Source organism: Thermobia domestica, chromosome 4, assembly GCF_964235325.1.
Source record: "Thermobia domestica chromosome 4, izTheDome1.hap1.1, whole genome shotgun sequence".
Taxonomy (NCBI): Eukaryota; Metazoa; Arthropoda; class Insecta; order Zygentoma; family Lepismatidae; genus Thermobia; species Thermobia domestica.
Window position 1 is genome coordinate 15,516,929 of NC_137457.1, and position 144,179 is coordinate 15,661,107.

The 144,179-nt window shown below is 37.1% G+C and overlaps 4 protein-coding genes across 5 annotated transcripts; 2 read left to right on the forward strand and 2 right to left on the reverse strand.

Moving 5' to 3' along the window:
• Positions 1–23,523: 23,523 nt before the first annotated feature.
• On the reverse strand, positions 23,524–31,373 carry LOC145683634 (uncharacterized). The gene is made up of 3 exons (XM_081754972.1): positions 31,175–31,373; positions 27,794–28,753; positions 23,524–23,532 (listed from the first exon to the last, which is right to left on the reverse strand). Exons 1-3 carry the CDS (start codon positions 31,283–31,285, stop codon positions 23,524–23,526), a joined length of 1,080 nt encoding a protein of 359 aa, XP_081611098.1. The 5' UTR covers positions 31,286–31,373.
• Positions 31,374–38,699: 7,326 nt separating this feature from the next.
• LOC145683745 (uncharacterized) lies at positions 38,700–88,620 on the reverse strand. The gene is made up of 3 exons (XM_081755276.1): positions 88,425–88,620; positions 60,655–61,324; positions 38,700–39,797 (listed from the first exon to the last, which is right to left on the reverse strand). Exons 1-3 carry the CDS (start codon positions 88,492–88,494, stop codon positions 39,623–39,625), a joined length of 915 nt encoding a protein of 304 aa, XP_081611402.1. The 5' UTR covers positions 88,495–88,620; the 3' UTR covers positions 38,700–39,622.
• LOC145683744 (uncharacterized) lies at positions 47,666–54,452 on the forward strand. Of its 2 annotated transcripts, XR_014131174.1 has the most exons (3): positions 47,666–48,003; positions 49,903–54,172; positions 54,273–54,452. XR_014131174.1 is itself a non-coding variant. In XM_081755275.1 (2 exons), exon 2 carries the CDS (start codon positions 49,989–49,991, stop codon positions 53,316–53,318), a length of 3,330 nt encoding a protein of 1,109 aa, XP_081611401.1. In that variant the 5' UTR covers positions 47,666–48,003; positions 49,903–49,988; the 3' UTR covers positions 53,319–54,452. The 2 variants fall into 2 exon arrangements, 1 of the variants encoding a protein (XP_081611401.1); XM_081755275.1 differs by having other exon boundaries at positions 49,903–54,452.
• An 8,623-nt stretch (positions 88,621–97,243) lies between the features above and the next one.
• LOC145683635 (histone-lysine N-methyltransferase SETMAR-like) lies at positions 97,244–97,543 on the forward strand. Its single transcript, XM_081754973.1, has one exon. The coding sequence runs from the start codon at positions 97,244–97,246 to the stop codon at positions 97,541–97,543; it is 300 nt and encodes a 99-aa protein (XP_081611099.1).
• Positions 97,544–144,179: the final 46,636 nt, after the last annotated feature.

The window sequence follows — 144,179 nt, forward strand, 5'->3', positions numbered from 1 at the left end:
CTAGCTGATTCACATCTTCCTTCATTCGCGTCTGATTTTCATTATCCTGTATCTAGATTCAATTTTGTCATGTCTATCTTTTCGTTTCTTTACCGAAAGAGAAATTTCTCTCTCTTTTTTTTTTATTTGTCAAACCATGTTTCGCGGAATTTTCGCCGATAACAAAAGAAATATAAGAAGAAACTGCTTTTAGTATTTAAATTTGTATATTGCGTATAATTCATTTCAAGATTGGGTTGTGGTGACGGATGCGCATTTAGTGTAAAAGGTTCTAGATTTGAAAAGGTACAACACCACACCACATGAGATTTCTGACGTACAAATGCAGTATGCATTGCTTTTCTCGGGGCTTTCCTGTTTCTCTCTAGCTGATTCACATCTTCCTTCATTCGCGTCTGATTTTCATTATCCTGTATCTAGATTCAATTTTGTCATGTCTATCTTTTCGTTTCTTTACCGAAAGAGAAATTTCTCTCTCTCTTTTTTTTTATTTGTCAAACCATGTTTCGCGGAATTTTCGCCGATAACAAAAGAATTATAAGAAGAATCTGCTTTTAGTATTTAAATTTGTATATTGCGTATAATTCATTTCAAGATTGGGTTGTGGTGACGGATGCACATTTAGTGTAAAAGGTTCTAGATTTGAAAAGGTACAACACCACACCACATGAGATTTCTGACGTACAAATGCAGTATGCATTGCTTTTCTCGGGGCTTTCCTGTTTCTCTCTAGCTGATTCACATCTTCCTTCATTCGCGTCTGATTTTCATTATCCTGTATCTAGATTCAATTTTGTCATGTCTATCTTTTCGTTTCTTTACCGAAAGAGAAATTTCTCTCTCTCTCTTTTTTTTTATTTGTCAAACCATGTTTCGCGGAATTTTCGCCGATAACAAAAGAATTATAAGAAGAAACTGCTTTTAGTATTTAAATTTGTATATTGCGTATAATTCATTTCAAGATTGGGTTGTGGTGACGGATGCGCATTTAGTGTAAAAGGTTCTAGATTTGAAAAGGTACAACACCACACCACATGAGATTTCTGACGTACAAATGCAGTATGCATTGCTTTTCTCGGGGCTTTCCTGTTTCTCTCTAGCTGATTCACATATTCCTTCATTCGCGTCTGATTTTCATTATCCTGTATCTAGATTCAATTTTGTCATGTCTATCTTTTCGTTTCTTTACCGAAAGAGAAATTTCTCTCTCTCTCTTTTTTTTTATTTGTCAAACCATGTTTCGCGGAATTTTCGCCGATAACAAAAGAATTATAAGAAGAAACTGCTTTTAGTATTTAAATTTGTATATTGCGTATAATTCATTTCAAGATTGGGTTGTGGTGACGGATGCGCATTTAGTGTAAAAGGTTCTAGATTTGAAAAGGTACAACACCACACCACATGAGATTTCTGACGTACAAATGCAGTATGCATTGCTTTTCTCGGGGCTTTCCTGTTTCTCTCTAGCTGATTCACATCTTCCTTCATTCGCGTCTGATTTTCATTATCCTGTATCTAGATTCAATTTTGTCATGTCTATCTTTTCGTTTCTTTACCGAAAGAGAAATTTCTCTCTCTCTCTTTTTTTTTTATTTGTCAAACCATGTTTCGCGGAATTTTCGCCGATAACAAAAGAATTATAAGAAGAAACTGCTTTTAGTATTTAAATTTGTATATTGCGTATAATTCATTTCAAGATTGGGTTGTGGTGACGGATGCGCATTTAGTGTAAAAGGTTCTAGATTTGAAAAGGTACAACACCACACCACATGAGATTTCTGACGTACAAATGCAGTATGCATTGCTTTTCTCGGGGCTTTCCTGTTTCTCTCTAGCTGATTCACATCTTCCTTCATTCGCGTCTGATTTTCATTATCCTGTATCTAGATTCAATTTTGTCATGTCTATCTTTTCGTTTCTTTACCGAAAGAGAAATTTCTCTCTCTCTTTTTTTTTTTATTTGTCAAACCATGTTTCGCGGAATTTTCGCCGATAACAAAAGAAATATAAGAAGAAACTGCTTTTAGTATTTAAATTTGTATATTGCGTATAATTCATTTCAAGATTGGGTTGTGGTGACGGATGCGCATTTAGTGTAAAAGGTTCTAGATTTGAAAAGGTACAACACCACACCACATGAGATTTCTGACGTACAAATGCAGTATGCATTGCTTTTCTCGGGGCTTTCCTGTTTCTCTCTAGCTGATTCACATCTTCCTTCATTCGCGTCTGATTTTCATTATCCTGTATCTAGATTCAATTTTGTCATGTCTATCTTTTCGTTTCTTTACCGAAAGAGAAATTTCTCTCTCTCTTTTTTTTTATTTGTCAAACCATGTTTCGCGGAATTTTCGCCGATAACAAAAGAAATATAAGTAGAAACTGCTTTTAGTATTTAAATTTGTATATTGCGTATAATTCATTTGAAGATTGGGTTGTGGTGACGGATGCGCATTTAGTGTAAAAGGTTCTAGATTTGAAAAGGTACAACACCACACCACATGAGATTTCTGACGTACAAATGCAGTATGCATTGCTTTTCTCGGGGCTTTCCTGTTTCTCTCTAGCTGATTCACATCTTCCTTCATTCGCGTCTGATTTTCATTATCCTGTATCTAGATTCAATTTTGTCATGTCTATCTTTTCGTTTCTTTACCGAAAGAGAAATTTCTCTCTCTCTTTTTTTTTATTTGTCAAACCATGTTTCGCGGAATTTTCGCCGATAACAAAAGAAATATAAGAAGAAACTGCTTTTAGTATTTAAATTTGTATATTGCGTATAATTCATTTCAAGATTGGGTTGTGGTGACGGATGCGCATTTAGTGTAAAAGGTTCTAGATTTGAAAAGGTACAACACCACACCACATGAGATTTCTGACGTACAAATGCAGTATGCATTGCTTTTCTCGGGGCTTTCCTGTTTCTCTCTAGCTGATTCACATCTTCCTTCATTCGCGTCTGATTTTCATTATCCTGTATCTAGATTCAATTTTGTCATGTCTATCTTTTCGTTTCTTTACCGAAAGAGAAATTTCTCTCTCTCTCTCTTTTTTTTTATTTGTCAAACCATGTTTCGCGGAATTTTCGCCGATAACAAAAGAATTATAAGAAGAAACTGCTTTTAGTATTTAAATTTGTATATTGCGTATAATTCATTTCAAGATTGGGTTGTGGTGACGGATGCGCATTTAGTGTAAAAGGTTCTAGATTTGAAAAGGTACAACACCACACCACATGAGATTTCTGACGTACAAATGCAGTATGCATTGCTTTTCTCGGGGCTTTCCTGTTTCTCTCTAGCTGATTCACATCTTCCTTCATTCGCGTCTGATTTTCATTATCCTGTATCTAGATTCAATTTTGTCATGTCTATCTTTTCGTTTCTTTACCGAAAGAGAAATTTCTCTCTCTTTTTTTTTTATTTGTCAAACCATGTTTCGCGGAATTTTCGCCGATAACAAAAGAAATATAAGAAGAAACTGCTTTTAGTATTTAAATTTGTATATTGCGTATAATTCATTTCAATATTGGGTTGTGTTGACGGATGCGCATTTAGTGTAAAAGGTTCTAGATTTGAAAAGGTACAACACCACACCACATGAGATTTCTGACGTACAAATGCAGTATGCATTGCTTTTCTCGGGGCTTTCCTGTTTCTCTCTAGCTGATTCACATCTTCCTTCATTCGCGTCTGATTTTCATTATCCTGTATCTAGATTCAATTTTGTCATGTCTATCTTTTCGTTTCTTTACCGAAAGAGAAATTTCTCTCTCTCTTTTTTTTTTTATTTGTCAAACCATGTTTCGCGGAATTTTCGCCGATAACAAAAGAATTATAAGAAGAAACTGCTTTTAGTATTTAAATTTGTATATTGCGTATAATTCATTTCAAGATTGGGTTGTGGTGACGGATGCGCATTTAGTGTAAAAGGTTCTAGATTTGAAAAGGTACAACACCACACCACATGAGATTTCTGACGTACAAATGCAGTATGCATTGCTTTTCTCGGGGCTTTCCTGTTTCTCTCTAGCTGATTCACATCTTCCTTCATTCGCGTCTGATTTTCATTATCCTGTATCTAGATTCAATTTTGTCATGTCTATCTTTTCGTTTCTTTACCGAAAGAGAAATTTCTCTCTTTTTTTTTTTTATTTGTCAAACCATGTTTCGCGGAATTTTCGCCGATAACAAAAGAATTATAAGAAGAAACTGCTTTTAGTATTTAAATTTGTATATTGCGTATAATTCATTTCAAGATTGGGTTGTGGTGACGGATGCGCATTTAGTGTAAAAGGTTCTAGATTTGAAAAGGTACAACACCACACCACATGAGATTTCTGACGTACAAATGCAGTATGCATTGCTTTTCTCGGGGCTTTCCTGTTTCTCTCTAGCTGATTCACATCTTCCTTCATTCGCGTCTGATTTTCATTATCCTGTATCTAGATTCAATTTTGTCATGTCTATCTTTTCGTTTCTTTACCGAAAGAGAAATTTCTCTCTCTCTCTCTTTTTTTTATTTGTCAAACCATGTTTCGCGGAATTTTCGCCGATAACAAAAGAATTATAAGAAGAAACTGCTTTTAGTATTTAAATTTGTATATTGCGTATAATTCATTTCAAGATTGGGTTGTGGTGACGGATGCGCATTTAGTGTAAAAGGTTCTAGATTTGAAAAGGTACAACACCACACCACATGAGATTTCTGACGTACAAATGCAGTATGCATTGCTTTTCTCGGGGCTTTCCTGTTTCTCTCTAGCTGATTCACATCTTCCTTCATTCGCGTCTGATTTTCATTATCCTGTATCTAGATTCAATTTTGTCATGTCTATCTTTTCGTTTCTTTACCGAAAGAGAAATTTCTCTCTCTCTTTTTTTTTATTTGTCAAACCATGTTTCGCGGAATTTTCGCCGATAACAAAAGAAATATAAGAAGAAACTGCTTTTAGTATTTAAATTTGTATATTGCGTATAATTCATTTCAAGATTGGGTTGTGGTGACGGATGCGCATTTAGTGTAAAAGGTTCTAGATTTGAAAAGGTACAACACCACACCACATGAGATTTCTGACGTACAAATGCAGTATGCATTGCTTTTCTCGGAGCTTTCCTGTTTCTCTCTAGCTGATTCACATCTTCCTTCATTCGCGTCTGATTTTCATTATCCTGTATCTAGATTCAATTTTGTCATGTCTATCTTTTCGTTTCTTTACCGAAAGAGAAATTTCTCTCTCTCTTTTTTTTTATTTGTCAAACCATGTTTCGCGGAATTTTCGCCGATAACAAAAGAAATATAAGAAGAAACTGCTTTTAGTATTTAAATTTGTATATTGCGTATAATTCATTTCAAGATTGGGTTGTGGTGACGGATGCGCATTTAGTGTAAAAGGTTCTAGATTTGAAAAGGTACAACACCACACCACATGAGATTTCTGACGTACAAATGCAGTATGCATTGCTTTTCTCGGGGCTTTCCTGTTTCTCTCTAGCTGATTCACATCTTCCTTCATTCGCGTCTGATTTTCATTATCCTGTATCTAGATTCAATTTTGTCATGTCTATCTTTTCGTTTCTTTACCGAAAGAGAAATTTCTCTCTCTCTCTCTTTTTTTTTATTTGTCAAACCATGTTTCGCGGAATTTTCGCCGATAACAAAAGAATTATAAGAAGAAACTGCTTTTAGTATTTAAATTTGTATATTGCGTATAATTCATTTCAAGATTGGGTTGTGGTGACGGATGCGCATTTAGTGTAAAAGGTTCTAGATTTGAAAAGGTACAACACCACACCACATGAGATTTCTGACGTACAAATGCAGTATGCATTGCTTTTCTCGGGGCTTTCCTGTTTCTCTCTAGCTGATTCACATCTTCCTTCATTCGCGTCTGATTTTCATTATCCTGTATCTAGATTCAATTTTGTCATGTCTATCTTTTCGTTTCTTTACCGAAAGAGAAATTTCTCTCTCTTTTTTTTTTATTTGTCAAACCATGTTTCGCGGAATTTTCGCCGATAACAAAAGAAATATAAGAAGAAACTGCTTTTAGTATTTAAATTTGTATATTGCGTATAATTCATTTCAATATTGGGTTGTGTTGACGGATGCGCATTTAGTGTAAAAGGTTCTAGATTTGAAAAGGTACAACACCACACCACATGAGATTTCTGACGTACAAATGCAGTATGCATTGCTTTTCTCGGGGCTTTCCTGTTTCTCTCTAGCTGATTCACATCTTCCTTCATTCGCGTCTGATTTTCATTATCCTGTATCTAGATTCAATTTTGTCATGTCTATCTTTTCGTTTCTTTACCGAAAGAGAAATTTCTCTCTCTCTTTTTTTTTTTTATTTGTCAAACCATGTTTCGCGGAATTTTCGCCGATAACAAAAGAATTATAAGAAGAAACTGCTTTTAGTATTTAAATTTGTATATTGCGTATAATTCATTTCAAGATTGGGTTGTGGTGACGGATGCGCATTTAGTGTAAAAGGTTCTAGATTTGAAAAGGTACAACACCACACCACATGAGATTTCTGACGTACAAATGCAGTATGCATTGCTTTTCTCGGGGCTTTCCTGTTTCTCTCTAGCTGATTCACATCTTCCTTCATTCGCGTCTGATTTTCATTATCCTGTATCTAGATTCAATTTTGTCATGTCTATCTTTTCGTTTCTTTACCGAAAGAGAAATTTCTCTCTCTTTTTTTTTTTTTTATTTGTCAAACCATGTTTCGCGGAATTTTCGCCGATAACAAAAGAATTATAAGAAGAAACTGCTTTTAGTATTTAAATTTGTATATTGCGTATAATTCATTTCAAGATTGGGTTGTGGTGACGGATGCGCATTTAGTGTAAAAGGTTCTAGATTTGAAAAGGTACAACACCACACCACATGAGATTTCTGACGTACAAATGCAGTATGCATTGCTTTTCTCGGGGCTTTCCTGTTTCTCTCTAGCTGATTCACATCTTCCTTCATTCGCGTCTGATTTTCATTATCCTGTATCTAGATTCAATTTTGTCATGTCTATCTTTTCGTTTCTTTACCGAAAGAGAAATTTCTCTCTCTCTCTCTCTTTTTTATTTGTCAAACCATGTTTCGCGGAATTTTCGCCGATAACAAAAGAATTATAAGAAGAAACTGCTTTTAGTATTTAAATTTGTATATTGCGTATAATTCATTTCAAGATTGGGTTGTGGTGACGGATGCGCATTTAGTGTAAAAGGTTCTAGATTTGAAAAGGTACAACACCACACCACATGAGATTTCTGACGTACAAATGCAGTATGCATTGCTTTTCTCGGGGCTTTCCTGTTTCTCTCTAGCTGATTCACATCTTCCTTCATTCGCGTCTGATTTTCATTATCCTGTATCTAGATTCAATTTTGTCATGTCTATCTTTTCGTTTCTTTACCGAAAGAGAAATTTCTCTCTCTCTTTTTTTTTATTTGTCAAACCATGTTTCGCGGAATTTTCGCCGATAACAAAAGAAATATAAGAAGAAACTGCTTTTAGTATTTAAATTTGTATATTGCGTATAATTCATTTCAAGATTGGGTTGTGGTGACGGATGCGCATTTAGTGTAAAAGGTTCTAGATTTGAAAAGGTACAACACCACACCACATGAGATTTCTGACGTACAAATGCAGTATGCATTGCTTTTCTCGGGGCTTTCCTGTTTCTCTCTAGCTGATTCACATCTTCCTTCATTCGCGTCTGATTTTCATTATCCTGTATCTAGATTCAATTTTGTCATGTCTATCTTTTCGTTTCTTTACCGAAAGAGAAATTTCTCTCTCTCTTTTTTTTTATTTTTCAAACCATGTTTCGCGGAATTTTCGCCGATAACAAAAGAAATATAAGAAGAAACTGCTTTTAGTATTTAAATTTGTATATTGCGTATAATTCATTTCAAGATTGGGTTGTGGTGACGGATGCGCATTTAGTGTAAAAGGTTCTAGATTTGAAAAGGTACAACACCACACCACATGAGATTTCTGACGTACAAATGCAGTATGCATTGCTTTTCTCGGGGCTTTCCTGTTTCTCTCTAGCTGATTCACATCTTCCTTCATTCGCGTCTGATTTTCATTATCCTGTATCTAGATTCAATTTTGTCATGTCTATCTTTTCGTTTCTTTACCGAAAGAGAAATTTCTCTCTCTTTTTTTTTTTATTTGTCAAACCATGTTTCGCGGAATTTTCGCCGATAACAAAAGAAATATAAGAAGAAACTGCTTTTAGTATTTAAATTTGTATATTGCGTATAATTCATTTCAATATTGGGTTGTGTTGACGGATGCGCATTTAGTGTAAAAGGTTCTAGATTTGAAAAGGTACAACACCACACCACATGAGATTTCTGACGTACAAATGCAGTATGCATTGCTTTTCTCGGGGCTTTCCTGTTTCTCTCTAGCTGATTCACATCTTCCTTCATTCGCGTCTGATTTTCATTATCCTGTATCTAGATTCAATTTTGTCATGTCTATCTTTTCGTTTCTTTACCGAAAGAGAAATTTCTCTCTCTCTTTTTTTTTTTATTTGTCAAACCATGTTTCGCGGAATTTTCGCCGATAACAAAAGAATTATAAGAAGAAACTGCTTTTAGTATTTAAATTTGTATATTGCGTATAATTCATTTCAAGATTGGGTTGTGGTGACGGATGCGCATTTAGTGTAAAAGGTTCTAGATTTGAAAAGGTACAACACCACACCACATGAGATTTCTGACGTACAAATGCAGTATGCATTGCTTTTCTCGGGGCTTTCCTGTTTCTCTCTAGCTGATTCACATCTTCCTTCATTCGCGTCTGATTTTCATTATCCTGTATCTAGATTCAATTTTGTCATGTCTATCTTTTCGTTTCTTTACCGAAAGAGAAATTTCTCTCTCTCTTTTTTTTTTATTTGTCAAACCATGTTTCGCGGAATTTTCGCCGATAACAAAAGAAATATAAGAAGAAACTGCTTTTAGTATTTAAATTTGTATATTGCATATAATTCATTTCAAGATTGGGTTGTGGTGACGGATGCGCATTTAGTGTAAAAGGTTCTAGATTTGAAAAGGTACAACACCACACCACATGAGATTTCTGACGTACAAATGCAGTATGCATTGCTTTTCTCGGGGCTTTCCTGTTTCTCTCTAGCTGATTCACATCTTCCTTCATTCGCGTCTGATTTTCATTATCCTGTATCTAGATTCAATTTTGTCATGTCTATCTTTTCGTTTCTTTACCGAAAGAGAAATTTCTCTCTCTCTCTTTTTTTTTTATTTGTCAAACCATGTTTCGCGGAATTTTCGCCGATAACAAAAGAAATATAAGAAGAAACTGCTTTTAGTATTTAAATTTGTATATTGCGTATAATTCATTTCAAGATTGGGTTGTGGTGACGGATGCGCATTTAGTGTAAAAGGTTCTAGATTTGAAAAGGTACAACACCACACCACATGAGATTTCTGACGTACAAATGCAGTATGCATTGCTTTTCTCGGGGCTTTCCTGTTTCTCTCTAGCTGATTCACATCTTCCTTCATTCGCGTCTGATTTTCATTATCCTGTATCTAGATTCAATTTTGTCATGTCTATCTTTTCGTTTCTTTACCGAAAGAGAAATTTCTCTCTCTCTCTTTTTTTTTATTTGTCAAACCATGTTTCGCGGAATTTTCGCCGATAACAAAAGAAATATAAGAAGAAACTGCTTTTAGTATTTAAATTTGTATATTGCGTATAATTCATTTCAAGATTGGGTTGTGGTGACGGATGCGCATTTAGTGTAAAAGGTTCTAGATTTGAAAAGGTACAACACCACACCACATGAGATTTCTGACGTACAAATGCAGTATGCATTGCTTTTCTCGGGGCTTTCCTGTTTCTCTCTAGCTGATTCACATCTTCCTTCATTCGCGTCTGATTTTCATTATCCTGTATCTAGATTCAATTTTGTCATGTCTATCTTTTCGTTTCTTTACCGAAAGAGAAATTTCTCTCTCTCTCTTTTTTTTTTATTTGTCAAACCATGTTTCGCGGAATTTTCGCCGATAACAAAAGAAATATAAGAAGAAACTGCTTTTAGTATTTAAATTTGTATATTGCGTATAATTCATTTCAAGATTGGGTTGTGGTGACGGATGCGCATTTAGTGTAAAAGGTTCTAGATTTGAAAAGGTACAACACCACACCACATGAGATTTCTGACGTACAAATGCAGTATGCATTGCTTTTCTCGGGGCTTTCCTGTTTCTCTCTAGCTGATTCACATATTCCTTCATTCGCGTCTGATTTTCATTATCCTGTATCTAGATTCAATTTTGTCATGTCTATCTTTTCGTTTCTTTACCGAAAGAGAAATTTCTCTCTCTCTCTTTTTTTTTATTTGTCAAACCATGTTTCGCGGAATTTTCGCCGATAACAAAAGAAATATAAGAAGAAACTTCTTTTAGTATTTAAATTTGTATATTGCGTATAATTCATTTCAAGATTGGGTTGTGGTGACGGATGCGCATTTAGTGTAAAAGGTTCTAGATTTGAAAAGGTACAACACCACACCACATGAGATTTCTGACGTACAAATGCAGTATGCATTGCTTTTCTCGGGGCTTTCCTGTTTCTCTCTAGCTGATTCACATCTTCCTTCATTCGCGTCTGATTTTCATTATCCTGTATCTAGATTCAATTTTGTCATGTCTATCTTTTCGTTTCTTTACCGAAAGAGAAATTTCTCTCTCTCTTTTTTTTTATTTGTCAAACCATGTTTCGCGGAATTTTCGCCGATAACAAAAGAATTATAAGAAGAAACTGCTTTTAGTATTTAAATTTGTATATTGCGTATAATTCATTTCAAGATTGGGTTGTGGTGACGGATGCGCATTTAGTGTAAAAGGTTCTAGATTTGAAAAGGTACAACACCACACCACATGAGATTTCTGACGTACAAATGCAGTATGCATTGCTTTTCTCGGGGCTTTCCTGTTTCTCTCTAGCTGATTCACATATTCCTTCATTTGCGTCTGATTTTCATTATCCTGCAGTCAGTCACGTCAGTGACATATGGCTCTCTGTCTTAGCTGTTCAAGCATTTCACTTCATTGGGGGACTCGCATTAAGCAGGATAAAGTGTAGTAAATTTTATTTTTTATTTTCATAATTCGTTTAAATATTGCATACTCATACACGTGTTAATATTACGTTTTCATAAATATGTAACATATGTAATATTACAATTTCTTACATTTTTAAGTGATTTTTGTTACATATTTAGGGAGTTGATATTACATAAAAATCCGGACTCTAATGATCACGAATATCTTTATTCATGTAAGGCCAATGAAATGCTTTAGAAATGAAGGACAAACATTTGTCTCTGCCGAAGTGACCATTTCATCGTTATACTTCTTTAGTATGTTACGAATTTGATAAATGTGCCAACGATTAGGAAAATGGAAATTACGAATTCGCAACATTCCATTCTCTAATCGATATAAATTTTTCCATTTGTTACTACTAGGTGAGAAAATAACGTCAAAACTGTTAATTTGACTACTGTCGCTAGAGCACCTTTCTATAAACGAAATGACTAAAGAGAAACGGGAATCTAATCGTTGTTGTTTCGCGAATTTCTGTACTGAAATATCAGCTATATCAGGGCGCAAAGTATGCAATGTGTAAATACGCACAACTTTGTGTTTAGGTGACGGTAAAACACGCGCCAAAGCATCTAGAATTTCATTATCTAACTCAGGAATAAATTCAATTTTATACCCAAAGCGCTGTAACCGTAGAGACAACCGTAGCAACCTATTATTCCAATAGCGTATCTTCTGCAGATAGACAAATGGTTTACCTTCTAAATATATTTCTTATTTTTAACAGCATATACTATAGTAAAACCCTCAAGTTCAGTAATTGTATAGCATGATTCATAATCAGATAGCACTCGACTTGCTATTCTATCATGAGCTTTTTCCCCATCATATTGATAAAAGAAAGCTCCAATTGCCAGTGAGTTTGCATTAGACTGTAGGCCTATATAGAAGATTTTAGACAAGTTAGGAAAGGATAACATTACATCCTTAATAACTTTCCTTTTTCAGAGTCGAAATCGCAAGGACATGTTCATGTGTCCATTCCCACTTGCGCTCAGCTTTCAATAATTGCAACAATGGTGCAATAATGGCGGAAAAATTGTCAACAAACCTCCGGTGTCAAAATAATCTTAAAATGTACCTGAGTTCCTTTATGTTTGCGAGAGAGGGCAAATTGGTAGTGGCCTGCAAACTCTCGGGGCCCTTGCGATAAACGCTTTGTAGAAATAATAAATCCCAAAAATTTTGTTTCCCTGACAAAAATGAACATCCCGACAACTTAAGTGTCATGCCTGAAAACTATAGTCTTTCGAACAGTAAGTGTAAGTGAATGTTCCACTAAAGAAATTTTGAGATACGAATTGGAGAAATGGACAGAACTAAAGCAACAGTTGCAATGGAACTGTGCAAGTAATTCTTCCGTCTTCTCGGAACGCACATGCTGAAACCGTGTAAAGGCTTTAAAAGATCTGAGATAAACTACTATTTTCACAGATATTCCATTTGATTCTTGACTGGCTTTTTTAGGTACTACGTGAAGCGAATTGAGGTGACAAGAAGTACTTGATTTAACAATACCCAAAGACTTAACTGTACTTGTTTCCTTTCTCACGACCACTGTATTTGTAAGGAATTAGGTATGGCGGTCCTACCACCGGAGAGTCAGCAAATACTTGGAAATCGTATTCAAAATTCCTGCAAACACTTGATATGACATCAAAATCGACAAGAGAAGAGTTTTCTGTTGATCGGTTGCTATGGCTTTGGTTACAGCATTGAAAATTTCATTTGTTGCAAATAGTTGAGAAAACTTGCCAAACCAATGCACTTCCCATTGTTAATTTGTTTCTCTCTAGCATTGCCTGGCTTACAATAATTAATTTCGCTACAAATATTTGTCTCAGCATAATAATTAGGGCAACCCAAAAGCATAAAAGCATAACAGCAATTTACACATATGGTTGGTACGCTAAACATGATTCTAGTTGTCTAAGGGTCCAGAAGAAATTAATTTTAAAAGCATAATAAAGCATAATTTTAGAAAATAAAGCATAATTTAAAATATATAGCACAATTCTTGGAAAATTCTGTTTAACTGTAAGTAGGAATATACTGTATTAATATTTTTGAAACCAATATTTACAATGCAAAATCATCGAGAACATAACAATGCAACAATGAAAAGCTTATTTTTATTTCTATAAAATTTTGGTGTAATCCTTTGACATGGAGAAAAGAAAAAAGGAAAAGAAGAAAAAAAACTTTCCGTCACCAATTAATACTACACAAGAACTCCACACTATATTATTATGTGTACCTCTTGAACTTGAGCACTTTCTGTATTTTTTGGTGCATCTTTTACTTTCCCTTTCTGTATATATGCAGAAAAAACTAAATACATGGAAGTGCGGCGGGACCGTAATACGGCAAATTGTGGATGCGTTAAAATATTAAATAATACTTTTGATAAAGTGGATACTTTCAAATATTTAGGATCAATATTAACAGGCGAAAATCATATTCACGAAGAAATTAAATGTCGACTAAAAGCAGGGAATTCGTGTTACTATTCGGTTCAAAATCTCTTGTCGTCGCGAATTCTGTCGAAGAATTTGAAGCTTAAAATACATAAAACGATAATCATGCCTGTTGTTCTGTATGGTTGCGAAACATGGTCACTTGCTCTGAGAGAGGAACATAGACTGAAAGTATTTGAAAACAGGATCCTGAGAAGAATATTCGGACCCAAGAGGAACGAGAATGGGGAATGGCGGAAACTTCATAACGAGGAACTACATAATTTATACGGTTTACCCAACATTGTTAGGGTTGTCAAGTACAGGAGGCTTAGGTGGGCAGGTCATGTAGCTAGAATGGAAGAAAGTAGAAACGCTTTCAAAGTCTTGACTGGTAGACCCATAGGAAACCGACCATTAGGAAGACCTAGGCACAGATGGGAGGATAATATTAAGATGGATCTCGCAGAGATAGGAATACAAAGTAGAAACTGGATCCAGTTGGCTAAGGATAGAAGTCTGTGGAGAGCTTTTGCGAACGCGGCATTGAACCTCCGGGTTCCATAAGCCATAGAGTTAGTTAGTTTCTGTATATATGCGCTTCTAAGGCGCACACAAGTGATCAAAAAACTGATTCGAGTAAAGCATCTCTCTTTACAGTGCATTAAGTAGAAAGTTCATTAAATATGAAAGAAACTGGTTGCATAAAATATTAATAAATAGATCAAGTTATTTAGAATATTTAATGTATAGTAAATATACATTTTGCACGATTAATGTAAGACAGTGGTTGAAATTAACAATAAAGCATAATAAAGCATAATTAAACAAAAATAAAGCATAATGTGGCTTGCTCTAATAATAACTCATTCTCATCATCAAGACTTTTTAGAAATATTCAAAATCATTACTAATTCTCTGCGGTTCGGAAGAATTAATTTCATCTTTGGATGATAAACAATTGTTGTGGGTGCAATAGGAGGCTCACCATTGTCCTGTTTCATATCACCTACCAGTAACAAACAACAATTTCTGGAAGTCGTCTACAGAAAATTGTGCTGTTTTTCGCAAAATTAACAAATCTTAAATGCATAATAATATTCATACCCATTAGACAAATTAGCTATGACAAGAAAAAAAGCGAGTAATTCAATTTGACCTAACTTAAGTGAGAACAATGCTTTCGTCTACAAAAATGTGCTCCTTTTTAGAATAAAATCTATCAAAGTGACGTTATTAGCTTGTTCTAAATATGGCGATGATACCATAGAACCTAAATCTTTTCATACACTTTTATAAATATCACTAACATCTGATTCTGAATCTCACAGAGCAGTATATTCTTTACGAAATACCTGAACTCTAATGTGAGCAGAACAATCATACTACATAAATTCTAAACCGAGTCCGTCACTATAACTGACAATTGAATCCACTGTACAGTTTAACTCATAAAAGTGGCAAGTGAACAGATCTAACTTTGTACTTTTTTCTGCAGTTAATGATTCACTTACTGAGGGATCTGATTGAAAATTTCAGTTCTACTAGAATGAGGAATCAGTTTTAAAAAGAGTCGCTACTGCCAGCTTCAATTCGATTCACTTGTGCAGTCTGTGCATTCGAAAAACTGTAACCAGCATTATTATTTCTACGTATATTAGATTGTAATGAATATCCAGACCTCTCTCTTGTTTTCAGAATGGCTATATTTATGGTCACGATAACGAACGTTTCGATCGAATGTCTTTTGAGAACTGTTACATGACCTGTTAAACTCTTGGCGCCTATAACGTTATTACGTTATTGAACGCGGCCACAATATCTAATATTAGCAGTTCTTCATTACTGAGGTCCAGTTCTGTGTGAATTATAAGTACTTTCTCGCTACAAGTTATTTCTTTGATTCCCTTGACCACCATCAGTGAACAAGTTCGTAATTGATTCCAGTCCCTGGACGCATGCAAAAAAATCAGAAAATTTTGAATGATGAATGGCCGCAAGATTGTTTTGGAAACGCATCGGTAACAGTGAAATTAGTGATGTAATGATTTCTACTTGTGACAGATTAGATGAAAGAGACTTACGTTGTTGAAAAGGATTATAGAAATCTTTCAAAGCTCCAAGATTATGGAATAAAAGGCATTGCGTCCAAATGGTTTAAATCGTATCTGGAAAATCGGCAGCAAGTAGTAGAAATTACATACAGTAACAGAGATACAAATCAAACTACATACTGCATATCGGGGAAACAAGAAATATCATGTGGAGTGCCACAAGGATCCGTATTAGGGCCATTATTATTTTTGATATACATTAACGATCTACCATGTAATATTGCTCCAGCAGAGCTATCCCTTTATGCAGATAATGCTAATATAATATAAAAGGAAACACAAATGAGGATATTGAAGATAATGCAAATGAAATCCTACATAAACTATCTGAGTGAAATAAAGAAAATAAGCTTAAATTAAACATTGAAAAGATACAAGCAATCAATTTTCATCATATGCGCAACGAAGATACGCAGCCTATGAATATTATAATTGAAAATAACGAAATAGACTATGTGAACTCAACGAAGTTCTTAGAAATTGGATAGATAAAAATCTCTCCTGGGATGTGCAAATAACTAAGCTTAGTAAAAAATTAAATTTATTTCACAATTAAAGTACTTCAAAATGTTTTAAATGAATCTACTTTAAAAACAATTTACTTTGGATTATTACAGTCAAATATAACATATGGTATTATATTTTTGGGGAAATACACACAAAGTCAAAGTAATTTTTACAATACAGAAACGATTAATAAAAATGATTGCAATTGCTAAACCAAAAGATCATTGCAAACCAATATCGACCAAAAACACCATGTTTTGATGGTATTTTTGGTCGTTTATTCTTGTCCCGCACTATACCCAGTTTGTATATTTTAAATCTACAAATATTAGTAAAGGGACACCTAGAGGGTGTCCCTAGGCTGGTAGAAGAAAAACATGATCATGATAGAAGAAACAAACAAAACGTTTTCCATTGTAGAACACAGAACTGAATTATATGAAAAAGGGTGTAAATACGCGGGTATCATGTTTTACAATAAACTTCCCCAAAATATATAGACTCAGGACTCTGCTGCTAAGTTTAAAAAAGAACTTCAGAAATATTTATTACAACACTGCTTTTACTCGGTAGAGGAATACATGAATTGCTAACTGAAAACAAAACCTACATGATCTACAGTAAATCAATGCCATTACTTGTTTTTAGTATTTGATATATGTTCAAGGATTTCTAAATACACTGCAAGTAATTGTTACTTTCTCTAACTTTATTTTTAATAATATCATGCAAATTGTAATGTATAATAAGATGTAAGATGTAAGACATAATTATTAACCTAGTGTGTGTAATTTTCATTATTATTGTTCTTTTTACTTCTGTGTTTATATATAAATGACGTGTTCACATCATATACATGAAATACAGAGCTAAATGTATAGAAAAAGGACGAAATAAATACAATACAATACAATAACTATTAACGAAATTCGACTGAACTATGTTTAGATGGTGAAAATTTCTGTTTTTAACATTGTGAGTTTATTTGCTACTACATAAGAATTCTGATAGTATTTGACCAGTGTTTTATTGAAATCACGAAAATCACGGTATTCCTATTAAGGGAAAACCATTTTAAGACGTCTTCTTCTAGTACGAACTCTACAACGGCAAGATACTTTGAGGGATGAATATTTAGCAACTTCATTTCGAGCTGAAAAGGTCTGACGATGCTGCAAAAAAAAATTAAATAAATAAAATAAAAAAAAATAAAAAAATAATAATAATAAAACGTCTGATGGTGACCCTCTAAAATTAGAAGTAACTTAATATAAAATACTTGCAAACGAGGTGCGTGTACTAACACACCGAAATTACTTGGTGGGTTATCATAAATTTCGTTAGCGTGATCCCTAACTGTATAACTCAGTGCATTCTCAAAATTTGTATCACCTGCGTAGTGGGTATGAAACATTGTTAGATTGTGAAATAATTACAGCACAATAAGTTTGAGAAAATTGATTCTTTAATGCAAAAACACAGTCATTCATCCTAGATTCAATTTCCGCTTCGAATTCGTTAACTTCAGTCGTAAAATTCCTCCGCACATCGCAAACCTTTAACAAAAGACTATCCAACTATGACTCAATATCTTAGACACAAGTTCTAATGTATTGAAAAACTTAATTTCTGATTCTATTTTTTATTAATTTTACCTTCTCATTTTTCAAAGCACTACGATATGGATCGTGCTCTGTATGCAGACTATTAACTCTTACTAACTACGCTTATCACTTCACTGGTAGAATTTTACGCAGTTCTTCTATTTCTACTTCGCAATTCTGCATAATACAAATCTGCTCTTTCCTAGTAACTTGAAGATAAAATATTTTATTGTTAAGATGCTTTCGTTCCGAAGTCAAATATTCAACTGTGATCAGAGCTGTAACTAGAGGGGGGCCAGCGGGGCCCTGGCCCCGGCGCTGATAGCAAGGGGACGCCGAACGAGCAAGAAGAAAGGAAAAGTGTTGAAAATGAATAAACAACGCGGCGCCCCGTAAAAGCTCTGGCGTCCTATTATATCAATATTGTCGGTTAGCAAAGAAATGGATTTGTTACAAATATTCTTGCTCGCTCCGCTCGCAACTCAAACCTTTCGATAAGGGTCAAGTTTTTCACTTATTAAAGAAAGTTGAAAGTTATTATATATGATTTATTAATGACGATGTGATATCAAGGTGCCGAGTAATGTCTTATAGATTACGCAGGAGCATTTTCAAAGTCGAACGGTCAAAGTCTGAAATGTGTTTCGATGGTGATGAATTTGCTTAGTTAATCACGCCTTTCCACCCAGTCTGGTTAATCACGATGGTGAGAATGAAGATATGAAAAATAGAGGAGTGAAGAGAATATGCAAGCTGCTGTTTGAGCGGGAATATTAAAAATGAAAGTAAACAAGAATAATAATATTTTCGAACTTGAAGAAGTTGTAAAATAGAGGCTTAAGAGGTCAGAACTTAACTAACGATTTTGTCTTTTCCAAAGACTGATCACTACCAGTGATTTTTCAAAAATTCAATTGACATACGAATTGCTTCCAATTTGAATGTTTTTATTGGAATCATTTCTCCATGGATATTTCTTCAGAATATGTATCTAGTTGTGTGATATTTTTACCTATCTACATACATACAAAATATACACACGTTATATATCCGTGTGTATTCCGTTACATTTCCCAAATACATTTTTACCGTAAAATATTCGAAATTGAAATACTTTTCAAATAGAGAATAAAATTACGAAAGTTTACAATTATTACTGCAAATCAATGCTGTCACCCATATTGAACATTTTAAAAGAACATAGTTTCTAATGTACTGAAATTTAATTTCTTATGGATAGTTTGAAATGTTGTAAATAGTTGTAAAGAGCCTGGAGAAAATTCCATTAAAATCCTCCTACAATAGGAAAGCCGTGTCTAGGTCCCCCGAGCACAGTGGTGATATCAGAAACCGGCCCCCAGCCATGAGGCTCCAGAAAAATGGGGTCCCGAAGTTTTGGGCACGGGTTCTTTTTATAATCCTATTAAACATGGAATTTTACGTGGGTGGTGAAGTTGGAAAGGTTCGGGTCGTCTGAGCATATTGGTAATGTCAGAAATTGGGCCCTTGTCTCAAAGGACCAAAAGTGTTGTCCCGAAATTTTGAGCTCGGCTTCATTCTATTTTTCTTTTAATAGTTATTGGATACAGATTGTGGAGTTGGAAAGCTCCGGGACCTGAGGCCCCACTAATGAGGTATCAAAAGTTTGGGTTCGAGTATCTTTTATTTGCCTATTTAACATAGTGTTGTACTAGAGTATTGGCGTTTGAAAGGTCAGGGTCGATTAACGAAAGCGGTAAAGTCAGAAATTCGGCCCTGGCCTCGAAGCCCCAGTAATGAGGTTCCGAAATGTTGGGCTCGAATCCACTTTATTTCTCGTTTAAGCATGGAGTTGTTGCAAGCAAATGGTGACGTTGGAAAGATCCGGTTCCCGTCAGCAAAGTGGTGGTCAAGAACCAGGCCCCCACCATGAGGTACCAGAAATGGGGTCCCGATGTTTTGGGCTTGAGCCTCTTCTATACGCCTATTAAACATGAATTGTTGTACGAGGGTGATGGTGATGGAAACGTTCGGGTCGTCTGTCAGATGTAATGTCAGATATCGGGCCCTGGATTCAATGTATCGGAAATGAGGCCCCGAAGTATTACTTTCGGGTCTCTTACATTTGGCTATTAAACAATGTGTTTTTGGAAGCAGGTGGTGGTGTTGGAAAGGTCTTGGTCCCTAGAGCAGTGCGGTGATGTCAAAAATCAGGTTTGAGTCCCGAAGTTTGGATTGTGTTGTAAACCTTTGCAATGGCTCAATCTCAACACTTGATTCCGAGAGATAAAACCATCAATTCAGCTATTAATATGTTTTTATCTTGCACAATCAGGTATTGAGATCAACTTAGACAAAAGTTTTACGATACAAATAAAAAATGTAGGCCCGGAACCAATTTCTCATCAGCGTTGTGTTCAAGGGACAAAGACTTCCAACGCCACCACTTTCATCCTACAACTCTAAGTTTAATAGCAAATAAAAGGAACCCGACCCAAAGACTTCGGGACCCCATTTCTGACGCTTCAGGGCCCGATCCCCGGTTTCTGACATCACCGCAGTGCTGAGAAGACCCAGACCTTTCCTACTTTACCATTCTCGTCCAACAACTCCACGTTTAATAGGCAAATAGAATGGACCCAAATCCAAAATTTCGGAACCCCACTTCTGAAGCTTTGAGACAAGGACCCGATTTCTGATATTACACTGTGCTCAGACGTCTAGGACCTTTCCAAAGCCACCACTTGTGTCCAACAACTCCATGTTTAAATGAGGAATAGAAGGGACCTGGGCTCAAAACTTCTAGATCCCATTTCTGAAGTTTCGAGGCCAGGATCTTATTTCTGACGTCACAATTGTGTTCAAGGGAGCAAAACCTTTCCAACGCTACTACCCTCGTCCAACAACTCCATGTTTAATAAGCAAATAGAATGGACCCGAACCCAAAACTTCGGAACCTCATTTCTCGGACTTCAGGTTCCATTTATGACATCATTAATGTGCCAATGAAATCCAGACCTTTCCATTTACACCACCCGCGTCCAAGAATCCCACGGTTTTTAGTCGAATAGAATGAACGTGAGCCCAAAATTTCAGGACCCTGTCTTTATGGATTCGGGGTCCGGATTAGATTTGTGATATCACCACTATGCTTAAAAGACCTTTTGAATGCTACTAACTCCGTCCAACAACTTCATGTTGAATATGTGAATAGAAGAGACGCAAGGCAAAAGATTCAGGACTCCATTTCTGGAGTCTTGAGTGCCTGATTCCATTTCTGACATAATAGATGTGCTAAGGGGACAAAGATCTTTCCAACGCCATCACCCGCGTCCAAGAACTGCATGTTTAATATTCGAATAGAAGAAACCTGTGCCCAAAACCTGGCCATTTCTGGGGCCTCCGAGCCTGGGCTCAATTTCTGACATTACTGCTATGCACAGGGAAACCGGATATTTCCAACGCCACCACCCGCGTCCACGAACGAAATGTCTAACACGGTTTTCCAGGCGTAGGAGAATTGGCTCCATGCTCTTTCCATAACTTTTCTGCAAATTGATTTGTATACAAGCAAAAGTAGTTCTGTCAAATTAAGAGTCCCTATCACTGCGAAATTAAAATACCGCTAATTTTACAGTAATTATGTGATATCTTCAAGTAGATAAAAGATAATCAAAAAGTGGGTCAAGACCTTCCTAGACGATGTTATTTTGCATGAGGTACCGTTATCACGAGTCACCTAGTAGCTTTTCGTTTGCTGTTATTTAGAAACGCGAAAATAAATGCCGATTTTCTAAATGGCTGGAAATCGAAAGCAGATAAATGACTCATGATAACAGTATCTCAAGCAGAATAATATTGTCTAGGGAGGTCTTGTTCCACTTTTCGATTATCTTTTATCTATTTGAAGATATCACATAATTACTGTAAAATTAGCGCTATTTTAATTTCGCAGTGATGAGGCCTCTTAAAGTACTTCAAAATCTATACGGTACTGACTCCATCATACCTTTTATATATCTCCGACGTAAATACATGAAAAACGCACTCAATGACACCAACAAAGCCTCCACCCCGCCCACAATATAATAGTTTTTTTTGTTGTTGTTGTTGTTCTACGTACAACAATAATCCTTCTTACCATTTCTAAGAATTTCATTAACTTTCCATGTTCATATGCTCTTTGTTCAGAAATAATATTGGATTTGTCCCGTTTCATTCCATGTAAGAACTGCGTTCTTGTTTTCTTTCTTTCGTCCATTCTATTTTTCTATTTCTTTTTCTTAGTTGTTACTTTCTTTCGTTTCTCCTATCAAACTTTCGACTGTTGTTAGTTGTGATTCAAGTCAACCGTAGTCAGTAACACCAAAACTAAGAGAAGCTGATAAGCGAAATTGGTGTTCCATCTAACTTGCACGGATATCAACGTAACGGAACATTAGTTATTATAGCAAAGGAATATTTACATCGTATAGTTATAAAGAAACGTAAATGTAAGAATTAGAGAAAATCAAGGGGGGTGAATAAGTAGCCCGGGAAATTAGGCAGGCCAAGGGGATGCTTCCTTTTTCTTCTATGAATAGAATAAAAGGTTAGATTCACTGCTAAATTTTTGAGTGTATCATACCACGTAAGATACACCAATCTGTAATTCTTGCCATTAAAACTACAATCATTATATTTCAGCTTCAATTTGTTTCAACATTGTCTTTCAGGTAAAAACGTACACAGATAAAACTGAATATTTCCAGTTTTTTCTAAAATGAAATCAGTTAAGTTGAAATGAGATCACATATATTCAATGTGTGTTTGCAAGAGCGTAATTTCAGATTTGCCTGAGCGGGATTTAAGATCCTCCACCAACATACGAGTTCCACGCTTTTTCCTGGTATGTTAGTAGACAATCGATTAAAATATATTTAATTCTCAAACTCAGGTGGGCAATTAGCCCCCCTGCTTCCCCGTGGTGTACATAGCCCCCACCAAAACAAAATCCTAAATACACCACTGGTTCCGCTCAATGATTTCTATCTTTTGACATTCGTTTCCATTTAAACGCCAATAAATTGTCGAATATTTGGATCAATGTGGTAATTATTTAAATATTCTTTCTTTTCCTTTGAAATTTCGATAATTTTATTACCCATTGCATTGCATTGTGGTCTCGTGCATTTGGTAAGCAAGTTATACCGTAGTTCACAATTGTGTGCCTGTAAAACTCAATTTTGCGCTGCCGTTTTACAGATACCGCGTTCCCCAATGTTAAAAACTACAGACAATTTAAACTCGTAATATGAAACGCATAACTTAGTTTGTTTTCTAGCTTTTTTCCAAACAATGAAATGATTTACATTGTTGCTGCTGTTTAATTTGATTATCAACAATGTGAGATCATCAAATCGGACTCATAAAACGGACAATTTCCTCTGAATGAGTGAATGCCATATCAGAAAAGGGTTATTAACGCATTCCAATGCTCGCCATTAAATCTTAGAATAATTAAATACATCTATACCTTATCAGAGGCAATGTTCTTTTATTGCTGATGTTTATTGTTTATCATTGGCCATATAGACTTCCGTTCGCAAACAGTAAACAATGTCAAAGCGCAACGCTATTGAAGTTAATCCGTGGAGTCACACCGCGAAAGAACAATGTACTGGAAACAATAGAAGAAATTATAGCCTTATTAATTAATGTTTACCCATTATTCTACCTGAAAAAGAAGAAACCAAAGTTTAGAGCGTTATAATACCCTATTCAATGATATCCTTTGCCGCCGATTTCGATGAATATCTTCTTTTAAATTACCGTTTTATTGCAATAAATTATAGGTATTTGAGTAGTCTGGAACCGAAGCAGGCTTGTAGCCAGCCCCAAAATGTAAGGGGGGCCGACTAAAGTTAGGGGGGGGACGCTACACCAAATTATAGTTCACTTGCCAGCCTACCGTGAAAATTTTAGGGGGGAAACCAAAATTAAGGGTTCCCGGCCCCCCTAGACCCCCCTGGATACGGGTCTGGACCGAAGCTACCGTGGATCACGAAAATCTCGGGATATTAAATTTTAAGGTACATGTATCCCTAACACAACACACAGTAGGCAGTGCTAAAGAGCAGATTTGATATCTGCCAACGTCGGGCCTACGCTGGTACTGGAAGCTTTGCCGAATATTAGATACACTAAGTCAATTGCCAACGCGTAGTTCTTATGAAAGCAGGGAAATTGCATTTCGGAGTGCTTGGACCTAGGTAATTCAAAGTTGCCAACATCACAGAACAAAATTATCGTATATTACGGAAAATATCTTATATTTGTTATTCACGTGATAATTATAGCAGAAGTGTAATACTACTAATGATAATACCAATAATATATAATAAACTTACCTAGTTATATTCAGTTTCGAACTCCAAACTCACGTCACTGTCCCTTATTAACATTACTCTGCACAACAACAATATTTGTACACCGTCGTAAACGTAATTGAATTTAAGGAACGGATGTAGAGTCAGTGTGACCACCAGGGTTGCCAACTTTCAGTAAAAAAAATCGGGACGGGACAATCAGTGCTGGAGCCACTCCCACCCCCACCCTTCGGGGCGACAACTACATGTACGGCGAGTCGTTGAAAACTATGTAAATAATCAGCTGAATAACTTGAACCTGAATGAATGCAGCACCTTATTTTTTTTTTATTTTCCCACCCACTGCTCATCACCCTAACAGCACAGGATGTGCTAGGCATCTGCCATTTAGGTGTCTCAGCTACTTTTTAGGTACCCGACACTTGGCACATATGATATTCATGTGCTAAGTAGCTATATACTTGAGCTACCTACACTTTTAGGTACTTGTTACACCTAATTGATATTTGCAACTATGTACCACAAATACAGCATTTACACTCGAACAAATACATCATTTCGCACTCTAACAGTCATTTGTTTTTATGTCGTCACTTGGGACATATATTTGTCATGTTCTAGGTAAGTCCTTTAAGTACATATTGTTTCAGATACCCTAACAGCACAAGATGAGCTAGGCATTTGCCATGTAGGTGTTCTAAATTCATCTCCCACATTTGATGCATTTGTTGCTTCTTTTTCTAAGCGATTGTGTACTAGAAGCAACAAACGCATCAACTTTATTAGATGGCAACTGTCGCCGATCATTTGAAAGTGAATATGGAAGAACCATGAAATAAAGTAAATAGATACTCTTCAATTTGTTATAAAAATTATATGGCGAGCAGATTTTATCTGATCCCAAACGGTTATAGTCGAATATATGCGGTTAAAAGAGCACTCTGATTAGCCGAATGCAAAAGACATCAATAATTTAACTCTCTACAAACCTCTGTGGCCAAGTCGGAAGAGCACGCGGCTAGTAGTCCAAAGATTGGTGGTTCGCGCCAATCTTAGGGTATTCATACATTTTTTTTTTTTTTACTTGTTTAAAGTGTTGTTTAGACTCATCTTAATGTAAACACATTACGCATATAGGCGATTTAACATATTTTGGGGGAGTAATTTTGTAGTTCATTGACGCTTACGGCATGGGGAACATACCTAGAACATACTAGCCACGTTCCCCATTTACATGTCAGGCATGTGCCTAGGAGTGGACATAGACTGTGACTATCACTTGCCATCCATGTGATTTCTTTCTCAGAAGTATATAAGGCACATACTGGACACATTCCCATGTACCAGAGGGAACATGATAGGCATATGCCTGCTATGTAATTGTGCTGTTAGGGCACTAGGTATAAGCAATATACGCAACAAATTCAAACCAAAACAACTGCAAATTATTTAATATAAACAAAGTTTAGAGAGAAAACTATATAGGATTTATGTTATCACAAGTGAACGCATAACATTGTTAAAGAATTACTGACAAAAAGTATTACTAAAATTAAGGCTGATTCTTTGGCTATCATCATACCAAGTCTTTGGCTCAGTATAATATTAACTTTGAAAATCGATAAATCGGGACAATATACGTCCCGACAAGTGTCCAGTTGGGACGCGGGACAAATGTCAGAAATCGGTACAGTCCCGACAGAATCGGGACGGTTGGCAACCCTGGTGACCACCCAGCAAAAATATTTCGTACTAACCTATGCAGAAAAAAGTACTAAAATTATTTAATTTTAAAAAAGTACTAAAATTTTATCTGCTCACGTTTCATCCTATTTATGACATTTTACGATATTAATATCTTATTAGAAGGTTTCCGGCGGCTCCCCTTCCCTCTGAGTGGGGGAGGGTTCCCCACCTTCTTGAAAAGAACCCCAAACTTTTAACTTTTTTAACAGTCAAAATTTTGTACAAACCGTGCAAGCCAGTTACACTCTCCCAATTTTGATTTTACACCCCCAAACTAAAAATCCTGGCGGAATCCCTGCTTAAAATTCTCATATTAGAACTCACTGTAAAACCACTGAAGTAACACAAGTATGACAAATATAGAGGATGTCGGGAGAAAACAAGAAATATCATAAAATGGGCTCATTGAGAAAATCGTGTTTTAATTCCTTGAAAGCCTACTGTTTAAACGGATCACCAAATATGCTATATTGTTTACTGTGGTCATGTATTAGTTGGAGAAGGCACTTATGTCCGACTTCCGATCTTGTAAATACCACTGTTGAACAAGAAACGGAGAAAAAGTTACCAGAAACATTGAAAGTTTCGTAGATTGGTAAATTTTCACGAGATTCCTTTTTCTTTCCGATATGTATTTATGAGAAAAGAAGAGGAGAATGATTTAACACAAATTTGCTAAGAAGTTACTATAGTGCTGTCAAAATGTCTTGAGCCGTGGCAAAAATGCGAACTAAGGCTCACACCCTCACGTTGAGCGAAGAGTTCAGCTGTTGCTAAGCGAAAGAGCTTTAGCGAAAGGGAGTGGAATTCCTTCAGTCGATAGCAGCACTTGGAACGGAAGACTAGCTGTCAAGTCAATGTGGTATATCTTTTGCGTCACGCTCAATAATATGAGGCTGAATTAGAATTTTGTCACGAAGATAATAAATGTATTTTTTGGCTTTTTTTCTGTTTTCATCTCCAGATATGCAATGTAAAACTGCATTGAAAATAACTTTCACCCCCTTCTTCCACCTCATCACTGTGATGTGTTTATTCAAAACAAGATTCATCACTACTGGTTGTATGAACATTCTCCTCCAATTGATCCTTCGTTTCCTCTTTCAGCTGTCTTCAAGACTCCAAGCATTCTTCTTCACATTTAGTCGTTATGCTGGAGTTTTCAAAATCTCACCTACACACACTGACAAATATGTGTACAGTGTCACGTATTATACAACATGTGTCTTCTCAAGGGTCAATACCATTTGTTATATCTAGACTTCGGAATTTTAGGCACCAAAAAGTTTAATTTTAGGCGCCTAAAATAGGTACTAAAAATAGGAAAATAGGCGCTAAAAATTAAAAATAGGCTCTAAAAATAATAGTATAAATTATTACATACCCCTTTTTATTAACATCTTTTGTTTTCAGTGAATCAGGTGATTCATTCAGTACACAACTTGCTCATTCGTAATTTTGGAAACAGTAAATTACCAACAGTTTCTCAAAGTTTTCGACTGTCAATCTCTCTCTTTTGTCTGTAAGGATCATCTTTGCTGCCGAAAACGATCTTTCCACTGAGACAGATGTTACAGGAGCATACTTAAATTTCGATACATTTTTCATTTCCACTTCGTCGGGGATGGTTTCATCCTCTCCCATCAAAACTTTCCCTATACGAACCAACACAAGAAATCCCTCATTCTTCTTCACTACACTTTCCCACTTACACTGTACTTTTTCCCCAACTTTCCCCGTAGCACTTTGGATTTTCTTTTCGGCTTCGTTAACTACTGACACCTGTTCACTAAGTGGCTTTCCCGTAGCTTCCAACTTAGTGATCGTCGTAGGTAAGAATGAAAAATTTGACTTGATATATACAAGATCTCTTTTGAGAATGGGATCTTTGAAAAGTTCCTTCAAAACTGAAACACTTGCAATGTTTTCCACACCAGGAAGTTCGCCAACAACACCAGCAATAGCGTCCAAGTTCTCTGCGTAATACAAAGCTGCTTCAAGCCATGTTCCCCAGCGCGTTAGGACAGGTTGTGGAGGAAGAGAAATGCCAGGCAGTTTTTCTTTAAAGACAGCGATTCTCGATGGGGCTTTGCAAAAAGTTTTTTTCATGTTAGAAATGAGGGCATTGACTTGAGGAAATTCGTTCCTGATTGTTTCAGAAATTCTATGAAAAGCATGTGCTACACAGGTAACATGGATGAGGTTGGGGTAGAAAGGTTTTAGGTTCTTAAACGCAGCAATCATGTAAGAAGCTGCATCTGTGCAAAGAAGAAGAATTTTAGAATCATCCACACCACTAGGATACAGAAGTTGCAAACTTTTGTTCACGGTGTAAGCAATTGTCTGGGCACTCACTTTCTTAATTTCCTTGCTACTTAACAAGTGAGGAGTTGAAGGTCCATCTTCATCAAGTTTTCCTACAACAACATTCACTATGTATCTATTGCATGCATCAGTAGTCTCATCGACGCCTACCCAAATGCTGGAATCGCCAATATCCTTTCTGATTGTATCAAGTGTATTGTTGTATTCAGAATCCAAACACGTTTTCCTGAGTGTTGACTCACACGGTATCGATTGCTGGCACCACTTCTGTAAAAACTGTCGGAATGTTTCATTTTGAAGTGTGTTCCATGGGATGTTGGCAGCGACAAGGGCTCTAGCAAGATCCGCATTAAATGTGTTCGCAGTTCCAGATTCAGATCCAGATCCAAAAGGCTGAGTTAACTGTGTCTGTTTCTGTTGTTTCTTCGCTTTAGATTTGGCAAGATGTCCAGCACCATCAATGTGTTGCTTTAAGTGGCACTTCTTTTCCTGAGAAACCTTAAAAAAAAAAAAAAAAAAAAAACGCTTAGAAATATATTTTCAAATGCTTCTTACAAAACTAGTGAAGATGGTGGCGTTTTAACTTTAATTTCGGTTTCAAATTCTCTAATTTTCTTCGTGTACATTGCGACTAGTATTTTCAAACGGGTCAGTTCGGGTCAGCTTATTGTTGGACACCCTCAGTAACGGGTCGGGTCAGGTCAGCCTAACTCGGGTCACGAGTCTGGTATCGTTAGACCAACTCAGTTCACCAGTCGGGTCGGGTCAAACTATCTCGGGTGACCCGACTCGACCGGTGAACTGAGTTGGTCTAACGCTACCCGACCCGTGACCCGAGTTAGGCTGACCTGACCCGACCCGTTACTCGAGGGTGTCCAACCAAAAGTCGACCCGAACTGACCCGATTGAGAGCACTAATTGCGACAACTACCATCACTGTTTGCTTGCCTTTCTGGTCGTAATGTGCTTTTTTTTTTTTTTTAATCGGTGAACGTTACATTATTGATTTAAAGTTGACAAAAAGGCAAACTTGTTGGTCTACCTCGTTAAAGACCAATATACCCCAGTCCCATTTCGAATCAGAACAGATCAAATAAAAGACTAATCGATGAGCATTTTACTTCAGAATAATCCCCAATTTACAGACAGAAGCAATAAAATTGTATATCAATATCTGAGAAATAATATTTAATTTTAAGCACTGTAACTAATTTAATTTTAAGCACTATATTTTATTTAATTTCGAATGCTGACACACTCCAACTTGGCAAAAATTAAAACATAATTTGGCAATATTTTGTTTGAGATTTGGATGCCAAAATAATTGCATGAAAAATTTCAAAATATCGTCCCTTTAAAATTTTCTTTAAAACTGTAATTTACAAAATTTTTAACTGATTTGAACCAAATTTTCCCCAAAATATGATTAAAATGTTTCAGTGTGAAAATCAGTGACCTGTCAAAAATTTAAAATAAGGGCCGTTTTAAAATTTCAAAAATTCAAAATTTTTGCAACTATCAACTGACAGAAACCAAAGTTAGAACGAAAATAAAGTATTAGCAATGCCTTAGTTGAGCGTGAACATCAGCATGATACAATAAATAAAATTGGCGTTTTTTAATTTTTTTTTTTTTGGAAATTAGTTGTCTCTTGCGGCCCTGCGACAAAAGGTGTATGGATATTCTTCATCAGGAGAGAGAGAGAGAGAGAGCAATCGATTAGAATTCCTTTTTTTTTTTTTTTTTTGGCTTTGGGGAGAGAACATCAGAGACAAATTCTTCCTTTCTTAAGATCTGTCCTAAAATAAAATTATCCGCAATTGTAATTCTTGTTAGACGAGTGTCAGACTGTTCTTTTCTTGCCCCTGTGTGGAATTTATTTGTCTGTAACTATGGATGGAAATCAATAGCATCTTAAGACAATAGACAGTAGCACCTCGAGCAAAATTGATAAATAAAAAAACAAAGAGACAAACAAGTTTCTGCTTCGTAAAACAAGTTCTGAGACAATCTATGAACCTCAAACGCCGTTATTTAACTATTAACAGATCTTTTCTTTCTTTTTCGAGAAAAATAACAAAAAAAAAAAAAAAAAAAAAAATGGCCTTTAAACATTTTTCCTATCTTTTATGCTTTTCAAGATATTGACATTTCTAGTTTTTCTTTCAAACTGAAATCCTCGTTTTTAGATATTTTCGGGATGAAAGGATATATCCAGTTTCCTTAACTTTTTAAAGATAATCAATATTGGCATTGCACATTTCTTCTTTCAAACTTTTGGAACTGTTGGCATTTAAAAAAAATTGAATCCCGCCTTTCTTAACTTCTTTCGTATTTTTTTTTTCTTTTGAAAAACGAGATAGCAAAAATATGTTTTCTTAAGCTCCTGAAACTGTCGAGTAATTGCTGGCATTAAACATTTTTCTCCGAAAAGAGGACCCCTTTTGGAGTTACTGACACAATATGTCAACTTTAACTTACATTGTTTTTAACCTTTACCGCTTTTTTTCGGGGGGGGGGAGTCCTTCGGAAAGAACCGAGAATGCCATGTCCGCTTTTCTCAAGATCCCCGAGAATCCCTAAAACTGTTGAATGTGTAAGTCTAGACACTTTCTTCCATTAGCACTTTCAAAACCATCGTTCATATATTTCATTTAAGCAGGCTGCTAGAAGTCTTTACATTTTAAAGATTTTCCTGTGTTACAGGATTATTTTTATGTTTTTTCTTAACTGATCTAAATTCCATGTAAATTAGATTTTCACGAGTTCAGCAGCTCAGTAACGTTGTCTCTTAAAATAGTTAACCTCCCATTGATAAAGGTTTTACTTTAGCTAGCTATACAGAAACAAGGAGGGGGGGGGTGTACAATTGATTTAATTAAATTTATAAATTCTGTAAATAAAAATAGCTTTTCTTACCTGCTTGCTGCACAATGGACAAAAGATTATTCTTCCATCGTATGTTAGATCTGGAAATTCTTGCAACCACTGGCGAATCAAGGTACTTTTTGAAGACTTCTCCTTTGGCATTGTTGCGTATGATACAAAACTTCTTTTTAAGAATCCTCAAGATCTGTGACTGGGCTGTAAGCCGTTGAGTCCAATTGTTCATGCGTTGTAGAGACGATGTATCGTTCTTGAACTACGTGTTTAAGATAAATCACTGCACTGACCCGAAAATGATACATGGATGGATACTCCAGTCAACTGAACCGCGTCACTTCATGAATCGTTTCTGTTCGTGGACTTTGGTTTTTCCCAAATATTGAAAGCGAAGACCCGAAGAGATTCTTGCTTCAATAGAGCTGTGTGTTGATTTGTGAATGTGTGTGTGTAAACTATTGTCCAAATTCCAGAGAGCTGAACGGATCACAGAAGAGCTGAAGTGAGCCGCTACAGAAGAGAAAAGGTGGAATAGTTCCAAGAATGCAGAACGGCAGGGAGGGGAATATTGGTTACTGCGATATGCACTTAGCAATAGCTTTGGTTTTGCCCCTGGGGAAAGAGAGACAGACAGAAAGAGATAGAGATCTTTCAGTACAGTGTCTGCAGGATGCAAAGGGATGGTTTGTCTTTGTCTTTCACAAATGGGCTTGACCTTGAGCAGAAATAGCTCAACTTTTAGAAACAATTTTTTACATACAACCACCCTCTGCGTTTCACTTCTTCATACGAGTTAGACTAAAATTAGCCTCGACAAACACACTCACTCTGCCTTCAGATTTGTCAATTAAATTTCACTCAACACTAAAAAAAAGTTTATTTAAAAAATACAGGAATTTTGTATTTTTTGCAGTTTTAGGCATTTTTAGGCCAAAACGGCCAAAATAGGCGCTAAACTCCATTTTAGGCATTTTTAGGGCACTTATAAAGTGTTTTAATAGGCTTAATTCCTCATGATTCGTAAAGATCCGAAGTATTTTTTACTTCCTATAAAGGGAACAAAATAGGCATTTGCCTTAAAATCCGAAGTCTAGTTATATCATTTTAAGAGAGATATATATGAGGAATGATCGAAAAAAGGTTACAAACCATACAACTGTTGTGTTATTCACTGTAACTGAACGAAAATTTATTTGTAGAATAATAACATGTTTGCCTTCTTGCGCGTTACACGACTTGAGATTCTGACCATGTATACCTGAGAGCGGACATTTAAAGTGGTGACTCGTCTGGAAAATTGGATAAGAGTAGAAGGGACGTCATTGGTGCGAAAAATACTACACTTGCTGAGACTCATAAGCAGATTGTGGAGTAGAATGGAGAGCGATCAATTTCGAAGCAACATAAGCGAAGTGGTGTCGTGTCTTCAAAGAAGGACGGACCAGTGTTCTTGATGTCAATCCAAACACAGCAGTAGAATCAGTACCTCAACCACTAATCCACTAATGTGAACTGTGCTCGTGTGGATAACTGTATTCGTTTGGGTGTAATGTTCCACTCAATATCAGCTGTGGTAGGGTCTCTTAATGGTGTTGTGTAGGACATTGTAATTAATGTCCTTAAGTATGTGAAACTGTGTGCGGCAAATGGATGCCACAGGCACTATCCAAGAAACATAAGATTACCAGAATGGCGATGCCACTAAATATCCTGCAGTGTTACACATTCGGGGGGGGGGGATTTTCTTTACCATTTAGTGACTGCTGATGAAGCAATATTGCATCTTGTCACTTCATAGTAAGCAGACATCCATGGAATGAAAGCATACACCTTCTCTAGAGAAGAAATACAAATTGATTTCTTCATCCGTATTTAACACTTTATACTGGAACATGTCAGTTATACTACATTTTGATTATTTGAAACAGAGTAACCTTGAAGGGTGAAATATATTGCAGAACAGTTCTGAAATTGCGGGATGAGATCAGGGTCTTCTCCGCCATGGTGTATTGTTCTGATTGATAACGTGAGACCCCGTTGAAAACAAAACAAAACAAAACAAAAAAAAAAAAAAAACTGTTGTCTGTATTCATTGGTGTATTCAGTGTTTACGTTGGGAATGACTAGAGCACACTCTCCTACAAAAATATTACATGTGTACAGGGCTATAATTTGTGGAGGCAGAGGAAAATTGCCCCGCAGGGAAGCTACCTGACGTTCGAGGGGGGCCCACTTTAAGACAAAATTTTCCTACTCTATATACGATAGGAACATAAAATTATAAATGAAGCATCAAACAGGTTCATTACATTACATAAACAAAACAGCACAAAAAAGGTAAATAAAACAAAAATGACTTCAGTAAAACAATCTCTACTAATAGGGGCCCTAGAAATGATATTTACTCGTATGACTTTGAGATTTGTCAATATTGTCCCCTTAATTAATTTCTCATATATGGAATAGGCCCAGGAGCATGCAGGAGGGCTCACATGCTCCGGGAGACCACAAAGAGAACGAGAAAGATGGAAAGAAGGGGCCTATTTTCGAATTTTACGGGGGTTCAAAACAGCTTTTTCTAGGGGGTCATAAATATGAACGCTTCTCCCCCATAAAAAATCTAAGTTACGCAGCTGCATGTGTATCTAAAGTTCTTAAAAATGAGCTTACAATCGAATTTAATCTTCCTAACATAAAGCACTGGCGTCGTTAGCTTTTTAAATCTGGGAGGTTCGAATGAATCAAAATCAAAATCCTCTTTCCGACAAAAGTTATATATACACAAAATAGTATAGTTTCTTTATAAATATTTGACTAAAATCTGGGGAGAAGGCGTCCCCCGACCCCCGCTAATGACGCCCGTGCGTGAAGAGCTCATGTGATACGCTATTTTTGGCATAAATTTTAAACCGCCTCCTCCGATTTGATCCGTCTTTCTCCCTCTTTAGGGTATGAATTTTAAAAATTTAAAATACACTACGGTTTCTTCGATACAATTATTTAGAAGCATGTGAAGCCAACGGTGTAGATTTCTATATCAAGAAAAAAAAATCATTTTCATATACAGGGTTTATACTCTATATACGTATGATTAATGTTTAGTATTACTTTGTATTACAATGCATTTAGGATGTTATAGTAGTGGTTCAAAATGTACACTGATGTGGATTTAAAACCTCCTAGAAAATAAAAATTATTGAAACACACCTAAAACACAGTAAAACTTGTCTATCTTGGTCACTTATCAGTCTCATTGAAAATTTCTACAATTTTTCTGTGCATTCTTATCGCAGTTGTCTGTCTCCTCATTATGGGAAAACGACTGAAGCGTTTGAATAAAATTTTTGAACATAATACTTACCTTGAGCTTCTTATATATAATGTCACTTTGATTAAAGGCGCACAGAGAAAAATCCGTTATCCGGAAAGCGGTATATTGTACACATTAACGCTATCCTCTTGCTTATTATAGAAATCAGTACGGAGCATACGTTATCCGTATGCTACATAGGCATTGCCCTTAGACGTTACATCATGCCGTTGGAGGATGTCTGATATCTAACAGTTCTCCGTATATCACATACAGTGGCGTATTTACGATTTTGTTTCGGGGAGGGCTTTGCTAACTTTCGGGGGGGGCTTTGCCTGAAAATGTGAAAATTCTGCAAGATATTTCATATACTTTACTATAGTAAGTAAGATTTCGGGGAGGGCTTAAGCCCGGAAGCCCCCCCCTAAATACGCCACTGATCACATACATATACTTATGTTACCTTCGTCAGCTATATGTTATATACGTTCATTTGTATGTGAGATCCTGACCACCTATATTGTTTCATACGGAAAGTACTTACAGATGGAACACATACAGAAAGTATTATAAAACATGCGTTTTCAGTTATACGTCTGCTGTACGTAAAGTCCAAAAACTACAGGAATTACGCATGTAACCTATCTTTTTAAGTACGCCACCCACATTTTTTTTCAGTGCGTCTTCGAAGGGGGAAAGGGAGTTTAAAATTTATGCCACAATATAAAGAAGAGCTTTAAAATCCTATGTCAAAATAGAGCACGTGAACTGGTGTGTAAAATAAGTCTATAAAGTTCTGAAAAGTGTTAAAGTTTGAGAAGTCCAAATTGAGAATAAATTTGTTGTTACTGGCAAAGTAACATTATGGGACCATACTTTATCCGAGCAGCTTCCGTCGGCAAAACCATAATGCCGTTGCTACAGATTTACTGTGGTTTCTGAGCAAGAAATTGTGACACGTGGTTTTCACTGGCCTCTTTAGAAACCAACTTAATACCATACAGGGAATTCAGAAGAGAGCAAAAGAAGTAATAGTCTCATGGTGCCAGGTTCGGGCTATACAATAAATGTATTAAAACTTCCCAGTCAAGATAGCCTATCTCAATTTCAGACGGTTTGTCCAAAATGTATGCGGTCTGGTGTTGTAAGCGTGGTATTATATACCTTTTCCATTGACAGCTCAGATCATTTCTTTGAATTGCGCTAATTGAAGTAGTGGCTAAGCGGTTAGCGTACGCGCCTTTGGCGTGGAAGGCCCGGGTTCGATTCCCGGCAGGAGCTCCTGTGGTTCGGATTCCACGTTAATCCGTAGGTCCACGTCTCTTATAGCTTCGCTGCTGAACGGGACGTTAAACTCAAAATCAACTCAACTCAGCTAATTGAATTAGTCCATACAAAAAGGATCACCAAATTGAATTAGTCACCAAAATGGCGAAATTGAGTTAATATCGGATTTTTGTTCCTATTGGGTACACCGATGTTTCTATGCATAAATAACTTCAGTTTCATTGTTTAACATTGTATAAACAGATGTCAACTTCGATTATTCTGAGCATCATGGGCTTGTCAGTTAGTCACTGCAGCCGTTTCTGCATGAAAAATTATATTTGTTTGATATGTTAGTGGCAATAGCTATTGATTTCGTCTTATTCGGTTGATAGACCTGCAACGTTTGGTACCTGGTAAAAAAAAAGTCTTACCACAGTTTTGTGTTTTAAAAAAGAGCAAAAATAATAACTAAATAAAATTACATGCATACAGGACTTCGTCTATAATTTACGTGTAAAAAGGCTTCAGTCCACTTAGTATGGCAATGAGCGTTCGATTAATGTAATTGTTATCTACAGGAAAAAAATGTTCAGTTTGATTTTATAGTTTCAAATCTGTAATGTCTTTGTGATTTTTCTCAAAACTGAAGTCCTTTTTGAAGTTTGTTTGACTGAAGCCCTTTTTGGATTAACTGACTCAATTGTCGACAGTTCACGTCGGGGTCTTTCCTTCAGCGAAGTAGCAAATATTCGTGATTCACGATGCCTTTCTAATCTCACCAAACGTACAGCATAACCTTCCGGGTCGTCAGTGTGGGCTTTCCCACAGACTGTAGAGTTTCTGCTGGCTTTGACCACCATTTTGTCGCACAATGTTGTTATGGTAATCCACTTTTCTTTATCATTTCTGATCAACCGCGTCAGAGATGTCTCGAGTTCCTTACGCTTCAGTAGAAATTCACAGATAGAAATTCAATCGAATCATATTATGTGGCACCCAAACGATAAGTTTCTTTCTGTAGCGAAACTTCTTCAATGATTGAAGTCATTTGGAGGTGAATGTTTACGTCACTGGCGATATCATGATTGCCTTCATGCCAAACTTGGTCTATGCCAGAATATCATCAATGGTTGCTGGCATTGATCCTTCACTGCGGGGAGCATGTTGGACATCGAAATTTCCAGAATGAATGCGAAATGAAATCAAATCAAATTTTTGAGTTTTACATCCCACACTTATGCTGGCTACGCTAAAGGAGACGGTGATGATGAGAAATGAATGAAAATGGTGGAATGAAGAAAGTGCGAGGAAACGGGAGAACCCCGAGGAAACCCACGCACACTGTGTCCATCACAAAGCTCACTTGGCGCGAGCTGGGATCGAACCAAGCACCCCAGACACCAGTGGTGAAAGCTCTACGACTGAGCCAGCTCGGCCTCTCCCCAACATAGAGGTAAATTAAACATTATAGCATGGGAAAAAACTTCCTACATTGCGGCCATGTTCCAAGATAGACAGGTGGCCAAGTTACAGAGCAATAAGTACGAGTAACGAGAAAATTAAGGTTCTACAAAACTGAGGTCAAATTAATAAGTTTTATTCTGCACAAATGGAAGCCCACACTCCAAAGATTCATCTAATGGAAGCCCACACTCCAAAGATTCATCTAATGAAAGCTCACACTCCAAAGATTCATCTAATGGAAGCCCACATTCCAAAGATTCATCTAATGGAAGCCCACACTCCAAAGATTCATCTAATGAAAGCTCACACTCCAAAGATTCATCTAATGGAAGCCCACATTCCAAAGATTCATCTAATGGAAGCCCACACTACAAAGATTCATCTAATGAAAGCCCACACTCCAAAGATTCATCTAATGGAAGCCCACACTACAAAGATTCATCTAATGGAAGCCCACACTACAAAGATTCATCTAATGGAAGCGCACACTCCAAAGATTCATCTAATGGAAGCCCACACTCCAAAGATTCATCTAATGGAAGCCCACACTACAAAGATTCATCTAATGGAAGCCCACACTCCAAAGATTCATCTAATGGAAGCCCACACTCCAAAGATTCATATAATGGAAGCCCTTCTCTTTTCCTATGGAGGTGAAACGGGCTTGGTCTAGTCATATAATATGGATTGATTCACTCAAGATCACTAGCGTAGAATACTGTGAATACCATGTACGTCTACACTAAAAATGAATACATTCCTCAAAAAGCTGAAAATACCTAAATGCTTCTCTTTCCGCATACGGGAGAAAATAACACAGTTTTTTGGGGGGGAGGAGGAAGGCACGTTCTGAAGTAACCTGGAGAAAATCTGGGAAAAGACTATCGTTGAGGGGAAAATTGAAGGCAAAAAGGACACCAACCCCTTGAATTGGGTGAATGAAGAAAATTATTGGCTTACCACTTTAGAGTGTCGTGAGAGAAGCTGAGAACCCTACAAGATGGAGTTATCTCATGAAAACTAAAACTTCAAACACAACTAGTGGTGTCACGATGCCCAGTCATGAGTAACGATTGATGACGATGACATCCTTCAGAAAGAAAGGAAGATAGATGCTTCTTTCAAATTGGGAGACAACCTGCATCACGACTTATCAAAAGTGTACTTCTACTAAACCCTTTCTCCAAAAGATATAGTAATAATCAATTTTAAATGGCTTATTGCTCTGTTCACGCTGGAAATAGTCTTCATTGAAACACGTTTCTGTCCTATAAATTATATAATTTTGTACGAGTTCTAGTTTGTATCTGAATAAATGTGTCAGTGTTTTCTTCTTAAAATTTTAATGATGCAATTTGTATTATGATCCCCTTCTCTTTGTGGAAACCCCATTTTTATAGTATAGAGTAAAAAATGCATCTGCCTTGTAAAGGGACAGAGAGTAAAGTAGCAGCTGTACGAACGTGTTTAAGGTCAGGAATTCTCCCTACAATTTCAAAATAAAGTAAAATTCGTGGATTTTGTAGATATTTGTTTATTTTTTTTAAAAAAAAGTTACAGATGCGGCTCGTATGAGGCCAACTTACTCTGGAAACAAACAGCAGAATTTCAGGAAGGGATTCGTCAGGGATTGCATACGATATTGAAGAGTAACACAAAGGATATTGAAAGAGCAACCCCAATCCGGGATCCTCGATCACATATCGAGAACGTTGGTCGTTCGTCAATGCTTGTGACCAAAATTTACTCGCCCTAACAAAGTAAGCTCAAGTAAGCCGAGCTGGTAGCACATGGTTGGAGCGAAGCCATAACTATCACACGAGTGTTTTTGACATATATTTTTAAAAAATCACTTTGGAGGCACAGTGGCATAGCTCTAGTCAGTCTTTTAAAAGTATCAGCGTGTTGTCCGATTTCTCAGTAAGTTTATCCTCAAAAGCACTCTGGGTACTAAAAAGTATTTCAGGCAAAATGAATTGTGAAAGCAAAAATGAAAACACGATCAACATCATTTCAACAGATGCAGCACCCAACAAAATAAAACACCAAATAAAAATCGCGATTTAAGATTGATAGGAATGCTTTCTGCCTACATGAAACGACAGTAGAAACGTATAAATATCAATTCTATGTTTTATCACAAGTTATTTAACGAGTCTTCTGAAGTCTCACTTCATACATATTGAGGAAACTTATAGTATGTCACAGGTACAACATTTGGTATACGTTGTACCACAGAAAGTGACATATAAGCATTCTGTCACTTTCTCAAAATGCATATACGATAAATTGTGAATTCAATTTCGTTCCTGGCTGCAACGAAGAGGTACAATCACTTAGTGATTCGCTTAAAAATGTTTCATCATAAGTCCGTAATGGAAATGTGGCAAATGGTTGTTCATTTTCAATGAAGGAAGCGTTATCATTGGATCAAATGCATTTCATTCGAAGTGGCCTGTCTTGGCACTGTAGGTGACTTTCCCTGTGCTGTCGATCGAAGAACTGGAGGAGCTGTAGACGCCTTTGGCTTTTCCACCGGTGTCCACGGAGCCAACGCGTTGAACAGGACCATCACCAGGCGTGCCAGATCTCAGGAACACGTCGTTCACGCCATATCTGAAAGGAAACCAAGCATACCTTATAACAGTTGTTACACATGTGATCTTGTCTAGAATTACATACTGAACAATATAAAATTACTGTTCCTTGTGTTTATTCAGCATTAAATTCTCTAACAACCTTCTTTCTTAACATAGAGCTACAATAGAACATAATAATTATTATTTGGAACTTCAGAGTGACAGAAAATGTCAGGATTTGGCCACCTTGTTTGCCTGAGTGTTCTGCTCGAAGATTGGTTTTAGCCAGAGAGACTCCCTGTCCAGCAAATCTCCCAGTATCTGGTCAGGATACATACCTCAATATAGCTCCTCCATTCAATTACTTTTAATTCTTACTTCCTATCTCCTAGCACTCGTGGGAGCTATTTATCAGGGGACAAGTCGTAGAAGATCAAATTATGATTAAGACAATCGACAATAGATAAAATCCAGAGTGCTGGGAAAACCAAGCAAGGTCTAGATTCTAATTAACTAACTAGCTCTATGGCCTATGGAACCTGAAGGTTTAATGCCGCGTTCACAAAAGCTCTCTTTGACTTCTATCTTTAGCCAACTGGATCCAGTTTCTACTTTGTATTTCTATTTTTGCGAGATACATCTTAATATTGTCCTCCCATTTGCGCCTAGGTCTTCCCAATGGTCGTTTTCCGATTGGACCTCCAGTTAAGACTTTGAAAGGGTTCCTACTTTCTTCCATCCTGGCTACATGACCTGCCCACCTTAGCCTCCTAGACTTGATGACTGTAACCATGTTTTGTAAATGATATAAGTTATGTAGTTCCTCGTTATGAAGTTTCCACCATTCCCCACCGTTCCTTTTGGGTCCAAATAGGTCTAGATTCTACAATTGGTAAAACTACAGAATTCAGCTGAAAGCTGAGCAACGAATGTCAGAAACCGTTGTATAAGGACAAGAATGCCTAGGTTTTGAACATAATATATCAAAATGTCTTGTGTGAGAGGAATACGAAGTTTGCGAAATTGCCACCGTGCGCACACATCCCTCTTCCATCAGTGAGTGATACTAACTGAGTACAATGACAATAATGATGACGAGAGCATGTATCAATTAACAAATGATAAGCTCATGAATTAGAGATGTCCAATTTCGTGAGTTCGGCGCTTGGCGTCAATCGTCTCCGGATTCCATTATTCAACATTCAATCTATTACTCCGGATTTCAATTGAGGTTTCAAGTTCTTTTTAAATTTATTTATTTGACAATCAACAGATACAACTCAGAGGCCATTTTATACTGGATATCTACCAACAACAACAATAACAACAATGGAAAGGAGAGCTTCTTCGTGGCTCAACGGTTAGCGTATGTGCCTTTGGCGTGGGAGACCCGGGTTCGATTCCCGGTGGGAGCTCATGTGGTTCGGATTCCACGTTAATCAGTAGGTAGACGTCTCATATAGCCTCGCTGCTGAACGGGACGTAAAACTCAAAATCAACTCAACTCAAAAATGGAAAGGACTTTTGGGAAGGTATCGGCCAGGCTATATGAGACGATTTTGAGTTGATCTTATAGTACCTATTTAGTAGATACCATCCCGGCCTATTTAGTAGATACCATCCCGGCATTTGCCTGGTAGGACTTATGGAAACCCTGGAAAACCCCAGTCAGGATCGTCGGCAACGGGAATCGAACCCAAGACCTCCCGAATGCGAAGCCAACGCTCTACCACTTGAGCTACTGCGGTCGATTAATTTCTACTTTTCCTTACTTCGTTTCGTACTGTACTTTGTAAATACATTCTTGTATTATTATATCGTCATTTGGTAATGCAATAGCTAGACTATTTCTAATGTTGAATGTATAGATCTTTTATATTTGGAATTTCCAGTGTACTATTGTAATATTGTACTACGTATAACGTAATGTTTCTTCCTTCTTTCAATAAATTTCAGTTTCAATATTTCTGCATGAATTATCAAATAGCCTTAGGCTCACGAATAGCTGAGCAAGCAAAGACACAAGCAGATAACAAGGAGACAAGCTAGAAAACAGAAACAAAAGAAAAAAGAAATTTTTCTTTGAAACTTCGAAGGCCACTGAAGACGTGTGATGTGGTTTTGAGGTCTCTTCTCATTGGACGATGCGACAACTGGACAAAAGGAAAGTAAATAAGGATGGTATTTCCCTGTTACATCACGAAACGAAGTCATTTCCGTTGCCCTTGCATACTGTTAAAACAACTGATTTATCTGAAGAGGAAACCGAGTAAACAGCTCCCGCCCACACATCTCTCGGCAACGGTCTCGCCTTCAATTCTCTGCACTATCGAGCGTTACTAAAGACTCCTTTCTGCTTAAAAAAAAATATCTAAAATAGTTTTTTATAGTTTGATTACCAGAAAAGACATGCAGACAAATATCGATTGCAATGTTTAAATTTCCATTTATTTATCACGGGGTTTCTCAACCTGGGAATCGGGAACTCTAAGAGGGTCGCAAGACAAGTACATAGGAGTCGCGAACAGACGTGCAAAAGATTAAAATAATTAGAATCTAGGTGCTGAAAAATATTTGTTTTAAAAGATAGTTTTGATTTTTTTTTTTTTTATCTTGGGAGACTATTCCCATAAAGAAACAAAGTATCATTTACAAAACAACTGGAATAAAAGTTGAATAAAAGTAGTCACAAAATAAACCTTTAAATAATATAATAATAATAATAATAATAATAATAATAATAATAATAATAATAATAATAATAATAATAATAATAATAATAATAATAAATACAACAAAAACTTAGTATGAAATGCAATTATAAAGGAACCTAGTGTAAAAATTTAAGACAGGTGTAGTTTTACTAGGTTTCACAAGCAATAAGTAGTAAAAAGCTTATTAGAAACCAAAAATTACTTACGTGGGGAGGGGGGCTGCCTGTAAGAGGAATTGGTAAAAAAAAGATTCATTATATGAAATAGTTTTAGAAATCATTATTTATCCCCAAATGAATAATAATTATATTGAATTTAAATACTTTCAATAGCTGAACCGTTAATATTGATTTCGTATTTTGCATTGCGTAATTCCGAGATTAATTGAACGCATTATTTACATATTTTTGAAAATTTATAGTAAGCGTCGCCTTTAATTCTTTATTAGAAGGATTTGGAAACATTAGACATAGTTTCAGTTCCAGTTTCTCAATTATGCAATGCGTAAAAACAATACTTGAGGTCCACAATGTCAACGTCCAACCTAGCCATAATGCCCATCGGCGAGTTAAGTTGAAAAACTCTCGAGGGTCCGACCTCTCCCCAAAGCTCATGTTGGTCTCCCTACTGTATTTATGAATATACAATATTTGGTATAATTTGAGTGTAATTTCTCTTAAAATCCTCATATATATATATACCTTCTGCATCTGAATGCCCCCCACCCCCCGAAATTTTCAGAGAAATCGGCGCCCTTGCGTGGATCCATCGAAAATTGTAAATTCATGATATACCTATCATGGTTTGAGTTCTGGCTGGCTTCCCCACCCCAGTTATCTTCTAGATCCGCTACTGTTATTTATTACTATTTATTATATTCAAAATAAGAAACTAAATTCTGGTAAATATTTATTAGTATTTTAGCAAAAAAAGAAGAAGAAGAAGAAATTAAAACAATATGGTTAGATGTTTGGAGGAGAAAGTAGAACTTGTTAATGAAACAAATAAAACAATAGAAAAAACAATGGAATAATCTTAGGCTTCGTGCTTCGTAATTGGGACATCTTGCATTTGAAACCGAAAACTACTTATCTTAACTCAATTTTTCCGTGCTTTTTCTCCCTTTTACCACGCTTGGCTTGAATTTAGCGTACCTTCTATTAGCAAACCCATGTCAGACGTGGACATTCGTTTTAACGTGGGCCACGCCTGTAGCCAGCCCAAAAATGTAGGGGAGGGGACCATATTATAGTTCCTTTGCAAGCAAACTGTGAACATTTTAGGGAAGCAATAAAAATTTAGGGGGTAGCACACCCTAACCCCTTGTGTCCTTTTTTGTTGACAGATGCAGAAGCGCCATTTGTGCATGTACTTGCCTATTTGATTGGATTGTAAACATGACAATGAAACACACGCTAAATTTAAACTTCAGTGACACATGAAAAGTTGGGCTCCAGAATTCAATATTTGGAACTTCTGAAGATAGCATAGTTTTACTTTCTTGTCTCTCCAGTAATTATGCTATATTGCAAAAAGTAAATCAGTCTTTGGACATTTGTACACTGTAAAAAATAAAACACAATTTAAACACTTTTAGTACAGAAGTTGAGGTTAAAATTGATGAATTAGTGTTTATAAAGTGAGCTTCGCGTCTTCAAAAGCGTTAATTCTCTAAAAACTATATGTACTATGACATTCAAAACACTCCTTCTCGGCAAACAGTTGATAACATACATTTTGCACATTTTTTACATACATCTGGGATATACTTGGAAGGGGTGAATATGTGTAATCTGAAGGTGTTCAAATAGTGTCGATAATGTGTTTTACTGTGTCTAAAAGTAGTTTCTTTATTTTTTTGCAGTCTAGAAACGATTTTTAGCCATTGTTTAACATCCAAAAATGTCTTCAAATGATCTGCCAGTTACCAAAAATGTTCAGACTAACAGTGATTAATAGCAACTGTCGAAAGATTGTTCAAACTGTACCCAGGCCGGCATTCAGCCCAAAAATATAGGGGGGGGGCAGGCCGAATTTAGGGGGAGGTGATCCAACCATATTATAGTTCATTTGGAAGCGTACTGTGAAAATTTTAGAGGGGCAGCGAAAATTTAAAGAGTCCGGCCTCCCATAGATTCCCTGGATACGGGCCTGACTGTACCTGAATGTTTCCAGTGAGTATTCGGGCAGAAACGAGTTGTAAATTGTAAATGGAAATGCGTAAAGAGTCCTAACGCTATATAATAGTAGTTTCTGCGTATAATTACCCTGGACACATAACAAGTTCAGGTACATTTTGAATATTCGTAAGGCAGTACCTATTAATCATTGTTAGGATATATACTGGACATTTTTCGTCACTGATAGAACAGTTTAGAACATTTTTGGCCGTGTTAAAACAAACTTGCTTCTTAAAAATGGCCAGTGGACATACCAGATGAAACTTGTTATCAACTTCAGCTATTATTATCCATTAAGCTAAACAATGAAAACCAGAATATCGTATTAGTATTGGTTACCAAAACATTTTAAATCCTTATTGGTGGATATTTATTGAGACATTTTCTAGCAGAAAAGAAAGTACGATTTCACACTTTTTAAAAGAAAAAAAAGAAACGAATGAGTTGTGTTTTGCATTGTGAAACTCTGATGGATTTGAATCTACAATCATTCAATATTAAAATCGGATGTGGTAGTCCTATGATTTCCGGTTGTAATAATAATATATGACCAAAGATGGAATCTAGTCTTAAGATGCTGGATCCATAAAACAAACATTTTCTCCCTATTACTGTTTTCTCTCTACGGGGATTGAAAACGGAAATTGAATATTTCTACAGTTTCCTGCTTTATGGGATAACAACACATATAAGAACCGATTCTTTTGTAACTGGATCCATATTTAAAAAGAACTTCTCGCTATCTGTTACATTTTTTCTCTTATAGGTCTACCTGTTGACAGAGAGACTGACATACCCATTCAATAAGAGATATCATACCTATATATATATCTGCTTTCTGTCATATCACTTTGACGGTACAACTTACGGGAGGGGAGATATATATATAAAAATAATCGAAAATGACCGATATCAGTATTGAATCCATACTTTTCGGGGTTGCTGTGATGAACAGTGATACTTTCGATGCTGTTTAAATTGAAATTCAGCTGCCATTAGTACTTTATGTCCAAAATGAAACGTATTCTACCAGTAGTAGTGGCCCGCGTATGCCCGAATGACTCATCCTCACTCTCTTTTACGACCAGGATTTTTGAACTTCGTTCCCTTTTACGGCTAAGATGAATGCTTTGGTACCTCGATTCTGATTGGCTGAGAGAAGTCACGTGACGTTAAGCCCCGCCCACGCGGGAAATTCAAATTTTCCAGGTCACGTGGTATGACGTCATGAGTCACCCTGCGGGGAAATCCCTCACCAGGGGTTTTTGAAATTTGTTCCCTTTTACGGGTAAGATGTGTGTTTTGATTGGTTGATAGCTGTCACGTCATTTTAGACCCTGCGATATTTGAAATTCGTTCCCTTTTACGGGTAAGATGAGTGTTTATGATTGGCTGATAGAGGTCACGTGATCTTAGGCCCTGGGATTTTTAAAATTCGTTCCCTTTTATGGGTAAGATGAGTCCTTTGGTACCACGATGATAGAGGTCACGTGATCTTAAGCCCTGTGACTTTTAAAATTCGTTCCCTTTTTATGGGTAAGATGAGTCCTTTGGTACCTCGATGCTGATTGGCCGACAGAGGTCACGTGATCTTAGATCCGCCACACACCCCATGAGTGAAATATAGAGCGATATGTCGGTGATCCTGGATTTTAGAATTTTGTTCCCTTTTATGGTTATCCTTAAAGTTCCCATGAAGGGTTCAACCTCCTCCTTAAATAACCCTTTTTTGGTATCATGATATTGTACTGAAGTTTACATTAAATATTATCGTTCTCTTTGACAGATAAGATGATTCTTACCTTGATGGAGATCCTGTCCTTGAATTAGTAGCCTATGTCTCTGGAAGTAACAATGGTGAAAGAGAGGTGTCACTTGTAGATTTCTTATAACACATTGTTGTGAGTTTAAGCGATTTTTTAAACGCTCAGTAAGCGCTTCATTAATGGAAACAGTGTTGCCAGATTTTTTCTTACCGAAACTGCTCCGATTCTTTTCGAAACGGTTCCGCAGAGTACAAGAAATTTTAAACTAAAAAATTTTTCGAACTAAAAAAATTTTTGTAACTAAAAAAAATTTTAAACAAAAAAATTTTGAAACAAAAAAGTTTCAAACAAAAAATTTTCGAACCCAAAAAAAATTTCGAACTAAAAAAATTTTGAAACAAAAAAGTTTCAAACAAAAAATTTTCGAACCCAAAAAAAATTTCGAACTAAAAAAATTGAAACAAAATTTTGTCGAACTAAAACATTTTTAAAAACAAAAGTTTCGAACTAAAGATGTAAATCACATCTAAAAATTTTCAAATCAAACTTTTTATCGAACTAAACTTTTAAAATTTTCGAACTAGAAATTGAAACCAAGTTTAAGAAAAAAATCCTAAGAAATGTTTCTCCAGGAATCGAACTCAGGTCTTTCAAACCAAAGATGTGTATGCTAACCGCTTAAATGAATTCGGTTTTAATCGATCTTGCTGGGTTTCGAACCATGGTCCTTGAAAAGGATACACATATACTTTAAGAAAATAAATCTGACAGTGTAACACTTCTCAAATCAAACTTTTTATCGAACTAAACTTTTAAAATTTTCGAACTAGAAATTGAAACCAAGTTTTAGAAAAATCCTAAGAAATGTTTCTCCAGGAATCGAACTCAGGTCTTTCAAACCAAAGATGTGTATCCTAACCGCTTAGCTATGAATGAATTCGGATTTAATCATGCTTGATGGGTTTCGAACCATGGTCCTTGAAAAGGATACACATATACTTTAAGAAAATAAATCTGACAGTGTAACGTGGATTAAAATAAAATGCTGATAGACTTCTTTGTGTGACGACATAGAAGCACATATGATTGAAAAAATGCAAACGTCAGCGAATCGCATTACTTTAGTTTTACTACGAACGTGTCAGCATGATTCATGGAAAAAAAAGCAAACATTGACATTCTCGTATGGAATATGAGGAAAATGAAATGTCGTCACAGTTACGACAAGTAGTGACATGATCCTGACAGAAAGCATTTGGGATCAGAACTGTGATACTAGATGTTGTAACTATTGAGAAACGTGAATGACGTCACGATCGATTGTTACACATCGTTTTGGTTCGTGATTCATGACAAGAGCAGCGAGCGTTTTGATTGGTTCGTTGTGATGTCATTTTATAAATTTCCTCGTTTCTGATTGGCTGACGGTGACATCGTTTTCACAACGACCTAAATAAAAATCTAAATTTCATTTTTCAAATCCTACATCGCTCTCAACTATCGTGTGAAGAAGATCTGCTTTTTTAGAAGTGTCTTCATTTAAGAAGCTTCATTGCACCGACTTTTTGTTCATTGAATTTGAGGTAAGTTCAGTGAGATTTTATTTGTCACCCAAGATTCCAAAATCATTTTTATTTTATATTTGTGGGGGTGGATCGCGAATACACTGTTTTACTTTTAGTACGAAATATTTAGACTATGAAGGAATTAGTGGAATGGGAAAGTGGGAGTACGAATCAGGAACCTCCACACATTAAAACTAAGCACGATAAATGATATGGTTTAGCGTCCCTTCAGCGAGCACCCGTCGGGAATTGAGCCATGGCCAGAAAAATGTGTGCGCTTAGTTTTGAAAAGAATACATTACAAAATTTCAGAAACTATGTCTGAGAATAATATGGTTCGATTCCCTTTAAAAGCATTAGCGGCCCCTTCAGCTTAACGTGATATTCGAGCAACCGCCCGAGATTGAACCAGGGCCAGAGGCGTGTACGTCAATCATTTAGCTTAGTTTTGAAAGAATGTATGATAACGCATGAGAATATTAAATTTCAAAAAAGCAAACCCACCGAGGATTGAACCAGGACCTTCCACATCCGAAGCATGTACGCTAACCGCTTAGCCACGAGTGTATGAATATGTGGTTAAAAAGATTTACGCTATACAGATTTTGTTTCGACAATTACGTATGTGTAACGTTAATGTTCGGTGAATCTCTTCAACTTGCAAACGCATCATTTAAAGGTCGTTGTGAGTGGGGAAAAATGCTTACGCGTACTTTCTAACATCTCAGTACTGTTGAAACATTCATTCATTCATGCATTCTTTTTATCACTATAGAATCGTAGGTCAGTTATATGCTGATGTAATGCTCTCGAGTTTGACGACAATAAAACACTCATTTCAGTAACATAATTATTTAAAAAAACTTTGATTTCTAGTACATGTGCTTTCATAATGAGATTCTGAACGTCACCGCCAGGAATCAAACTCAGGACCTTTACATGAATTGCTTAGTTAATTATTTATCATGAATGTTATGATTTCCTGGGCTAAGCGGTTAGCATACGTACCTTTGGCGTGGGAGACCAGGGTTCGATTCCCGGCGGGGAGCTCATGTGGTTCGGATTCCACGTTAATCAGTAGGTCCACGTCTCATATAGCCTCGCTGCTGAAAGGGACGCTAAACTAAAAATCAAAAAATCAACTCAAATTCACGCTGCTCAATTCCTTTTTTCCCATTACATATTTGTTTTACCGTACCTGTTTGTTTGTTTTCATTTTTAATCATGGTCCAATCGGGTTTTACTGTTCGCAATGAAATCACTCGTCATTATAGACGATTTATGTACGTTTATGTATTATGAGGTGTGCACGTCAACCATTTAGCTTAGTTTTGAAAAGAATGTATGATAACGTGTGAGAATATTAAATTTCAGAATAGGCTTGACATGCCCCGACGTGGAAAAGCAAACCCACCGAGGCTTGAACCAGGACCTTCCACGTCCGAACCATGTACGCTAACCGCATAGTCACAATAATAATAATAAAAAAATACACTATACAGATTTTGTTTCGACAATTACGTATGTGTATCGTTAATGCTTGATGAATCTCTTCAACTTGCAAACGCATCATTTAAAGGTCGTTGTGAGTGGGGAAAATGCTGACGCGTACTTTGTCACATCTCAGCACTGATGAAACATTCATTCATTTCATGCATTCTTTTTATCACTATAGAATCGTAGGTCAGTTACATGCTGATGTAAAGATCTCGAGTTTGACGACAATAAAACACTCATTTCAGTAACATAATTATTTAAAAAAAACTTTGATTTCTAGTACGTGTGCTTTCATAATGAGATTTTGAACGTCACCGCCAGGGAATCAAACTCAGGACCTTTACATGAATTGTTTAGTTAAGAATTTATCATGAATGTTATCAGGTGATTAAGATTTTTCTTTCTTCTTTTCTTTTGTAGTAAATTCACGCTGCTCAATTCCTTTTTTCCCCACATTACATATTTGTTTTACCGTACCTGTTTGTTTGTTTTCTCCTTTTATTAATATGGCCGAATCGGGTTTTATTGTTCGCAATGAAATCACGCGTCATTATAGACGATTTAACATCGAGGGCAGAATGCTCGAAATTCAATTTAATGCACCGCCCGTAGGAACCGATATCATACAGTATGTACATAATAGTTTCCAAGCAATGCTAGATCATTTGTTAGCCAATGTCGACGATGAGGCGATGGTTGGTTTATCAGTAATATCGCCACGTAACACGAATAAACCGTTTTGGGTGAGTTTTCGCCAAGCACGAAACTTAACACTGGAAACGATGTGGGCCTCCTTTGAAAGAGTGTTACAAAGTAACAATGCATTTCTCCTGCACGAGCCATTCACCGTTCATTTCCATCGTGTGGATATACCACGTGGCTACGGCGGCGGTTTGCGGCAAGGAGTACTTCAAAATGAAGAATTGTTACGTTGCAAAAAAGGGATTGTACGTGTACAAAATCAAGATTCAAGGTGCTTGGCGTACGCCCTTGTTATTGCTATTGGTCTGAAGGCATACAAGAATGTAGATGTGCAACGTTATAAGCAGTATCAACGCCAATCGAAATATGTTGTGGATCAAGAAGTCGATGCGCTATGTGCAAATGCAAGAGTCAATTTGGATCATGGTGCCAGTGTAAATGAAATTCGACAATTCCAGGCATACCTCAAAGAATATAAAATTACTGTGTATACTAGTTTCACAGGCCATGATATCATGTACGAGGGACCGAACGATGAAAATCGCACTCCCATAAATTTGATTTGTTTGGCTGGCCATTTTGATATCATCCAATCTTTAACTGCTTGTTTTGCAACCAAGTTCTACTGTGAAGCGTGCCATAAAAAGTATGATCATCGTAACAGACATGTAAAAAATTGTCCTGTAACGTGCTCCAAATGTCTACAGAGACCTCTATGCGACAAGAACCAAACGCTAGTGCTGTGTAACGACTGCAATCGTCAATTTTATGGGGAACAATGTTTTAACAATCATCGTAATATTGTATATCATCAAGGGGAACCTATATGCAAAATGGTGAAGCAATGTACTAGATGTTACAGAGTATATTCTTTTGTGCATACTGGACAACGACATCATGATTGCAATGAGATCTTTTGCAATGTTTGTAAGAAGATTGTTCCAGGATCCCATCAATGTTTTATGCTTCCCGATCGACAATGCTTGAAACCTGGTGTTCCTTCACTCATGCACGCAAAGAAAGCCTTATTGATATTCTATGATATAGAATCTATGCAGGACACGAATATTGGCGATAATACGTATGTACACATTCCAAATTTATTGGTTGCAGAACAAGTATGTTATGCATGTGTTGAAAACAATAATATCCAGCAGTCTTGCAGTACGTGTGGTCAGCGCCAGCATATTTTCCAAGGAGAGGATCCAGTTTATAATTTTCTCCAGTACTTGCGGGAACGTCGTCCCAATATAAATAGGATTTTCTGTGTCGCGCACAACGCTAAGGGATACGATGGACATTTTATCCTAAAGACCATGGTAGAACAATGTCAATGGAGACCTGACGTCATATTAAATGGAACCAAGATACTGAGTTTAACGTTGAATAATCTGACGTTCATTGACTCGTTGAACTTCCTACCTATGGCATTAAGTAAATTGTCAAAAGCGTTCAATTTACCCGCAACCAAAGGCTACTTCCCGCATTTCTTCAACACCAAGGAGAATCAATCGTATATTGGACCACTTCCAGAAACGAAGTATTATGGTGCAGATGAAATGGCCGTCGAAGACAGAAACAAGTTCATGCAGTGGTACAACGATCATCGTAATGATACGTTTGATTTTCAGAAAGAAATTCTCAAGTATTGTATTCAAGATGTCAATGTACTGCGACAAGCATGCGTTTCGTTTATGACGTCATTTGAAACAGAAACCAAAGTGAATCCCTTCTTGGAGACGATCACGATTGCCAGTGCTTCCAATTTAGTATTCCGCCGGAATTTCCTTAAACCCAACACCATAGGAATTCTACCGGCACATGGATATCGATGGAGAAGTACCCAATCGATCGCTGCAATGCAATGGCTGGCCTACATTGAAAAAAGCGAAGGAAAACAAATCTTACATGCGGCCCGACAAAAAGAAGTGTTTATTGCGGGATTCCATGTTGATGGTTACTACCAAGATCCTGAGACGTTAGAGGAGCACGTCTACGAGCATGCCGGCTGTTTTTACCACGGGTGTAAAGTATGTTTTACTACAGGCCGTAATCAGCCCATCTACAGCAATCCAGAAGACACCATGGAATTCCGTTATGAACGAACGCAAAGAAAAAATGCAAGACTGCGTGAATTGGGGTACATTGTACATGAAATGTGGGAGTGCGAATTTAATCAGTTCTTAAAACAAAATCCTGCAATGGCGACGTATCTGAAGAATCACCCGTACATGAACCGCAGACCATTAAATCCAAGAGATAGTTTTTTTGGAGGAAGGACCAATTGCGTGAAATTGTACCACCAAGTCGACGAAAAAGCGGGGGAAGTAATAAAATATTTCGATATTGTCTCACTTTATCCTTATGTAAATAAGTGTGCTAAATACCCTGTAGGCCATCCTAGAATTTATCTACAGGGTGATGAAAATATACCACCAATAAATAAAGTCAATGGTCTAATCAAAATGACGATATTACCAAGTCGCCATCTTTATCATGGTCTCCTGCCTTACCGATGTAACAAGAAACTACTCTTTCCACTGTGTGCTGCGTGTGCGGAAGAAATGAACCCAGACCCTACAGCAACGTGTACGCACAACGACCAGGAGCGGTGCCTCACTGGAACTTGGGTATCATATGAAATCCAGAAAGCAATAGAATTAGGATATCAACCAGTGGAAATTTTTGAAATTTGGGACTATGACATTGAACAATATGATCCCATCACGAAAACAGGTGGCTTGTTCACGGAATATATCAATACATTTTTAAAATCAAAAATGGAAGCGTCTGGCTGGCCCAGTTCCTGTGTGACCGAAGAAGACAAATCAAAATTCATAAAACCGTCCTGGAGCGTGAAGGTATTGCATTGGATCGGTCCAAAATTGAAAATAATCCTACACGAAGAAGTTTATCTAAGCTTTGTCTTAATGCTCTTTGGGGAAAACTTTCGCAAAGATCAAACTTTAGCCAGACCACAATTATTGATCGGCCGGAAGAATTTTATGAAAAACTCACTTCCCCCGACATTAAACTCCATCAAATTGTACCCATCAATGATACGATGTTGTATGCGTTCTGGGAGTACAATGAACATGTGCCTGTTCAAAACCGAAACACCAATGTCGTGTTAGGTGCATTTACAACATGTCAGGCACGTCTGGAACTGTACAAGTACCTGGAAATGTTGCAGGAACGTGTTTTATATTTCGACACGGATTCTGTAATATTTACGGAGAAGCCCGGGGAGCCAACCATTGAACCTTCAACGTACTTGGGATGCTTATCGAATGAGATGGAGTCTTACGGACCACGAGCATACATCAAGACATTTGTCAGTGGAGGACCAAAAAATTACAGCCTAGAAATATACAATCCGGATACCAACGTCACCAGTTACATATGCAAAATTAGAGGATTTACATTAAATTACAATGCAGGACAACAATTAAATTTCAACACGCTAAAAGAAATGATTACAAATCAATGCCGTGGACAAGTCACCATCACTATCCCCCATAAGATATGTAGGACCAAAGACCATACCATCGTCACACGCAAAGAAGAAAAAATGTACAGTATCCAGTACACAAAACGTCGATTTAAAGAAATCAATTCCTATGATACGGTTCCGTACGGGTACGTTAAAAAACAGAAGATGGAACTGGAAAAAGAAGATGAAGAAGAAAAAACTGTAAATACCCAATAAGGCCGCCATTTCTTTTTTTCCTTTTCCTTTTTTTTCACTCCTTAACCACAAAGCAGCAACACCAAGAAGAAAATGAAGTACCCACAAGAGTTCATAAACCATCAACACAACCATCAGTGGAAGAAATGCAGTCATCTCGTACCCAAGGGGGAACCTTGACCATAAAGGTGCAACACCTAGAAAAATGCAGTACCCAGAAAAAGTTCGTAAACATCCATCAGTGGATGAAATGTACCCGAGGAGGGGGAAGATGAGCCTAAACAGATCCATCATTTACGAGTAAGTTTTATTTCTCTCTTATCAATATTGACTCATTTTTATTGTTTCAGAAAAAAAGAAATTCTTAAATTAATCCGTCGTTTCTTCTTTTTCTTTACAGGATACGTCTACAACATTCGAAGATGATGACACGTCCAATATATTCATTAAACTAGATCCTGTATTTATTATGTTAATAAACATGTATAGAAAGAGCACATACCTTTCGTTAAAATACAACAAGTTGAAAAAAAATATGTTTTATTATTTCTTGAAACCCTGAACACTTGTTTTCAAATAAATGGTAATCTTGAAAATTTAAGGTGGAAAATATATTCAAGATTTGGTTTACATGATTTTGTTCGAAAAAATAATTAAAGAATTTTTTAGTGTCCAAAATTTGATTTTTAATTTAGTTCGAAAAATTTTTAATTTGAAAATTTTCAAATGTGGTTTACATCTTTAGTACGAAACTTGTTTTAAAAATTGGTTCGAAATTTTTTTAAAATTTTTAGTTCGAAAAATTTTGATTTTAAAATTTAGTTCGAAAGTTTTTAGTTTAAAATATTTTTCGAAAAATTTTTAATTTTTTTTAGTTCGAATTTTTTTGGGTTCGAAAATTTTTAGTTCGAAAATTTTTTGATTTGAAAATTTAGTTCGAAAGTTTTTAGTTTAATTTTTTAGTTCGAATTTTTTTGAAATTTTTGTTTCAAAATTTTTTAGTTCGAAAATTTTTTGTTTTAAAATTTTTTTAGTTACAAATTTTTTTAGTTCGAAAAATTTTTAGTTTAAAATTTCTTACACTCTGCGGAACCGTTTCGAAAAGAATCGGAGCAGTTTAGGTAGAAAAAAATCTGGCAACACTGTTTCCATTAATGAAGCGCTTACTGAGCGTTTAAAAAATCGCTTAAACTCACAACAATGTGTTATAAGAAATCTACAAGCAACACCCCTCTTTCACCATTGTTACTTCCAGAGACATAGGCTACTAATTCAAGGACAGGATCTCCATCAAGGTAAGAATCATCTTATCTGTCAAAGAGAACGATAATATTTAATGTAAACTTCAGTACAATATCATACCATAAAAGGGTTATTTAAGGATGGGTTGAACCCTCCACGGGAACTTTAAGGTACCAAAAAGGATAACCATTAAAAAAAATCCAGGTCGAGGGTGATCACTCTCATACCACTCTGAATGTCTAGCATTGGGGTGAGGGTAAGATTATGTGACTTCTATCCTCCAATCAAAATTGAGGTACCAAAACATTCATCTTACCTGTAAAAGGAAACAAATGAGTGAGGGATTTTCCCATGTAATCTGTTCATCGTGTGGCGGGTCTAAAATCATGTGACTTCTATCTTCCAATCAGAATCGAGATACCAAAGTATACATCAGAAAGGACACCCTAATTTCAAAAATCCTAGGACCTAAAATCACGTGATCTCTATCATCCAATCAGAATCAAGGTACCAAAGCACTCATCTTACCCGTAAAAGGAAAACGAATTAGTAATGGATTTCCCCCGCAAGGGTAAAACATGACGTCATACCATGTGACCTGTTCAGCGTGTAGCGGGTCTAAGATCATGTATCGTAGTACCAAAGTACTCATCAAAGAGGATACCCAAATTTCAAAACCCAGGGTCTAAGATCATGTGACCGCTATCAACCAATCATAAACACTCATCTTACCCGTAAAAGGGAACGAATTTCAAATATCGCAGGGTCTAAAATGACGTGACAGCTATCAACCAATCAAAACACACATCTTACCCGTAAAAGGGAACAAATTTCAAAAACCCCTGGTGAGGGATTTCCCCGCAGGGTGACTCATGACGTCATACCACGTGACCTGGAAAATTTGAATTTCCCGCGTGGGCGGGGCTTAACGTCACGTGACTTCTCTCAGCCAATCAGAATCGAGGTACCAAAGCATTCATCTTAGCCGTAAAAGGGAACGAAGTTCAAAAATCCTGGTCGTAAAAGAGAGTGAGGATGAGTCATTCGGGCATACGCGGGCCACTACTACTCTACCCGTGCGAAGAACGGACATTCCGTTAGTTTATGCATAAAGATGGCATTCTAGGAAAAGAGCGGCGCGGTAGATCAGTGGTTTTGATTTGATTTGATCGGTGCGTGGGTTTCTAGTTCGATCCTGAACCAAGTAAGTTTGTGGTGGACAACATATCGTGTCGCTATGTTTTCTCGAGTCACACGAGTTTCCTTCCAGTTTCTCATTCCACCAATTCTTCCATCATCATTCACTTGTCTTAATCATCCGTCTTTTCTAACAGACATATTCTTCGGATGTTAAACTGTAAATATTCTGGAATTCTAGGAAAGAAAGAACAGGTTATGACTTGCGGTAACATGTGACAACGTTATGTTTACAATATGATTCGTGATTTATGAGAGAAAGTCTATAAAGAATTTTTAAGAAAAAAAAAACAGGGACTGCGTACAATTCAGTCAAGTACGTTATAATCCTGGTTCCAGGACTAGAACTCCCTGTATCTCCAGTTGTCTCTCCCGCACGCGCTCTCTCCCTGTACCCTACGTTAAGTTAATCAAAACCAATAATCTTTTAATTTGCTCTGCCGAGAGTCTCCCCTTCAGCTTCCAACGCCACACAAGTTGTTATCAGTGAATTCACGTTCAAACAGACATTACAAGGATTTTCAGAAAGTCTACGTTGCAGATAGAATACAATGAACATTCTCAAAAGTATTTTTGATAGACTTGAAAATGTATTCCTCTAACAAAGGAAACAGTGTTTGCAAGTGTGATTATATCATTAGTTTCAAGGTTGCATTTTCTCAGTGATAGCCCTCCGTGCTAGTCTAGTGGCTAGCACGTGCGCCTTTGGTGTATGGGGTCCCGGGTTCGATTCCCGGTGGGAGAGCCTTTCGAATTTTATCTGTCATCGATGTTTCGTGTACCTGTCGTTCTAGGTTACTGAAAAAAACGAGTTAAGCGAGTAAAATGAGTAAAGATCAATAAAAACATACAGTAATAGGTAGTAAAGCAAGTTAATGAGGCACGTTCGATGAATCAATTATTTCTTTTAAAAAAAATGTGGTAGTGTTCACCACTGCTGCATGGGATCCTTAGTTCGGTCCCAGCTCGTGCCAAGTGAACCTTAGGGTGGACAAACACAGTGTGTATGGGTTTTGTCGGGGTTTTCTTGTTTCCTCCGACTTTCTTCATTCCACCATTTCATTCATTTCTCATCATCACCGTCTCCTTTAGCCTAACCGGCATAATCGTGGGACGTAAAACTGAGATTTCATTTCAATGATGAAAGAAATCTCTGCATTGTTGCAATAATCTAGCTATTGCTCAAGGCGTTTGAGAGTTTCTCAGGGGAGGGAACAAAGTTGTCCACCGAAATAAAAGCATCACTTTTTTTTTTTTTTTATTAATATCTTAGTTCACAGTTTATTCAAAATAATATATTTCTCAAACGCAGGACCTCCCGAAATGACGCCACTGATTGATAATGAGACAATTACTCATTTCTATAAGAACTCGATGAACAATGATGATCAACTATTCCTAGGTTCTGATAATTGTTGCATCAAAATGAAATGATACAGACATTTCCCGAGATAAGATCTCTCTGTATAAAATGTCATTAAAATCAGTTCATTGTTTCGGTGTGATGATGTATACATTCACGATTACACTTGATTTTATTGGTATATATAGAATCTAAACAACATGACTACAATTATTGTGGCAAGAAATGAACTATGAAGTTGCATTTTTTAAATCTCCTATCGTAATCGATATTGTGTAGTATTATCAGATTTCAAGTTACATGTTGGGTGGAGCACATATTGAAATAATATATATATTGTTTGCTTTACAGTACCGTCAACGGAACGCAAATATGATAAGGGAGTGTCAGTATATATAGATTGCATCAAAATGAAACTATCCCGTAGTTGCTTTTATAATTTACTTTTCCATTTGCGCTCCAACCGACATAGCCAGGCAATGGAGAAAGTAAAGGTGTAGTCCATTACAAGCCAATGTGATTGGACGTTATATTCACGAAAGATAACAGAATCTATTACAAGGATATGCTCCACATAACCATACTCCACCAAAAGATAATTCCACAATGAAAGATAAAGTGTTGAGAAATTCACGCACGGAGTTTAGCTGCACATAACAAAACGAATGTTCAACGAACTTAAAAAGTTCGTTACTAAATTCTCTATGTCTGTGTGCCTCTCTGTTGTTTGAAATTTTTCAATTTTGAGCACTCCATTCCATAGAGCGTCAAAAACTATCTGAGAAAGATGGAATTTTTCTCGTCACTGTTACCGTTCCCGAGATATTGACCTAAAAAGGTCCAATTTCGGGGCATTTACGGAGACATATCTCGGAAACCATAAGCTATATAGAGAGATGATAATGGTGTTGATCAATACCTAAGAGGATGGTGAACATTTTCGTACCAAACAGTACCCGGTGGCCACTGTCCAACTGGCCACTGTTTTGGCCAGTGGCCACCAGTTAATATTGGTACCAAAATGTTTACCAACCTCTTAGGTATTGATCAACACCAATATCATCTCTATGACTTACCGTTACCAAGATATTGGCCAAAAAGTAGTTCCGATTTCGGGACATTTAAGGAGCCGTATCTCGGAAACCGTAAGTCATAGAGAGAAGATATTGGTGTTCATCAATACCTAAGAGGGTGGTGAACATTTTGGTACCAAATAGTAACCGGTGAACACTGCCAACTGGCCACCGTTCCCCAAATATTGGCCCAAAAAGTTCCAATTTCAAGAGATTTAAGGGCTCATATCTCGGCAACCGTAAGTCATAGAGAGATGATATTCTGCGAGAAATACAAGAAGGTGCGGATAAAATGATTTACTTTTACATGTAGGAGCAATCACAGTTATTCTTTCCGCTCCATCTCTGCATTCTTTTTAAGTTCATTCTGACAATGCTCTTGGAACATTCTCAACTGGTTCTTACTATAATCTCAAACGTAACGTTGACAGTATGTATGATATCATGAAGTAAATTCGATCTACTTATATATTTATATAATGCATTGTGTCAACAACAATTAAAATTTTGCTTTAGCCTTTTTTAAATTCTAAATTTGGTTCTTTCACATTTCTAATTGGATAAGGTAACCAGAATCTGAACTTCCAAGAAACGGGACGCACATGAATTAAGAGATGGAAGAAGTTAAACCTCTGATTTCCAGATTACATTTTGGGAGCCAGCAAAGCTTTAAAGTTACGAAATATGCAAGTGATGCACTCAACAACATTCAAGAATTCCATGCACTCAAGAGTATTCAAGAGTGCCAGAAATGGTCTAAAAATTTCCAATGAGTTTTGGTTCCAAAAATAGCTCTATAAACAATAATTTTAACAAAAGACTGTAGAACTTCCGATGATTATTTATACTTTAAATAACATTTACTGGTCAGTTTATTTATTGTTGCTTAAAAACGGGAGATTTAGGCGTCCCGTTTTTAAAGCAGAAAAATGGAATCACAGTTTAAAAAAAGCAACTGTCTTGGTTGCCTTATACTGGAGCAACCTTCTCGCTAAATAATAAGATTTCTCGGGATTTCTGTTAGGGAGACCTGAGTTTGATTCCCCGTAAAGATCCTGCATTCCCCGTATTTCCATAATAGATCCACGTGGCATATAGCACCTGTGCTAAAACAGATGCTTTAAGCTAAACAACAAACTAACCAAGTCACTAACTAACTAATAATTAACTGACCAACTAAGAAAATTAGTAACCAGGTAAGCAACCTAGTAGCTAATAATTGACTAATGAATTAACAAAATAAATAAATAAAATAAATAATCAACTAACTAATAATTAAGAGGGCTGCAGTGACTCAGTGTTATAGCGCTCACTTTGATGGGTAGGGTCCTTGGTTCGATTCCAGCCCACGCCAAGTTAAATTTCTGATTAACAAAACCGTGCGCTTGAGTTTTCTCCGGATAATTCCATTTCCTCCTCTTTTTTTTCATTCCATCTCCATTTCGTCATCATTGTCTTCCTCAGGTTCAATTCATAATTGTGGAACGTTAAACAAAAGAAAACTGACTTAGTAACTAAAATGTACATAAATAACCAACTGACTAACAAACTAACAAACAACTTGGCAACTGGCTGAGGTAACTAACTATTTAAAAAAAAGAATCAACTGGTTGTAACTATTCGTGCTGCAACTACCCTGCACTATGGAATTTACATAAACAATTTCCCTGTTTTCCTTTAAGTAAATTTAATCTCTAAATGTGCTTTCAACAGTGAATTGTCTCTCTACTGGTAACACTGAAAGTGATCTTCCTAAACCCTTTTTAAGCTGAACCTTCCTTCCCCAAATATCTTTGCCCAACGGAGTTAGAAACTCAAGTTCCACGTTAAAATAGCATTTGTATAATCCACTTTCTTCCTAGAAAGAACAATGAAAACGGATTAAAAGAGGAACGGGAAACACTCACCCAAGACCTCCTCCTGATGGGAATCCTGCTCCTCCTGTTCCGCTGCCACTTTGACTGGAGCTGCTGGATGAGCTGAAGCTGTTACTGCCTCCAGAGCCACCACCTACGGGAAATCCAGGGGCGTATGCAGCACCTGGACCACTGCCGTGACCGAAGAATCCTCCTGCGCCTGGGCCGAATCCATGAGAACCAAAACCTCCATAAACTCCTGGGGCGAATCCTGGATCGATCTGTCCAAATCCAGGACCAAACCCTCCGAAACCTCCAAATCCTGGTCCTCCAAAGCCACCAAGTCCTGCAGACCCTGCATTACTCTGGCTGGAACTAGAAGAGAAGCTTCCGGAAGATGATGGTCCTCCACCAAATACAAGAGGAACATCACCACCTCCTCCGGCACTTGAAGAACTGGAAGCTTGGCTGGAGCTACTGGAGCCACTGCCCACAGAACTTCTTCTCCATCTGTTTGCTTTTCCAATTATCTCAAATTTCTCCACTTTCTTAGGCCTCCATACACCGTCTTGTAGTTTCTCTGGCTCTGGGTAGAATATGATAATAGGTGCTCCGACAGGTGGGGGCTGCTCCATTACACTTGGCTGGTAGGAGTCCACCGGAGAAGGAAAGTAATCGCTGCCTGCGATGTCATCTTCCTTCTCTGGACGTAAGAATGGACCTGAAACAAAGCAATCATAGCCTATTAGATCATAATTGAAGAGTTGAGAGCTATTCCTACTTTCATAAGACGGAGAAATCGAAACTTCAAGTTTGTCTCTACGTAGCTAACACATACTTAATAATATTTTCATACTTAATATTTTTGAAGGAAATATCACCTTGTTACGCTTTTACTCATGATAGAGATATCAGACTAGAGTAACAGAACAGAATTATCTCAATGTTGATCAGAAATAGAATCACACATTGTACCTCATTCATTATACTTGAAGAGGACATTTACGTAAATTATTTTTATTTTTCTGTTGTATCAAGAACGGATCTGGCTACTTTGACCGGATTTGAAATGTTACGAGGTCATTTACCTAACCTCTCTGGATCTCATACTAACATCATTTGGACATAATGCTCACTCAACCTCACACTTACACTATTAATCCAACATCCCACTGACAGCATCATTTCTAGATACTCACATCATGATTTTGAACTTGACTTACTCAACCTCACTCTGACTTCGTGAGATTATCGGGTTCCTCTACCAACCTAATGAATTCAGGAACCTACGATCAGGAGATCACCACGTTCAGTGTTGGTGTGAAAGTGTGATTACATATTATAACTGGACGGTAGGTGTAACAACTATGGAGGCTAAACCCGTTAGCGCAGAAAGTAGCTTTGTTATTAGATACGTGTGTGCCCTATAATGTAAAATAATTGAGACCAGTGACTAATAGGATGTCGTTTATTACATTTAATGAACGTTTCTGTGTCACTTAAGTGATCGGTGTTGTCTTTGAATGGTGATTATTGATCCCGTATGTCAAGTTTGGTGGATATTACAGGTATGATCTGTGAATAAAGGAGAAATATTGAAACACCTTTATTGGTTGTAAGTTGTTATCGCTATGCTTAAAATGTTACTATTTGGTTAATTCTAAGCATCCAGGCCTATCTACCATGCGTATAACGTTATGCTATTTGGTACAGCTTTACTTAAACCTCCCCCACGGTATTTGTTTTCAAGTGATTTGCAGATATTACCTAGTTTAATACATATTTGGGGAGCAGACAATATACATATCAGTTTTGGGGTAGATATAATATTTAGTAAGAGCAATGAACAACCTGACTCATAATTTCACATAAAAAAGCATAAACACATCGGTATTATGTTCAGATCCCATCATAGGGCTTTGATGAACCAAAGTATTTAACAACTCTTCTAATCTATTCCTTTACATTTTAAGTTATTAAGCAAATTATCAGATACAGCCCTCAAGGTCAATTTGCAATGGAACATTAATGGTGTACATTGTTGAAGCAAGCGATCCTTCCGCTCACGAATGTTAACACGAAACTATAGGTGTAAGTCTCTAATCCCGAACAAAACACATTCCGCCTTGTGCAGAGTCGTTTGGACGTATGATTATATTCATACTAAAAGTCTAACTACTACAGGAAACATATGTTACTCGAACTCTTTAGTATGGCACTAATTACGGGTAAGAACGGCTCTGCATAAGGCCCATTATATTTTATAAACTATTAGTGTTATTAACAATTTTTTGTTATATGCTACAACTATGTTACTTATTTATTTCAACACAACAGACATGATCCCCAATAACAGTGTTGCATATTAACTATGACTATTATACTGTAACCCAATACAAATGTAGTTTTAGATACACTTATTTTTACTTTAGATACACTTATTTCTAGTGCTTTTGTTTACTGATCTCCATTTATCATATTACGCACACCGTTTTCCAAAAACCTCATTACTCATTCCGAACCTACTGATTTCACATTATCGTAAGAAGTACTGATTCGTCATATATAGAGGATTTATGTAGCACATCAGTTCGTGACTTCATACAGTAAAATGTATTAATATTGTTAGTTCTAGTTTTACTTGTCGGAATATGCAATACAATATTAGAATTTAACTCGACAGAATCGATATTACTATTCACAATTTTATAAAGATATACAGATTTGTTGTTTGTTTCAATGTTAAGATAGGACTTATTACTTCTGTATATGGCGTATAACCAGAATAGAGACCTGTTTTCCTGCACCTGAAGAATATGCATTGAACTCTTCCTATCATTTTACAATAGTTTTCAACATTTATATTTCAAATGACTCTAGCATATTATAACCTGAGATCTAACATAAGAATAATATAACTTCAAAAGTGTTGATTGATTTTGAAAATATAACATCGGGGAAATACACTCTCATTGTCACGACGCCATATTCGACCAAAATTCAATGAAAGTTATTATCCTGAACATTTTCTTAGTTATGGAGGAGAATTTAAGTGAGCCGCCATATTTGACTGACTTCAAGCAGTGAGGATTATGCGAAAACCTCAGTAAACTTACACAATATTGTGTCTAAATGGAATTATTTTTGCGAAAGCTATCATATAACGTCACATACACTATTTTAAAACTCCGGAAAGTAGATAAGATCATTCTTTTGCTCTTGACTGATTTTAAATCCAAGTATTGGGAGCGACTGCAAAATAAACCACTAAAATCTAATCCACCTGATACCGTATATATCCTTCAGAATAAAGAGGACAGATGATCAATGAGACTTAATGACTAGGAAAGAATTGGCGGAATGAGAATCTAGGAGGAAAGAGAAGAGTCCCAAGAAACGTGAGGGACAGGATGTTATCCATTATAGTCATATGGCATGGAATCAAAATAGAGACCCTTCGTATCAGCGGAAACCTCTATTACTCAACAACCGTGTACTGGAAGTGATATAGATAAGAACGTAGAAACATTTGTAAATTTCGTTTACGAAATTTGATTTATTTTAAACTCCCAGATAGAGCCTATGAGATTAATTTACACTGGAATCATAAATAATCAATAATAATAACGATCAATGATGATTTCAGGGAGTATCGAGGGAAAAATTCCCCCGGTCGTATGTCCAAACATGTTAACGTGACTTACCAATATTTTCCAAGTACTATTTTCAGTCCTACTGTATTGAAAACCACCGTATCTCACTGATAAGAACCAGAACGAAAAAGGAAATGGAGTGAAGTCAGTCAGAGTGTGTATATTTGAAGCTGCAATCCGGCATTCACCGTATGAAAGGAAGGTAAACCCTGAAAAGATTTCAATCGCCATGGCGCGTTACCAGGCTTTCCCTCAGAAAACTTTGTTCGGAGGTAAACATCAAAATGGGAGGAGACTATAGTGGGACACTATTTGCTAAAGAACATGCTCTACGCAGTGGATGTAATTCACCAGATTCAATATGCGATGCAATGTTAAATATTGTGTTATTTCTAACTAGAGTCAATTACCCGCTTCAGTGGGTTAAATAAGAAAAAACAGTATTATGTTCCCTTAGTCAGTCATTTTTACTATTACTGAAGCGCAATGAAAAATCAGAATAACAAATAATCTATAAAGGGCGATTAACTGAAACCCGTTCATTCCATGTATTATTGGTATAATGTGTAGGAGGATATTGTTTGTTTAATAGTGTGTAATGGCTAATGTCCCTGCGTCTTGTGTGTAGAAATATTGTTGATACGTGTTTCTGTTTTGCAGGTATAAATGAGTGAAAGATGGCGTTCAAGATCCCCAAACTGTCCAAACACGAGCAGTGTGCCTTCATCTGAGTACCATTTTCTGAGTGCAGAAGGTTGTCAATCAGCTGAAGTGTTCCGACGTATGAAAGACGTGTATGGTGATGCATGCGTCTCCAGAACAACAGTGGTGGAGTGGGCCAGAATGTTTTGGAAGGAGCGTCAACAAACCACTGATTATCCCCGTCCTAGTCAAGCCCATGTTGTTGCCACAGAAGACACGCATGAAAAGGTGAATGCGGATAGACGCATTAGTATTCAATCCATAGCGAACGGGTTAAGCATGAGTTATGGTACTGCTCAGAAAATTCTGAAAGATCTGGGGGTATCATAAAGTGTGCGCGCAGTGGATCCAAATTTTACATGGACGGCATTTGTAAGTTAGTGTCTCAACACTCATGGTGACTTCTTCTGAACAATATTTCTACTGCACGCTAATCATAGACACCTCTAGATAGTGTACAAGTTTCCGCTCGAAATAAAGTTTATTTCATGAATTATGACCACTGATCGGGTTTCAGCTGATCGCCCCTTATATATAAGTGAAAATTAAATATTACTATTGTGAGGTCAATTAGACGCAGCGGAAGTGTCACTGTTCATCTCAGTGACCCCGAAAACCATGTAATCGAAACTACTAACGGTCATTTTTGATCATTTTTATATATTTTCCCTCCTGCTCTCCTAAGTTGATCCGTCAAAGTGAAATGCTAAAAAGAAAATCGTACGCCCGAACCTCATCTATGTTGAAAATTTGATCGACATCCGTCGGGTAGTTCAAGTTATTAAGTCACAAACATAGTTACTTTCCTTTTTATTTATAGCCTAAAGATTACCTTCCACCGTTAGAAAATAATCGTAACAACAGGACGCGATTCCTACTATTTTAAGGATTAAAACACATTTTGTTTGATGAAAGTCTATTCATATTTACAAAAGATATAAACAATTTTCAAAAGGCGATTATTTTCCGTCAACCCTGTAGATCCCATAAAAGCGTAAACACCAAAACAAGTCAGTCAACAATTGTAGTTATAAAAATAAAATATGAGTTGGGTGCAATTAGCAGTTTGACTAATACGCCATTTAGAGTCCATGGAATATGCATTGAAACATAACGAACCATAGCGGTTACATAAGTCACGTGCTTTTCACGCCATCTTCTTTCTTTAAATGCTAATCAAGGCAGGAAGTGCCGTGAGATGCTTTCACCTCCCATCATTAAAGTCTCTGCTCTTCCTCCGCGGCCTTGAGGTTGAGAACGATTCTAAATACGCAACTAAGAAGGCTATTTTTAGCTACAGAAGCGTATTGCTACCACGAACATTCATATTTATTTATGGTTGGACACACGATACTCTGTGCACAATGAAACTTTCTTAGTGTTGTCTTCAAGAACGATAAACAAAGCAACCTGGTGTGTGTTGACAGACCAAGAGAATTATGCTAAGCACAGAAATATTATTTAAAACGCAAGCTCTCAAGCATTGCAGTATCATAAAGTAATTCTACACATATCGAAAAGAATTTTAAAAAAATATCTTTAAACGCCCATTGACGGAACTCCTGCGTTGAGGCTTTAAACGTCAATAGCTCAGTCCTTAATTAAGCTAGAAAGTTGATTTGGGTACCAATGTATTCCTGAATTATGCAGCTTTCAGCTAGTGTGCATTTTATGTATGTAGAGATACCACGGAGGGGAAGGAGGGAAAAGGTCGTTTTTTTTTTTGTTTGTTTTTCAACAGTTTTTTTTTTTTTTTTTGTGGGGCATCCACTAATTGGGAGTACACTCATAAAAAATGGTATGTGAAGCAATGAAGTAGGCCACTACATTGTTATATCCTATATTAGTATTCCTTGCTCATACGGGGGAGTAGGGAGGAGCAAAAGTTGACTAATTTTTGGAGTTTCAGTTTTTTGACGTAAATTATATTTATTTTTACGACAAACATCAATAGCTGAGCTCGTAATTACGCCTTCTACGAATATAGTGGGAATTGCATGGTTGTTGACTAGTTGGAATTTGTGGTCTATAAGCTTTCCAACAGTATCTGAATCATAACTCTGTGATGATTAGGGGGTGAACTAGAGACCTCAACGTGAGAGTCTATGATTTTGTTAAAATCCCTTGCGGGCGTCTAAAGGTTAAAGCTTTCAATAGGACAACCGGAACTTTTTTAGAATTTTAAACTTAAAGACAACAGGTACTATCTGCAAAACCATATTCTCAAAGAAATTAAATGTCAACTAAAAGCAGGGAATTCGTGTTATTACTCACTTTAAAATTTTCTGTCGTCGCGAATTCTGTAGAGGAATTTGAAGCTTAAGAGCCGGCAGGAGTCAAGTGACCTTGACAAATCGAGGATAGAGTTTCTCCTTGCAGTTCAAAGTGTTTCCTTATTTTGGCAACAGATGGGGTTGTCGCTGAAATGCCGTCAAAGCAAATGCACCCGTCCTTTTCCTTCGTTTTCCCCTGCATGTGGTCAAAGTTGGACAGCGGAGGAGGGGGATGGTTACGGCTGTAAATGGGACAGAAGAGTGAAATTCTTTTCTTTTGGCTAAGAGAAAAGAAGGAACAGAACTGAAGAAAAAAAAGAAATAAGAGGGCCTGTCTCTTTCTCAAAGGATTCTACCTATGGTAAATAACAGAATAGTGCGGGAAGAATCGATATTCTAATTTATTTAGAGCCTTCGTGGTTTAAAAAAAACTTGGAATTGAAAGGCAGAAAACCCAGACAAAGATTTGAAATGTATTGACAATGTGAATCATTTTTTTAGTGGAATCCATTTCCTTATTTTCTTTTCAAAATATGACCACCAGATTTACCCTCTCTCTCGCCTTCACATTCGAATGGTCCTGGGTTCGATACCAGTTGCTGACCATCCTGAGTTTTTCCTATTATAACAGGAAAAAGCCGCAATGTTACATTCAGCCTTGGGGGCCGGCTTAGAAGGACAGGAGGGAGCACATGCCCTGCTTGATGTTGGTTTTTATTGGGGGAAATAGACCACTTCATTAACAATAGAATTAAAAGATGTGTCACTCATGTCCAAAATTATTGTCGCATGTCTATAAATATGTTATTGTAGGAATATAATTTGATAACGAATTCACCCGGTATTTCTTATAATGTTAGTATGCGTACAATCGGCAAAGACATGTATGTGGCAAATTTCATGTCAAAAGAGCAGTAAATAAGAACAATAAAACGAAAACAAAACTTTCGTGTCCATTTAGCAACATTTTATTTTACTCATTCTAATCTTCGTATTTATAATTACTGTATTTTCCTATGAAATTTACCACATATATTTCCCGATTGTACACATAGTATCAGTATTAAAAGTCTCCTGCAAAATCATTATTACATGATATTTTTACAAGAAGACAGTTATAGAAATGCGACAATCATTTTGGACATGAGTGTGCAAGGATGTAACAGGTGTTTGTTTCAAACATTAAATAAGTGTTCGTATAAATTGAACTTATTTCCTGACGTCATAGAACTAAGAACTGTTGCAGAGCGATGTAAGTCCGGTGACAATACAATATTCCATTCTTACTTTCATACTTTGCAATATATCTATTTATTTTAAAAGCAAATTTTAATATGTTTTTATTTTCAACTTCCTTATCGTAAAATAAATACTAGCCTTTAACCAGCCCTGGTAACCCTGGTTGCATATCACTTTAGGATTTGGAAAAGGTGTCCAACGAATTAAAAAAAATGATAAGACACCTTTTAAAGACATTCTTTTGTTAATAAATTCCCACTAAAAAGTTAAAAATAATTTTGTTTATGCAAGACTAAATAAAAAGAATGGAGTGCGTCATTTTAAGAATTTATAAAGTAACTGTAAGCCTATATGAGAGCGCATCCCTTTTTTTTTTAGTCACGCATAAACATTTTTTTTAAACTTTTAACTGCGACTTGATTAATGAAAGAATATCTTTAAAATGTTTATTATTATCTTTTTTTATTATTGTTAATGTTTGCGTCCTTGGCATCGGGTGTTTATTTTGGTAAGGTACCGTATGGTACGTTTCTATACTACTAGGGTATATTAAAATTTAGTTTCCTATGCGTTACTACATACATTAAAAAACATTTTTTTAAAAAGAATTACTACCGAATATTACTACCGCTCCGCTAATAAGAGGGAGACAGATTGAGGATACCAAACACCCCTACCGTTGATTGAGAAATATTTAGGTGTCGACACTGATGAGCAACATCTACATATGAATTTGAATGTTTTATGGGCTTTAGACAATTGATTCAGATCGGGAAACATGGGGGACAGAATGTTGGAAGCAAGTAGTCCAGTCCCTAGTTTGAATGCCTGGAATGAGTAAGGACTCTTCCCCCCTTGGTAAAACCTGCCGAAATTGGAAGCAATATCAAAGAAGCACTGCTTCGAAAAAAGAGGGAGCAAACATGCATAAATAGTCAGAGTCGGATTTAGGTTTAGTGGGGCCCCAAGCTGTTGAAGGTAATGGGGTCCTTTATGTGTCCAGATGAACATACGCACCCTACATACAGCAATGAAGAAACTAGAGATAATTTAGGAAGCAGACTGGTAGAAGGAGCCCTATTAATTACACGAACGTAGGCTACACAGCAGGAAGCACTGTTGCTACGTATATATAAATTTTACTTTATTTTTTAAAATTTTCTTATATTTTAGAAATCCAATTTTTCTTTAGATTTTGGGGCCCCCAAGAGAGCGGGGCCCTAAGCTATAGCTCGTTTCGCTTACACGTAACTCCGGCACAGTAAATAGTATACATATACAGGCGCGGATCCAAGGGTGGCTATAGAGGCTATAGCCCCCCCCCCCTTGACGCTCAGGTATACACTGGATAAAATGGGCTTCAATCCTGTTTACTCTGGATAAAGAGGCAAACTATGGCTTACCTCCTCCCTTGATCATATCCTGGATCCGCCACTATATATATATATATATGTACATGTATGTATATAAATGTGCGTGTCTAGTATGTTGTACGATGGAAGCTGATGAAAGAGCTTTATACCATATTATTCTTGATTTTTTGACAGGTAAACAAAGAATATTTCGGGAATTAATCTACTCGATTATTATAATAAGATTATAATATTGTATTTTATCTTTTCTCTTGTATGTATATTCTCAGTCCTGCAGGAAGTTTTCATTTCTTTCTTGGATTAGATAAACGAAGACTTTGGTTCGGCTTCTCCTTCACAAATCTCTGTCGAAAGGTTGACTTTATCGCTACAAACACAAATTACTTCTTCTCATAGAAACCATCTACAAACACACTGTACTGCTGAAACAGAAACCATCAACCAAAGAGGTCATAAATTTTGCCATTCTTCGTGTTTGAAGTTTCCGTTCTTCACAATGATTTCCTTTCTCCCGCCCCTGTTAAGAAGTTCAAAGTAGGTTTTCAAAAGGACTGGCTCCCGCTGAGAAGGAAAGTGGGATGAGGAATGACTATAGTGCCATCTAGCAGTTAGACGGCCAAGTACGTGAACACGAAAAAATCTGATTTCTGATTTCTGTAGATTCAATGATGAAGGATATAATTTCTTATCGATTGTGAAATGGATGTCTTTGGAAACAGCGAAAAAATAGTACAGTAGCGCACAAATACAAAGATTGTACTCCATTCTCAAAAAAGTCCGGAGTTTTTAGCTCTTTTCCTTACTGTAAAAAAACAGAAGACTTTTCAGTCTGATTTTGATCATTTTCTTATGGGAATTTGGATTATAATTATCTGCATTTATAAGAAGAAAATATCACGCACAGCGTTCAAATTGCACCTTTAAAATGAGATGCATCATATTTAGTGCGCTACTGAGATATTTTTGCGAAAGAACGAAATGAAACCATGATTTGCCTAAAAAATGGTTGAGATCCCATGTTAAATTGAACACCAATATTCCGGCCGCTGTGGCGCACTCCTTCGCCCTCTTAAAATATATTTATTTATTTATCGGGACAACAGGCATTACTGTCCAATTACGTGTCTACATATGAAAAAATGAAATGAAATCTTTGAGTTTTATGTCCCACGGTTATGCCGGTTAGGCTAAAGGAGACGGTGATGATGAATAATGAATGAAATGGTGGAATGAAGAAAGTGGAAGGAAACGGGAGAACCCCGAGAAAACCCACGCACACGGTGTTTGTCCACCACAAAGTTCGCTTGGCGGGGCTGGGATCGAACTCGGGACCCCAAGCACCAGAGGTGAACGCTCTACCACTTTTTTTCTCTCTCTCTTTAAAAAACTTCCTGACATTTTCTACTTCAACCACTTTTCAGGACTACTAGACACGACAGGGACACGAACACAGAAACATCGAGGACAGTTAAAATTCCACCCTTGCTACTACAGAGGGACTCGAACCCCCAATGGGCTTCACCTTACAATCATCAGCCTTACGCCTCAGACCGCTCGGCTACACCCACCGGCGTCCACTGAGCCACCACGGCCCCATGTCAACATATGAAACTGGAATACATAATGTTAGACTATAATATAAAACTTGAATACAAAATTTATGTTATAATGATGCTGATGCTTCAATATAGAATATTAAATTGAAAATAATACCTTTTCCTTAACCTTTCTCCCTTTTTTCTTCTTTCTTTTTCATCAAAACATCCAATATATTTTCAATCAAAAATTTTCTTGTACGCCTTGTATCTGGAGAATACATACAGTGTAGCCAAACCCAAACTATCATTTAACTTACTATGATCTGCTTATTCTAAAGAAAATACGAAAACTCGACTTAGGGGCCGTTCAAAAATTTTGTGGCCCCTGATCCAAAAACTAATTATCGACCAAGATGGCAATCTTTTTATTAATTTTTAACTTTCTTAAAATTCTTGTTTTTTTAAAAAATAAAACATTCAATACGAGTTTTTTAAATGACCTATTAGAATAATTAAATATGTCTACATCTTTATAACTCTTATTGATATTATTGTATATAGCACAAATTCTCCATGTAGGTGACATGTACAGTGCATTTGTATGTGCCTTGTTGCAGTAGAACAAGCTACTATTTCCCTTCTCTTTGCACCGTAGATGAGCGCTCCACCACTGAACCATAAAGTCCACCTGATAAAAGTGCAGAGTTTTTGATAAACAAGTTGATTTTCACTTTTTTTCTTTAAAACGTGATTGTACGAGGAAAAAAAATTATGTCAAAAAAGAGAATTTATACTAATCTGGTGAAGAAACATTTCTCTGTGACATGTCAGAAACAATTGATATATTTTAGAAAACAGGATATAATAAATGACCTTGCTCTGAATTTTAAACACGCGACTTCCTTTCCTTATGAACAATATTGTTTTAACACTAATCCTCGTAAAATACAAAGGTATTTGTATCTGAAGGTGACCAAATACCTTGTAGCACGATATGTTGTTCGTTAAAGAGGTAAAAAAAGCTTTCAGCACGAAAAGAAATATTGGCTAATTATGGCCTGTTTTTCCTTGTTTACAAGCATGACATTCGAATTAGGATTCTTAACATGTAGAGTCATGCAATGGAAACATTTCAATTCAGATGTCAACGCTTCTAAGAATTCATGTTGCGTCTTAGTACTTCGGAGTCGGAAAGAGGAAAAATCTATATTCTAATTATACCTTTGAGCTCAGATGGACATATTTGCATTCTGTTTCCTGGGCGGCGTACTAACTACTCGATATGCGGTTCAGGCTCACTGTTTTTACTGCGGGTAGGGCTCGCTGTTACTTTGTTAGGCTCGGTACCCTAAGTACAAATCGAGCTCGGGCTGGTTACCCAATAGAACTCGATCTGATGCTCTCTGCTCTTAATGCTTCTCAAGCTCACTAGAGCTCGCGCGCGGGCATGTTATCCAAATCGGATTCAAACTTGCACTCACTACCAGGGCCGACCCTAGGCAATTTACCGCCCCATGCAATGGTATCATTTGCTGCCCCCTTCCTCCAGAAAGAACAAAACTTTTTAAGTATGTTACCCCATCATGAATAACGAAAGGGAAGGAGAGGCGAATCGCACTCAGAAAGGCCTATACAATCTCGTTGAGTCTGTTGTTTTTCTTTAAATAATAGTCTATTGTGTTAGTGAAAGATAAAGCAAACACACCTGCAGAAGAAAGATGGTAATCCTTTTTATGGAATTGAATATCGAGCTTCAATTACAATATAGAAGTTTTCAATACCAGTGCAAGTAGTTCTTTTATCTTTATTTCTTCATTTTCCTTCTATATATGTTTATTTTATTTTATTTTATTTTTTTTTTTAAACTTGTTTCCACCTTCAATGATAAGGAACTTGTTTGTGACAAAGACAAGTCTAGTTTCCATATCAAATCTGTGATAACGAACTAAATGGAACAACTGTTTGCTACTGTTCAAGAATTGAGTTCTTATATCTGACATCAAGCAATTCATGCTGGAATTTTTTTGACCATTTGCTTTAGCACTGTGCACGTTACCTTAAACTAATGCAACCTAAACATGATTTACGAATGTAGTATTCAAATATATCAGCTTAGTAAATTTAAGTATCATCATCATGACGGAGGGGTGTTTCCAACAAGAAATATTTACTTTAAATAATATAGTTATGACACAGTTTGCCACTCTTCGGAATTTGCCACCCCGTGCAAATGCACGTGTTGCACATACAGTGGCGTAGCTACGTTTATGCACCACCCCGCAAGAGAATACCCAGGGCTCCCCCGCCTTAATATTTGTGTGTGTGTGTATGTGTGTGTGTGTGGAATGATAGATAACATAATAAATAAACATACTTCCCTATATCTGTGAATAATAAGTTCAATGCATGGAACTACTAGGCCTAAATATTCATAAATGGAAACCACCAAGCGGATCGATTTTCCCTCTTTTCTGTCCGCTTGCTTGACCCACACGTCAAGCCTCCCAAAGAGACAAAAAAAGGGGGGTGGAAACCCTAAAATATGGCATAAGTAATTTTTCTGGGAGAAATCTAGAAATATTTTAGAATTGCGGGTGAGGTTATTTTCTCCAAGAAGGTTCAAGCGATCTTGTTCATGTTTTATAAATAGAGTAAACCCCGATTATGCGGCAGTGCCGTGATTTTTTTTAACCCTTTTGTAGTCACAGTCAATTACATATTTTTTCATAAGTAGTCGTTGCAGACTGACACTCAGCATGTAAATAAGTACCATATGTTCTAAAACATAAAAATAAATTGCATTGTAAAAATCAGTATTTCCAACAATAATGTAGTGTAATTCCTCATGCCGTAAACGTCGCCCACTTGCCGGTAAATGTCGATCGTCGATACAGCGACGCGTTGAAGGATTGCCGCTAGTTTGCCACTGGCGGCAGGGTTTTGTCGGGTCGAAACAGATATCTAGAGTCGGGGTGTTGAAGTTACCACCGCGTAGCAGCAAGGACTATTTTGGTCCGCGATTCTTGAATTCGCCGCGAAGAATTGCGAAGGGACCAACACGAACTATCGCCAGTCATGTGGGATTATTATATATTATATTTTTATGACGATTTCTTCCTAAAGAGAGCTCCGGGGGTCAAGAGTAACCTCTGCCTCTACATCATGAAGTGAAAACTCTTGAGATGAGTGTGTATACTTGTATGAATTTAGATGGCAACTGTCGCCGATCATTAGAAAGTGAATATGGAAGAACTATGAAATAAAGTAAATATACGCGTGTCATTTTGTTATAAAATTACATGGACAATGCATTTTATCTGATTTCAAACGGTTATCCTCGAATATAGACGGTTAAAGGAGTACTCTGATTATACAAATTAAAAAGAATTAAACGATTTATACTCTACAAGCGATATTCCGTTATCGCCTCCGTGGCGAAGTCGGAAGAGTACGCGGCTAGTAATCATAAGGTTGGTGGTTCGTGCCCATCATGGAGATTTTTTTTTTTTACTTTTTTAAAGTATTTTTTAGACTCGCCTTAATGTAAACAAATCACGCATATAGCCAATTTAACGTATCTTGGGGGAATAATTTTGTTGTTCACTGGCCTTCCGTCTCGTCTCTGCCACTGGTGGTATAATTTTCAAAACGGAAGTGGCAGTAGCGTAACACAAAAATGCCGGGCCCCCGCAGGATTATTTTTTTGGCCTCCCCTTCCCATGTCCATTAACTTCGTATTACATTATGTCTCTGTAGAAGACAATGGTTGATAAATCCATGGAATATAATAAAATTACAAATAAATTTATTACTCACCGAAAAAGGCAAAAATTATTTTTCCTTAACCTTCGAGCGCTGAGATGATTGTTTAAACTGATGTTGCTAGAATGGATTAATGTTCACCCAGAGCATATTTTTCTTTTCTAAAGTAAATAATGTCGTTAAGGGAAATGGATATTCCGTATTCAGCTCACTTTTTGTAGCCTATAGTTCTTGGCATTTGCTTCGCAGTGGGTCCCCAACCCTGCGGGCCTCCTCGCACTGCAAGCTCTGCGGGCCCCTCAGTTACGCCACTGCGAAGTGGGGCCACCGCGTAGCGTCGCTGCGGGGCCGCCAATTTTTGGCGAGATGTCGCTAGTTGCCCATCGGTGGTCCACCGACGCTTACGGCATGGGGTCTATTCTGATAAGAAGAAACCGATTGTTGTAAGGTATGGAAAACGGAATTTGGAAGAGTGATTTACGTGGTAGCAAATTACATTCATTCTTGACTGCGGAGTGAGATTCCACAGGCGACCACTGGCAGATTAATTACGAAATAATAATAATAATAATAACCCTAGCCAACAACTGGGAAAATAAGAATAGGCCCTACAGTGCAAAGGTCGAAAATTGCTGCCAGGTTTACAGTATAGTATTTTTTTTTTTTTGTGTGTGTTTACTCTTCTTTATTTTAGTGATTTAGACATAGAGTAAAGGTATTTTTAAAGTTTTACTACCTTTCTTGAACAATAAAACATATATTTTATGCTGAAATGTTTTTTCGTGTTTGCACTTTATTTTTACTCTCGGGTTTTCCGATTTTTGCTATCTCGGTACCCTTGCCATCCAATTCCGCGGATAATTGTGACTTTATTGTAAATATTTAATTGACAACCCTACACTATAACATAAGTCATTTCTCACAACTCTTGGAATGATAAGTTTTTTTTGGACAAAGTTTTCGAAATTCCCTATCATAATTTTCTTTATATGTCTTAAATAAACGTTTCAGAACAATAACGGCACAGTGACATGATTTAATTCTAAGAAAGGTAAATGAGACAGTTTAGTACGGTAGTCCGAACCTTTTATTTTACTTGCGTCAACTTTTCCCTTCACCCAGAAACCTTTATTATTTGAATGTTTTCACACAGTCTAGGTAACAAATATCGAGGCAACTGCTAAAAGGAGTAACGGCCTCTAATTTCTCTTCAAGGTTTATTATTTTTCTTTTGTGCTTCAATAATCTGTTTTTTCAGGGCCTTCCCTATTTTTCCTTTTCTTTCTTTCTTTTTTTTTTTTTTTTACTGTAAATAAGTCAATAACTTCAGTCACAGAAAGTATGTCATTTAATCAGGAGAGCCTGGTTCTGAAAATCAGTGACAAGTGTTCTAATTTACAGTTGCCCAATGATGTAGCATTCATCTCCGATTCGTGGGGCCCCTCGTTCGATCCTAGTTTGCGCCAAGTGAATATTTATGATGGACAAACACCGTATATGTGGGTTTTTTCCCCACTTCCTTCATTCCACCATTTTATTCCTTCTCATTTTCACCATTTCCTTTAAGCTCGTACGGCATAATCGTGGGACATAAAACTGAAAAATTTCATTTCATATTTTTCTAATTACAGTTCACAACTGAGGGGTCTGGGGATATGAAAAACCAGCTAGGCTTAGCGAGAGCCCCACTCGAAAAATTTTGAAAAGTAGCCGTCCTGAAAATGCAACTTTAGGTATTTTTGAACAAAAATTAACTCTTTCTCGTGTTTTTGTCTTTCGTTCTTTTTGTCGCAACAGATAATATGTATTCTAGTGTAAGAGTATTGGGCATAACCAGGGAGGTTCTAGTATTCTAATCCCCGATTTTAGTTCTCGTTACGCCTTTCTGAATGTCAACCGTTTGAAACATAACAAGTGTGGAAATTTTTTACCTCAAAATACCATGGAGAAAAGCTCGTTGAATTTTTCATTCAAAAAGGAACCGTCGTCTTGTTGAGAAACAGAATTACAGTTAAAAAAAAAAAAAAATGATACTTTTGACTCTCAGCGCCACAATTCCGGAATTTAACATGTGTTCATCCCTGGTAAAACGCCCCTGACCAAACTTTATAACCCGTTTTTAAGAAAAAATTTGGCCCTTCTCTATAATTTAAGAATTACTTCTAAAGATTCTATAAATATTTTATACATTAGATTTACAAGAGTACATTAGAAACCATGCACATTCTATGGCATCAGGAATCTCCGCAAAGAATCCACAAGATGGCAAGTCATCATGACACGTGTTCCTGCCCTGTACTATTGTGTACTGTTGAGATTGACAGTGAAATTCGTTTGAAACGATCAAATTTTTTCGTCTTTTTTCTCGTGCTATATCTTTATGATAGTGTGTGTGTGTTCATCCATCTCCGTATATGGGGCCGCGGTGGCTCAGTGGTAGAGCGCTCACCTCTGGTGCTAGGAATCCCGGGTTCGATCAAAGCCCCCACCAAGTGAACTTTGTGGTGGACAAACACCGTGTGCGTGGGTTTTCTCGGGGTTCTCCCGTTTCCTCCCATTTTCATCATTCCACTATTTCATTCATTACTCATCATCACCGTCTCCTTTAGCCTAACCGGCATAACCGTGGGACGTAAAACTCAAAGATTTCATTTCCATCTCCCTATATGTAATATTTACATATGAACTAACCTTCCATTTGCATTTTCAGAATTTTTTTAATTCGTTACCATTTTTCGAGAAAAAAATAATTACCATGACTTTTGCAATGGCCCTCGTATGTGTTTGTATGTGCTGAGCACCCCCCACAAAATTTCTGGAGCATGTTGTACCAACAGAGCAATCCCGGAGTCGGTACCCCTAAACTTAATAGTTATAGTAGTGGTCTTCCTCGACGAAAAAAAAAGCCACATGTTAGCTGCGATGAAAGTCGCTCTTCATTAGTATTAGAAAATATTTTACTATAACAGAGGTTATTAGGTTATTATAAATACCCTAAACAGATATTAGCGAGGTATGGTGGCTCAGTGGTACAGTGCTTACGTCTGGGAATGTGAAGTCCCTGGTTCGATCTAGGGATGGCCACAAAGTTCCGTTTCCGGCAGAACCGGTTCTCGGAGATCCGGTTTTTAGAATCGGTTCCAGACCTGGATCCGAAAATCCGGTTCCAGAACCGGATCTTAGGAACCGGTTCCAGACTTGGGTCCGAAAGCCAACAAAGACCCTTAAAGCAGGGACAAAGTTCACCTTCAAAAAATGCAAAGAGGACCATGCGCTTGTGTCCTCCCTGCCCAGACCCGCTTGTGAACCAAGAAAAAGATTTTGGTGCACCAGTGGGTGTTTAGCCAAATGAGTTGGCCAGTTTGCCTGTTCAACCAATGAGTTTGCCAGTTACCCAGTTTATTTAGCCAAATGAGACAAGCTGCCGCCGCCTGGACGCCTGCCTGTCGCTTCCACCATTTCATCTAGCATACTGTTAGTGTTGCCACGAGACGAGACATTTCTCGTGTCCCGTCTCGTCTCGAAAACGAGACGAGACACGAGACGAGACGGGACGTCTCGTGAAATGTCTCGTGTCTCGAAAATGCAAACGCTGGGGGAAATGGCCAAGATTGAAATTGCCAGTGGTCATATAGATTGCAAAAGGAAAATCCCCTTTGTGAGAAAACATGTTGGAAAGCCTTCATAGAAAAGTGTCCTCTGTCTATTGAATGAATCAATCGTGATACATGAGCTTCCAGGAATATCATCCTTAATGTCTTGTCCCCAATTCCCCTTGCTGTAAACTGAGGAATTCTCATTTTTTTCGTTTCTGGCTGGAATGATGACAAACAAAATCAAAGACAGGGAAGATTTTTACAAGGTCAAGAAACCGAACTACCACGACCATCTATTCAATTTGAAAACTGGATAAGGTCTACACTCATTACAGGCTGTAGTTGAAAGTTCTGGTTGAGATGGCGGATTCTCTGGTGGCGGTATTCTTTTTGCTATATGAACCGAAATTAACCGAAAACGGCAATTGAAGTATGTCATCTTGCAACTTTGTCATCTTGCAACTTGCAATTTTGTCTTCTCTCTCGTTCTCTCTCTCTCTCTCTCTCTCTCTCTCTCTCACACACACACACACACATACACATAAAAATACACTTTTACCATTTTACCAATCGCTCGCTTATTATACAGCAGTCATGTTGTAAAATTCAGCTCTTCGTTTGGAAGGCGGGCGCAGGACAAAAAAAGCAGATATTATCGACGAACCCTTCAAATTGTTTGCTTTCAGCAAATTTATGATACTAACAATAACACTTTAAATGAAGAGATTTTACAGGGGGACCTTCGTTTTGTTACGCGGAAATGTTTGATCTGACCAGTATGCGAAATTGCCCTCTGCTTCCAAGGTTCGCCGACCCTACTGTTCCTTTCCTCTTTTAAGGTCGCGTCATAACTACCCTTCTTTGAAAACCGAAGATGCAGTACAATTGTGACGTCACGGCGGGAACAGAAACAGCTTTCGCCCAAGGTCCTTGTCATTCACCCTTGTTTGTTTCTTTGATTTTTGCAGGAAAGTGAGTGATTCTTGCTTTCCTGTATTAAGAAAACATTAATTACTGTAGTGCTCGTGTTAGCCTATAAGCATGTCGAATTCTACACTAAGTACTTGGCGCAATTATAGTAGAAATATTACGGGTTCCAAAGTTATTTATCATGTATTTCCCTCGGTTCCTTTGCGGAAAGTTTAGCGAAAGAAATGCTGTCGGAAAGATATCTTTAAAGTTGAAAACGCCAGCGTCTATTCCGATCATTTTATTCCCGAAGCTTGTGGACATAATTTAAAATGTGAGCTTCTAAATATTCTACCCAAGAAAAAGTTTAAACAAGACGTGCCTTCACTAAACTTACCTTTACTATACGGAACCGTGTTGATGTAAATAATGAAAGAATTAAATGTACGGAAGTTAGGTGTTTAAAGAAAAAACAAATCAGACATTGGGGTGTAGCCACATGAAATAACTATTGTGACTGAAATAAAAAATAACTCTTTGTTTATGTTATTTTTCGTTTGTTTTGTGGAGAGTGAGGGGCATAAACCAAAGGAAGAGCTCTCCTTTTTGTGTAAAGAGAACGAAAAACTGAAGTCTAACAGTATGTACAAAGCCAAAATAATATGTTTACAAACGAAGTTAAAAGAATTGGAAAGCAAATATAATAAAGAATTAATTTCAAAGGCCAGTTCTAAAATATAATATTGGGATCGTTTCAATAAAGTGGTTAATAACCGGTGGTGGATATATTACGAAAAAGTTTTATACAGGGCCAAGTAAATATGCTAATGAATGGCAAGAAAAAACTAAGATGGATTGATTAAGATATCATTCGTGCATTAACACAACATGTCTCATTGATAAATTATACAATCATCTGCGGTTACAAGTTCGAATCCCCGTACCCAATGTGTCAACATTTCGACGTTGTATGATTGCGAATAGATCACGACAATATAAGAAACTTTAATCCAAAATGGCCACCCAAAAATCAACTTTTTTTAGACCACTAGCTAATCTGGGTGTACTGTCATGAGTTTGTTACACAAATGGGGCAACCACCATATAGTGGCACACACCCCGCGGTTATGGGAACAGATTTGTACCATGGAGGTGAAGACTGGCCCCAAGCATTCTTTGGTCCGATGTGTCGTTCAGCTCCCATTACTATGGCACTTTAAGTAGAGCTTACTGTGCAGTAACATATAAAATTTCAATCAAATACTTTCCATTACTCAATAAAATTATTTGGTTCCGAGCTTTTTAAAAAAAAAATAATTGCAACAAATCTAAACATGCTAAAATGGAAAGTAGTTTTTGGATTGGTATGGAAACCTAAAGGCTGGAATATATGAAATCAAAGTGTACACACATATCTGTCTATCTATCTCTCTATTTATCTATATATCTTTCCATCTCTCTGTCTCTCTCTGTCTCTCTCTCTCTCTCTCTCTATATATATATATATATATATATATATATACACTATAAAGCAAGTGGGCTGATAGTATACGATAGTGTCGTGGATGGTGACACCTTTTCATCGAACTTTGCTTGTCGTGTAAACATTATTTGACATTAGTGTCTTCATCTTCAATGTACCTATGAGCAATTTACTGTATATTCGTGTATTGAAACTGGTGAAACAAATTTCAATGTATCAGAATGTAAAAAAAAAAAAAAAAAAAAAAAAGCCAGGGTCGAGAAGCCTCAGACAACTTACAGCAGAGATATATTATCTTGTAAATTATTTGTCCTTGCCTTGTGAGCTTATTTGAATTTATTTTTTAAGACCTTTAGGCAACTTTGGCCCACCCCGAATGAATGATGATGGGAAAATTAGTGGAATGAAGAAAGTGGTAGGATACTAGACAACTTCGAGAAAACACACACATTCGAAAAATGAAATGAAATATTTGAGTTTTAGGTTCCACGGTAATGCCGGTTAGGCTAAAGGAGACGGTGATGATGAGTAATGAATGAAATGGTGGAATGAAAAAAGTGGGATGAAACGGGAGAACCCCGAGAAAACTCACGCACACGGTATTTGTCCACCACAAAGTTCACTTGGCAGGGGCTGGGATCGAACCCGAGACCCCAAGCGCCAGAGATGAACGCTCTACCACTGAGCTACCGCGGCCCCCACACACATTCGATGTTTGTCCACCACAAAGCTCACATGGCACTAACCGAGATCGAACCGACTACCACATACACCAGAGGTGAAGGCTTCACGGTGTAGTTTCCGTGACATTTCTTGTCTTTGTGTTCTGGTTAATACTTGTAACTTAGTTGTATCTTGATTAGCATGGTGCAGCCTGCTACATTTAACTTTCGTTCCCATGGTATGTGCTATATTTTTTACGAGACAAGACGAGACAAAACGAGACAAACGAGACGAGACGAGACGGGACGGGACAGAACCTCTCGAGACGAGACACGAGACGGGACGAGCACATTTTTTCGAGACGAGACACGAGACGAGACATGCTTTGCATGAGACGAGACGAGACAGCCTGAAGTCTCGTCTCGTCTCGTCTCGTGGCAACACTACATACTGTTCACAGCCTGCCAGCAGCTCGGGTTTAGCGTAGGGATGATCACAAAGTTTCGGTTCTAGCGGAACCGGTCCCGGGAGGAACCGGTTCTTGGAGATCCGGTTTTCAGAACCGGTTCCAGAACTGGGTCCAAAAACCCGCTTCCAGAACCGTATCTTAGGAACCGGTTCCAGACCTGGATCCGAAAGCCAACAAAGACCCATAAAGGAGGCACAAAGTTCACCTTCAAAACACTGCGAAGAGGACCATGCGCTTGTGCCCTCCCCGCCCATATACGCTTGTGCCCTTCCAAAAAAATTGGTCCACCAGTGGGTGTTTAGCCAAATGAGTTGGTCAGTTTGCCTGTTTAGCCAATGAGTTTGCCAGTTACCCAGTTTATTTAGCCAAATGAGACAAGCGGCCGCCGCCTGGGCGCCTACCAGTCGCTTCCACCATTTCATCTAGCATACTGTTCACAGCCTGCCAGCAGCTCGGGTTTAGCGTAGGGATGATCACAAAGTTTCAGTTCTAGCGGAACCGGTCCCGTAAGGAACCGGTTCTTGGAGATCCGGTTTTCAGAACCGGTTCCAGACCTGGGTCCAAAAACCCGGTTCCAGAACCGGATCTTGGGAACCGGTTCCAGACCTGCACCCGAAGAACCGGTTCCAGACCTGATCCGAAAAACCGGTTCCTGAACCGCATCTTCTAGAACCGGATCCGTTCAAACCCGAAAACCGGTTCCACCAGGAACCGGTTCTGGCCATCCCTAGTTCGATCCTCCAGCCAAATAGAATAATCGTTAAACTGAAATGTTTCATGTCATTTCATTTTCCTAAACAGAAATTAGTATTTTGGTTTTATTTCAAGAACTTGACTAACTTCAAATCTTAACTTTAATATTCAGTTAAACAGGAACTAAAATCTGTAGAGGAAAATATCCTACAAATGTACTTAACATGTTAAAGTTTACCTTCATATGAAGTTTGCTAATGACAAGAAGAGCTCTGTAAATAGTGTAATGTATTTTCCTTGTGATTTTTCTTTCATCTTCATTTTTAAAGAAAATGACCCAGTCGAAAGACAGTATCGTAACATGTAGGTTGCAGAAGGAGCAACTGCCCCTCCATGTCAGCTGCTAGCCGTTCGAAGATGAAACCCCTTTCAAGGTGAAACTTCCTGCTATACATTAATGCATAATAAACAGGAATGTGTAAATGAAGTACGGCATAGATTCACCACACACACACACACACACACACACACACACACAATGATATAAATCTTTCAGTAGACTTTCTACTGTTAGGTCTCGAGAAATAATAGTCTATACAGGGTGCTTCAAAACAACACCAACAACGTTTGAGAGGTGATTCCTGGCACCAAGATAGGACAAAAAGTATAAGACCAACCTGGGGGCACAAATTCTTCCTTTCGGAATTATAAGCTGCCCAAAACATGAAAAAAAATTAACTTTAAAGGTCCATATCTCCAATACTATGGGATCTACCCTAGTTTGGCCAAGACTTCACTTAAGAACTAGTATGTGCCGTATCTAAATATCTATGTTTCAAAATCCTGTGGTACTTCCGCAACAATTTTTATAGAGGTAGTTGCAGAGTACTTCAAGTTATATATGCTCGTAGCCAAACTGCGTTTATAAAAAATGTTGTCTGAGTACCATAGGATTCCGAAACATATATTATTGGATAGCACGCATATTCTTCAGTTCCTAAGTGAAGTCTTGACCCGACTACAGTAGGTCCTATAGTTTTGGAGCTATAGACTTCTGATGTTTTCTTGATGTTCATTTTTTGATGTTTTCTTCAGGCTATAACTCCGAAAAGAAGCATTTGTGTACCCAGGTTGGTCTATACTTTCCGTTTCATCTTGGTGTCAGGAATCACCTCCCAAATTTTGTCGGTGTTATTTTGAAATACCCTGTATATTTCTTAAGATTTTAAGCTGTGTCAGATATTGTCATCTTAGTTTAACTTGTGAAGCATAGAAGGAGCCCAACACGCCATTTTGAAAAGAACTGAAAATAATTTAAGGTGCTGATGCTGAAAATTATCTGAGAAACATTTCCCAAACAGAAGTACAGTTGAACGTTGATAACTCGAACTTCGATTAGTCGAATTCTCTGAAAACTCGAATTATTTTCACATTTCCTTGAATTCTGCATACACATATCAAAATAACCTCTAAAAGTCGAATGTTTAAAAATTATAATCTCGTTAAGTCGAATTTTAAGTGTTTCGTAATCATGTTTAAAAATCTCCGCGACTCGAACTTTCGTATCTCCGATCTTCTAGAAGTCGAAGTTTACCTTTATTATTCGAATTTCTCCGGATGTCACCTCGATAATTCGAAGCTATAGCTCTTGGCTTTTACGTACTTGTCATTGTTGCTAATGTGTACAGTAATTCTATTTTACTTATATCTAGACATAAAAGCCCCCATCCAAAACAACACATCTACAATATTTTTATTTTTACTATAGTCATCTTATTTGGCTAAGAAGGAACAATGATGAGGGTCATGATCAGTGGCGTATTTACGATTTTGTTTCGGGGGGGGGGCTTTGGTAACTTTCGGGGGGCGGAGGCTTTGCCTGAAAATGTGAAAATTCTGCAAGACATTTCATATACTTTACTATAGTAAGTAAGATTTCGGGGGTCTTAAGCCCGGAAGCCGCCCTAAAAACGCCACTGATCGTGATAGAGAGTACAGTGGAAATAAAGCGATGGAGAGAGCAAAAGAGACTACAATTACTGGACGATATCGAAACAGAAAAGTTTTACGTGAAGACGAAGATGTTAGCGAAAGATCGTAGAGCATGGAAGTTTCTTAGTAGCAACATATGATGATGATGATGATGATGATGACGATTAAACTATCTCTGTTTATCAATATCCAACTGTCATCAAAACTGATATAGTTCTCTTTCTAAACATTACATCCTTTTTATTATCTTTTCTTTTTCTAAAAGAAAGTACAAACTGTTTTCTTTTTATTAGCGAAAACGATCTTCTTTTATTCACGAGGGAATTCTCAATTCGCAACATTAAAAATACTTCCTTATAACCTGCCACACTGAGAAACTCGCTGCTTCAACATTCATTAGAAATATTTCGCTTCCATATTTACAAAACATTAAAAGCAGTGTGTGAGATTGCAAATTGCAGTGATACCAGTTCATATGCACTTCATTTCTTTATTTCTCAGTCATAAATCTCCTATTTCTTAATTCATGTATTTATTTTTTACTTTTTAAATTATCAACAGTTCCGTAATATATAAGTATGTTTCTTCTGTAAATCGTTAAGAGAATGTAATTTTAAAGAATAGAGCTTCGTGTGTTATTGTTGCATAATGCAAGCTCTAATGAGAAGGTTCCCTGGTTCATCAAACTCAGGCCATGGGAGTTTGTGGTGGTTAATGTAGTGAGTGTGTTCCCTCATTCTTTTCAGCTTGTGGCTAAGTCGCAGCGTTCTCCTCTGGTGCATGAGTTCTTGGTTTGATCCCAGCTCACGCCAAGTTAGCTTTGTGGTGGACAAACTTCGTATGCGTGGGTTTTCTTGGGGTTATCCCGTTTCCCATCACTTTGTTCATTCGACCATTTCATTCATTTCTCATCGTCTCCTTTAGCCTAGCCGGCATAACGGTTGGACACAAAATTTAAACATTTCTCCTGGTGGTCGAAGAAAGAGAATTGTTCTAGAACGGAAACGAAATTTGTACAAAATCTACGATACGAAAAAAAAAAACAACACCTTATATCTCATCTTGTGTGCAACAGTGTTGACTTCCTCTGGAAATCTAGTGACATATCCCTACTTTGTGAGAACGTTCTTTCATTCTACCTAACTTTGACATTACTTAAGTTCCATTCTATTTATAAATAGTAGTGTTACATATTTACACTTTTTATTTCCAAGATGGGAAATAGTAATACCCATCCCAACAAGGAATACATTTTTCCTGCTCACTATAAAACTTACTTCACTATGCATATTGTTTGTAAGAACAATAGCTTAAATTTATCGAAAAATACGTATAATTAAATGCCCTGTTACACTTTTAAATTGATATTCTTTTTAAACTTCAAGATCTCACTCAACGACTTGTTTCATAATGCAGACATACGATTACTTGAACAGCAATTCTTAAGAGGCCTCATCACTGCGAAATTAAAATACCACTAATTTTACAGTAATTATGTGATATCTTCAAATAGATAAAAGATAATCGAAAAGTGGAACAAGACCTCCCTAGACAATATTATTTTGCATAAGATACCGTTATCATGACTCATTTATATGCTTTCGATTTCCAGTCATTTAGAAATTTGGCATTTATTTTCGCATTTCTAAATAACTACAAACGGAAAGCTACTAGGTGACTCCTGATAATGGTACCTCATGCAAAATAACATCGTCTAGGGAGGTCTTGATCCAGTTTTCGATTATCTTTTATCTATTTGAAGATATCACATAATTACTGTAAAATTAGCGGTATTTTAATTTCGCAGTGATAGGGACTCTTAAAGAATTTACAGTGTTTTGAGAATATAAACCAATGGAAATAAAGAGAATTTTCAATTCGTTTTCCTAAATCTTTCTGAAAAAGCGGCCCGGTCCCATGTCTCAAAAAGGAAGATGAATCTGGAATAGAGAATTGTTTTCGCATTATCATAAAAAAACAAAATTTACTTCATACAATCACTGTTGTGTATTGTCTAAAAATGGAGGTGGGGGGGGGGAACGAGTATCTTGCTCTCCATGAAAATTTCAGGGGAACAGCTACCCCTTTGCCACCCGTTTCCGGCGCCCCTGACCAGAATGCCTTACTTTTTGCCTCATCGGTAATACTAATAATTCGAATCCCACGCTAAACTGTAGGCTCACATCTAATACAGCATTTGATGCTAAAGGGACATTGAACTCATATCTAACGAATTATGGCACAGGGAACTTGTAGATAAATTAAATGAAATTTCTAGGTTAACATTCTAAGGTTATGGCCTTTAGGCGAAACGGGGCGAATGATTAATGAAAACAAAGGATTATGAAGAAGTTGGTGGGATGTGAATGTGGGAGGGAAATGGAGAATCCTGGAAACACGATATTGTCCACCATAAACTTTGTCAAATAGGAGACTCCTCGAACCACAGGCGAACTCTGTATTACTGAACCAGGGCGTACACATGTTGGGACTACCTGTGTCCTTATCCCTTCAAAACTTCCTAACTCAACATCCATTTATGCACTTTTTCAATAAAAGTATATTTGTTCAACAGGGAAATGATTGATGTAACATGAAAATTTGATCTTATACTTCGTCTGTACTCTTTCTCTTATAGATCAGTGGTAGAGCATTCACTTCTGGTGCGTGGGGTCCCTGGTTCGATCCCAACTCGCGCCAAGTAGACTTTGTGATGGATCAACACCGTGTGCATGGGTTTTCTCCCGTTTCCTCCCATTTTCTTCATTTAGAACTCACGCTTGGTCTAGTGGCTAGCACGCTTGTCTTCGGTTCGCGTGGTCCCGGATTCGATTCTCGGTGGGAGTACAGTTGAACGACCAAAGTGGTTCGATTAGTGGAATCACTATACTTAGTAGGTCCACGTCTCCTTTAGCCTAGCAGGCATAACTGTGAGACGTTAAACTAAATCAAACCCCTCCCCACTCCAAAAAAAAGAACACTTTATTCCACTATTTCACTCATTTCTCATCATCACCGTCTCCTTTAGCCCACCTGCGTAACGTGGGACGTAAAACTTCAAGATCTCTTGTAGAAACAATCTAGTTGTATCACTTTTTCTTTCTAAAAAATATAGATGGAATTATTTTACAATTACTTGTTTTCTTTTCCGGTGCACAATAATACCCGTTCAATACCACATAGACGTATATGGCTTATAGTATTGTCCCTCTCCCCCTTCAAAGCTTGGGTTCCTGGATTCGCCTTTATACTGAGCTATGATGTTTTCCCACAGAAGTTGTAAAGATTTCATTTCCCTTTTAACATCTGAATTATTGATCTGAATGTATCTACAAGAGTATTTTACAGCAGCAGATCTGTATCCTTGAGAAATGCTTGTTCATCACTCCTCTCACATCCTTGACATTCACCATTAATCAAACCAAATCTCACCCATTCATACAAACACAAAGCAAATTGAAAAGTTGGGGTCTTACCTCCCTGGTCTTCCTCTTGAGCTCGGCACACAAATGCGAGCAACAATAGCGTCCACAGAGTGGCAATCATATTGTTGAATTGATTTGTTGTTTATCTGTTGTTCCTCCTCTCTTTGTATATGTGTGTGTATTTCTAGCAGTGTGTTGTTGGTTGCGCGAATTCAAACAGAAGAGTGAATGCTTTGACCTCGGCGGTGTTCTTTTATAGACGGTCGCTGGGAGGCTGCCACTCTTTGTCAGACAGACAGGAAAAACTGTTCAGGGGAAACCCGCTTACTCTTTCGGACAGCTTCGTACAACCATTTTCATTATTTAAAGAGTGAAAGAAAAAAAAAATTAGGAGTGAATATTGTAAATTGAGACTACGTCATCGTAACACCTTTTGATAATTTCTTTCAGAAGAAGAAGAGCTACTACCGCGTTGTCAAAATAGAGTCATCGTCATAAATTTCAACAACCACGAAACAAATCGAGTAACATTCATTTGTCTCTTCTTTCTTTCTTTGGTGGGAAAGCCAGAAGCTACAATGATTAATTTTTGTTTACTTTCTGCCTCCACTACGTCATGTGCTGACTGACCTTGAGGATTAAGTGCTGGAAAAAGAAGATGGGTTAATCACGGTGTGAAACATCATTTCTATGTTAAATATTTCATCAAATGATAACGTTCTTCATTTGTTTCTCATCACTTGTTAGGATGATGTACGTACGTACAACATGGTCGTTGCAGCACAGTGAGCCACATTGCTTGAGGGTTTTTGAGCTGAAAATAAGTTAAATGCATTGCAAACTGCAATAAAATTCTATGACTTAAGGTTTTAACGTACATTCTGAGACTTCGTGAAGCATGACTTGTTTAATATCAGATCGAAACAGTCTTAACGCATTAAAAGTGAGAATTTTTAGCAAGAAATTTATAAAGCTCTTAGTGTTGCTTTATAGCAACTAAGTGACGGGTGTGATTTCGGGTTCACAGGCGCGAATTTACAAATGTTTATTCGGAGGGTCCCAGCCACTGGCGTAACTAAAAGCTTGGGGGCCCCTGATGGCTTGAGGCCCCCCGCAATGCGGGGTCTGCGGGGCCCTTATTTACACCCCTGGTCCCAGCTTTGGGACCTTCCAATACTACAAGCTACTGCATCTATGTTGTATTGAACGGTTATTATTCTGCGCCCGAACAGACGATAAGTAATTGTCAAATATTTTCACATATATTTTCATTTAAAAAATGGTAGTACATACTAGATTGCTTTTATAAAAGAAAGAGTACACATGAATTCAGAAATTACATTTTCATACTACATCAATCATTTCCCTATTAAAGAAGTATAATTTTGAAAAAAGTGTACAAATGTAAGTTGAATTAGGAAGTTTTTGGGGGTCCCAACAGACCCCTTGTGGATGTGTTCCTGGATGAGACCAAAGTTCTTTTAGACATCCAAGGTAAGTTGCTGTACATACTAAATTTTATTCAATTTAGCTGTCTTAGAAGCATCATTATACTATAATTGAAGACTGATTGTCAAGTATTCGATGAAAAATTATCTCGCTTCCCCACCTTTCAAAGAAAAGAAAAACAAAGAAAAAAGAAAGAAAACTAATAGTCACAGCCTGCGCCCTAAAAACCCCTCTATGTGAAATGATATTAAGTTATTCTATAGTAATTGAGACATCAACTTTATTACATTGTTATCAGCACACCTTTTGTTATGTTTTTAATTAGTGTTTGTTTTTCGACATCTCTGAGAGGGAGAAAAAAAAACCAAAGAAATCGTGAAGGTGCCCTCTCGAAGGCCCACGGCATGATTTCTGTTCTAGGAACGAACAAGCTCTCTCTGTGTCGTGTGCAAATAAATCACACCTAATTACCATTGGATCCAGAGTGACCTTGTGACCATCTCATGCTGCATTTGGTCCGTGTGACGATGCAAATCCTAAGTCTTTCTTCTGATCCCCAGAATGAATTGCCTCCCTCCGATGACCTTGACAAGTAGCATCTTCTCTCGAATCATTTTATTTCTACAAAGTTGCCAAAGGAGCTGCTTTTTTGTGGATTCTTTACAGCACAATGATAAAATTAACTGGAAGTAATTTTCTTCCTGAGGGGCGTTGCGATGCAACTCACGTACCATCTGATTGTGAATGTTACACAACCATTGAGCCAACCAACACTTGCTTCCTTCTCATCGCTTACCACTCAGGGCTGTTAGCACTCCAACCACGTTCATTACAAGATACTTCAACGATCCTGCCTTTCGAACGTAATTCTATCTCTGAAGAACTACCAAGATCATCTGCGCAGAAACGAAAACTTAACATTCCTTGCTATTCAATGGCGTATTTGAATCTGTAATCAGAATTTGTTTTACCTTCTTTGGTTCTCCCCAAGAATTTAAGAATTACTCCCAGAAGCGACAGTCCTATTAGCGACAGGAACTGTTATCTGTCCTATGAGCGACCGATTCATTTACATTGAGATGGTGGAAGATGATATGATTCCCTCTCGTAAAACATGTTTGCCTCTGGCGTTATTAGCGTCCGAACAACTTTGCTATGAAAAATCTACGTGCCAGTGACACTGTTCGTCAGATATATTTTCCCTTTACTGTGAGTTCAAATAAAACTTACGTTAATTTTGAATTAGATTTGACATAAAGTATATCAAATAACGAGGAGACAACAGGGATATTTCCATGAAAAGTATGTTCCTATGTAATTAATTATTGAAAATCCAATTGTAATATCCCCTTTCTTCAAAAGCCCTGCTTTCTGTATTTAATTTAATTCAAATCTAATTACTCACTAAGCAAAGCAATATATTTTATTTTGGAAAGCTTAAACCTGTAACAGTTTCGCCAGTTATCTACTTTTTAGACTTACTAAGACTCTACGAATAAAATGAGTAAAACATTTCAACAATAAAAGACAGCTTTTGAGATCAATTTTATCTGATTGGCTATTCCCAACCAAGCCCACCAATTACAATGCAGTTGACTCTAAACAATCCAAAAGGTAAACAAACTCTTTAAATTACCTTCCCTCCCTGTTGTAAGCTACCAAAACATAAACTAATTGCTTAATTTGCCTTCCTCCCTTGTTTTGACTTATACATAAAAGCTTGTCGTATAGCAATGTGATAGAATCCCTTATAGCTGGGTGAACTGTTGAGTCCTGCGAGAGATTTGAACTTGTGTAATAATTTCTTCGGATAAAGTGTTTTTAGATTTCTTTGATATCTTCAAGTGGTGAGTACCCTGTTTTCGATTTCTTTCTTATGCCACTATGTTCCGTATCATTTTAACATGCAATTTTTAATTACATTAGGATCATAGACAGAGGTGGAGCTACCCTAATTATTTAGTTAGTTTTTCCCTTGATATAGTCAGTGTACTTATAGAAATGAATTAAAAAGTATGATATTAGGAAGAACGTATAGTGCATGGGATCCCTGGTTCGATTCCAGCTCCCGGCGTGTGCACTTTGTGGTGAACAAACACCATGCTCGTGGGTTTTCTCGGGTTCAGGGGCGTCATTTCAGACTTCGCTTAAGGGGGACAAGAACACCACCGACATAAGACTTTCACGGAGTACATGTATTTCTCAAACTCTTGGGGGGGGCAATTGCCCCCTCCTGTCCCTTCCTAATTGACGCTTTTGCTCGGGTTTCTCCCGTTTGCTTCCACTTTCTTCATTCCACCATTTCATTCATTTCTCATGATCACCGTCTCCTTTAGCCTAATCGACATAACCGTGCGACTCAATCTTAAAGATTTCGTTTCATTTTTATATCTGATTAATTGTTAAGGATGTTTGTTAAGAAATTGTTTATGTCCACATGTTGTTTATTTGTAAAGGTATGTAAAGTAAGGGAAGGGACTGAAGTTTTTCCTGTAGGTATCTCATTAAGTTTTTTTTAAAAATTGTTAATTGTTACAATTAATGCTCATTATAATTGTGAAACGGCTGGAAGAAATGAGAGTCTAGGAACGTAAATTTTTCATAGTATATTTTGTTTGGTTTTAAATCACACTAGCGTGAAAGAAATTAAAGAAGAGGGAACCTTATCTTCTTCTATTATCTTGGTATGAACGAATCGGTGACTCAGAGCAGTTAACAGATCGAATCGGTCGCTCATAGGACAGTTAACAGTTCCTGTCGCAAGTAGGAATGTCGCACGTGGGACGACACCGAATTTAAAGATAGAACGTTCCTAACTGTTAAGAGAGTGTGTGTAATTGCCAGTGACAGAGATATAGAGGATCTTGACGACTCTCTACGTGCAAACTTGGCTCCTTCAAGGGCGCCGATCCTGGGGAGCCGAGGCACCCCCAAAGCTGATGTGGACCCCTTATTGTATTTAAGAATATACAATATTTGGTAAAATTTGAATGCAATTTGTCTTAAAATCCTGATATATGCCTTCTGCATCTGAATGGGACCCCCCCAAATTTACAGAGAAATCGGCGCCCTTGTCAGTACCCCTTTCTCAGTAGCGACCATGTTGCTCCTTACTAAAATACTAAAAGACGTCGATAACTATTGGTGTTATCAAATGTTTAAAAACTACTTTTTCATGCAATAGCATTTACTGACAATCCCTAAAGCATCAACCTTTGAGTTGACTACTAGAAATAAGTTTAGTATAGGCTCAGTGACGTATTTAGGGGGGGTTCCGGGCTTAAGCCCCCCGAAATCTTAATTACTATAGTAAAGTACGTATATGAAATATCTTGCAGAATTTTCACATTTTAAGGCAAAGCCCCCCTTCCGAAAGTTAGCAAAGCCCTCCCCGAAACAAAATCGTAAATACGCCACTGTATAGGCTATAAACAGTAAAGCCATATCTAGCATCTTGGTGCTACATCTAGCATAATGCACATGCATTTAGCATCTAGCAACTTCATTTTAGCATCTTGGCCAAATCTAGTATAATTTCATTCTACCCTCTGATGAACAGAAAAAGAACGAAAATTTAGATGGTTCAAGGACCGTCGGGAATTCTTCTTAGTTGAAGCGATGTTTGGAACAATGAGACCAGCCAGTATTTCCGCAGTTGTAATTTATTGTTGAATTCAGAGAAATGTTCAAAAATAGCAAAACGTGACTCTACAAAACATATTTACTTACCCATAGTTTTATTACTGTCAACTGAAACCTGAATGTTTGGTTATCTGGGATGTTTCTGTCCCTTTCAATTTACAACTTGAGAGGGGAGGGATATGAGCTAGTAATACACTAAAGAAATGCTTCAGGCCTGTGTCGGAAGCGGCATGTTGTGTATATATTTCTTAAAATGTTATCCATTCATAAAACATAAATTCGACCTTCCTCCCCTATAATGTGCCATTTACCAATTTATTTCATTATCATTCCTGACAGCGTCATATTAACTTTGTACATAAATACAGTTGAAACACTTCATTAAAATAATGAAGATAAGTAGGGGCGGGTCTTTAAAATTAGTTAGGAACGATAATTTGAAAATCTGGCATAATTTACAAAAATCTAGCATAATTCAGACCCGTGTTTGGCACCATCGCGAGTCTCGAGTGTGGCAACCCTGGCTATAAAGAAAGTGAAATTGTTTTTCTTTACTTTCAGTATACATGCAGTGCTAGCAGAATGCCGGCGAGAATACGTTTCATGTTGAACCAAAACTGTCACCAATCATCTTAGGGACCAGAAAAACTACGAATTCGACACTAATATTAGCCATTTTCAATTATTTGTATATACATGTCACCATCCCGCTTAGGAGTACTAATGGAAGCTGATTTTGGGTTTAAACGGCATCCGAAGTGTCACTGTTCATTTCAGCTCCCCCGAAAACCATGGATTCGAGATTAATATCGGTCATTTTCGATCATTTATATATACATGTATATATCCCCTTCCCCCAATCTGCACCGTCAAAGTAAAATGATGAAAAAAAAAATAAAAAATATCAGGGCCGAACCTCATGTATGTTGAAAATTTTATTGAGATCGGTCAGGTGGTTTAAGACTTATTAAGTCACAAACATTGTTACATTGAGCTATTTGTATTGATCCTCTGTTAAGTTAAAAAAAGAATGAAATTAAATCTTTAAGTTTTACGTCCCATGATTATGCCGGTTAGGCTAAAGGAGACGGTGATTATGAGAAATGAATGAAACGGTGGAATGAAGAAAGTGGGAGGAAACGAGAAAACCCCGAGGAAACCCACGCACACGGTGTTCGTCCACCACAAAGTTCACTTGGCGAGAGCACTTAAGTGTTTTAAGTTTGTTTAAATGAATTAATGACAACCTTCGTTTCAAATTATACATTTTCAGAAAAGAACAAATAGTATGTATCTACATAGAACGAAACTCCGTCACGTCACCTCAGAAATCCTCAAACAGAATGATAGACAGGAATCAAACCCAAGACCTGAACGACAGCAACTCCCGAATTCACATCATTTGTCCCACACCACCACTACTAGTACAAAAAAAAATCTTCAGCAAAAAACAAACTGTAACTAGGACTATACCATAAATGCCATAGGGTGTCTCGCGTTTTACTCTGAAGATCTGGGAGTCATGTAAAGGTTATAATCACTGTACTTACCTGCTTCTCTTCGGAGTTGACTTTAGCTAGAACGGTCGGGCCAGGTTTGTGAGTCCCATCTACTTAGATTTTAAATAAAATTTTCAACTTAAAGTTAGTGGTTTGAATTGCAACCGCTACGTATACTTTCATGAAACGCTCGAAAAGAGACGCTAGTATTGCAAACCAGTTTGATTTATTGTTAGTTTGCTTTTAATAGAGCTCAACCTCGAATGGGCCTGTCAGACCCAGCCCGACCGTTCACGTAACTTTTTTTTTTTTGCTAGTGTCAAGAATCATGTAGGGAGTTGACTATTTTATTGTGATTACCTATTCGACAGTTTTTCAGTGTGTATATACGAACAACATTTCAGTTGGTATTCTTAGCAACTCCAGAACATAATGAAATGTGAAACAGTTTCTGTGAGTAAAATTCATAGAATTTTATATGATGATGAAAGTGAAGTGGATGATTCCGACGCAGATCATGATTTTGAATTATTTAGTGACCATGATAGTAACAATGAGCGTGATGATGATAAGTATGAAGAATTGTTACTGCTGCTCCTGCTGAGAAAACTCCACGCACTCCGTCATTAGATAACAATCTTGCCAACAATGAAAACTTAAAAAAAAAAAAAAAAAAAAAAAAAAAAACTTTAAAACCCTGACATTCAATATATTTCAACATAGGTGGTGCCTTAGGTTATGTTAAATAAACTTATAATTGTCCTTTACATTATTACTTATCTATAACAACATTTAAGTAAGTATTCTTTTCTATGTATAATTTTCTAAAAAAGCTCATATAATTTACTAATAAAAATATGTAAAAAATTACAAATATTTTTTTAAAAAAGAAGCAAAACACCAGTTTTGAGCTGAAATGTATTTTTTTCTGTTTTAGAAGTACTTGTAATTACATAAAAGTATGTTTTCACTAAAAAAAAAATATCGTTTACAAATTAATTATGCAGTTTTAGTTTTTTGGGTCTCTCAGACCCAGCCAAGGGCGCCCATGTTGTGGTTTCCAAGGGGGGCAAGTATAAGCGACATTTCAAATGTAGTCTCAAATTTTGCGGTAACTCTAAAATATCTATTGGGTTTTCGATCTTCCGAAGCACAATTTCCTCTAAAGAGGGGACGAGCGCCCCACCTTGTTCCCCTGATGGGCGCCCTTGGACCCAGCTCGACCGAATTTTTTTCTCGCCCGACCGTTGTTAGATTAATAATGAAAAGCAAAGCAAAGAAAAAGTAGTGTCAGTTGTATTTTTTGTCGTAGGTATTGTGTAATCTGGTAGCTGGTTTTGAATGTCCACATCGAGTTTTCTATTAATACTTGATTCTTTAACGCCATCACAAATGAAGAATTGGAATTATGCCACCTATACAGAATTCCTTTTTACAATAAAGATATAATAAGTTAATTTTACACAAATGTTCATTTCCTAAATGATATTGTAGAATAATGTTATACTCGAATCTAGTTCATTTCCTCATTTTTCTAAAAGTTATAAACCAAACACTAATTTTCTTACTTCGATTCGAATGGAAGGTAAAAAGGCCTACCAAAAAGAATATTAGTTGATCAATGCTATATAACAATTAGGTGCATGATTTATGAACTCTTTACCAGAAATTGCAACAACTATAAAAGACGGTATTGCCAAAGACGCATGTTTTTGCTAATGATCTTAAGATTGGTTTCAGCATCTCGAAATATCATTGAGGCTCTTTGTTTCTAGATTCAACATAATGTCGAAGTACACTCGTGTCCGAAATTTGAGTCACATGCCTTTAGAAATTACTTAACTACAAATAACTCTTTCTTATGAGGGAAAATTTCATGTGCCTTTAGAAATCAACAGAAGAAGAAAATATACGAGAGTTGGAACTTAAACAGTGGCAACACTGCTGTGGAGACACTATGCAATGAAATGTACTAGTGGCGCTGATAGTGCACGTTGTTGACATACCTACCTAACCTCTGAGCAAAGAAACTCGCTCGTCCCACGTCACCGGCAGGCGCACAAGCAAGGGAAGCACAGTCACTTGTGAGCGAGCGGTCTAACGTAAAGGTGTCACTATGTTTTCGAAACAGGAACAACGGAGTTGGATCAAGAATGAATGTGCCAGAGGTCGTACAGCACGACAGTGTCATCAAGGGCTTCAGGAGGCGTGTGGGGAATCGGCATTGCCGTACAGAACAGTGGCACGGTGGGTAAAAGCCTTCAACGAAGGTCGGCAGACATGCATCGGGCAGGTCGTCCTAGCGTCTCTGAAGAAGAAGTGCAAGCTGTTGCTGCGTTAGTGGACTGTGATCGACGCCTGACGATTCGTGAGCTCGCCCACGAAACCGGATTAGCGCATACGACTGTGCTTCGCATCCTGAAGGAACGCCTGGGCATGCGCAAAATTGCATCACGATGGGTTCCGCATGAGTTGACGGAAATGCAGAAATGGATGCGTTACGACGCTGCTCAGACGCACTTTCGACTTTCGCGGCGACCCGTAATGACGCCATTCGTTGGATTGTCGTTTCAGTGTTAGCTCGTAAGATCTGGCTCATGTCTCATCCAGTGTTACGATACGGCGTAAGAAAGCCTCGCCTTCGCGCTCATAGCGCTTCAGGTGCGTCTCGGCAGCGTCGTAACGCATCCATTTCTGCATTTCCGTCAACTCATGCGGAACCCATAGTGATGCAATTTTGCGCATGCCCAGGAGTTCCTTCAGGATGCGAAGCACAGTCGTATGCGCTAATCCGGTTTCGTGGGCGAGCTCACGAATCGTCAGGCGTCGATCACAGTCCACTAACGCAGCAACAGCTTGTACTTCTTCTTCAGAGACGCTAGGACGACCTGCCCAAAGCATGTCTGCTACAGTTTGCCTACCCTTCGTTGAAGGCTTTTACTCACCGTGCCACTGTTCTGTACGGCAATGCCGATTCCCCACACGCCTCTTGAAGCCTTTGATGACACTGTCGTGCTGTACGACCTCTGGCACATTCAATATTAATCCAACTCCGTTGTTCCTGTTTCGAAAACATAGTGACACCTTTATGTTAGACCGCTCGCTCATAAGTGACTGTGCTTCCCTCGCTTGTGTGCCTGCCGGTGACGTGATACTGGCGAGTATTTTTGCTCGGAGGTTAGGTAGGTATGTCAACAACGTGCACTATCAGCGCCACTAGTACATTTCATTGCATAGTGTCTCCACAGCAGTGTTGCCACTATTTAAGTTCCAACCCTCGTATATTTCCTAAAAAGATATTTATTTATTTACGAACTATAATTCCAGATACAGCTTAATGCCAATTTACACTGCACTGCACAAATCTAAAAGACTATAAGGTAATAATAATAATAATAATAATAATAATAATAATAATAATAATAATAATAATATGTGTAATATATAAAGGTAACCAACAAAGTTCTGTCGCTTTCTGCGGAGGTCTGTGTTCAATTGGTCTTCACACCGTGAGTTGAATGCGAATGGAGATACGGCAAAGGTCAGTTGTTGGTGTGGGTATATCCAACATACTACTACCGTGAACTTGGTAAGGGCAGAGTGACCATGGGACCTTTACAGAGTGTCATAAGTAGAGACCGGATGTGTAGGCACTAAAAATCTGGAAAATAGGCAGGCAAATAGGCACTTAAAATTTAAAAAATAGGCAGTAAAATAGGCACTAAAATGTAACTCGAAATAATGAAGATAAATACTCAATATCATTAAAAAATAGATTCAAGTCATAGATAATGTTCAAAGAATATAGAAACATACTTGTTTGTTAAATAATATCTTGTTTTACTGTATATACAAAAACGAGGCATGTTATGCATTGCACATACTTGGTAAATCTGAAAGATGTGCACATACTTCGGGAGGTGATTCGTGACATGAAAAGAAGACAAAAAGTGCTGGTGCATGTTGTCGAATTCTGCTGCGTGTTCGAGTGACAGGGGTGCCAAATTGGAATCGAAAATCGAATCCTGACAATTGGAACGGGACATAAAGGTGCGCACATACTTCAGATGATGATTCGTGAAATTCAAGAGGACTTCTATCTTCTTTTCATGTCACGAATCACCTCCCGAAGTATGTGAACATCTTTGAAGTTCATCCTGTATATATATTGTAACGTACCACGAGCTTGTGTTTACAAACACATAATATAAGTAAATGTGTGTGTATTATGTTACGTAAAGTATATATTTTCCCAATGAAGGCTTATTTTGAAGAAAATGCATAAAATAGGCAATATTAGGCACTAAAGCAATTATTTAGGCAGTAAAGGTCGAAATAGGCAAAATAGGCAAAATAAAATTGGCTTAAATCGAAACTATAACCCCCCATATAAACTTTAAAACGTTATTTTTGATCATATCTTTAATATTAAAGAATAGGCATTTTGCCTAACATCCGGTCTCTAGTCATAAGGGTGTGTATGCTGTATAAGTTCAAACTGGGGTCAAACGCCACTACAGCGGGGCGGAAAATATGCCAAACCAATGGTGAGGGTGCCGTGACTAAGTGGACAGTGCAGAGGTGGTTTAACAAGTTTAAGGGCGGTGACGAAACACTCGAAGACGCGCCACGTGCCGGAAGACCAACACATATCCAAAATGAAGGTCTTCAGGCAGCAAGTTGTGTTTCTTTGGTGTCTCGTCTGAGGAAGAAGCCATTTCTGGATAGGATGTTGACGTGTGGTGAGAAGTGGGTACTGTACGAAACCTACGGTGCCGTTATCATTGGTTAGCATCCCATGAACCGGTTCCAAAACAGCTGAAACTAGCACTGCACCAGAAGGCATTTCTGTGTGTTTGGCGGACTGCTTGCGGTATTGTACATCGGGAACTGATACCAGCTGGTCAGAACATCAATGCAACTGTGCACTGTCAACAGTTGATCCGTGTTTAAGAAACACTCAGAACTCTGGAGCCAGCACTTCTGAATCGCAAAGAGGTCCTTCTGTTATAGGACAACGCTAAGCCTCACGTGGCTAGGATGACCCGGGAGAACATTCAACGCTTTGGATGGAAAACATTATTGTATCCGCCATACTCCCCGGACATTTCACGTCCGATTATCACCTGCTCCATTGCTTGGACAATCACCTTAGAAGACGCCAATTCAAATCCCTAGTAGAGGTGGAGAATGAACTTGATACCTTCTTCGCTTCATGGCTCACGAAGTTCTACCGTGAAGGAATCCATGGCCTTCCAGAATGTTGGCAGAAGGTCGTCGATTCTGATGGGTACTATTTTTGATCTTCCAGATAAGTCTTAGGTGACATATCGATGTTCGAAGGTGGTGGGTGAAAAAGCGACAGAACTTTCTTCGTTACTTTTGTAGTTGGTTAGCGTATGCTCACTAGATATTTCTTTGCAGGGTCATTAGTTCAAATCCGATAGCCCACAGTACTTATTGATTCTATCAATTCTTTAATAACAATATTGTGTTCTAATAATGTTTCTTAAGTGTAATATGTGTAATATATGTAGTGTATGTATGATGAGTTATTAATGCTTTGTTATCCTGAAACAGGACTCTCGGTTCACTTTTAATATGCAAAGGTCCGGCTCCCCTGAAAAAGTGTTCGACTCTCCCAAGAAAAACTTGCTGGATAGATGCCTGGCTACACTGTAAATGGTGATTACAAGTGAGACTTGATTCATGATTTTCCAATTGTTTCCTCTCAATAGCTTTCGCCTTCCTTGCTTGCTGTTTACATCCCACAAATTGGGAACCAATGCAACAGGCTGATTCGAGTCGACTCATTATCTTTTACTGTTGTTTTGTGGAGCTCCCTCGTGGCTAAGCGGTTAGTGTACGCGCCTTTGGCGTGGGAGAACCGGGTTCGATTCCCGGCGGGAGCTCATGTGGTTCGGATTCCACGTTAATCAGTAGGTCCACGTCTCATATAGCCTTGCTGCTGAACGGGACGCTAAACTAAAATCAACTCAACTGTTGTTTTGTGGCACGATGAATTAGTGGTAGAGTGCTTAACTCTGGTGCGAGAAATCCTTGGTTCAATTCCTGGCAGGTGACTTTATGCTGGACAACATCGTGCCCGTGGGTTTTCTCGCGGTTCCTCCATTTCATCCCACATTATCATTCCACCAAATCTTTCTTGATCGATCAATTTCGTTAATCATTCCTCTCCTCAGACTATATGGCATTTACGAGGGGCGCACGATAAATTTAATTCATTTTTGTTTACTGACTTTGCTGAATTGTGATTAAAATGGAGACCGGAAATAGAACATTTCTTCTACTTCCGGTTCGAACAGAGGAATAAAGACAGAGGTGCAACTTATTCTTGAAACTTTGAATACATTTTTAAAAAAAACGTTTCTTTCTATTTTTAATGTGGTTACTCTAATGCTTGTCGAGAGGACATTTATATTACTTATACATGTTTGGACGTATAATACACATTGACCGTGATTCAATGCCTGTATAGTCTGTAGTGAAATATGAAAAATGAGTATCTACTGTGTCTGTGTTACTGTTAGCAATGGCCTTGGTTGGTTCACTGGAGTCTGGCTAGAGCCGTAGCTAGAGATTTCTGCACCCGGGGCGAAGTAGAAGTCGGTGCCCCTACACTCATCTTTCCAAGCTTTTCCTGACTTTATATATATATATATATATATATATATATATATATATATACTATGTAATCAAAAGTATCCGGACACCAGGCTGAAAATGACTTACAAGTTCGTGGCGTCCTCCATCGGTACTGCTGGAATTCAATATGGTGTTGGCCTACCCTTAGCCTTGATGACAGCTTCCACTCTCGCAGGCATACTTTCAATCACGAATTCGGCGTTCCAAAACATCCCAAAGGTGTTCTATATGATTTAAGTCAGGACTCTGTGCAGGCCAGTCCATTACAAGGATGTTATGGTCGTGTAACCACTCCGCCACAGGGCGTGCAGTATGAACAGGTGCTCGATCGTGTTGAAAGATGCAATCGCCATCCCCGAATTGCTCTTCAACAGTGGGAAGCAAGAAGGTGCTTGAACATCAATGTAGGAATGCGGTGTGAGATTGCCACGCAAAACAACAAGGGGTGCAAGCCCCCTCCAATAAAAACACAACCACACCATAACACCACCACCTCCAAATTTACTGTTGGCACTACACACGCTAACAGATGACGTTTGCCAAGCATTCGTCATACTCACACCCTGCCATAGGTTCGCCACATTGTGTACCGTGATTCGTCACTCCACACAACGTTTTTCCACTGTTCAATCGTCCAATGTTTACGTTCCTTACACCAAGCGAGGCGTCGTTTGGCATTTAACAGCATGATGTGTGGCTTATCAGTAGCCACTCGACCATGAAATCCAAGTTTTCTCACCTCACGCCTAACTGTCATAGTACTTGCAGTGGATCCTGATGCAGTTTGGAATTCCTGTATGATGGTCTGGATAGATGTCTGCCTATTACACTTTACGACGCTCTTGAACTGTCGGCGGTCTCTGTCACTCAACAGATGATTTCGGCCTGTACGCTTTTGTGCTGTACGTGTCCCTTCACATTTCCACTTCACTATCACATCAGACACAGTGAACCTAGGGATGTTTAGGAGTGTGGAAATCTCGCGTACAGACTACTGACACAAGTGAAACCCAATCACCTGACCACGTTCGAAGTCCGTGAGTTCCGCGGAGCGCCCCATTCTGCTTTCTCACGATGTCTAATGACTACTGAGGTCGCTAATAATGAGTACGTGGCAGCACAATGCACCTAATATGAAAAACGTATGTTTTGGGGGTGTCCGGATACTTTTGATCTCATAGTATATATATATATATATATATATGTGTGTGTGTGTGTGTGTGTGTGTGTGTGTGTGTGTGTATGAGAAGCAGCTTTTATGATTATGCTAAGGTGAATTTTTATCAAGCTGCTTGGACAGACTATAGCACCAGCCAAAAGCGACAATTATGTATTCTTTTACAAAGAAGAGTTGTTTTCAAGAGGCTTATTTTGGACTTTTTGTTAAACTTGGCAAAACTACCTTTGGTTGGTAAATAGATTCACTTGAAAAATAATTATGAAAATGCTTTTAAAATGTTCGAAATGGGTGACAGTGTTGATTTCCAGTAATAAGTGTAAACTTTTGAAACTTTATTCTGTAGACCCACGTGACCACGCAAATAGCACTTAAATTTCGGTTCTTTTACAGTAAAAGACATTTTGTGAAGTGAAAAAATGAAAAAAAAATAGTAGTAGTGATCAGTCTGAAAATCACACGAAATTCATTGGGTTCTGACCCCTTAAGCTCCTACTCTACAACTGCTTCAAGATCCAAAAGTTATTATTCTCCTTGTTTACTTTCATTTTTAATATTCCCGCGCAAACACTATCTTACGTGTGTCTCTGTACTCCACTCATTTCCATACCTTCATTCTCACCGTCGTGATTAATCCGATTAAGTATAAAAGCGGGAGTAACTAACCAAACTCATCACTATCATAACATGAGTTTCAGACTTTAACCTTTTTTTTATTTTGAAAATGCCCCCGCATGCACAATGTTATTGCTCGGCAGCTTGTATATGGGTGGTGTGGTAAGAGTGCTTGGGAGTGTGGTAAGAGGGTAGAAAATCACCATCAATCTTCTACTGCACTCAGCGAGCCACGAGTAACCAAACTGGCCACTCCCCATAAACGTCACTACATCTTTTCGCAGGAAGCCCACCACGTTATACCTTCTGTACTATAATAAATCATATACAGGGTGACCCGAAAGTAGGTATACACCCCTGTATTGATCAAGTATAACATTCTAGTTTATGAGTTTATTTGCTTCGGATCTTATGAGACTAAGATGTAAGTAAAAACACATTAAGAAACAAATAATAAAGAAAGTAAGTCTACCTGATGGATAACAATAAGAAATGATATAAAATGCAACGGCACTGTATACCTACTTTTGGGCCACCCTGTATAATATTTTTTAAGTAATATGTAAAATTTATGACTCTTATTGAAACGTTTGGATTGCGAGCGAAGCAAGCTAGAAAATTTTTACCAAATGTATTTCTTGGCAAACTGAAAACAATATTATATTCATTTAACAGGACGCCAATACTTTTACTGGGCGCAGCGTCGTTTACTCTTTTCCAACACGGGGCCGCGGTGGCTCAGTGTTACAGCATTCACCTCTGGGACTTGGGGTCCTGGGTTCGATCTCAGCCCAAGCCAAGTGAACTTTGTGGTGGAGAAACACCGTGGGTGTGGGTTTTCTCGGGGTTCTCCCGTTTCCTCTCACTTTCTTCATTCCACCATTTCATTCCACCTCCTTTAGCCTAGCCGGCATAACCGTGGGACGTAAAACTCAAAGATTTCATTTTATTCTTTCTTTTCCAACACTTTTTCTTTCTTGTTCGTTCGGTACCCTCTTTCTATCAGCGCCCGGAACGACAGTCCCGCTTGCCCCAATTCCCTGTAGCTACAGCTCTGAGTCTGACGTCTCTTTTCGGCACAGAGTCTTTACTAACGACACAGTGCCATAGGTTACCCACTCCTGTGTTACTGTAAGTACAAAGGTAACGTTTTACAAAGAAAATAGTAAGGCTATTTACTTTTATGTATAGATGAGACACAAAGATATGAAAATATGTGGCGCAACAACCTGCGAGTCTTAAGATAAACAAGTAAATCGTGCAATGAGGAAGTCATTACCAGTTGGAGGTTATGAAGAACAACTTGATTGTTGCATATTTATAAAACAAGATCTTTGTGGACTGAAGGCCAGCAATTAAACTTAACTGAAGGGAAAAGTGAAAAACAGAAGAAGACCAAAAGATGAATTTGCTATTCTTACTAATAATAATAATAATAAAAATCGTCTAACATTTGTCATAGTAACAGCATTCCTTTCAATCAGATATCATGTTTCCTTCTTACATCCAAAGAAAAACATTTACCTTTTCATTCCAGTTGTTTCGATCTCAATAAACTTGAAAGGTCAAGATACCTGCTGGGAAAGGTCTATCATTCAAAGAAACTCAGGTCGTAGAGATTAGATGTCATTCAGTTTGGAGGCAATGCCTTTCTGTGGACTATATAATTGGGAAATACTTTCGTTTGTAGCAAAAGCTTCACTCACATTTCTGATCTTCATTTCTTCTTGGAAATGACAGGCAGTGTTGGTAACTACCTGATCGCCGATTTCCCTACAATTTCCTTATCTTCCCTTCCGATTCTCTGAGGCAAGCTTTCTCAACCTATCGGATACCATTACCCCGTTTTTATCACATCGACTTTCCAGCGACACCAGGATAAATAATTACAATTTTTTAATAAGATTTTTGATCCGTGTAGATTTACTTTTGACACATCACTCGAAATAACTGAAAAAATATATAATTATTTTATGATAAAAAGACCTTGTGTCAATCTTAAACAAACTAAATACAACTTTCTTACAAGGCTGTCTATAATCTTTATTATAAATTAATTTTAAAAATGTTACAGTTTCGGAAGTATATCACTTCCTTCTTCAGACCACTATTCCAACTGAAATCTACCAATCAATTTGGTAGAGATAACAAATGATGTAATATTATTTATGCTTTCAGTTGGAATAGTAGTCTGAAGAAGGAAGTGATATATTTCCGAAACTGTAACATTTTTTAATTAATTTATAATAAAGATTATAGACAGCCTTTTAAGAAAGTTGTATTTAGTTTGTGTATAATTATTTTACTAATTTCCTTCTTATTGTCTCCTAAATGATTTGCGCTGTCCGATATGAAAATATCTCCCTTGACATACGTAAAATTCAAGGGGGCCATCAGAAGTTATTGTTGAAAAATTAAAATTCTTTTACGATTTCTGTATAAATACGGCGTCCGGATGTATGGCAGAAAAAGTACAGTGCCAACATACAAACCAACTTGTGCTACTGGCCACTGAAAGCATTATTGCTATTTAACCGAGTCCGTGCAGTGTGAAACTGGGGGTTCCAAGCGGTAGCGAGGGAGTGCGATCGAAGGAAACAAGCGCGCCAGCGACGGAGGGAATATTCGTAAGCGGGGGTAATGAAAACAAGTGGGTTTTGCAATGATACGAGTTTCAATAGCACTTGTCATGGTTTCATCCCCATGTAAATGTCGCCAACATTTAGTGGCCCACTTGCCGGTAACTGTCGATCATCGCTATAGTGACGCGTCGAAGGACTGCCGCTAGTGTGCCACTGGCGGCAGGGTTTCCTCGAGTCGAAAGAAATATATAGAATCGGGATACTGAAGTTACCACCATAGCACCGAGGACTTCATTTTGGTCCGCGCTTCTTCGATTCGTCGCGGAGAATCGCGAAGGTACCAACACGAACTATCGCCAGTCATGTGCATGTGGTTATTATTATATATTATTTTTTCCTGACGAATTGTTCCTAAAGTGAGCTCCGGGGTCAAGAATAACCTCTGCCTCAACATCATGAAGTGAAAAATCTTGACATTAGTGCGTATAATTGTATAAATTTAGTTGACAACTGTAGCCGATCATTTGAAAGTGAATATGAAAAAACGGTAATTCTTAAGAACAGCTACTTCTCATCTCCCGTGCACGAGGATATTTCTTACTGTTGCACTACCTACAAAATTGATTCCATTTTATGTACAAGCGGTAATAGAACACACAACAAATTCAGATCATGTTGTATTCACACTCCAATATGGAGTTAGAATACAGCGTGATCTGCGTTTGTTATGTGTTCTATTACCACTTGTACATCAAATAGAATCAATTTTGTAGCTAGTGCAACAGTAAGAAGTATCCACGTGCACGGAACATGCGATATGCGTTCAATTGCCCCCACACATACGCATACATTAAGTACAAGGGCACTACAGAGACACACATTAAGTACAAGGGCAAATTTCAGACGTAACGAAAAAGAGAAAAAATGCCAGGAAGCATTCATTTTCACATACCTCAAATGGTTGGAGGATACAATCGAGCGACTTTCAAGACGCAAACCTCACTACAAAAGCTAAACCAATCGACACATGTTGGTGTGGAAATATTCAGATTCATAGTAGCATTACTGATGTTTGGACGACTATTCAAACACCAGTAACCCATAAGGAGTATCACCGTTAAAAAATCGAGTTTAGCCCTAGAAAAAAGCGTTGCCTTGAAAAGCGAGCACTTCGTCTTCCTCCTCGAATTCCCAACGAAACGTGTATTCTGACAGCGAAACACATTCCATTCCATTTCCCTACAAAAAACTGCGGCCCTACAACATTTGGAACACAACTTACCCAACGGAACCACGCCATGTTACTGTAAGAACTTTATACTACCTTCTTTCCTTGATTTAATGCTTAACTCAACAATCCCATACTCGGAAAGGATGCATTCCGTGCACGTGGGCATAACCATAACAACGACACCCGCCATCTTTTATCCATCTTCTCTTCGTTCTTTCCGGACTACCCACTCGTCATCTACATCAATCTGCGCAGACGCAGTTGCATGCACTCACTGACGTTGCATGAAACATTTGAAAGCGCTACTCGTCAAAGTAAATAAACAAAATTCAAAACACAACGAGAGCGGAATACAGGCACGTCTTTTCTTGTTCAATGACTCATTAACTAATTAGAACTCAGTTTATTATCTACTTTTTAACATGCTAGATAGTCAATGAATAATTCCTACAAGTATGGCGTTTCTCGTCTTTCCCTCGTCGAATATACACGGTTACAGGATCACTCTGATTAGCTAAATTAAAAATACCTCAACGTTTTATGCCTCTAGAAGCGACTTTTTTCTCCATCGCGTAAATGGCCAAGTCGAAAAAACACGCGCCTAGTAATCCAAAGGTTGGTGGTTCGCACCCATCCCGTGCCACGTGCTTTTTTTTTAAATACTTTCTTAAAAGTGTTTTTAGACTCTCTTTAATGTAACAAATTACGCATATAGGCGATTTAACATATTTTGGGGGAGTAATTTTGTTGTTTATTGGCGTTTCGTCGCATCTCTGCCGCTGGTGATATAACTTTCAAAACGGAAGAGGGGTCACCGCGGATCGTTGCTGCGGGGCCGCCAATATTTGGCGAGATATCTTTAGTTGTCCATCGGTGGTTCACTGACGCTTACAGCATGGGGATACTAATAACGCTCCACTTGCAAACATATAATACAGCTTCTATACACGATGCAGAAATGCACCGCCGGTGGAAAATAGTATTTAATACAGTTATCTCTCATATGTGCTCACTTATTTTATCCGTCTTAAAGCACTTGTAGTGATCTTACACTTATAACCCTTCATTTGTAAACCTAAAATACAAGTCTTCTATTTTGTATTTAATTGTATCACCTGCGAAAATTTGTCCTTTATAAATTCATCTTTTGTACAAAGTATTGAATTTTACTTGTAAATCTTCAAAAATGTTGTGTGCCTCGCTGTTGTACTACGCTGAATGAATGACGTCTATAACCAATGTTTATTATTAAAATTGTTTACACTCCCAAATAAGTGGTGATTTCACTAATTATCCGGAAAATTTGTTCAGATTTAGCAACATTACTAGTAGACGGTGAGCGTGAATCTTCTCAAGGGCAGCAACGAAGAACAAAAGTCACGACGGTAACATTGTTGAAGGCAAACCCAAGAATTCAACAACACGTCTGTGAAATTGTTGGTTGTTGCAATCAGCACCGTGCATCGTGGGAGACCGGATCAACGGCCATCGCTCGACCTTGCCTTTTAATGTTAAACATTAAACAATAAGGGCGAGAATTGTTGGTTTGTCATTGTTCACAACAATCAACTTCAACCAAACAGATATTTTACATTCGTCAATGGTTCTTGAAGATAACTTATATTTTCGACAAACACTTAAACCAAGGTAACAAGAATTGTTTTCAGTTTCACAGTGGGGAGTGATTTTGAATGTTGATTTACAATAAAAATAAGCAATACATTTTCATTCCATTGTAAACTACAAAATATTCAAAATTTCAAATAAGAAAGAAAACTGTTATGTGCAACCAGGGCCGGCCTTAAGCCGACTGGACCAATTGCTCCAAATCGGGCCCCGCGCCTAAGAGGGCTCCGTGCTAGTGCCGTCTACTCTACAGTGCCGTTTTAACCACATATTAGGCCCCAAAGCAAACAAGTGTGTTGTGATCCCTATGACTAAAGTTTGCTCCTAATACAGTAATACATGCCATTTTGCTTGCGGAGCCCCCTGCCAAGTAGCTATGGTACTTGGAGGGCCAAATTCTTAATCCAGTTTTGAAAACACTCGAAGATATTCCCAAATCCTGTTTAGAGATTACCGTGTGTAGCTGTCAGAAACTTGAGTGTGTAAGTTTGAAATGCAAATGTAAGAATTCCGGTTTCTTGTGCACTCCAATGTGTAGTTGCCCGAGACTGTATGAAAATTCATTATCAGTTAATGAACAGAGTGGTGAAGAAGATTGAATGACGATTAAAGACATCACAAATTTCTTTATCTTTTTCAGGATATAAAGGTAATCAAGAAAGTTCTGTCGTTTTTGTGGAGGTATGCGTTCAATTGGCCCTAACACTGTGATTTGAATGCAAATGGAGATAAGGCGAAGGTCAGTTGTTGGTGTGGGTATATCCAACATACTATTTGGTTGTGGCAGTTCAGTTACACCGTGAACTTAACTAAGTGTTCTCAAAAGTGTTGCGATATCATTAATATGAGCAGATTAGCAATTGGAATTTATTTTCTGTTACCTATCGGTATGTATTGTACGTAATTTTACATTGTAGCGACTTGACATTTCCAGGTAGTGAGACGTCTTTTACATGCTCTTGTCAACTCAATTTACGTCATAAAATGTCCACGAATCCCTAACGCCCTTTGGGGAATCTCTTGCGCCGCCATTGCACAAATCTGAAAAGTGCAAATTTGAATAGACTAGATTAGGATCCTTTGATAATATCATGCCTCATCACGTCTACGCTCACTAGTTTGTGCAATATTTAACTCTGAAGTTTGGTTTCCCACGCTTTCGGCAGTTTACAACACGTAAACGTCACGATTTTCGCCCTATATTTATTAGAACCTTTTTGCTTGTTTTGCTCTCAGGAATCACTCCTCTGTTTTTGTACAACGAATTTAGTGCCACACTATATATAGCGAGTACTATATATATATATATATATATATATATATATACATGGATCTACAGACCTTGGGGGCCCCGCACTACCTAAGGGGGCCCCGCACTGTGTGCAACTGATGTATTTAGTACGCATAGGACTTTCACATCAGACGCATCTATTTAGCTGAGACCATCCCGAATTAACATCTTATGTGCCCCCCAAAATTGTTCCAAACTATGGCTACCATATTTTCAGAACGTGAAATAAGGGCATTTTCCTAAAATTTTCCAACTGTATATTACTTTTAATAATAATGCTAGCTCTGCACTCACTACATACCACATCATTTACATATGAGCATGAATATCCTTGTCATTCCTCACAATATCTGTACATGTGCTTTTATAGACACACGTCTTGATAAAATCGGCAAGGGTACAATACAGGGGAGAGTTTTTCGAATATTTTTTCAATGTCTCGCTCTGTTTGCTAGACTAAGCCTACTTCCGGTTGGAGTTCATAATTCATGTATGATGAATGTTTTCTTCCTTCTTGCATATAGTAAGTAATAAGCAAATACATTACATGCACAATTAATTATAATGTCCGTGATATATGGTGTTCATTCGGTAGAACACTCCAAACAATAAAAATTAATCTTAGACTCGGGAAATGGTTATCCTTCATTTTTCATTATAATTTGGCCATGAAACAAACGCCTGAGAGTTATGCAGTCGGTATATACAGCTATGTTATGTTGGAATGTATAACTCATAGTATATGGTGTTTTTTTTAAATTTCAATACTTTCCTAAAAAATGTAATAAAGAAATAAGGGCCACGTTTTTTAAGTATTCAATTAGAACTGGACAATTTACACAAAATTTGTAATCGACCAGTGAAAACGACACGTTTCTATCACTTGTTTTCGAGATCTCATTGTCAAAAAGATTGCCGACAAACATATAAATCTAACATTTTAATATATAGAAAATATAATATAATATGTACGTACTATATTTTGTTGGTGCCGTCACTGCAAATTCGGTGCATTAAAACAAAACTTGACAACGAGACAACAAAGAGAAGGTTCCATGGTCATAAGAAAGTTCCATGAAGATTCCGCAGAAATCAGGAATAAATTATAGCAATATATTTTGCTTAAGGTTAGTTTAAAGAGACAAGCTTTGCTGATAGATGTCACTACAGTCTTCTTATCTCTCTCATGTATTTTTTACCTTTTACGAAAATTCACTATTTCTCTTACAAATTTCAACCTAGAGATTTCAAATTTTTCGAGAAGAAACTTCATAACCCATCAAAGACAACAATCCGTGCCAATTTTTTATTTAGAATTTTCTTCATTGTTGAAATGGTTTGTTTGTTGAAAGGGATATTCAAACCTTTAACAATATAACTCTTTCAACAATGAAGAAAATTCAAAATAAAAAATGCGCACGGATTGTTGCCTTTGATTTATTATGAAGTTCCTTCTTAAAAAATTTGAAGTCTCTAGGTTAAAATTTGTAAGAGAAATTGTAAATTTTCGTGAAAGGTAAAAAACACATAAGAGATATACGAAGACTGTAGTGACATCTATTGGCAAAACTTGTCCCGCTACCAGTATCAATGAAAGTAACCATATATTCTTATTCATAATAAAGAACAACTAATAATAACAACTTCTCCATTTTATTAGTATATACGAAATCAATTTTTCTGTTCTTCTGGGCAGAAAACTCTGTAACTTTCTTTGAAGTCTAGTATATTGTTTTCCATTTTCTTTTCTCTTGATGCTATAGGCAATCAAGTGGGACGATTCTGAATTATTGCATTCCTTTATCCTAATAGTACCTACATAGTTAGATTTAAAACTACATGAACCGACATAAAATAACGGGTACTAGCACTTCATGTGGGAAGTTGAAATTTGACATGATTGTAGCTTTCTTAAATAACTAAATTAGCCTAATTGCGGCAGGGGCGGATCCAGGGGGGGCGATCGGGGTGATCGCCCCCCAGAAGAAAAGCTTTTTTATTTTATATATAAATAAAATATATAATTTATTTTTTGACGCTCTTAAAAGTAGCTCTAAGTAGCAGTATTACAACCCACCGCCTCCCCCCCAGAAGTCCGTCCTGGATCCGACCCTGAATTGCGGTACAACACTCCAATGGATACTTGAGCCCCGAAATACTTACGTAGTGGTGCCAATGCCTTCGTCTCAATAGACAGAAGTAGTTCTCAAGTCTGGAAGAAAACTTTTAACTTTGTTTCATCAAATCCAACATGCTTAACAAAATTTGTTCTGAAATATATTTTTTAAAAGATGGATACACTCAATCATTGCTCTTGGCCACTTTTAATTCTAATCAATAGAGGCTGTTGTGAGTAGTAGGGACCCGCGTATATTGCGCCGAGTCAGCAAAAATTTTTGTGACGTCATAGGTCAAAGGTCAATGACCTTGGCCAGGGGTCAATGACCGAGGGGTACTTAGGACCACCCCCTCTAAATTTTGACAGGGGTACCATGGCCCACCCCTTAAATTTTGGCAGGGGTACATAGGACCACCCCCCTTAAATTTTGGAAATTGCCAAATTTAAAAATTGGGTATGGTAGCCTAGGACCATAGTATGTACCTCTATCAGTATTGGGTGTCTATGTCGTTCCCTTTCATGGGTAAAAATTGCCAAAAAGTCAAATTTCGGGGTTTTTTGACCTAATTTATCCCCTTGGATGAGGTGTTATTACCTTATATAGTTATATGGGCGTATACAGGGGTTCATTACCTTTCATAAGACATGAGTACATTAATACACCCCTTGAAAAATTTGGGAGGGGTACCTTGGCCACCCCTTAAATTTTGGAAATTGCCCAATTTAAACATTGGGTATTTTAGTACTGGACCCTAATATGTATCATGATAAATTTGGGTGGTCCACCTCGTTCCCTTCTAGGGGTACAAAATTGCCAAAATATAAACGTAAGCAATACGTAGTACCACGTGTTTGGTTTTTGGTCGATTTTATCCCCTTTGATGACGTGTTATTATCCTATATAGTTATATGGTCATGTATAGGGGTCCATTACCTTTAATAAGATATGGGTATATTTGTGCACTCCTTTAAAAATTTGGGAGGGGTACTTTGGCCCACCCCTTAAATTTTGGAAATTGCTCATTTTATATATTTGGTATTATAGTACTGGACCCTAACATGTATTATAATAAATTTGGGTGGTCTACTTCGTTCCCTTTTAGGGGTACAAAATTGCCAAAATATAAACGTAAGCAATACGTTGTACCACGTGTTTGGTTTCGACCCAAGTTATCCCCTTGGATGAGGTCCTATTACCTTATATGGTTATATGGTCATGTATAGGGGTCCATTCCCTTTCATAACATATGGGTATATTGGTGCACCCCTTTAAAAATTTGGGAGGGGTACATTGGCCCACCCCTTAAATTTTAGAAATTGACCATTTTACATATTTGGTATAATAGTATAGGACCCTAATATATATATATTACTATAAATTTGGGTGGTCCACCTTGTTCCCTTTCATGGGTACGAAATTGCCAAATTGTTAGTACAACCACGTGTTTCGTTTTTGACCTAATTTATTCCCTTGGATGAGGTCCTATTACCTTATATGGTTATATGGTCATGTATAGGGGTCTATTACCTATCATAAGACATAGGTACATTTGTGCACCCCTTTAAATTTTTGGGAGGGGTACCTTGGCCCACCCCTTTAATTTTGGAAATTACCCATTTAATATATTTGGTATTATAGTATAGGACCCTAATAGAGATTACTATAAATTTTGTTGGTCCACCTCGTTCCCTTCTAGGGGTACAAAATTGCCAAAATATAAACGTAAGCAATACGTTATACCACGTGTTTGGTTTTTGGTTGATTTTATTCTCTTTGATGAGGTGTTATTACCTTATATGTTCACATGAGCGTATACAGGAGTCTATTACCTTTCATAAGACATGGGTATATTGATGCACCCCTTTAAATTTTTGGGAGGGGTACCTTGGCCCACCCCTTTAATTTTGGAAATTACCCATTTAATATATTTGGTATTATAGTATAGGACCCTAATAGAGATTACTATAAATTTGGTTGGTCCACCTCGTTCCCTTCTAGGGGTACAAAATTGCCAAAATATAAACGTAAGCAATACGTTATACCACGTGTTTGATTTTTGACCTAATTTATCTCCTTGATGAGGTCCTATTACATCATATAGTTATATGGTCATGTATAGGGGTCCATTCCCTATCATAAGACATAGGTACATTTGTGCACCCCCGGGAGGGGTACAATGGCCCACCTCTTTAATTTGGAAATTGCTCAATTAAACATTTGGTATTACAGTATAGGACCCTAATATGGATCACTATAAATTTGGGTGGTCCACCTCGTTCCCTTTTAGGTGTACAAAATTGACAAAATATAAACGTAAGCATTACGTTGTACCACGTGTTTGGTTTTGACCTAATTTATTTCTTTGGATGAGGTCCTATTACCTTATATGGTTATATGGTAATGCATAGGTGTTCATTCCCTATCATAAGACATAGGTACATTGATGCACCCCGGGAGGGGATTCGGTATCATAGTACAGGCCTCAACATGTATCATGATAAATTTGGGTGGTCCATCTTGTTCCCTTTCATGGGTAAAAATTGCTAAAATATAAACATAAGCAATATGTTGTACCATGTGTTTGGTTTTTGGCCCAATTTCTTCCCTTTGATGAGGTTCTATTACCTTATATGGTTATATGGTCATGTATATAGGTTCATTTCCTATCATAAGATATGGGTACGTTGATGCATCCTTTAAAATTTGGGAGGGGTATCTTGGCACATCCACTCGGTTTTAGAAATTGTTTAATATAAGCATTTGGTATCATAGTACAGGTCTTCAATATGTACCACTATAAATTTGGATGGTCCACATCGTTCCCTTTTCATAGGTAAAGAACTACCAAAAATCAAATTTCGGAGGTTATTGACCCCTATTTAGCACGTTATATGGTTTATTACCTTTATATGTTTATGTTCCCTTTTAAATTTGGGAATTATCGAATAACAAAATTCGGTAAACGTTTTCTAGGACCCGTTGGTATTCCTCTTATGGCCAAATATTCAAAATTTAAAGGTTATTGACCGGCTTTATTATTGAATAAGTACAGGATTTATTACTTTTTTCATAAGACACAGGTGTATTTGTGTACCAATCTTAAATTTTGGGAGGGGGTACATTTCTTATTGTCATATCAATAATTGGTAAATGTTCTTTGGGTAAATCATTGTGATCACGTGATCAGTTATTGACCTATGATGGGATTAGGAGTCCAGGACATTGGTACATTGAAACTTTGTAGGATAATTTGAGAATGCGTCATTGGTATTGATTATTACAGCCAAATATAAACGTAAGCAAGACGTTGTACCACGTGATTGACCTTGATGAGGTAGTGTACAGGGATACATAGCTAACCTTATTGAAACTTATGACTCATAGTCTTAAGGGAATACATGCTACAACACTGGCAAAGTTATTGTTGATGCAATTTGATTGGCTGATCACTATCTTTCGTGCAATCTGATTGGTTGATCACTATCTTTCGTGCAATCTGATTGGTTGATGAGTTTTAAATCTTTGCTGTATTCAGTTTTTAAGTTTTGTTTTACATTTAAAAATCTTGTTTTTGTTCAACATTTTGCACTCAATGATAAATATGATCAAAACCGTTTATTTGTTAATCGAATAGTTAAAAACCGGATAAAGTTTGACGGTTAACCGTGAAACGTAAAAATTTTTTAGTTTGAAATTTTTTTTGCTTGAAACATTTTGTTTGAAAATTCTTGCTTTCAAATTTTTTGTTTGAATTTTTTGTTTGAGAATTTTGTTTGAAATTTTTTTTGACAACTTTTGTTTCAAAATTTTTTTGTTTAAAATTTTTTTGTTTGAAATTTTTTTTCGTTTCAAAATTTTGTTTAAAATTTTTGTTTGAAATTTTTTCGTTTCCAAATTTTTTGTTTGAAAAAATTTTTGTTTGAAATTTTTTTGTTTCAAAATTTTGTTTGAAATTTTTTTCGCTTCAAAATTTTGTTTGAATTTTTTCGTTTGAAATTTTTTGTTTAAAAATTTTTCGTTTGAAATTTTTTCGTTTCAAAATTTTGTTTAAAATTTTTGTTTGAAATTTTTCGTTTCAAAATTTTGTTTGGAAAATTTTGTTTGAATTTTTTTCGTTTGAATTTTTTTTTTCGTTTCAAAATTTTGTTTCAAAGATTTTTGTTTGAAATTTTTGTTTCAAAGTTTGAGTTGACATTTTTAAAAGTTTGTGCACCTATTAGTAAAGAACCGGAACTGTTTAGAACAAAAACCTTTGACAACATTGTGGTGCAATAGTACACGTCAGAACCTGGGGTTGTACTTGAAATGAAAAAACACAATTCATTGAAATGGATCATTTTATTACACTCCACATACATCCATACCAGATAGTGGTTCTGGATATTGTCGATACAATGTATTTTGAACTTCTTGCACTAGTTTGTCTTTAGCATATAATTTTAATTCCAGTTGAAGTCTTTTAAGGTCTAATGCAATATCAATTGGTGGAAACTCAATGTCCATTTGCTCACAAATAAACTGTTTATCAATACAGGTATGCACCCACGAACGATGTTGACAACCATCACAATATCTAGATACATGTTGTACAATATGCATAACACATTTTTCAAAATAGTACTTTTTCAGGAATATACTAGTTTTGTTGCACACTTCCACTGCATGTTTCACACACTGAAATACGCTGATAAATTTGTTCCATTCCGTTTGTGTTAGATACACCATGTTGCGAGGGACATGGAATGTACTCTTTTTACGTAACAGCACCATCTTCTCTTCGAGGACTGTACGCAGCACCACTTCATGATTTGAGCCTAATGATTTGACTATGGTCACATTTAGCTCATCATGAAAATAATCGTTCATTTGGTCGATTCGTGAACATAATATTTGCCATTCTTCACAGGTCAGTTGTACACCAAATTGTTCTGCTTTGCCCAATCGAATCACAGGTTCAAATGTTCTAGCACTGATACCAATCATCACATGTTTTGTTTGAAATATATTTATTGGATAATAGCTTGCGAAGATGAACTCTTTATCGTTAGAAGTACACATCTTTCCTCCTGAAAAGCACTTGCTCAAATGATTTCGTGGGATGACACTGTATTTGCTGGTTTATAGTTATTGCTGACGTCATTGGTAAGGAATGTGCTGATTCATGATTTCATCACAGTTGCTGACGTCATGCCGACCAACCACATTCATACAACTACAGCTGATGTCATTGGAAAGAAATGTGCTGATTCATGATTTCATCACAATGGCTGACGAATCTGGCTGTGTACTAAATTCAAGTTGATGACTTCGACCCAAGAATCCTTTGTAACATAAAGATACAGATCCAGTATTTAAGAAACGCAGCAGTTCTTCTTGTTTTGATGCCTCCATGGGAAAATATCTTGCTGGTAAAATTATATTCTTATCATTTTCAAGCTTCACTACGATTCTTACTCCAAACTTTGTAGGGATCATTTGGCTAGCTAAGATTCTATAAGGTACATTCTGTTGTAAATCGGTAATCTTGGTAAATGATTTCATCACATCACGTGTGTTTAGAAACTGCAGACAAGTAGCCATGATGACGTTATCATGAATACTAACTCGAACGATGATGCAAAACTGATGACGTTGCATTATCATGTTCTGACGTGCACCACAATGTTGCCAGATGTTTTTGTTCTAAACAGTTCCGGCTAGTGCATACCTGTATTGATAAACAGTTTATTTGTGATCAAATGGACATTGAGTTTCCACCAATTGATATTGCATTAGACCTTAAAAGACTTCAACTGGAATTAAAATTATATGCTAAAGACAAACTAGTGCAAGAAGTTCAAAATACATTGTATCGACAATATCCAGAACCACTATCTGGTATGGATGTATGTGGAGTGTAATAAAATGATCCATTTCAATGAATTGTGTTTTTTCATTTCAAGTACAACCCCAGGTTCTGACGTGTACTATTGCACCACAATGTTGTCAAAGGTTTTTGTTCTAAACAGTTCCGGTTCTTTACTAATAGGTGCACAAACTTTTAAAAATGTCAACTCAAACTTTGAAACAAAAATTTCACACAAAAATCTTTGAAACAAAATTTTGAAACGAAAAAAAATTCAAACGAAAAAAATTCAAACAAAATTTTCCAAACAAAATTTTGAAACGAAAAATTTCAAACAAAAATTTTAAACAAAATTTTGAAACAAAAAAATTTCAAACGAAAAATTTTTAAACAAAAAATTTCAAACGAAAAAATTCAAACAAAATTTTGAAGCGAAAAAAATTTCAAACAAAATTTTGAAACAAAAAAATTTCAAACAAAAATTTTTTCAAACAAAAAATTTGGAAACGAAAAAATTTCAAACAAAAATTTTAAACAAAATTTTGAAACGAAAAAAATTTCAAACAAAAAAATTTTAAACAAAAAATTTTGAAACAAAAGTTGTCAAAAAAAATTTCAAACAAAATTCTCAAACAAAAAATTCAAACAAAAAATTTGAAAGCAAGAATTTTCAAACAAAATGTTTCAAGCAAAAAAAAATTTCAAACTAAAAAATTTTTACGTTTCACGGTTAACCGTCAAACTTTATCCGGTTTTTAACTATTCGATTAACAAATAAACGGTTTTGATCATATTTATCATTGAGTGCAAAATGTTGAACAAAAACAAGATTTTTAAATGTAAAACAAAACTTAAAAACTGAATACAGCAAAGATTTAAAACTCATCAACCAATCAGATTGCACGAAAGATAGTGATCAACCAATCAGATTGCACGAAAGATAGTAATCAGCCAATCAAATTGCATCAACAATAACTTTGCCAGTGTTGTAGCATGTATTCCCTTAAGACTATGAGTCATAAGTTTCAATAAGGTTAGCTATGTATCCCTGTACACTACCTCATCAAGGTCAATCACGTGGTACAACGTCTTGCTTACGTTTATATTTGGCTGTAATAATCAATACCAATGACGCATTCTCAAATTATCCTACAAAGTTTCAATGTACCAATGTCCTGGACTCCTAATCCCATCATAGGTCAATAACTGATCACGTGATCACAATGATTTACCCAAAGAACATTTACCAATTATTGATATGACAATAAGAAATGTACCCCCTCCCAAAATTTAAGATTGGTACACAAATACACCTGTGTCTTATGAAAAAAGTAATAAATCCTGTACTTATTCAATAATAAAGCCGGTCAATAACCTTTAAATTTTGAATATTTGGCCATAAGAGGAATACCAATGGGTCCTAGAAAACGTTTACCGAATTTTGTTATTCGATAATTCCCAAATTTAAAAGGGAACATAAACATATAAAGGTAATAAACCATATAACGTGCTAAATAGGGGTCAATAACCTCCGAAATTTGATTTTTGGTAGTTCTTTACCTATGAAAAGGGAACGATGTGGACCATCCAAATTTATAGTGGTACATATTGAAGACCTGTACTATGATACCAAATGCTTATATTAAACAATTTCTAAAACCGAGTGGATGTGCCAAGATACCCCTCCCAAATTTTAAAGGATGCATCAACGTACCCATATCTTATGATAGGAAATGAACCTATATACATGACCATATAACCATATAAGGTAATAGAACCTCATCAAAGGGAAGAAATTGGGCCAAAAACCAAACACATGGTACAACATATTGCTTATGTTTATATTTTAGCAATTTTTACCCATGAAAGGGAACAAGATGGACCACCCAAATTTATCATGATACATGTTGAGGCCTGTACTATGATACCGAATCCCCTCCCGGGGTGCATCAATGTACCTATGTCTTATGATAGGGAATGAATACCTATACATTACCATATAACCATATAAGGTAATAGGACCTCATCCAAAGAAATAAATTAGGTCAAAACCAAACACGTGGTACAACGTAATGCTTACGTTTATATTTTGTCAATTTTGTACACCTAAAAGGGAACGAGGTGGACCACCCAAATTTATAGTGATCCATATTAGGGTCCTATACTGTAATACCAAATGTTTAATTGAGCAATTTCCAAATTAAAGAGGTGGGCCATTGTACCCCTCCCGGGGGTGCACAAATGTACCTATGTCTTATGATAGGGAATGGACCCCTATACATGACCATATAACTATATGATGTAATAGGACCTCATCAAGGAGATAAATTAGGTCAAAAATCAAACACGTGGTATAACGTATTGCTTACGTTTATATTTTGACAATTTTGTACCCCTAAAAGGGAACGAGGTGGACCATCCAAATTTATCATGATACATATTAGGATCCAGTACTATGGCACCACATGATGAAATTAAGCAATTTCCAAAATTAAAGGGTTGGGCCAAGGTACCCCTCCCAAAAATTTAAAGGGGTGCATCAATATACCCATGTCTTATGAAAGGTAATAGACTCCTGTATACGCTCATGTGAACATATAAGGTAATAACACCTCATCAAAGAGAATAAAATCAACCAAAAACCAAACACGTGGTATAACGTATTGCTTACGTTTATATTTTGGCAATTTTGTACCCCTAGAAGGGAACGAGGTGGACCAACCAAATTTATAGTAATCTCTATTAGGGTCCTATACTATAATACCAAATATATTAAATGGGTAATTTCCAAAATTAAAGGGGTGGGCCAAGGTACCCCTCCCAAAAATTTAAAGGGGTGCATCAATATACCCATGTCTTATGAAAGGTAATAGACTCCTGTATACGCTCATGTGAACATATAAGGTAATAACACCTCATCAAAGAGAATAAAATCAACCAAAAACCAAACACGTGGTATAACGTATTGCTTACGTTTATATTTTGGCAATTTTGTACCCCTAGAAGGGAACGAGGTGGACCAACAAAATTTATAGTAATCTCTATTAGGGTCCTATACTATAATACCAAATATATTAAATGGGTAATTTCCAAAATTAAAGGGGTGGGCCAAGGTACCCCTCCCAAAAATTTAAAGGGGTGCACAAATGTACCTATGTCTTATGATAGGTTTAGACCCCTATACATGACCATATAACCATATAAGGTAATAGGACCTCATCCAAGGGAATAAATTAGGTCAAAAACGAAACACGTGGTTGTACTAACAATTTGGCAATTTCGTACCCATGAAAGGGAACAAGGTGGACCACCCAAATTTATAGTAATATATATATATTAGGGTCCTATACTATTATACCAAATATGTAAAATGGTCAATTTCTAAAATTTAAGGGGTGGGCCAATGTACCCCTCCCAAATTTTTAAAGGGGTGCACCAATATACCCATATGTTATGAAAGGGAATGGACCCCTATACATGACCATATAACCATATAAGGTAATAGGACCTCATCCAAGGGGATAACTTGGGTCGAAACCAAACACGTGGTACAACGTATTGCTTACGTTTATATTTTGGCAATTTTGTACCCCTAAAAGGGAACGAAGTAGACCACCCAAATTTATTATAATACATGTTAGGGTCCAGTACTATAATACCAAATATATAAAATGAGCAATTTCCAAAATTTAAGGGGTGGGCCAAAGTACCCCTCCCAAATTTTTAAAGGAGTGCACAAATATACCCATATCTTATTAAAGGTAATGGACCCCTATACATGACCATATAACTATATAGGATAATAACACGTCATCAAAGGGGATAAAATCGACCAAAAACCAAACACGTGGTACTACGTATTGCTTACGTTTATATTTTGGCAATTTTGTACCCCTAGAAGGGAACGAGGTGGACCACCCAAATTTATCATGATACATATTAGGGTCCAGTACTAAAATACCCAATGTTTAAATTGGGCAATTTCCAAAATTTAAGGGGTGGCCAAGGTACCCCTCCCAAATTTTTCAAGGGGTGTATTAATGTACTCATGTCTTATGAAAGGTAATGAACCCCTGTATACGCCCATATAACTATATAAGGTAATAACACCTCATCCAAGGGGATAAATTAGGTCAAAAAACCCCGAAATTTGACTTTTTGGCAATTTTTTACCCATGAAAGGGAACGACATAGACACCCAATACTGATAGAGGTACATACTATGGTCCTAGGCTACCATACCCAATTTTTAAATTTGGCAATTTCCAAAATTTAAGGGGGGTGGTCCTATGTACCCCTGCCAAAATTTAAGGGGTGGGCCATGGTACCCCTGTCAAAATTTAGAGGGGGTGGTCCTAAGTACCCCTCGGTCATTGACCCCTGGTCAAGGTCATTGACCTTTGACCTATGACGTCACAAAAATTTTTGCTGACTCGGCGCAATATACGCGGGTCCCTACTACTGTTGTGCAACCAAAAATAAGATGGAATTACGCCATATTCCATCAAATCCAGAGATTTTCACGGAAGCCATAACATCATGGTAAAAGATCCAATTCTGAAATGAATTTGCTTCTTTCTATATCCCCGTAATTGTTGACGAACTTCAATCTTAAGCAGCAAGAGTGGTTGAGAAAGCTGAACAGAAATATTTGATCACAAACGTACAATTTGAATGCAAGTTCTCCTGGAAACTTTGTCATCTTAGTTTAAATACATACAAAGGCACAAATACAGTTATTAAAAGTAAACCATGTTCACGAAAGTTATTGTCGATCAGGCGAACTCGTAAATGCATAATGAATTGTATGGTAGAAGTTGATTTGGATAAAGAAAAAATATGTTTACAATAAACATGCAAGAAATCGGAAGATAATGAGTTCAATGGATATAAAATAATAATACATAGTTTAGTAAAGGAAAACAATCTTTCGTTCCTGTTGTGTATATGAAAAAAATCCTTCGAAACGTGACATTGATGGTCTGTGAAGGTCATTCGTGTTTCGTGAGCGAAGACTTAATTCCTACCAAATCGTAGCAGAAAAGAGGTCATCACCCACAACCAATGAGTGTTTCACCAAGGTCACTGGAAGGCTCTCGTCAACAAAGCACCGTAATTCAATTTGGATCCCGAGGCAAGTATACACGCCTTGGTGTGGGAGGCCCGGATTTGATTCACGGCGACGGCTCATGTGGTTCGGATCCCACATTAAACTGTAGGTCCACGTCTCATATAGAGTCACTGCTGAACGGGACGTTAAACTCAAATTCATACGAGCGTCACCGTGGCTCAGTGCTAGAGCGCTTACCTTTGGTGCTTAGGGTCCCTGGTTCGATCCCCTTCCAAGTAAGTTTGTGGTGGACAATATTGTGATTGTCGGTTTTCTCGGGGTACTTCCGTGTCCTACCACTTTCTCATTCCACCAGTTCTTCCATCATCATTCACTTTCTTCAATCATCATTCACTTTCTTCCATCATCATTCACTTTCTTCAATCATCATTCACTTTCTTCCATCATCATTCACTTTCTTCAATCATAATTCACTTTCTTCCATCATCATTCACTTTCTTCAATCATCATTCACTTTCTTCCATCATCATTCACTTTCTTCAATCATAATTCACTTTCTTCAATCATCATTCACTTTCTTCAATCATCATTCACTTTCTTCCATCATCATTCACTTTCTTCAATCATCATTCACTTTCTTCCATCATCATTCACTTTCTTCAATCATCATTCACTTTCTTCCATCATCATTCACTTTCTTCAATCATAATTCACTTTCTTCAATCATCATTCACTTTCTTCAATCATCATTCACTTTCTTCCATCATCATTCACTTTCTTCAATCATCATTCACTTTCTTCAATCATCATTCACTTTCTTCCATCATCATTCACTTTCTTCAATCATCGTCTACCTTAGCATAACAGGCATAATTGTGCGAGGTTAAACTCAAAGATTTAATTTCATATTCATTTCAAATTCATACAATCGATCCAACCGAACAAGTGTCAAGCGGCAGGTCAAAGTCTCATGTGATATCCGTGCTGAACGGGACACTAAAATCTATATCAACCAACCCTCGTGTTTTTTTTTGTTTTTTTTATTTCCAGGTATGGAACGTGTTAAGTCCATCCAGGGCTGTCCAAACGCATGGGCCCGATGGTCACTTGGAAGGGAGTACCTCGAACATAGGGGTCCCACGAGTAGAATTATGTGTGCTACGTGTAAAATTTAGTCGTATAAGCTCAGACATTGTTTTGCCTACGGGTCCATAATGCTGTTAAGATTGCACTAGATCCAGTGTCGTATGCAGAGTGTCATCAAGCAGGGATTCTAGTAATTAATCTTTTCAGGACATGCTTGAGTTGTGTACAATATCTCAGTACACCAAATGTTTATTTTTCCATAAATGCTCAAGGGAGGCTTTAAACCCGAATACTTCTCGTTGTGTGCGTTACTGACTGAGTCCATCCATCTGTTGGCAGTGACACGTATGAGGAAGAACCGGCCTTCTTCTATGGCCTATGGATTCAATGTTCCATGAATACATTTCATCTGCGTTGTTCTCCCTCTGTTGCAATCAGAAGTGGTAGAAATATGATTTCTCGTTTTCAGTGTTGTTGTCGCCAGGGACGTACGCAGGAATTTATTTCGGGAGGGGTCTAAAGCGTTTCGGGGGGTCAAAATACAATTTGAGGCTAAATTATATGAAAATTTCTAAAATTGCACCTAAAAGTAGACTAAATTTACAAAAAATCGGGATTTCGGGGGGTCCGGACCCCAAGGACCCACCCTCTGCGTACGCCCCTAGTTGTCGCCTTAAAGGAGAACTGGGAATAGCAGAGTTGGAAAAGTTACTGAAATGTCAACGGATTAAACCTTCCAGAACGAGACGTTAAAGAGAGCCGTTTTGAGCATAAAGTCCTGCAATGTGTCTGGTGAAATTACGAGGGTGGTAATTGACTTCTAGTTATTACCCAACGGCCGTATCATCAATGCCAACCTTTATTCTGAAGAGTTAGAGCAGATGTATGCTTCACTAGGCCAAAAGTTCCTGCTTTTATGGGCCGAAAGCGCGCCATGTTGCAACAGGATAACGCAAAATCACACTCGGCTCAAAACACACGACAAAAAATTCAGGAATTTGATTACATCGAATTGATATCCCATCCGACATATAGTCCTGACTTTTGTTCTTCGAATTACTACCTGTTTCGATCTATGTCGAACTTCATAAAATCACGATACTTCACCAACCAGCATGACATCGAAAGAGCAGTAACTAATTCTTTACCCCTGTGGGTGAGACGTGGTAACGACTTGGAATCGAGAACCGACAGGAAGATGGCTGCAGGCAGTCCAACACGAGGGGTTAATCTATACTAAAATATAGAAATGTTGTGTACCAGAATATCAAAAGACTTATGACTAATCCCCCCCCCCTTTAAATATACGGTTACAGATAAGGAGAGATTTCAGGATCCGAAAAATAGATTGCATCTCAACTCCTATCACTCTGAAGTAGGAATTCAAGACTGTCACTCTCCGAAAATCTATGGATTTGAAACTAATATCGTATTTGTTATTATTATTATTATTATTATTATTATTATTATTATTATTATTATTATTATTATTACGTGCCATACCCTTTATACTCCACTAGGGATATTAGATGTATCTTACCCTCAAAAGTATTTGTTTCTAGGTTGTAAGTCATACGTGCAGCAAGTTTCGGATATTGCTCCATAGTTATAAACACACAAATACACTCATTTATATATTTATAACACCGAGTATATATATATATATATATATATATATATATACTCAATGTTCAAAACGCAAATACCTGCAGACGATGGAAGACAGATAAGAAGAAGGATCGGAAGAAAACGGAAGATGGCCGACTTCTTCAAAAGGACATCTACAAAGAAGACTTCAAGAGAACGGAGGCATCAGTCAAGAGGTGATCAATAACCTACCTTTTCCAGTGGCCGCAATAGGCTGAGGAGTTCTTTTAAACCTATTTCTGGAGGCTGCAATGAGCTACGGAGAAACCCTATAATAGTCTTCCGAGGCTGTAATGAGCGAAGAATTTTCCGCCACAACCTTAAGTCAATTGAACCTTTAATTGCGAAGCCACTGTTGTGTGTGGCAAGGACTTGCTAAACTCTGAAAACATTTAGAGATTTACAAAGAAAGTTTGTAAAACTGTTATAGAGATTTATTTTGAAAATCAAATAAGTAAGGAGCTTTATATTCCGGACTTTTATTAGACTCTATCACACAAAACATTGAAATATACAGAAAATACTCTCGTTAAAAAAAATCAGAAACGCAGTTTATTCTGTGCGTTTATCTTTAATGAGGAGCTTTCACCAAGTTTCATGTTCGTAGCTTGAGAGGTTCGTGAAATACGAATTATTTCTCACTTCATTTATGACGTCATGTTTATTTATTTATTTATTTATTTATTTATTTATTTATTTATTTTGCACCTATTACAGGGCATAAACCCCAATTACAATAGGCTTACAAAAAGTGAAATATAAAAATTTTATAAATAGAACAAAAATACATAGATTCAAACAAAATAAGTAAATAAAAGTTACAATAAGAGAAAAGAAAAGGAGAGAATTCCATACCTTCTTTACAAGTTATCTGCATTAACATGGGATTTCATAATCCAAAATAATAATATAAATACATACATTCACATGCACATACATACACACACACACACACATATATATATATATATATATATATATATATATATATATATATATATATATATATATATATATATATATATATATATATATATATATATATACATATATAGATTCATACAAACATACATACATATACATAGATTATTTCTAAGAAGAACAGAGAATGTGTTAATCTATACTAAAACTAAATGAAATCATAATGATTGACTAGCGAGTCTAGGATATTATACGCAAAAATTCATATAAATGTAAAACCTAAAAAGAAAACATCATATTGTTTATTACCCTTGGAACCACCAGGACATTTCATTATAAAACAATAACATCATCTATTCAAGGATTGCAGAGTCAATATTCTATTTGTTTCATTAAACTCGACCAAATTTGATAATTTTCTTTACTATGTTGATATACATGAGAAAAGGCATCGCAAAATCTACATCTGTATTCATTTTTATAATATTATATCTTTTACATAATCTAATTACAGGAGAATTTGAATGAGCTACTGAATATGATCTTTTACAGCAAAACGGAGGTCTCATTCGTAGAGATTTGTTGTTGATATTAAAATAAAACAATTTGAGAAACTCTGGATTATCGATTATTCCATTTACAGACTTATGGAGGAAAACAAGTTCCATAAAATGCCTTCTATCACACAAAGATATGAAGTGAAACTTTTTTAGCAACGCTGAATAAGATACATTTTCTTTGTACGATGATCTTTTATATGATTTATAGTACAAGTATCTCAAAAATTTATTTTGTACTCTTTCAATTTTCTTATTCATAGACTTATAAAAAGATGTTCATGACTTCTTGACTAATTTAGGACATGAAGTTTGTTTTTTTAAAAAGAAAAAAAAAACAGTTCAAGGTAGGTAATGATAACTATATCCGAAAAATCATTTCAATTGGTTCAGCTCTTTTCTCGTGGTTCGACCACAAACAAATGAGTTTCGTTTCCAGTGTGAAACCACGATAGACTTCTAAACTATACTAATTCAATACTCAAACTTCAACGGTGCTCGGGGTCCCGGGTTCGATCCCAACCCTCACCAAGTGAACTTTGTGGTGGACAAACACCGTGTGCATGGGTTTCCTCGGGGTTCTCCCACTTTCTTTATTCCACCATTTCTTTCATTACTCATCATCACCGTGTCCTTTAGCCTAACCGGCATAACCGTGGGACGTAAAACTCAAAGAACTTAATTTTGAAACTTCAGCGAGTGCATATAGGGTGTCCACATGAAACCTTCCTGATTACAAACATTAATTGAATAGAAACTATTAGTGCCGGAAAATAACGGTTTGCGGCATCTTAAAGAGCAACTCAAACAGTTTTATTTTGTCTATATATGCACTTCTATATGAACCCGTTAGAGCTCTAAGAATGTTCAGTCGATATTCAATCTCGCGCCATTTGTAAAGCAGCATGTCTGGTGTGATCGAGTTGATGGCTTCTTCAATTTTGTGACGAAGAGCAGAAATATCACGTACAAGTGTGGTGTAGACTGTATCTTTGACATAGCCCCATAAGAAAAAAAATCCATAAGGGTTATGTCGGAAGATCGCTGTGGCCAGGGAGGATGGTGGAAACGTTCGGTCTAAAGCCCCATAAACATCTAAACACCAGTGCGGTGGGGTACTATCTTGTTGGAACATCACGTTTCGTTGCAGAGAGACTAGCTGTGGAAAAGCAAAGTGTTCAAGCATGTCCAGACAAACGGGACCAGTTATTGTGTGCTCCATGAAGAAAAATGGTCCGATAATTCTGTCGTGTCCCAAAGCCACTACACATTCACTTTCTCGTTATCTCTGACATATTCACGAACATATTCTTGTATGGGGGTTCGGAACCCTAAATGCACACATCGTGACGATTCACCTTGCCTGATGTGTGGAAGGTTGCCTCATCACTGAAAATCACCTCCCCATGTAATCGGCATCATCCTCGATCAGTTCCAGAATCTCCATTGCAAACCTGGTTCGTTTTTGGTAGGTCATCGGACTATAGCGCCTGAACGATTTGCATCTTATGTGCATATAAACACAGTCTTTTATGGAGCACCTTATAGATCATTGAATGTGGGATGTTCAGCTCGCGTGACGCTCTGCGAACTGACTTTGTTGGGCTGCTAGTGAAGGCCTCTCTGACCTCATCCACAGTTTCCTCAGACGTTCGTGCTTTGCCCGAGCCAGCCTGTCGGTTGACACTCCCTGTGGCTAAAAACTTTTCAAACCATGTTTTATTGGTCTTGACGTCTGGTGGGTCCCATTAGTACTTTCGTCTGAAGATCCTTTGCACAGTAATTGGTGATTTAGTGTCAGCCAACAACACCACACATGCGCTGTCTCTCTTGTTCTGTCGTCATCTTTTATCAAGAACACCTGCAACAAATAACAACAATTAACAATCAACATAAAAAAACTGTTTGAGTTGCTCTTCAAGATGCCGCTAACCGTTATTCTCTGGCACTAATAGTTTCCATGCAATTAATATTTGTAATTAGGAAGGTTTGATGTGGACACAGTGTATAACTGCTGGTTCCAATAGAGTAATTAGATCAAAGTTAAAACCAATTTCTCGATTACTGAATCCATATCAGGAAGCCATTACTCGCTATCCCTTACAGCTTTTGATCTAATGTGATAAATGTTGAAAATCGGAAATGATAGATTTGAACCACTTCCGGTTTACATAGAGGGTTTACTTAGAGGATGTAACCTATTCTTTGGAAGCTGAATCGATTGCAAAAAGCAACTTCTCGATATGTCTTACCGTTCTTGTTCTATGAAAATTACGATTGAAACCGGAAGTACCTGTAAATATGAATCATTTTCAGTTTGAGTACAGTGTTGTAAATAGTAATGTTGTGTTGAGTCACTGAATCTCTCGCAAAAAAAAAAAAAAAAAAAAAAAACTCTTGGCCTTTCCTTTCTATAGCGGTAAATCTTGAAGCCGAAAATGACTTATTTGAACTACTTCCGGTTTGAATATAGGGTTAAAGGACAAAATAAAACCTAGCTCTGGGATGGTGAATCTATTACAAGAAACCGCATCACGATATCTCTTACCATTCTTGCTATATGGAAATCAGCCGTATTGAATCCGGAAATACTGGTAGTAGTAAATTCAAGCACTTCAGGTTTTGTTAGAGTGTTGCTGGTTGTGACGGTAGGTTCCTTGGGATCCTGAATCGATTGCAGGAATCTGTTACAAATCTCGCACATATTTTGTTATATGGCGATAAATGTTAATATTTGAAATTGTTAATTTGAACCAGTTCCTGTTTCAATATAGGGTTAACGGAGGAGATATAATCTATTCTTGTGAAACTGAATTCATTGCAAAAAAAAAGGAAAGAAAAAAGAAAATAAAAGAAAAGAAAAGAAAAGAAAAAAGAAAGAAAAGAAAGAAAGAAAAAGAAAAAACTGCATCTCGATGTGTCTTTTTGTTTTTGCTGTATGGAAATGACTACACTCGCCAACAGTGAAAATGTAACTGGAATGAAATAAATGTTTTTTTTTTTTTTTAACTATATCGACCAAGCTGATGACGAAAACGACAATGGAATACTCAAATTAGCTATTATAATTATTATATTTTATTAACATTCATTGTAAATTTCTTCCCATATAAACTTCGAAATCCCGTTGACGGTAGACTGAGTGATTCAGTTTGCTACAGGCAACCATAGCTGTGTATATTTTGTCCCTAATTTTAGCCTGGGCTCGTAGCAACAATGGGGAGTGGAAGGGGAATAGGAAGGGAGGAGCGGAGCATGTTTCATTTAAGCGTAATTTCAGTCTGTTCCTATCTGTGTTCTGTTCTTGTGTTGGAAGAACGTGTTATTGAAGTGTAGTTAGTGCATGTGGTCATTGTAATTCCTGTGATTCAATATGCCTCGCAAATGCGTAAATAGTGCTGACATTTTTTGGTACATTTTCGCACAGGCTACATTGAAATCGCAAAGGAGGCCAATAACGCCATATGTTTTTTAAAAAATGGCGTACAGACTGTACTTTGGATGTGAAACCGGGGACCAGTACAAGGCCTGGGCTCCTCACGTACGTTGCTTATCTTGTGTTTCGAGTCTTCGTTCGTGGTTGAAATGTAAAGGATTTTCCATTGGTTTTGTTATACCCATAATCTGGCAAGAACCGTCGAACCATGTAAATGATTGTTACTTATGTATGAAAACTCCATTAACTCACGGTATTTCCAAGAAGGAAAAGTCTTCCTCGACATATCCTAACATACCGTCGGCCATGTGACTAGTGCCTCACGGAGATGGACTGCCTGATCCTGTCCTACCTGTCTTTGTTCAAGTGTCAACAAAGTTTTTTTTAGGAAATAAGAGGGCAGAAAACTATAAGGATCTTGTAGCAAATCTTCTGCACTGCTACGATAGATTAGGGTGCAACATATCTTTAAAGTTACATTTCTTAGATTCCCACTTTGACTTCTTTCTTGACAACTATGGTGTTGTAAGCGACGAGCACGGAGAACTCTTCCACCAGCAAATTTCGGACATGGAAATCAGATACCAAGGAAAGTGGTGTGCATCAATGTTAGCCGATTACTGCTGGGCACTAATCAGGGAATCATTAACAATAAACTACAAACGCCAGGCAAAGCGGTTGCGCCTTCAGTGGTCTTTCTCCGAGGAACAATAACAAAATAAATATATGTAGAAGCTTATATAGGCAATAAAGTAAAGTAGGAGAGCTAATCTTGCATTTTCATTAACATTTTCGTTTTCAGCAAACCTAAAAACATAAAGATTAGCTGTTTTCATGCCAGTTACAGAAAAAAAAGTAAAATTTTGTTGGCTAGTGTTATTGAAACCAGAAATAATAGTAACTTTCGGTTTTGGGTGAATGTTGTAAATAGCATGATATATTCGTCTGAAAAAAAAAAGTTTTATGCTCTTAGTTTGATCTTGCATCGTTTGGCCTAATCCTCGTTTCGCCTAACCAATTATCTGACACTTTTATGACAGATAAAAGATAAGCTTTATGTCCGCCATTTTAGGCGAAATAAGGATACTCGTTTGACCTAATCCTCGTTTTGCCTAAAATGGTGGACTATAAAAAAAATCGTGGAGATAAAACTGGAGGGAAATTTTTCGAAAAAAAAAATATTCCCTACTATGTCAAGAACTGAGAAATACAGACGCAAAACAAGTTAAATCCCTCTTCCATATTCACTTTCATGAACTGTTAAATCCCAAACCTGCAAATAACCTAATGAGAAAAGCTGAATCAAACCCAGTTAATTCCATATTTTAAACAATTTGAGGTTTCGCACTGTATAGGATTAGTTTAGTAATCTGAATATTTATTGCAACTCTTCGTAAATAATTCGAAATTTTATTTGGCAGAATTTGAAGTGTGTGCTTTCATTATTTGTTTATTTTTGGACTGAAAATTGAAAAAAAGAAAATGAAATCTTTAGTTTTACGTCCCACGGTTATGCCGGTTAGGCTAAAGGAGACGGTGATGATGAGAAATGAATGAAATGGTGGAATGAAGAAAGTGGGAGGAAACGGGAGAACCCCAACAGAACCCACGAGCACGGTGTTTTCCCACCACAAAGTCCACATGGCGCGAGCTGGGATCGAACCAGGGACCCCAAGCACCGGAGGTGAACGCTCTACTACTGAGCCAGCTCGCACCCTAGACTGAAAATGGAGACACTATACGTCTTAACCTAACTGTTCGTGAAACTTTTCTGTGCTTATTTGCTTTTCTTTAATAATTACTAGACAAATGCACTCAAAATCGAAAGAAAACGATACTCTAAGCAGTGATGATCATGATTTTGTTATCAGACAACACCAAAATTGTTTAGAAAACGTACAAGACACATGAAAAACTGGAAACGAAATGTAGCCAAAAAGACAAGGTGAGTGGACTATCTATGGTTAAAAGTCGTTTGTTTTGTATTTCAGGGTAACTCTTTATTTTGAACAGAACATTGTTGGATTAGGTTCTTCTCTAAACGGTCTCTTCAGCTTCAGCAGAACCTCTTTCTTAAAATGTCTCGTGTCAATTATCATTCAAAATTATAACATGTTTCTGGTACAACATGTTAAAAAATTTTTCCACTTATTTACCATTTCTGATTCTCTTTCTGCCACTGTTTTGCTCAAACTCAACATTTGCACATTTTGTTTTGCTATATTTCAAATTCATATATTGGGTTAATTGGCAAATTAATATTCACCCTATGTTAGTCCATAAAAGGTTACAAACTCTTCCAAAATATAGTCATTCAGTTTAGAAATGTATACGGATAGGTATAATTAACTCCGCTTGTAGTTACGAAGGATTTGACGATTGAAAGCAGCTCAAAGCTCAGGTTTTACGAAGAGATTTTTGAGGAATAGAAAACCGAGAATTTGGTGATGCACCAGAGGACGACGACGATATGGATTTCCATTTAGTAGATGATGATGGAGAGGAGGTTGCATAATTCAATTTTTTGCACATTTGGATCCATTGTTTTCAATTTAGAACAAAATTAATGTAGCATTTATGTATCCATATTCATTTGTGCCAATCGTGTGCAATGTATAGTTGATAATACATCCCCCCCCTATATTTTAGTAGGCATAATACTGATTTCTGACTGACTCCCTTTCTTTTTGATAGGTTTTGTATCTTTAGCCTCAACAAAAATGGCCGCTCGTCCAGATGCAAAAACTGTTATTTCCATTTACATACGCAAAACCTGTTAAATCCAAACTATTTTCTACAATAACGCAATTCACAGACTAGTGTGATTATACAGCTGTCGACAGACCAACACACATTATTCTTAATTTTTTAATGTTCTCTAGTTTCTAATGTTATTTGACAATTATGACGTGTTTAAACAGTTTTTTCTCGATTTGTCACAAATTTTAAAATGTGAATTTAACGGGTTTTGCTATTCACCTACTCATATACGAGTATATTCGTATATATCTATGGTCCTAATAAATACATAAAGGAGTTTTGGTAATCCCAACTTATCGAAAATAGTTAATATAATATTAATCTATATATTTTGCATTTCTTAACTCTTTATATACTAGGGAATTTTCTCTTATATAATTCCCCTCTAGTTGAATTTCCAAAATTTTTTCTTATTGTCCGCCATTTTAGGCGTAACGAGGATTAGGCCAAACGAGGATCCTTTTTTTGGCCTAAAATGGCAAACACAAATCTTATCATTTATCTGTCATAAAAGTGTCAGATAATTGGTTAGGCGAAACGAGGATTAGGCCAAACGTGGCGACACGCTTAGTTTGAGGGGTTCCTGAGATCCGAATCTTTTTGCTTAAGTTATTATATGAGTTTTCATTATGTTCTGATAACTTAAATGAGTCCACTGTTATCATATGAGTTTTGATAAAAGTAACAGGATAAAATTCCACTTCAAAGATCCAGGTGGTAAATACAAGGTCTATTCAATAAATAACTTGAAAGTTGTATAAAAAATACAAAAAATCGACAAAATCTGTGCTTCTTTGTTATTTTTTGGTGGCGTCCTAGAACTACGTATTATCAGATGGACCTGTTACGCTTGCCTCTCGAACGGAATGCTGGGAATCACTGAAACAAGATGGCGGCACTCTTGCAAGTCTGCACCAACGTATAGCAGCGGAGTGTCATTAAATTTCTGTTAGCTGAAGGGTTGATATCAATCGAAATTCGCCGTTGGATGGCAGTTCAATATGGTGAAAGTTGTTTGAGACGAGTGGGCAAATATGTTCAAACGGGGTGTAGCAAGTGTTGAAAATTTCGCAACTCTCGCAAGTGTTGTTGTCCGTGACTGCACAAAGTGCCTTGGGTGTGGTGAATATTCAACACTTGTCCGACAAAGCCTGACAAATGAACTTTGCTCTGTTCGCCCTAGCTCCGCAGTTAGGATAAATGTTGCAACTGTAAGAAACCTTTATAAGAGTATCGTTATACAACATAAGAGGAAACTCAGTCAACCTTGAAGATTGGATCAATTGCAGCCCAGTCCATAACAAAAGATTATTTTGGCCTTTTTGAGCATTGTAGTTGCTTGGTTGCACATGTGCTTACACTTGAGCAAAAATAATGCCACGTGCAGTGGCACTGCTATATGCCGGAAAAACTTTGCAGGAGCAAAGTAAAGACGTTTATAACATCGTCACAGGTAACGAAACATGGGTTTACAAGTATGACCCTGAAATAAAACAGCAGTCAACAGCATGGTGTTTTCAAAATGAAACTACACCTTCGAAAGTGGATATCTTTATTCTCTAACATCAGTCATGTTGCAACTACATAGTTATTTGATAGATGTACCGGGGGGCGCGGTGGCTCAGTGGTAGAGCGTTCACCTCTGGTGCTTGGGGTCCCGGGTTCGATCCCAGCCCCCGCCAAGTGAACTTTGTGGTGGACAAACACCGTGCTCGTGGGTTTTCTCGGGGTACTCCCGTTTCCTCCCACTTTCTTCATTCCACCATTTCACTCATCTCTCATTATCACCGTCTCCTTTAGCCTAACCGGCATAACCGTGGGACGTAAAACTCAAAAGATTTCATTTCATTTTTTGATAGATGTACCATGACAGCAGAGTGGTACGTTAGTTATTGCCTTCCGAGTGTCTTTGAAGCCTGGAGATCTTGCAATGAAAAGTCTCCACTCTTCTCACTTTCTTCTTCATCACGACACTGCACGGCCACATAGTGCAGCAAAACCTTTGGAATTTCTACAGGAAAGTAGAGTCCGGTTTTACTGCAGCCAGCTTATTCTCCGGAATTAGCTCTGTGTGACCTTAGTTTCTTGTCAAAATTCAAGAAAAAGCTTCGAGGATGACGTTTTCAAAGAAGTGAAGTGTATGATGATCGCAGCGTATGGTAACGAAATTTCTGATATTCCAAAAAGCCTTTTAAAAAAATATATTTGACTCGTGGTTTGAAAAGTATATCGGTGCTTGTGAGGAATAGTTTGAAAACTTGTAAAAGACTTTATGTAAATAAATCGATTTTTCAAAGAGTATCTAAAAACTTTCGACATGCTCCTCGTAGCTTTATCTATGTGATCATACAGATAAATGTATAGTTGAATTATTTTCTTTATCATTTTGGTACCAGGATGCATGTCTCTTAAATTCCCGGAGAGATGCATTGTCCTATCTCTATTTTTGCGAACTTTCAAGATAAAAATTGATAGGTGATGGATCTACAAAGCTGAGGAATAGTTAATGGCATTTGTATGGGTTCTCGGACGACCTTACAGGGTAAACAATGACACAGATAGTGATTGCGTTTAGAGGTCGCTTTGGGAAGGATCCACCTCGTAAAAGAACCTGATTGGTTGGAAAAAACATGTACTTGCTTCACGATATGTCAAGACAGGCGGCATAGTGCACGTGGAGAACATACAGATCTACTGGATGCGGGGACTTCTCAGATATTCTGTATACGTCAGTTAATATGTTTCCGATATATAGCGCTTACAAGGGAAGAGAGGGAGATTATATATCGAAGTGGAAGATGGTTTATACACCAATCGAAGGCACGAATGACGCCTATTACAAAACTGTAATACAAATTTTCCGAATGCATATACTGTGCGAGTTATATGAACATACAGGTTGTCCAGAATATCCATTGCCACTCCTAAAAATCGCAAACGGTGAGACAGATGCCAAAACACGAAAACACGTGTTTGATCATTTTAAAAGTACTACGTATCAAAGCAAAAAATGTTGTTCCGGGGCCACCCGCAGAATCCCAGGTGGGGTCCAGCTTAAAAATTGCAAATGGTAAGGGGATCAAGTAACATATCGGACATAACAGGAAATTAAAAAGCTGTTGGGAAATGAAAAAAGACGAAACAAGTCTCGACTCTCTAAAATTACCCTCTGCAAAAAGGCTGCCGGTCAAAATTTCTGCAAAAACGTCATTGTAAAGTCTATGGCCACCCAAAAACAAACCAAAGAACTGAAACGGTTAGACATGTCAAAACAGGAGAACACTTGTGTCATCATTTCAACAGTACAATGATTGAAAGTAAAAATATTTGTCCAAGGTCCTCCTCAAAATTTTCAAATGGCAAGGGGGATCAAGTAGCATATCGGTTGAAAGCTGTTATTATATGAAAGCAGATGGAACAAGTCTGGACGCACTACGATAACACTATACAAACATCTTGCTTTTTAGTTCTTATGTCCGTAGTCAGGTTTTAGTTTGTTTTCACTTTAATTATTGTACTCAACTGAAAGAAAGGAAATGCCAATAATGTGAGATTCTGCTCTTTGGGCCCAGTAATGTCTAAATAAATAAAAAATATAATAAAATAAAAGAAATAAAGAAAATAAAAGAAATAACTTCGAGATCTTTAAGTATGGAACTGACTAGTTAATATATAATGTACTATAGTGCTACTTATGCTCGTTGTCTGGATTATCAAGTATAAAATGATTCAAACAAAAATTTTCTTGCACCAGGAGCACCGAATACGTGCAAGTGTCTCACAGTGACAAGTGCCGATTGCAAAATGGAAAGCGAATGCGCTCGGAAAACCGAAATGAGAATGTACATTTTGAATGGCCGCCATTTTGCACAGGGTAATTTTAGAGAGTCGAGTCTTGTTCCGTCTTCTTTATTTTCAAACAGCTTTTCAATGATATGCTACTTGATCCCCTTACCATTTGTAATTTTTGAGTTGGACCCCGCCTGGGACCCTGTGAGTGACCCTGGGAGAGCACTTTTTACTTTGATGCGTTGTACTTTTGAAATGATGACGAACGTGTTTTCCTGTTTTGGCATTTGTCTCGCCGTTTGCGATTTTTAGGGGGTGACAACGGACTTTTTGGACACCCTGTATATAACTCGTACTGTATATGCATTCGGAATTTTTTTATTACAGTTTCATAATAGGTGTCATTAGTGCTTTCGATTGGTACATGAACCATCTTCCACTTCAATATATATAATCTCCCTTTCTTCAGTTGTTAGAGGCTTATTCAGTATCAGTCTTTGCAAAATGTGTAGGTTGCAACGCAACGGAAAGTATACACGTTCTTTACGTTGCGAATGTATATATTTAAAAATATTGTGGATAACAGATGATTCGAAAATGAAAAATTCACTTCGCTGACGTCATGTCGTAAAATCAGTTTCTGATATTGGGTCACTCGAACTAAACCACAAAGTTTGAGTTGCGTTGACGCAAGCCAATACTGAATGGCGCCCTTGAACTTCGCATAATGTGAAAGAGGCAGAATGTTTCATTTCTCTATAGAGAACTTTTTTGTTGTTATTAGTGAAGCTGTACGGAATAATAATTCTGTTCACGTCTTTTGTAGATCTAGAAAGACTTTTAGAAGACTATTGATAGAAACATTATCAGAGCGATTCTCAAAGCGTTTTCACCCACAAACAACCGAACAACAAGCTTTAGCTTTTCGTGTTAATCCTTGATGGAAATTAAACGCTGAATTCGTTTGACCTTCTGACCAATACAACAGCTGAATCGACATCAACAGATGAGTATCCGTCTCACGATAATGACGCCACATTTGAAAGCTTTTTTAAAAAATTTTTTTCTTTAGTTTTTCAAGATCAAGGGAATGAAATACCTGTCGATGACCAGGAAGTAAAACTAAAAACAAAGTTTGTTTCTGTAGCCTTCACTACATTGTGGAAGAATCGTTTGTGTATACGTACGAAAAGAAAGAAACTATTATTCAATGACCTTAACAGGAAATGCTACTATTGCTGTTTTGCGATTAATGAGCACGTAGTTGCTAGTCATAGTTTTCGTTACAAGATTACCCGTTTTTATCATATAGCACCCATTTGTTCTCCTAATTCCAGCTAAAAGGAACTTAAAAATATTATTTTTTCTTATTAACTTCTACAGGCTTTATACCAATTATTCTATGTACTTTATTATTATAAAACAATAATCATACCTGTTGTTCTGTATGGCTGCGAAACATGGACACTTACTCTGAGGGAAGAACATAGACTGAAAGTATTTGAGAACAAGATCCTGAGACGAATATTCGGACCAAAGAGGAACGGGAATGGGGAATGGCGGAAACTTCATAACGAGGAACTACATAATTTATATGGTTCACCCAACATTGTTAGGGTCGTCAAGTCTAGGAGGCTTAGGTGGGCGGGCCATGTAGCTAGAATATAAGAAAGTAGAAACGCTTTCAAAGTCTTGACTGGAAGACCAATCGGAAAACGACCATTAGGAAGAAATAGTCGCAGATGGGAGGACAATATTAAGATGGATCTCGCAGAGATAGGAATACAAAGTAGAAACTGGATGCAGTTAGCTAAGGATAGAAGTCAGTGGAGAGCTTTTGTGAACGCGGCATTGAACCGCCGGGTTCCATAGGCCATAGAGTTAGTTAGTTAGTTAGTTACTTTATTATTATACTCATTCAACAATTCTTGGAATATATCCATCCATTTATAATTTCTTTGAATACTAAATTTGTTCCACGTGTTTTGTTTAAGAGTTCTGTTAAAACGTTCTACGATATTTGTTTTATGAAGGCACATGTTCAAAATTGGAAAGTTCGCAAAATATCATCTCCCTATGACTTACGGTTCCCGAGATATGGCTCCTTGAATCTCCCGAAATTCGATTGTTTTTTAGCCGATATCTGGCGAACGATGCCCAGTTGGCCAGTGGTCACCGGTTACTATTTGGTACCAACATGTTCACATTCTCTTAGGTATTGATCAATACCAATATAATCTCTCTACGACTTACAGTTCCCGAGATATGGTTCTTTAAATCTCCCGAAATTCGAACTTTTTTTTTTGGCCAATATCGAGGGAACGGTGAGAGTGACGTGAAAAATTCTATCAGTTCTTTAGAGAGTTTTTGATACTGTATCGAATGGAGGGCTCAAAATTGAAAAATTCGCAGATAACTCTCACACAGACAGACATAGAGAATTCAGCAACAAACTGTTTAAATTAATTGAAAATAGGTAAATATACAGGGTGTTGCAAAACAACACCGACAACGTTTGGGAGTTGATTCCTGACACTAAGATAAGACTAAAAGTATAGACCAACCTGGGTGCACAAATGCTTCCTTTCGGAGTTATAGGCTGCCGAAAACATAAAAATTAACTTTAAAGGTCCATAGCTCCAAAACTACGGGTCATACCGTAGTCGGGTTAAGACTTCGCTTAGGAACTAGTATGTGCCCTATCCGAATATCCAAGTTTCAGAATCCTGTGGTACTTCTTCGAGAGTTTGTATAGAGGTAGTCGGAGAGTACTTCTAATTATATGTCCGTAGCCAAACTCCCTAATTTAAAAATGGCTTCCTTAGTACCTTAGGATCCTAAAACATGTATTTTTGGATAGCGCACATAATAGTTCCTAAGTGAAGTCTTCACCCGACTACGGTAGGACATATAGTTTTGGAGCTATGGACTTAAAATGTTCATTTTTTCTTGTTTTTGACATCATATAACTCCGAAAGGAAGCATTTATGCACCCAGGTTAGTCTATACATTTTGTCTTATCTTGGTGTGAGGAATCACCTTCCAAACGTTGTCGGTGTTTTTTTGAAACACTCTGTATGCAATCTTTGCTAGTTGCGTATATTTAATTTCAACTCCTTTGCGTTTCGATTTTTCCTTTTCTCTTCCAGACGCTGACGAGTGTAATCCTATGATATGCTGTATACATAGAATTGTCTTGAATTTTATAATTGAGTTGAATTTTATATTTTACTAGCAGCGTTCACCCCGCTTCGCTGCGGTCACCCCGGAACGCAATAAACGTTGTTACTTAGATAATTTTTACTTTTTCGCTTTCAAGTGATATGATAAAAACCATAGAAGATTGCAGTAAATGTTAACATTATATCGCCTGTCATTTATGTTAACCCGCCCCGCTTCGCTGCGGTCACCCCGGAACGCAATAAACTTTGTTACTTAGATAATTTTTACTTTTTCGCTTTCAAGTGATATGATAAAAACCATAGTAGATTGCAGTAAATGTTAACATTATAGCGCCTGTCATTTATGTTAACCCGCCGAGTGACACGGTCATGCGGGTTGCATATAAATACGTTTATTTTTACCTATGACTAGCAGCGTTCACCCCGCTTCGCTGCGGTCACCCCGGAACGCAATAAACTTTGTTACTTAGATAATTTTTACTTTTTCGCTTTCAAGTGATATGATAAAAACCATAGAAGATTGCAGTAAATCTTAACATTATATCGCCTGTCATTTATGTTAACCCGCCCCGCTTCGCTGCGGTCATCCCGGTGCTGGCATATTGTAAAAGTGTCTGTAAAAATAAGCAAATCAATTAAAAAATTTTAAACAGAAGATTCAAGCTATTTTCCGCTGTATATCGCCTGTCATTTATGTTAACCCGCCGAGTGACACGGTCATGCGGGTTGCATATAAATACGTTTATGTTTACCTATGATGAACTAATAACAAAGGATTTGTACGTTATGGACACTTGAATGGTCAATTATCTCAAGACACTGGTAATTAAAAATTAAAGTGATATGATAAAAACCATCTAGGGTCCAAATCCTAATAACCCCCCAAAAATGAAAGAAATTGGTTCAGCCGTATTAGCGTGATGAGCGGACAAAATTTTGTACGTTCTCTTTTATATATATAGATAATTGGATGGCAACAGTGGAGTAACTAAGTTTTGAAACATTGTGAGATATTGAGACTTTTATTAGAATAGATACAGGAAAAGCGGACAAAATCGGTTCTTTGTGCTGCCATCTTTTGACCTATGGCATGGTTTTTAAACTCTGAGATACACAACTTTGACATCCAACAGGTTATGGTTTGAAGTTCACGGAAATGACTTAATCTAATTTTTTTTAATGACTTACGCCACTTTGCCATCCAGAACCTCAATTTAGTCTCCTGGCCTGTTTGAAGGTTGTACAGAACCACATTTGTCCTGTATTTGAGTAGTAATATCGGCAATTCAAGCATGCGAAAGAAGGTATTCTCACGATGAGGGTTTCATGGAAGAATTATAACGTTGCTCTCTGTTATTCTTTCCTCAAAATCGGGGTCCAGGGTTTGATCCCAGTTCCTGTCAAGTGAACTTTGTGGTGGAGAAACACCGTGTGCGTGGGTTTTCTCGGGAGTTCTCCCGTTTCCTTCCATTTTCTTCATTCCACCATTTCGTCCATTACTCATCATCACCGTCTCCTTTTAGCCAAACCGGCAAAACTGTGGGATGTAAAATTCAAAGATTTCATTTCATTTTCTTTACTCAAAATCGATCTCTATCTAAAAGATGAATTCTAAAAACTATACTTGAGAAGCAGTGAAGAATCATTTCATACACACCTCTATTATTTCTAGCATGGCGCATTCTGATATTGAGTTTTTTTTTTAAAAAAAAAAGAGAGAGTTATAAATAATTACATGTGTGATATCAATTTCTGATGTTTTAAAATATATGACTACACTGTACAGGATGTATCAAAAGTCCAGACCATCTCCGTTATTAATAAATATATACAAAAAAGGAATAATTTGGTAATAGCAAGTTTTCAATCTAAAATGGTGATTTTTTTCAATTGCAGCAGTCATTTAAGTTTAGGGATGCGCACGAGACAAGTTGAGACAGAATTTTCCTGACAAAATTCGAGTCGAGACACAGCTATTCCAATAAAGAATACATTTTTCGAGTCGAGACACCACTTTTACAGCACATTTTCGAGACGAGACAGCCTCAAATCTTCTCTCGTGCGCATCCCTATTTAAGTTCCACTTGGATAAGGGGCCCTATGTTAAATGGAAAATCAAAATTGCCCTCAGCAGGTAGTTTCCTTGGGCCCTCACCATACCAAGACTACGTCATTGTTGGTGTTTATGCTTATGTTCTTAAATGTGCGCCATTTACTTTACTAGTAATGGACTGTCTTCTAACAATGGAAACTTCCAATACTTGTTTTTAGTTTTTATTGTACCTTACTAATCGCTGGTTTTCAACTAACACTTAAAATAAACCACAAAGTACATATAATAACTGCACTGTGTTCATTGCACTTAAATAACAAACTTAACTTAAAAATTCTGGAAGAAATGTTCGTGCTACGTGCCTTATGCACCTTCTCTCTTCAACACTTTCCATCTTGAATAACAAATGAAATCTAAATTTCGTAAAAACAGTGTTTCCAGTTCTTAGAAAATATTACTACATAATATAAGACTTAACAGTTGGGAAACGGAAAATTGCAACTGTTACAACACCTGACTCCAAATGAGTATGCTCGGCGTAGACTAATTTGAATTATTAACGCCAACAAAGAAAGCAAAGCCAACAAAGAATAATATTAACTGAAGTAAAGTACTAATTGCACTTGTGTTGTTATATATGTCACATCTTCCTCTTAAGTCTAGAGATGTAAATATTTAACTCATAGATACTTCCTAGTATTCAACCAGTTGAGAATTCTCCAAGAGCATTGCCAGAACGGACTTGGAAAGAATTAATTTTTCTTATTAACTTCTACAGGCTTGATACCAATTATTCTATGTACTTTATTATTATACTCATTAAACAGTTTTTGTAATATATCTATCTATTTATAATTTAATTGAATACTAATTTTTTTCAACATGTTTATTTAAAAGTTCGTTAAAACGTTCTATGATATGTCGTTTTACAAAGACGTATGCTCAAAATGGGAGGCTCGAAGTTGAAAAAGTTGCAAAATACCATCTCTCTATGACTTACGGTTCCCAAGATATGGCCCCTAAATCTCCCGAAATCCGAACTCTCTTAGCGAATATCTGGGGAACGGTGGCCATTTGGCCAGTGGACACCGGTTACTATTGGAGACCAAAATGTTGACCATCCTCTTAAATATTGATCAACACCAATATCGTCCCTCTATGACTTACGGTTCCTGAAATATAACTCCTTAAATCTCCCGAAATTTGGAACTGTTTTGGCCAACTTCTCGGGAACGGTAAGAGTGAGGCGAAAAATTTCCATAACTTCTTTCAGATAGTTTTTATTGTTCTATCGAATGGAGAGCTCAAAATTGAAATATTCGCAAATAACACACACACACACACACAGAGAGAGAGAGAGAGAGAGAGAGAGAGAGAACTCAGTAACGAACTTTTTAATGTGTTGAAAATTTTTGGAATTATTGAAATTGCAGTCAACCTATCTAAAAACATACATTTCCAAAATTGTAGCCTATGTAAAGTACAGAGCTTACAAAATGAACCCTATTGGAATATCCTATTGGAAAATGTGATTTTGTTACATACTTTCAGTCTGGAATCA

Bases quoted from the DNA above. Each gene is read 5' to 3' on its own strand.
- LOC145683634 (XM_081754972.1), bottom strand. From the start codon at position 31,285: ATGCCAAAGGAGAAGTCTTCAAAAAGTACCTTGATTCGCCAGTGGTTG. The intron at 28,754-31,174 runs GTAAGAAAAGCT...TTTTTTTTTAAG, and splicing joins GTCCATTGTGCAGCAAGCAG to GTTTCTCAGGAAAAGAAGTG.
- LOC145683744 (XM_081755275.1), top strand. From the start codon at position 49,989: ATGGCCGAATCGGGTTTTATTGTTCGCAATGAAATCACGCGTCATTAT.
- LOC145683745 (XM_081755276.1), bottom strand. From the start codon at position 88,494: ATGATTGCCACTCTGTGGACGCTATTGTTGCTCGCATTTGTGTGCCGA. The intron at 61,325-88,424 runs GTAAGACCCCAA...GCTTTGTTTCAG, and splicing joins TCAAGAGGAAGACCAGGGAG to GTCCATTCTTACGTCCAGAG. The intron at 39,798-60,654 runs GTGAGTGTTTCC...GTTTCCTTTCAG, and splicing joins CCATCAGGAGGAGGTCTTGG to ATATGGCGTGAACGACGTGT.
- LOC145683635 (XM_081754973.1), top strand. From the start codon at position 97,244: ATGCATCGGGCAGGTCGTCCTAGCGTCTCTGAAGAAGAAGTGCAAGCT.